The sequence below is a fragment of the Cibotium barometz genome, chromosome 44 (genome assembly GCF_041138505.1).
Source record: "Cibotium barometz isolate CiBa-2024 chromosome 44, ASM4113850v1, whole genome shotgun sequence".
NCBI classification, from domain to species: domain Eukaryota; kingdom Viridiplantae; phylum Streptophyta; class Polypodiopsida; order Cyatheales; family Cibotiaceae; genus Cibotium; species Cibotium barometz.
Genome location: NC_141089.1, coordinates 15215259 through 15359437, shown reverse-complemented (window position 1 = coordinate 15359437; position 144179 = coordinate 15215259). Strand labels below are relative to the sequence as shown.

Here is a 144179-nt window from a genome sequence, read left to right as displayed (position 1 = left end):
CGAGTTACCCATATCAACATAGATACTCAAACGTCTCAATGAGTCACATACGTTCATCCAAACCATTAGGTGGACTGTATAAATCACCTAAAGTACAAAAGTAGAGAAAGAAATGCCAACAAAGGAAGAATCCAAATTTCCTTATTCCGAATACAACAAGATAAACTTGTTGAACTCTAAAGAAAGAGATTTCAACAAGTGAAAATGCCGACGAGATTACACTCATCATTACATGCAGGCTATAGATAAAAGAAGTTTATCTAGAGAATGCCCACATAACAACTTTAAACACACATGTGTTTCACTTGCTTACTTTTTGGAGTTTTACTTGAACGACACCACGTTCATATACTATGGATTGATGAGTTAGCCACCAATTTTAATGCTTCTTTTGGCATGATTAATGTCCATCAAATGGTATGCATTGATTTTTATGATCAACTATGGTTTTCATGGATTTGAGGAGCTTCTATGCTTTTATCCATGGTTTTATAAGGATCTTTTGATCTTTTGGATAATATCATGTGCTTTGAAGGTAGCATTTGCCTTCTTTTTTTTGCACTTAATTTTGTAGTATATTGCTTATACTCTTGTACATATTCCAACTTGGATACCTAGTTGCTTATGTATCTAGGTGAGTTATTTTTCTATCCTAGCTTAATTGTGTTTATTGGGCAGTTTTCATTAGAGAGGTGCCAATAATTCAAAATTCTTTTCTAATGATGTACTCGAAAAGAGTTATTTCTTTATATGGTCTCAGGTATGTAAAGACAGGTTTTAGTATGTGAATGTCTGGAATAAGGCCATCTTATTCCTTTTATAAAGAATTTTATTCATATTTCTTAGATGGTATACTAGGGAGTTTCAAATTAATAAGGTATGTATGGGTGGTATCATGGTGGTATGGGACGTTAGCGATCCCATATATTATCTTATGGGATAATTTGGACTCAAGATTGTTACTTTGCTAACATTACTTAGCATGTTGACCTAGACACACGTGATCTAGGCAGAACCTGACGAGTCCAAATAAAACTTGGAAAACATCTAATAAAATCCACTAAAACAAACAGATCAACTAACCCATGATAGAATTTATCTTAAGCTTAAGAAATTAAGCATAAACCACACTTAAACGAGTGCAAAATAAATTATCATGGACAAGTGTCAAAGGTGAGACACACTTTGAACACAGATTATAGCCGTCATTGGAAAAATTAAGGAACATGTCCAAAAAGAATGGCTAAACAATGGTAAAAAATCATGAAACTAGTGTTTAGAATTAATCCAAACAAAAGTAACTACTAATACGAGGTACAATCATATTAATAATAAATAAATAACCCGCATCTATCTAATGTCAGCACGAGAAAACGTGCTTCAACATTAAATAACCCTCGCCTTTGTCTAATTTTTCACTAATTTTCATGAATTTTTTAAAATTTTTAATTTACCCCAAACGCATTTAAATACGAATGGTAAAAAAAATCGGAATCCCAATAGTTTCGGGAAAATGAAAAGACAAAAAAAATCGGAATGTGAAAGGTCAAAAGTTTCTGAAATCTGAAAGGTTAAAAGATTTTCGGAATTCAGAAAGCCAATAGGTTTCTCGGGAATGCGGAAAGCCAAGAGATTCTAAAGAAAATTTTCGAAAAATTCTAGAGTTTTTTTTTCTCAATTCTCATATTTTGTCATCTTTTTCAGGCTTTTCCAAACTTTTTTGAATAAGCTTTTTTTTAAACTATTTCACGGGGGGTGGTGTTTTTTCACTGGCCGCCTGTAGCGAACCCCCCCCCTTGGCGGCGCATTACAAGACTCTGAGAGAGTCTCTTCTCTTTCCACTCTCTCCTCTCTCCATCTTCTTCCATCTAACCTTCTCTCTCCACCCCCTCCTTCTCTGTAATCAAAGAGGAGGATTAACAATTTAATTAATCTATTTTGATTAAACATAATTAAAAGTTAATTATGATTAAAAATTAATCGAATTATGCCAACTAAAAGGGGTTCACACGGGCGGGAGGAAAATAGAAGAGAAATTCAGATCTGAGAGGCAAAGAGGGTCCCACACACACGGGAGAGCATTTCATGCATCAACATACTGTCCCTGCTACATTTCAGCAGAAAATCGACAGAAAATGGATAGAATATCCGCGGAAAACCCGTAAAAATGCATAAAAAATACATTTTAACCATAAAAATGCTCAAAATATTTTTTTAAAATTAGAAAAAAATTCCTAAAAATCGTAGAAATTCAGGGAATCCATTCTACCAAAAATATACTCACCAAAATATGCAGTATTTTGGTAAAAATTTCCATTAATGCTTATTTTAAACCACCAAAAATAGAAAAAAAAGCATTAAACTCACAGAATTTCCCCGCAACATCGATTCGTCCATTGAATAGTAGTAACACGCGTTCCAACCGCCATATCGACGATCCACATGCAAATTATCAACACAAATCAATAAAATAATATTTTTATTTAGTAAATATTAGAATTTACTTCCAAAAATGCTAAAATTTTATAATAAGAAAGAAAAACTAACAACAATTAAATAAAGATTGCTTTGATACCACTGTTAAAACCCTAAGATCTCTCTAGATAATTGTTATGCATAAACATGCATAAATCAGGCATAAACGCATCCAGCTGACCACCCCCGAGCCCAAGGGATGCACACATGAATTATAATGAAGTACATCATACCTTTACCTTGATGTCCCATACCATCAAGAGGTATAACTCTAATACAGTAGCATGTAGCTATAGTGTGAAATGGTAGGTGAGTAGTTATGATCCTCTACACAAGAGAGCATAACATAACCTAACCTCAAGATAACATCAAGAGACCATAGCCTAAGCCTCCCTTGAGTGTGCCCCATGCCCCTATTATATAGGAGGGCCCTCAAGTGACTCTTGACTCTCCATCTCCTATGTGTTACCCTTGGATACCTAACTTTAAGCTTAACCCTTAAGGTTAGTCCTAACCCATGCTCCACTAGAGCTTGTTCCCATGCTCCCATGCTCACAAGCCTAATGTGGGTCCTCCTAGAATATGCACACATAATGTGCATATAACAATCTCACACCATCCAAATGTGGCTTCCGAGATACCTGCATAAACTAACTCTACAATCCAACTATTAGTTCAAATCTGGCCTGGTGATCGTGTAAATCAAATTGCCCCTATCTTCTTGTACATAGTGGGGTTCTCCAAAATCTGACCTGCAACTACACTCAGCTTGCCACTTGAATCTAATGGCATAGAAATTGGCTTACAACTAGCCATACAATATTTGGATAGCATGTCCAATGCATACTGCCTCTAATGACAGCCATATGCCCTTGGTCGTCCTAATAACCTCAATGCCAAGGAAGTACCTCAACTCACCCAAATCTTTCATGTCAAATTTATGCTTGAGGAGACATTTCACACTCTCAAATTCCTCTCCATTATCACCTCCAACAATCAAGTCATCTACATAGATTGTTTTGACCTCAAGGCCCCTATCACTGTTCCGCACATAGAGTGAATGATCAACATCTGCCACACATGAAAGCCAATGGTGATAAGATATTGTACTATTTTATCATGCCATGCTCTTGGTGCCTATTTTAAGCCATATAAAGCTTTACGCAACTTGCATAGAAAATTAGGATGACCCACATCTTCATAACCTGATATGGGGCTGATCCATATACACTTCTTCTTGCAAATCACCATACAAGAATGCATTATTAACGTCTATTTGCTATAAAACCCATCCGTTTGATACAGCCAACACAATAACACCTCTCACAGTTGCCATCTTGGCAATGGGGATGAATGTGTCCTCATAATCAATGCCATTGGTTTGAGCATAACCTTTGGCAACTAATCTTGCTTTATACCTGCTAATACTTCCATCTGAGTTGTGCTTTATTTTGTACACCCACTTTCATCCAATAGCCTTCTTGTCCTCCTCAGGAAATGGCACCAATTCCCAAGTCTCATTTGCATCGAATGCAGCCATTTCTTCATCCATGGCTTTCTCCAAATCTAAATTCCAAACAACTTCTTCAAACATGTGGGTTCAACATCTTGCACAACTTTAGCCATATATGCATAATGATGTGCGCCATAACCTCATATGTCATTCTATGAATAGGTTTTTTGAATCTCTCTAACCTGCATTGTGCATGATCACTACCTGGTATTTTTACAATTTCTATTGCTTTTCTTACACCATGTGTTCTAATAGCTGGAATCCTAAGCTCATCATCAAGGCTCTGCTCCAAGCCACTAGACTCTCCATCAACATAAGAATGCCTTATAGAAATATCAGGCATACCAAGAGGCTCACCAACCTTCTCCTTGTCTTTCCTTGATGTACCAACTACACTCTCAAGACTGGTATTTTGACGCAGCCTGCCACTCCATGGTGGTCTGTCAACAGACCCAACACAAGAAGACACTCCAGGTTCACTTAATGACTATGATTGCTGACTTGCATTCTGTGCAATCACATTTCTAGTTACATCAACCCCAACAACATCTTTTTCAGCAACATACCAACTACTAATTTCATTAAACACAACATCTTTGCTTACCTTATACTCACATGTAGTAGGGTTATAGCATCTATATCCCTTTTGCTCAAGAGAATATCCAATAAACACACATTTTTCTACCTTTGGATCCAGCTTCGTACACAACTCATCTGGCACATGCACATAAGCTATGCATCCAAAAAATTTCAAGTGAGACAAATCAGGTTTCTTGCCACTGACCTTCTCCTTTGGTGTCACATCATGTATGGCTGCGGCGGTAGGAGCCCTGTCCAAAAGAAGCATACTCAGGTAGAAAACCAAGCATATCTCATTTAAAAGTATTTGGTTACATTGCTTACATGCATATCCCCAGATGAAAAGAGAAGAAAATTAGATGCAAAGTCTGAAAGATGTATATTCATTTGAAAGTATTTGGTTACATTGCTTACATGCATATCCCCAGATGAAAAGAGAAGAAAATTAGATGGAAAGTCTGAAAGATGTATATTCATTTGATATGACTCACATTCCAAAGGTCATATGTTGTATAATCTTGATTCCGATTAGCTATGTGTGTCAAAAGATATTATTTTTGATGAGCATGACGGGTAATTGAAAGCACTCCTAAACACATACCATGAAGCACTCCTAAGCACATACCATGAAGACACAAGTGAAGGTCAAAGTAATGTTTCGAAAATTTCCAGCCAAGAAGATTCCCCATGAAGTCATTAGTAACTTCTTAAAGTTCCACTTCAACAAGGTTAAGATATAGAGAAACAGTTAGCCCCTATACATGAAGATGAAGAAACCTCAACCACAGCACAAAGGAGATCTACAAGGGAAAATATCACATCTCAAAGGTTGACTTACACATCAAAGTTTGTAGCTATCCACATAAGCTTCATGGCTAAGTGAAATCCTATAATTGAACCTTAGAGATCTGAAGAAGCATGTATAAAGCAAGAATGGATTTCAGCAATGGTTGAATAACGCAATGCTCTCATGAGCAATGAATTTTAGCAATGGTTAAAAGAACATAATGCTCTCATGAGCAATGGATTTCAGCAATATATGAAGAACATAATTCTCTCATGAGCAAGAATGGATTTCAGCAATGGATGAAGAACATAATTCTTTCATGAGCAATGGATTTCAATGATTGATGAAGAATATAATGCTTTCATGAGCAATGCTACTTGCGGGCTTGTAGACATACCAAAAGCAAGAAAGTAATAGGATGCAAGTGGGTCTATAGGGTAAAGTGCAATTCATATGGTTCTATTGATAGGTATAAAGTTGAGTTATGTGCTAAAGGATTTGCTCAAAGGTATGGAGAAGACTATAATGAAACATTTTCCCCTATTACAAAGATGATAACTATTAGATTGGTCATGGCATTAGCAACACAATATGAATGGCCACTTCATCAAATGGATGTCAAGAATGCATTCCCCAATGCAGATTTATAAGAAGCAGTTTACATGCAACAACTCTCCGATTATGTTATTGTCACTTATCCACAAAGTATGCAAGCTAAAAAGTCATTATATGGGCTGAAGAAAGCCCCAATGACATGATACAACAAGATTAATGGGTTTAATAATAGTGTTGCAAATCCTACTCTCTACCTCAAACATGGAGGTAATGATATCACTGTCTTCATCTTATGTGTTAACAATATTTTTCTCATAGTAGGTAGCAACATGGAAATCTTGAAAGTAGTCATCAACACACTTTTGGATTAGGAGTATGAGATGAAGGGTCTTGGAGAACTCCATAATTCCTTGGGATTTAAGTCTTTAGGGATGTAGACAAGATCATCCTCTCACAACAAAAGTATGCTCAGGATGTCTTGAAGAGATTCAACATGGATTCATATACAAACCTTCTACACCACTCCTATGGAAGCAAACTTAAAGCTTGAGAAAGATGATGGCTAACACCAAGTTGATACATCTTCACAAAACCCCTTAGCCGCATTGACAAATTAAGTATGCTAAAAAAGAAGCTTGGTGTTGAGCAAGTACACTACTGCAGGACAAAGAGGTTTCAAGTTTGGAAGAGATCAAGGTAACAATAGCCATGAGGACTCCACATATAGGGGGAGTGACCAAAGGAACACTAAAAGAGGCCAAGGTGGAAGACAATCCTCAAATCAAAGAGACCATAGTGGTGGAAGAGGACAAAAAACAAAGATGCTTACAAATATTCTGGCAAGATAGGACATTGGACTCGAGATTTCTATTCAAAGAAAAGAGACATTAGGAAATGGAACTTTGAGGCATCTTAATTTCTCCTTGATTAAGGAAATAATAGGGGCTCATGTGATCCAATCTTCTCCTCACAAAATCTTGCACAAAATACGCAACCATTGTTACTGCTTCAGCTAATGAAGAAGGCTTTGCATACACTCATCAAACTGGAGTTTGCACTTATGGTGGAGGGCTCACTCATCTTTTCAAAAGGAAGAAGCCACCATAGCTTGTATTAGCAAAATATAATTGCCATTAACAAGTGATTAGTTTTTCCCATTTTCACTTATATACATGGCTACCCCTTTCACATTACACTTACAAGTGTCCACAAGCATGTCTACCCTATTCCCTCTCTCTTGACCCTTTTATATATACTTATTCTTAGCCTTGGGCCTAAATAGACATGAGACTTTTCCACTTTGTTACAAACCATCCCCACCCATTAGGTTATCCTTGAAACTATGGATGTATGTGTAAACTCACATGAATGGAGAATATTAGTAAAGGCTCATGTCAAGTATCAAGCCCGCTTTATGTGTTGGAGACAAAATGACATATGTATGGATGTAAACTTCACCTTATGTCCTCAAAACATATCCAGGCGCATGTATCATGATACTATATAAGTATCATAAAACTTTCATATACTATGCATTCATCTCAAGTGAATACAGGGTTGTCCCCAAAGTGCATTTACAAGAAATTCCAACAAGCTGCAAAATTGGGGATCATTTGTCCAAATGGTTACTGTCAACTATCATCAACACAAATACTTGGAGGCATTGATAAGATAGATCGAGTTGTGGACATACCTCTTGAATTTTGTTTGGGTAAAGATCTTGATTCTTGTGACATCTATGCCCGTTCCATGGAAATTGTCACATTTGAAGACATGGGCGTGAATAACTTGGGGGGGGGGTAAAGACAATTTTCTTTGACAAGCTTGTACATGCATCCAAATCTATTCGATGACAACAATGGATATAAACTTTTTGATTCAAGTTACTATCAAATTTAAATCTTACACATGTGAAATCATTATGGGTGCTTAGCACAAGGAGCATTTAACATAAATGATTACAACTTGATTTGTAAAAAGGCTTTTATCTCATTCTTTTATCAATAATACCTCTCTCTCTCTCTCTCTCTCTCTCTCTCTCTCTCTCTCTCTCTCTCTCTCTCTCTCTCTCTCTCTCTCTCTCTCTCTCTCTCTCTCTCTCTCCCCTTGTGTGTGTATGGGAATGCTGTTCAGTCTAAGCATGAAACATTAAAGCATTAATGTATTTTACTGACTATTTTTCATGGGTCATGTATAACAACAAAGTAGTTCATGTAAAAGGTCCTTTCTATATCCATCATAACTTGATGATGTAAGTCTTAGCTTAAAAAATACTTTCTTGGTGGCATAGCCCATCAAGCCATTATCAATTGTTCACTTCAAACTAATGGCTTAATTTAAGTTTTAAGCCTCTTCATGTTCACATATATTACAACATAAACACATTAGTTAGACCATTGAGACAATGGTATATGTGTCATGAAAACAAACATGTGAATTACAAGGCCTACAATGATAACAACTATAATGTTACTTAGTTAGTATTTTATAATAATTATGAGTGCACAATGATCACATCAAAAACACTTTATGGTACAAATTTGTTTTATACCTTCAAGGTCATGTCAACGGAAAATTTATAGATAGCAAGTCAATATCTTATCACTTTGTTATTATATGGAGATTTACTCCTAGAAGTATGGTTATTAAGCCAAGTTCTTTGTTGCATCCTCTATGGCATGTTAAAGGTATAAAATCTTTGTATTAGTTTAAATCATTCTTTTTTTTAAATGATCACCATATTTATTCATGATGAAGTTTAAAAGCTTTAATATGATGGTTTTTCTTATAAAGTTTTAACCAAAGTATTTCTTAGATATTGTGTCAAATCATTGAGTACATCGTCATATTGAATCAATTATAACAAGATTTTATGCTCCACTTTCCTTCCTCATTTTGAGCATGATCACATGATTAGTCATACAAAGTGTCCTAAGAATGACAAGAAATATTGTGTATAATCCTTGGGAGTTCAGTTTATTAAAAAACTTATATATCACAAGTATTCATGCCATATTTTAATAATCCCTTATCTATGAATTTTGAAAAATTTTAAAGCGGCCCCCTTATATGTAGAAACTAGAACCTTTTTCTCAAAATCTGATAAAAATCCCCATATGTGAGTACATAAATCCGTTAAAAATCTCCATATGTAAGTACATAATTATGTTGAAAATCCCCATATGTAAGTACATAAATCCAGTAAAAATCCTAATCTGTAAGTATGTAAATCTATTAAAAATCCCCATATGTAAGTACATAAATTTGTTAAAATCCCCATATGTAAGTACATAACTATAAATTCACCCCAAAAATATAAATTAAGAAAATCTTTTCATTAAGTACATAAATTTGTTAAAATCCCCATATGTAAGTACATAACTATAAATTCACCCCAAAAATATAAATTAAGAAAATCTTTTCATTAAGCATATGATATACTTACATATTTTCAAGTGAACCCCCTACGGTCAAATTCATAAGTATGTTTTTGCTAATTTCCAATATCATAAAATGTGGGGGATTTTTTTATGAGCATTTTCTAGCGAGCACTTTTTTGGAATCGGGCGAGCGAATTCCAAAAGATTCACCGCATCCATTAAGAGAGAGAGGGGGGCAAAGAGAGTTAGAGTGAGAGTCATGACATAATTATTTGAGAGGGAGAGAGTGAGAGAGAGCGAGAGGGAGTGAAAGAGAAAAACATAACATTATATCCTCTAGATCGAGGTTATTTCTTCAAAGTGAAAATAAAACCAAGTTCATTCACATACAATTTCCAAATACAACTCTTCAGTCAAAATTGTTGTACACCATCATCTTTACTTATATGGGCCTCGCTTGTCCTTTGAGGTGAAGGCACAAAGTATAAGCGAACGGCATTCATTCCCTTCCACACTTCCTCAAGCAAGAGATGCTCAAACACATCATCAATAAAACCATGGGCTCCCCATATCACAATTAAGCCGATAACTTTGGTCTTCTCTTGAGAAATATCATCATTACTACCAGGAAGTGGTAAGGATGTGAGAACTTTCCATGCTTCTGCAACCATCTATGGTCTTTTGCTTGACCTCCACATTGGGTGGCCTCCCTCGAGATACGTGTAGGAATAATGCTATTATTTGATGAGGCCATCACAAAGAGTATGAAGGAGCGTTGTGGGTGGTGTACTCTACTAACAAGGCTTAGCTAAATGGTGATTAACAAAGTGCTATGGTATAGTAGTGGGAGAGGTGTACTCTACTATTGTAACAAACAAAATAAAAACACATTTCTTCTTTTTTTAATGTCAATAATAAAGGCATCATTCCTCAAATTTCTATACCACAATAATAAAGGTATCTTTTTGCACTTTTTGCTGTAAGAGCAAGTATGTATTGTATTTTTTGTACATGCAATTTCAGATAAGGGTTTATGTGCTTCGTGGCCCACCTTTCCTCTCTCTCCTCTCTCTAACTCTTTGTTCTCCTCTCATTTCTCTAAGATTTCTAACTGTTTAATGCTTGTAACGCGAACACCATTAATCAATAGAATACCATGTTATGCAATACCATACCTACTTGAAAATACACAATCCATGCGAGAGGGGGGAGAGAGGGGGGGAGAGAAAGATATTGCATGATTAAACCCTCTACAATGAGCTTGCTTCCACTAACGTTACAAAAGTCCCAAAATATTACAGGATGTAAAATTTCATGCATTCAATGGTCTAAATTAGGGTAGGTTCTCCTACGAGACAAGGCATTGTAGAGCTCCAAGTCTGATAGGATAGGTTAGTGGATGAACATATTCTTATTCTGGCTCAAGCCAAGAACACACAAATAAATGTAGTACAAGTGCTTGCATCCAAGATATGGCTTCTTCTTGGATTCTCTATCTGCAGAATCTTCACAGGTACAACACGACTCGTCTTTCACATGCACATTATATTTTTCAACATGTGCATCATCCCCATGCGATTCATCTGTGAGGATAGTTCCCATAGCAACTAGCCATATCTTGGGTGGTGGATTGGGTTTTAGGTCTATGTTGGTGTCCATAATATAGCAATGAAGAACATGATCATGGCAAAACCACATCCATTGTCTAATAAGACCAATAGGGTGCTTACAATAACCTTTAAATGATGGTGCAAACACACCCTTAGCAGATCCTCCTATGTGTTGCCCATGCATGTGACCTTGTTGTCAATGCATATCCTTCAGATTTCCCATGTTGTTTCATTCGCCTGTCTGTGACTTCCACTGTTCTTTTTTTAGGAGTACTAGTTGCATCATGCTCCTTAAAAATGATCTTCTGTGGCCTCTAGCATACTTGCAATCGTACATGCGCATTTACTCTGAATGATGCGTGGTCTCATCATCAATATTAATGAACACAAGGGCTAGTCTCTTGTGACATGCACTTTCTTTGTCACCAGTAAGGGGGGTAGGTGCCTTATACATGGGTGTTTCTTCAGTTCCTTAATTAACTGTTCGGACCACTTGGGCTGGGCTTATAGACAACCGTTCTTTTAGTTTCTTCCTCTCCCTATATGCTTGCCTTGAGAGTAAGATACTGCCTTAGTGCTTTGTAAAATTGCATTTGCTATATCAGTAGTACATGCATTATAAAGAGAAATCTTGCATCTATATCCTTCCCCTACAAGCTAACTCCCATGCTTGCTTTCTGCTAGGTTCTTGGGGTATTTGGACCATCATTACTTCTCTCTATTGTTGTCATGGCTGAACCCCAGTGTGCTATGTGCACCTCCCACCAGATCAACCAAGAGTCCGTTGTTGAAATATTCCTATCCATCACATGACGGTTGCACCACCATTGATGTATCAATGGAGTATCTAGTGATGCAGCTTCATTTTTTAATAGGATCCATGTGCCACTTCTCACACTTTTCTTTATTCTCACCTTGAGATGTGGCACACACATACTTTGTTGTGTGGGCAACCATGCTCTGTTCCCAATGAAATAGATAGGACCTCACCCTATCTGTCAAGACATTATTTTTCCCACCAATGAACACATGTCGAACTGTATTCCAATTAGGCTTCCAATTAGGCTGAGCATTAGGAAGTGAATGGGGTCTTCTTGGGCCCTTTAATTTGCCCAAGCCTTATCAAGGTGATTAAGGAATAGCCAAATGGGGGGTTGCCATGTGGACTGAAATGTTGGGTTTTTAAGAGAGGTGTAAGAGTGGTCAAAGGGTGCACTTTTTTTCCCAAAAAGGGAGGGGGCAAGTTTACAATTTTCGGACATCCATAACTTCTACATACAAGCTCCGATTTGAGCGGAGATTACAGATCCGTGATCTACGCATCAAGAGCTTTCCATAGATATGTTACATGATATGGTTTTATTTGCTAGATTTTAAATTCCATTTTCCCCCCAAAATTCAAATTCGAATAAAGTAGCCGTTTTGAAGCTTCTAATTAGAAAACGTTTCTTCTTAAGAGAAAAGGTTTGACTCCCTTAAACTGCCAAATAAAAGGGCCCAAGAAGCCTTCCATTGAGGTCCTAATGACTCATCTGCCATAAAAACCAAAGAAATCTGCCCTTTCATAACCATGGTTTTCCATCACCTCATTAATGCACTCCCAAAATAGATGTTGGGCCTCCATATCCTTTTCTTTCATTTCACATATCGCAATTGTTAGAAGATCCTACATGCTACGTGAAAACTCAAGTCATTTACAACGTAACACACTTTACCACCTCTGACTACATTTATATTAAAATTTGTAATATGCTACCTTGGATCATACACATGATAAGCCATGGTCACCCAATTTGATGTTCATCGGGTGTGGTTGAACTATATCCATGCATGTCGTAGGTCCCCAGAGCCGATCCACCGCATTCGATTCACCAAATCCAACCAAGAAGCGACTCCAACGGTGGACATCTTGAAAACAATGCACTTCTCACATGTGGACCCTTGTCTCAAGAGAACATGCTTCCGTGGAAAAATTCATAAGTGCACTCTCATTTTAGCTTCAGAAGTGCATCCAAGCCAAAGCTCTCCTTTGAAGGCCCATGTCAAGCTGTAGTTACTGACCTCTAAAACCTAATACTAGTGGTCCCATCTCCTCTGCATTGTTGATGAACTCTTGTTTCCCCAATGAAATGTGAGGAACCATCTTCTTGCACTAGTGCTACCATCATGATTTCTTTTGCCACACACATTTGTACCTTTCTTGTTGCCCGATAGTGCTATCACCCTAGACACCATTTGCTTTTTCCTATCAATTATAGTGCCTTTGATGTGCTTGCCCATACATTATGTTGATGGACACCTATGTGTATCAGTAATCAAGTCATCGTCTCGTCATAGGGCATCACATAATAGATGTAACAATTGCATATAGTGATGTACATTGTCGACACTTAGCAATAATGGCAAAGGAGCTTTCCAGATGCATTGTTGTACTCCTCTCTAGTGGGTCGGTGCCTTTAGCATGCTTCCAGTAAAATGTGATGTGTTTGAGACCATACGGTAATAGATTTTCTGACACACTCCATGGAAGGCAATGTTGGAGGTTTGCGGTTTTGACCACCAGTGGGGATCATACTTATGCTCCATGAAGTCCATTCATATACATGTGATCCCATGGTTGGTGGGAACTCAAATGTAATATCACCATTATATTGCCTAGGAATCTCCACGACCTTAATAACCTCTTTGACATTCAACAAAATCTTTGTTAATGTGTTTTCCTTCTTCATGCTCCAAAGGTATTCCAAGATGCTCTTACCATCTCCGCTTGCAATAGTGGATGAGGTTGATGCACCGATTTTGTTGTTATCTTGTAAGGGGCTGCATAAATCTATCACATTTGATTGAGTTGTAAGTCCTTTGGGTAGGCTATCTAAGATGGCTATTGGCTGTGGGTTTGAGTTTAACGAAGCACCAACTATTGTTGAGTAATTGGCTAAAAGAGAGGTTCTCAAGTATATAGAACTCCTCCCCCTAATGATTAGAGGTAGGCTCATGCAACTCTTAGGACCCAATATTACTATTGCTTGCAATCTATTGAATGACATGGGGCTACTTTTTCTTGTAAGAACTTTGCACTCACAAGAACTCGACCATTGGTGAAACATATATTCTTCTTAGAAGATGGGAAGGAGATTGTGAGCTCATTGTTGTAAAGAGGAACAAAAAGAAGTATACAAGAACAAAATAGAATGTCACAACAGGTACCACAGGTACACACAAAATAAATGGTGATTTAACACCTTTAAATAATGTGGCCATTTTTTATTTAACCATTTTAATGTAATTATTATTTTTGAAACAATATTAATATTTAAAATTTAATGGATATATATATATATATATATATATATATATATATATATATATATATATATATATATATATATTGTACACTTTGACAATATTGAAGAATCAAACTATAATCACAAAGAGAAGCCTAATGCAAATCTTGAGATGATAAAAATGCATGATTTTGCCTACAAGATAATAAATGTGCTTACGTGGCATCATATGATCATATAGTACCTTCTAAATCTGTTCCTAGTATCGAAGAAGATAAAGAAGTTGAACTTGAGGAGTATGATGCATACTGCTCAATCTTTCTAAGTAATCACTTGGCTCAAAAAGATGCCAACATATGGGGTATCCTACAAAGTGATTCCATTTAGGATCAAATTAAGATAATACATGCATTAAAAGGAAGTGAGGTGGTTACAAGTGCATCCCCAAGTAATTTAGAAAAAAATAAAATTTGCCTTAGGTGTCAAAGTTTAGTGATTTGGATTGTGCATGGTCTGAGAAAGCTCTTAGGCATCGAGAGCCTAACAGATCGAGGTGGTTGAAGCTTCCCATGGTACTCCTCTCTCAATTGGTGTCCTCGTACTCAGACTACAATAAAGCCATATTTTGATTTCCAAAGATGTTTCTAAAACATATATGCATCATAGTCTAAGTTCGATACCACATACCAAGTGAAGGTTAGTGACTTGCCTAAGCAAGGGAGTAGAGAGTACATTCGAATGCAAAAATGTTCGATAGAATTATAAAGATTCCCTGAAGTAGATGGAGGTGCTATTTACAAAGAGGGAATATGAGCTAGCACAAATTGCCAACCCCCGACTGTGGCAAAGAGTTTTTCAAGAAGGTGATCTACTACCAGGGCTGGGATGAAAAGGTGAGTAGATTCACTACTCCCAAGCTAGCAGAGATCACTCGGGCATATATCCAAAATGTAGAGTAAGATCACACATTTTGTCTCATTATATTAAAGGTTTTTTAATATGTATCTAGGCACATAAAGCTCATAATGCAATAAATGTAAGCTTGTTGACATATTGGTAGGGTGGCAAGTTTGCAATGAGAGATGCCCAGGTTTCTCCTTCTGACAAAGCGTTCTTCATGTGGATACATCGGGATGTGTACCTTTTCCAATTAACTGAGTACATGCTAAAACTCTTCGCAAAGTTGGAGGCAAGCTCACCCGCCTTAGGTGGCATGCACAAGAGAGCCACACTGGACATTAGGCTAGTATCAGAGATGTCCTCAAAGCTTTCAGGAAGACGCACTTTGAAAAGCCATTTGTAAGGTGGAAAGGTAAATACATGCCACCCTAGATCCTGAGACTAGCAACCACACTTGCCATGCACAAGCACGACTCCTCTTATACAAGTATGTAGTAGCATGCCACGATACGATGTATCTCATATTATTATTATTCTATCATATTGAAAGAGCATTCAAATGTTTCTGTATTAGGTGGTGTGGAGTGGAGAAGTTGTGTGTGTAATCATATATGTATTCCTGAGCACCCTTCAGACACATGGGTACATTTCAAGAGAGACGAGACGGGATTGTACCCCAAGGAGTGGATCGACAAGCTACGGGGGGTAAGGACACTTAAATATTGTGCCCACCACGGTGGATAGACTACCCCAAGGGAGAGTTTCCTCTTAGCGAGGGTGACTAGTTTTAGAATAAGTTTCATTGTGTAGGGTAGCACATTTGTATGAACTATGAAGTTCATTTTTAGGGAGTGTAAATTTTCTATGTAGGTTGGATGCAAGAGCAAAGAAGGGCAAGAAGCCTCTCATCAAGCAGCAATTGGCCACCAAAGAGAAGAAAAGCAAGAAATCAGCCATTGCGGAGCAACCCCAGGAAAAGGGAAAGAAGCTAAATGAATATGCACCTCCATCATCCATGACTGTGATAACAACACCCAAAAATAGGTCACTGATAGAGTGGGAAGGGGTTGACGATGACGAGGATAGCAACCCTGAGGATGATGAGCATGAGTCCCACACAAAGGGTGATGAACAGATGAGCCCTAGTGGTGAGAGAAAAGAGAATGGGTCGGAGAGTTAAAACAAAGACCACATAGACCTATTGGGATTCAATAAGTGAACTTAACATGTTTTTGTTTTAACATAAGTTAATTATTTGAACAATAGGAATAACATTTGATTGGTCTTGTTAGAATAAAGACTTCAATTCACAAGTGGTGGACACTCTCCACTTAAGTCTCAACCCCAACATTGATCACCTCCATCTAGCACTTTTTTAAAGAAAGTGAAAACACAGGTATGATCTCTTACTTGTTGAGAAGTGTGGTGCCATAGAGCACATGTAGAGGTAGGGAGTGAGCCATATGGCAAAATTGGATTATGCCACATGCATAGAACAAGAAAAGATGTACTTTACCCATATAAAAGGGGTCATTTTTAACCAATGGAAGTATAAGCACTTGCACACATCTCAAGTCTCTCTATGAGTCCAAGCTAATCTGCCTTAGAACCTAATTGATTTAAGTCTATTGCAGACCATCCACCTTAGCTTAGTGTAATCATTCATCATTAGAATGTGATTTTATTAATCTATTTGCATTAGTGAAGGTATCATGGATTTCAACATGGTATCAGAGCTTTTCCTCATCCCATGCGCTTCTCTAACCCTCCATTGCATTAATCTCTACTTATATCAGCACTACTATTCCATTAGCATCACTAATCCTACCTTGTCCCCTTCTCACCTCAAATGGCCAAGATTTGCATAGTTGATTGCTCACTATTCTTTTCACCATTTCCCAAGCCACTTTAGAGGCTTCTTTATTGTTCTATTATTGACCCCTATCTTAAAGAAATTGAACAATTTCGCCACCACCTGCCCGATTTTGTGAAACAACGGGCGACTGATCTTTTTGCTCTAATACTCCTTGTGTGCTTTGAATTAGAGAAATAACCTTTGGGATCTTCTTAGCAATCATAAGAGGAGTGATCAGTTCAAATCTTGTGCCATTTCATTAACAAACTTGGCCATAGCAACAAGAAAACCAATTGTCGCATTTAGAGAAAATGTGCTTGTTTTTTCGAGCTTTGAGTTGATTTTTTCAATATAGGCATCTTCTAAACTTCAAGGTCAACTGAAAATTGGTACTAAACTGCTCAATTTAATCCTCTAAAATCAATTGGTACTAATCATTATATTAAGCACTAATCATATAATTAACATATAATTAGCAATAATTGGGTACAATTGAGGATACAATTGGGCAGTTAGGGTTGCATTTAGTGTGTTTACCCATCAAAAGCGCTAACTTTTCATTAGGGCTATCCTTAGGAAGCTCAAGAAACAAAATTTAAAAATTGGAAGCATACGAACTACTTGCTACCTTTTGGAGAAGGAGAGAGAATTAAAAGGAAGCAAACCGAGCATTGTTGAGCATGCACTATTCAACAAAAGCAATGTGAAGTGTCACAATCATGGCAAGAAAGGACACTTTTAAAATGAATGCAGGTTCAAAGACAAGCCAAAGTGTAATTACTGCAAGTTCAGGCATAAAAAAGAATATTGCAGATTGAAGAAAAGCGAAGGACACTTTATGGGTACCACTTCAACCACCAAGTACAAAGAGATCTTTAGTGATCAGCTCTTCTAAAGAGAAAGGAGGCAAACACCCACTACCCTAGCCATCTGTTGTAAAAGAGGGGTAACCATATGAGTAGACACCCATCTTATCATTTCATCTTGTTTGTTGTGTGTATCTACCTGACCATCGGAGAGTAGCCAGTTGAGCACCCAGGGGGGTAATGTTTGTTTTAACTCACATCCAACTACCTAGACATATGGAACTAAGTGGGGGTGTGTTGAGAAGTGTGGTGTCATAGAGCACATATGTGAGGCAGGGAGTGAGTATGTGAGGATGAAGCCATATGGCAAAACTGGATTATCCCACATGCATGGAACAAGAAAGATGTACTCTACCCACATAAAAGGGGTTATTTTCAAGCAATTAAAGTACAAGAACTTGCACACATCTCAAGTCTCTCTATGAGTCCAAGATAATCTATCTTGAAACCTAATTTATTTGAGTCTATTTCACACACACATCATCATGGGTGTAATTAGACACCGTCCACCTTAGCTTAGAGTAATCATTCATCATTAGCATGTGATTCACTTAATCTACTTTCATTCATGAAGGTACCATGGATTTCAACATGGTATCATAGCTTTCCCTCTTCCCATGAGCTTCTCTAACCCTCCATTGCATTAATCTCTACTTATATTAGCACTACTATTCCATTAGCTTCACTAATCCTACCTTATCCCCTTCTCACCTCTTGTGGGGCCAAAATTTGCAAGGTTGATAGCTCACTATTCTTTTCACCATTGTCCAAGCCACTTTAGAGGCTTTTTTATTGTTCTATTGCTAACCCCTGTCTCAAGGGAATTGAACAATTTCCCCACTACCAGCCTGATTTTTGTGAAACAGCGACAATTGGTCTTTTCACTAATACTCCTTTTGTGCTTTGAATTAGAGAAAGAACCTTTAGGAGCATGTTAGCAATCATAAGAGGAGTTCTCAGTTCAAATCTTGTGCCATTTCATTCACAAACTTGGCCACAGCAGCAGCAGCAGCAAGAAAACCAGTTGCCGGTTTAGAGCAAATGTGCTTATTATTTGGAGCTTTGAGCTTATTTTTTCTACATAGGCCTCTTCTACGCTTCAAGGTCAACAAGATCATGTAAAAATCCCCACCAATGTATTCTCTCCCATGCTCAATTTAATTCTCCAAAATTAATTAGTAATAATCACTATGTTAGGTACTAATCATATAATTAACAAATAATTAGCATTAATCAGGTATACTTGGGGATGAAGTTGAGCAATTAGGGTTGCATTTAGTGTGTTTACACATTAAAATAACTAACTTTTCATTGGGGCTATTCTCAAGAAGCTTAAGAAGCAATGTTTGAAAATTGAAAGCACACGCACTACTTGCATTTCATCTTGTTTAAAGCACCCACATTTGCCAAGCTGTACGAGAATAGACATCGCCAATTGAAGCATAATAACATCATTGGTAAGGCCTTCTCATCATGGAAACATCAACAAGCATCACTTTGCATGTAGAGAATGTCAATGGGGAAGGGTTTCAGACCTGGGCTACAAAAATGAAGTACCTTGTAATGTATAAGAAATTGTGGAAAATCATTAAGGAAAATGTTTCGGATGAACCAAGTGAAGGGTGGGTTTAAAAAGATGAGCAATCATTGTCACTTATTGGTTTACATATGGGCCCTAGTTAATTCATCACATTGACTATAAGGAACACGCAAAGGATGCATGGGATACATTGAATCTCGTGTTTGGAGCTAAGGCAAAGAGCCTCCAAAGAACCAAGAAATTCACTTAAAGATTGAATTCTATGGTCTACAAATGAACTTTAATGAGTCTTTGTCTTAGTTTTTCAATAAAATGAAAAGCATCATGACCTAGTTAGATGTCATAGATGCTAAGATTGGAGATAAACATGCAATTGCAAGAATCTTAAAAAGCATGCCAAATAAATCTAATGCACTTGTCACAACCTTGAAGAATCTACCAGAGCCAGCATTTAATGGATCTATCTCCTTACTTTTGGAGAAGGAGAGAGAATTAAAAGAAAGCAATCCTAGCACCTTTGAGCATGCATTGTTCACAAAATCAATGTGAAGTGTCACAATTATGGGCAGGAAAGGACACTTTCAAAATGAATGCAGGTTCAAAGACAAGCCAAAGTGTAATCATTGCAACAAGTTCAAGCACAAAGAAAAAGATTGCAGATTCAAGAAAAGCAAAGGAAAATTTATGGGGACCACTTCAACCACCAAGTACAAAGAGATCCCTAATGATCACTCTTCTAAAGAGCCAGGAGTAGTGTAATCATTATATATTAATTATCTTTTTTATTGTTGTTCGTCCATTAATATAAAAAGATATAGGGAGGAAGAGAGCTTGAGCTCTTGTGCAAGCACACATACACTCACACAAACCCTAGAAGAGAACACACAAGATGAGAGGCTGAAAATTGTTGTTCTTCTTCTTCTCAACAAAAGGGTTCTACCAAAAGATAATGGAAATACAACATAAGTACTAAAGTACTATTATGTACATGTGGTCCATATAATGTGAACACGCTAAGTGAGTGAGCTGGCAAGATAAGTATGCCATAACTCAATGGTGGATTAGTAGTTGGTGTAGTCCAGCTGTAGAATCACTCTAGCAAAGATCTATCATGTCAGCATCCTACCAAACACGCCACTGATGTAAGTGGCAGAAAACGATCACCCAGGCATATCATGAGTGTCATCGCGTGTTGAGCTTAACATCTTAACACTCCCCCTAAAGCTCAACTCTATCTCTAGGACTCTAAGCATAGTTCGGAATTGGCAAAGCTTCTCTTCTCCCAAGGATTTTGTGAAAATGTCAGCTACCTACTCGTATGTGCTAACATACATGAGATTAATGTCTCTTGCTACTAAGACCCTCGCTGATGAGGTGATAGAGGACATATATGTGTTTGGTCCATGCATGAAAAATCAAGTTCCTCACCAAGTGTACACTACTAACATTGTCACAATAGATGTCATCCTGTCTATCAACCTTCCTGCAGGCCCCAAATCACCAAGAAGCTTGCGTAACCAAGCTACCTCACATGATACCATTGCAACACCCCTATACTCTGCCTCTATACTTGACAAGGAAACTGTTGGCTCTGCTAATTGCTGCTCCATGTTACAGCACCACTCCCAAAGGAGAACATAAATCCAATGGTAGATCTCCTATCTGCAATACTACCAACCCAATCTGCATCGGTGTATCCAAACACCTACAACTCTGTACCAGTCTCATAAAAGAGACCATAGTCTACTATCGACTTCACATATTGCAATGTGCATCTCTGTTAAAACCCTAAGATCTCTTTAGATAATTGTTATGCATAAACATGCATAAATCAGGCATAAACTCATCCACCCGACCACCCCCGAGCCCAAGGGATGCACACATGAATTATAATGAAATAATGAAGTACATCTCCTATCTGCAATACTACCAACCCAATCTGCAACGGTGTATCCAAACACCTACAACTCTGTACCAGTCTCATAAAAGAGACCATAGTCTACTGTCGACTTCACATAGTGCAATGTGCATCTCTATTAAAACCCTAAGATCTCTTTAGATAATTGTTATGCATAAACATGCATAAATCAGGCATAAACTCATCCACCCGACCACCCCCGAGCCCAAGGGATGCACACATGAATTATAATGAAGTACATCATACCTTTACCTTGATGTCCCATACCATCAAGAGGTATAACTCCAATCCAGTAGCATGTAGCTATAGTGTGAAATGGTAGGTGAGTAGTTATGATCCTTTACACAAGAGAACCTAACATAACCTAACCTCAAGATAACATCACGAGACAGCCTAAGCCTCCCTTGAGTGTGCCCCATGTCCCTATTATATAGGAGGGCCCTCAAGTGACTCTTGACTCTCCATCTCCCATGTGTGACCCTTGAATGCCTGACCCTAACCTTAACCCTTAAGGTTAGTCCTAACCCATGCTCCACTAGAGCTTGTTCCCATGCTTCCATGCTCACAAGGCTAATGTGGGTTAGCCTCCTAGTATATGCAGACATAATGTGCATATCCACTCTTGCAATGAAAAGAAGAAGAACTGCGCTGAACAATCTCAACCAACAAACAAGTCGAATCCTCTATTTCCCTATCTTTCCACCTAATTTTAACTTCAGGGATTTCTCTCCCTGAATTCAAGTACCTTATCAGGTTCATGTGGAACATAGGATAATTCTTCGACTTCAAGGAGTTCTTAAAGAGTAACTATGTTGTCCTCACCTCCCAGTTTCCCTTTCAATCTATTGATATGAAACACAGGATGAACTCTAACATGTGGAGGTAGTTTAAGTTCATACGTAACCGTGCCAATTCGATGTATAAATCGAAATGGACCACAATATCTATGAGATAAATTCGAGCATTTTCCTTTTGACAAAGTCTGAAAATCTTTAGAAACTTTTAAATAAACCAAGGCTCCTAGTTCAAAAGACCAAGTTGAGCGTCCTCTATTAGCATAGAACCGTGCCCTATCGTGAGTACTGATAGAATCCCGAGCTTCGGTCAGCATTTCCTGCATATCACGCAAGAAATCCCTCGTGCATCAAGCTCAATGTCCTTAAGACCGACATCAATAGGTGCCCTAGGTTGATACTCATACATAAGTATGAACGGACTAAAACCAATAGCCGTATGTTTAAAACTATTATAGGCAAATTCCATCATTGGAAGATATTTTTCCCAATTTGATGCTTTTCCAGAGACATATGCATGAAGCATATCCTCTACAATCTGATTCATACGCTCTGTTTGCCCATCACGCTACGGATGATCAGAGGAATTAATACCCAAAGTAGTTTCCTCGTTGTAAACCATTCGGAATAAAGTAGGAAAACATGGCATTGTAACAACAAGAACCAGGGATCCATCACAGGCGGCCCGATGTACCCACATCTGTACATGGAATTATCGGCGTGCCGAGTTACCTATATCAACATAGATACTCATCAACGTCTCGATGAGTCACGTACGTTCATCCAAACCATCAGGTGGACTGTATAAATCACCTAAAGTACGAAAGTAGAGAAAGAAATGCCAACAAAGGAAGAATCCAAATTTTCTTAATCCGAATAAAACAAGATAAACTTGTTGAACTCTAAAGAAAGAGATTTCAACAAGTGAAAATGCCGATGAGATTACACTCATCAATACATGCAGGCTATAGATAAAAGAAGTTTATCTAGAGAATGCCCACACAACAACTTTAAACACACATGTGTTTCACTTGCTTACTTTTTGGAGTTTTGCTTGAACGACACCACATTCATATACTCCGGATTGATGAGTTAGCCACCAATTTTAATGCTTCTTTTGGCATGATTAATATCCATCAGATGGTATGCATTGATTTTTATGATCAACTATGGTTTTCATGGATTTGAGGAGCTTCTATGCTTTTATCCATGGTTTTATAAGGATCTTTTGATCTTTTGGATAATATCATGTGCTTTGAAGGTAGCATTTGCCTTCGTTTTTTGCACTTAATTTTGGAGTATATTGCTTATACTCTTGTACATATTCCAACTTGGATACCTAGTTGCTTATGTATCTAGGTGAGTTATTTTTCTATCCTAGCTTAATTGTGTTTATTGGGCAGTTTTCATTAGAGAGGTGCCAATAATTCAAAATTCTTTTCTAATGATGTACTCGAAAAGAGTTATTTCTTGATGTGGTCTCAGGTATATAGAGACACGTTTTAGTATGTGAAAGTCTGGAATAAGGCCATCTTATTCCTTTTATAGAGGATTTTATTCATATTTCTTAGATGGCATACTAGGGAGTTTCAAATTAATAAGGTATGTATGGGTGGTATCATGGTGGTATGGGACGCTAGCGATCCCATATATTATCTTATGGGATGATTTGGGCTCAAGATTGTTACTTTGCTAACATTACTTAACATGTTGACCTAGACACACGTGATCTAGGCAGAACCTGATGAGTCCAAATAAAACTTGGAATACATCTAATAAAATCCACTAAAACAAACAAATCAACTAACCCATGATAGAATTTGTCTTAAGCTTAAGAAATTAAGCATAAACCACACTTAAACAAGTGCAAAATAAATTATCATGGACAAGTGTCAAAGGTGAGACACACTTTGAACACAGATTATAGCCATCATTGAAAAAATTAAGGAACATGTCCAAAAAGAATGGCTAAACAATGGTAAAAAATCATGAAACTAGCGTTTAGAATTAATCCAAACAAAAATAACTACTAATACGAGGTTCAATCATATTAATAATATACAAATAACCCGCATCTATCTAATGTCAGCACGAGAAAACATGCTTCAACATTAAATAACCCTTTAGCAATTAAATTTGCCAAAATACTATTGATATTTTTAAAAAAAATATCAATTTCTAAGATTTCTAAAAATAATTTCTAGAATATTCCTAAATTTTCTTGAGAATCCCATCGTTCACAAAATTTTTAATTCCGCCTGACAATTCTCAAATCCAATGAAAATTTATAATTTTTATGGATTTTCTAAATTTTTGGGCCAAAAATATATTTTTTAAAAAATTTGAATGGTCACGGGCGCTCGAATGGACACACCACATGCCAGACACCAACCCCACATTTTTCAAAAATTTAAAATAACCTTTGTCTAATTTTTCACTAATTTTCATGAATTTTTTAAAATTTTCAATTTATCCCGAACGCATTTAGAATACGAACGGTAAAAAATTTCGAAATCCCAATAGTTTCGGGAAAATAAAAAGACAAAAAAAACGGAATGTGAAAGGTCAAAAGTTTCCGGAATTCGAAAGGTCAAAAGATTTTCCGGAATTCGGAAAGCCAATAGGTTTCTCGGGAATGCGGAAAGCCAAGAGATTCCAAGAAAAAATTTTCAAAAAATTCTAGAGTTTTTTTTTCTCAATTCTCATATTTTCTCATCTTTTTCAAGCTTTTCCAAACTTTTTTGAAAGCTCTTTTTTTAATTAAAAAACTCATTTTTTTAAATATTAAAAAGCTTTAAGCTTATAAGCTTTTTTTTTTACTGTTTCAGGGGGGTGGCGTCTTTTCACCGGCCGCCAGCAGCAGCAGCGAACCTCCCCCTTGGCGGCGCGTTGCAAGACTCTGAGAGAGTCTCTTCTCTTTCCACTCTCTCCTCTCTCCATCTTCTTCCATCTAACCTTCTCTCTCCACCCCCTCCTTCTCTGTAAATCAAAGAGGAGGATTAACAATTTAATTAATCTTTTTTGATTAACAATTTAATTAATCTTTTTTTATTAATCATAATTAAAAGTTAATTATGATTAAAAATTAATCAAATTATGCCAACTAAAAGATGTTCACACGGGCGGGAGGAAAATAGAAGAGAAATTCAGATCTAAGAAGTGAAGAGGATCCCACACACACGAGCGAGCATTTCATGCATCAACATACTGCCCCTACTGCATTTTAGCAGAAAATCGGCAAAAATGAATAGAATATCCGCGGAAAACCCGTAAAAAATGCATTAAAAATATATTTTAACCATAAAAATGCTCAAAATATTTTTTTTAAATTAGAAAAAAATTCCTAAAAATCGTAGAAATTCAGGGAATCCATTCTACCAAAAATATCCGTACTAAAATATGCGGTATTTTGGTAAAATTTTCCATTAATGCTTATTTTAAACCACCAAAAATAGAAAAAAATAGCATTAAACTCACAGAATTTCCCCGCAACATCGATTCGTCCATTGAATAGTAGTCACATGCGTTCTAACCGCCATATCGACGATCCACGTGCAAATCATCAACACAAATCAATAAAATAACATTTTTATTTAGTAAATATTAGAATTTACTTCAAAAAATGCTAAAAATTTATAATAAGAAAGAAAAACTAACAACAATTAACTAGAGATTGCTCTGATACCACTGTTAAAACCCTAAGATCTCTCTAGATAATTGTTATGCATAAACATGCATAAATCAGGCATAAACTCATCCAACACCCGACCACTCCCGAGCCCAAGGGATGCACACATGAATTATAATGAAGTACATCATACCTTTACCTTGATGTCCCATACCATCAAGAGGTATAACTCTAATCCAGTAGCATGTAGCTAGAGTGTGAAATGGTAGGTGAGTAGTTATGATCCTCTACACACAAGAGAGCATAACATAACCTAACCTCAAGATAACATCAAGAGACCATAGCCTAAGCCTCCCTTGAGTGTGCCCCATGCCCCTATTATATAGGAGGGCCCTCAAGTGACTCTTGACTCTCCATCTCCCAACTAGCTATACAATATTTGGACAGCATGTCCAATGCATACTGCCTCTAATGACAGCCATATGCCCTTGGCCCTCCTAATAACCTCGATGCCAAGGAAGTACCTCAGCTCACCCAAATCTTTCATGTCAAATTCATGCTTGAGGAGACATTTCACACTCTCAAATTCCTCTCCATTGTCACCTCCAACAATCAAGTCATCTACATAGATTGTTTTGACCACCAGGCCCCTATCACTCTTTCGCACATAGAGTGAATGATCAACATCTGCCACACATGAAAGCCAATGGTGATAAGATATTGTACTATCTTATCATGCCATGCTCTTGGTGCCTATTTTAAGCCATATAAAACTTTACACAACTTGCATATAAAATTAGGGTGACCCACATCTTCATAACCTGATATGGGGCTGATCCATATACACTTCTTCTTGTAAATCACCATACAAGAATGCATTATTAGCGTCTATTTGCTATAAAACCCATCCGTTTGATATAACCACCACAATAACACCTCTCACGGTTGCCATCTTGGCAATGGGGATGAATGTCTCCTCATAATCAATGCCATTGGTTTGAGCATAACCTTTGGCAACTAATCTTGCTTTATACCTGCTAATACCTCCATCTGAGTTGTGCTTTATTTTGTACACCCACTTTCATCCAATATCCTTCTTGTCCTCAGGAAATGGCACCAATTCCCAAGTCTCATTTGCATCCAATGCAGCCATTTCTTCATCCATGGCTTTCTCCAAATCTAAATTCCAAACAGCTTCTTCAAACATGTGGGTTCAACATCTTGCACAACTTTAGCCATATATGCATAATGATGTGCGCCATAACATCATATGTCATTCTATAAATAGGTTTTTTAAATCTCTCTAACTTGCATTGTTCATGATCACTAGCTGGTATTTTTGCATTTTCTTTTACTTTTCTTACACCATGTGTTCTAATAGCTGGAATCCTAAGCTCATCATCAAGGCTCTGCTCCGAGCCCCTAAACTCTCCATCAACATAAGAATGCCTTGCAGAAATGTCAAGCATACCAAGAGGCTCACCAACCTTCTCCTTGCCTTTCCTTGATGTAACAACTACACTCTCAAGACTGGTATTTTGACGCAGCCTGCCACTCCATGGTGGTCTGTCAACAGACCCAACACAAGAAGACACTCCAGGTTCACTTAATGACTATGATTGCTAACTTGCATATTCTGTGCAATCACATTTCCAGTTACATCAACCCCAACAACATCTTTTTCAGCAACATACCAACTACTAATTTCATTAAACACAACATCTTTGCTTACCTTATACTCACATGTATTAGGTTATAGCATCTATATCCCTTTTGCTCAAGGGAATATCCAATAAACACACATTTTTCTACCTTTGAATCCAGCTTCGTACACAACTCATCTGGCACATGCACATAAGCTATGCATCCAAAAACTTTCAAGTGAGACGAATCAGGTTTCTTGCCACTGAACTTCTCCTTTGGTGTCACATCATATATGGCTGCGGTAGGAGCCCTGTCCAAAAGAAGCATGCTCAGGTAGAAAACCAAGCATATCTCATTTAAAAGTATTTGGTTACATTGCTTACATGCATATCCCCAGATGAAAAGAGAAGAAAATTAGATGCAAAGTCTGAAAGATATATATTCATTTGATATGACTCACATGTAATTGGGTCTATAGATGACTTAGTGGAAAAAGATTTGGACTCCTTTATTTTTCAAAAGTCCACGAATTTCTTCAGAAATGCCTAGGCTTGTATAAGCTCCAATAATTCACCTTTTACACCTGGTTTGGCCCTTGGTAAACTAACCTAGGATCAATTTAAGCATATATTGCATTGAAAACCAAGCAAAGTACTCTCCTAGTCTTGATGAAAAACTTGTGGATTTCTCATGAAACAGGGGAGGGGGGAGGCTTTTTATACTTGAAAATGAAAACATGCACCATTAGTCTTCTCAAGAAAGTTGGTAGCCCACTATATCTCATGCAACTAAACTTTGGGCTTTCAAGCATCCACCCATTTTCTCATGCACTCAACTACTCTACAGGCATCCACTCATACATCTAGGTAACTCCCACATTTATGCACGACTAGAGTTTTCTATTAGCTTATCTCCACATTACCCAACATAGCTCCTCCCTTCTCTCTCTCCCACCCTCTTCCCTCTCTCTCTCTTCCTCTCTCTCCCTCTCCCTCTCCCAGCCTCTCTCTCTCTCTCTCTCTCTCTCTCTCTCTCTCTCTCTCTCTCCCCCAGCCTCTTCCCCCTCTCAATCTTTCTCCCTTTCCCACCCTCTCTCTCTCTCTCTCTCTCTCTCTCTCTCTCTCTCTCTCTCTCTCTCTCTCTCTCTCTCGACCTCTCGACCTCTCGACCTCTCTCTCGACCTCTTCCCTTTCTCTCTCCCCCTCTCTCTCTCTCTCCCCCTATTCCACCCTCTTCCCTCTCTCTCTCTCTCTCTCTCTCTCTCTCCTTCTCCCCCACCCTCTTCCCTCTCTCCTTCCTTGCCCTCTCCCTCTCCCTCTCCCACCCACCCTATGCATAATCTATCCTTCCCTCTCTCTCTCTCTCTCTTTCTCCCTTTCCCACTCTCTTTCTCCCTCTCCCACCCTCCCTATGCATAATCTCATTACCTATTTGTGTATGCATTGTGTGTGAATCAATCTAAACATAAAGACATATAGAAGATAAATTAATTTAAGTAAATTAATAAAAATAAACATAATTAACGAGGAAATAACAAATATAAAAATACATACACAATCTCCTACTAGCCATAAAATTATGTACCCTTCGGTTTGATTTAATATGGAGATATCGCCATCTTTGAGAGGAAAAGGAAGTGACACTTCTCCTACTTTGACATCTTGAATTAATACGCCAACATATCCAAACGGTAAAGGAACTCCATGCACGATATTGACATTGGAGTTTACAAGTAACATGATGCCAACATATACTTTCATATCGTTGAACGTTAGAAACACCCATGTCCCTCTTTCAAGTTGAGAAGGCACCATATTGAGGATAAGAGGGAGATGAGAAGAGAAATGAGAAAAAGCAAGAGATGAGAAACAGGAGGGAGAGGAGAGGAGGGAAGGAGGGAGTGAAAGAGAGAGTAGGAGAGAGATAAAGAAAAGGGAGTGTTAAAGAAAAGGGGAAGGAGGGAGTGAAAGAGAGAGTAGGAGAGAGATAAAGAAAAGGGAGTGTTAAAGAAAAAGGAGAGAGGACATGGAGAGAGTGAGAAATAAGGAGAAGATCATGAGAAGAGAGGAAATGAAAATTTATAAAGGGAGAGAGAGAGAGAGAGAGAGAGAGAGAGAGAGAGAGAGAGAGAGAGAGAGACCTCTCTCTCTCTCTCTCTCTCTCTCTCTCTCTCTCTCTCTCTCTCTCTCTCTCTCTCTCTTTTGCCTCTCAGAAGATCATGAGAAGAGAGGAAATGAAAATTTATAAAGGGAGAGAGAGAGAGAGAGAGAAAGGGAGACCTCTCTCTCTCTCTCTCTCTCTCTCTTATGCCTCTCTTCTGCCTCAGTTATCTTAAAGAGGCAGAAGAGAGAGAGAGAGAGAGAGAGAGAGACCTCTCTCTCTCTCTCTCTCTCTCTCTCTCTCTCTCTCTCTCTCTCTCTCTCTCTTAACTAAAAGCAATTGATATTTTTTAAAGGGGGGAGAGAAAAGGGGATAAATTATTTTTTAAATTACTATTAAATAAATTAATCATACTTATAATTAAAATAATATATATATGAGATTTAGTTATGTATACATTTAATACTAAATATTCTCATTAAAAATGAATTTTAGATTTTTATATTGATGACATCATTTATAATGATTAAAGAATATTTTTGTGATTTTCAGTAATAATATATTAGTGTATATATCAAAACAATATGTATTTATTTATTTTTGATATTTTTGGATCTATTGTTTAAAACCTAAATCTGGTTTTTATTTCTCATCACTGTGCATTTGTTGTTATCTTGATTTGTATTTTTTGGGACATATAGTACTTTAGAAACACATATCTCTTTTTCTTCTTTCTTTTTTTAGTTTGTGTTCTTGTTTATTGAGGGAGAGCACAACATTTCACATTTTTGTAGGAGATTTAGAGTGTGATCCTATTGTTAGGACTGTGCAAGGGTATTTTTTATATTTCTAAACCTGATGATTATGTTGAAATGTTATCTACTCAATTTGGGTTAAAGTTTTTTACAATCAAACCAAAAGAGGATGGTATAGATCATCTTATACCAATCCAATCAATGAGACCCGTTGGAGAAGAACCATATTATATCTTTGATAAAGATATAACAACATAATACCTTATGGTTCCAATAATAGGGGAGTCAAGCAACAATACGATAAGCACATTAAAGCAATCCATTATTGATTTCACAATAGTGGAATCTCCTACTTTCTCTAAAGCATGTATAGACACACCCTATCAGAAGTGTGGTTAAATACTTACTATCTAAGGAATCTCATGCAAGTGTTCTTTGTAGAATAATATTAACATGTATGCTTATTGAAAAAGTGGAAGATATTCCATAAATTTACAATGGCAATGTGGCTTTTGAGTTACTAAAGATACATGATCCTTCATCCTCACTAATGCAAGGAATGGAGCAAGCACATGATAGCCATTGTTGGGTGAAACTTGTGGAGAGTCATGTAAAGTTTCTCAAAGTAGTTTGAAAGAGTTATTATGGAGATTTGTTTGAGTGTACTTATGCCGTGTGCGGAAGCAAGACTATGAATGGCACACCGAATAGAACATCATGGAGTAGTAAGCTTTATACCTTAGTTTAATTTCAATAAACATTGGTTGATAAGAGTATTTATTGGGACTTTGTATTTTTAAAAATAATAGAAAAGCTCACACAAAATATTCACTCTCTTAGCTTAACATCGGATGGATATGGCTCTCTAGATTTGTTTCTATTGTAAGACTAGACCTATATACAGAGGTATGTGTGATGCTATAATGTACTATTGTATGCCTGATGACCCGTATATGAGTAGATTGATGATACATCAGGGGAAACATTTGCATGAGGTGCAAAGGGGCACATCGAGGCCAACATTGCAAAAGATAAGAATACTCATTCAAGAGGTAGTGTCAAAGGTTGCTACAAGTGGTCCAAGAAAGATTCAAATGGATATCACAAAACAACTTGTATTGGATGCAGTTGCTAGAAAGCATACGAGGGATGGATCAAATATTAGTAACATGGAGTTGTCACAATTATTGGAACACATGCATCCCTTGATTCAATGTCAAAGGTAAGTTTAACTCCATATTTTAATTGCATTATTGTGCTTCTCAACATGACTTTAAATAAATTGTTAAGTTGTCGCATTCTCTTATAAATTCAAGAGGATGTTATATGCTTCTAGAATCAATGGTATAGTGCAAGGTACAGAGTTTAGTATTCTAGGTTTGAAGCCTTTTGGGTTCTTCCATGGTAGTCATTTTCCTGGCAAAGCTTTGGGTGAGTTGGAGAGGTGCTACGTATTTAAATACGTATTTAAAATGTCAACCCCATAAGGCCCGCATCAAGTTTAGACTTAGTGAACTGTATGTGTCAAATAGGAGTCGATGATTTAAAAAGAGCTTGGGTTTGTTTTGATGGCGTTAAGCATGTGCAAGGATGGACAACAATGGTTGCACATATATATGATCCAAGGTACACTATGGTCTTGTAAAACTCCTAAAATTTGTGAACTTATTTACAACTATTTTACAAATGTTATATGATGGCATGTAGCTTGCAATAGCTTTTGACAATTGCTTCTTGTGAAATGAAAGAAGAAGACGCAATGGCACAAGTTCTATTCTAGGAGATGATCAATGATGTTGTGGCGTACAAAGGCTTTCCCAAACCAGATTTTTATGACCTTATGGCCAATGAGGCAGGAGATAATTGGACGTCGATGAGGTGGTAGCTGATTGGAAGGCAATAAGGATAATCCATAACAATGGACCAGAAAATAAATTGTAAGGTCATGGAGCGGTCATGTCTTTTTCATTGGGAACAAAGCTTGAACATTCATACAGTTAATATGTAGTCAAGAATTTTCAAGTGAGCACAAGCGTCTTTGCTGTTAGTGGTGTTGTGCATAGAGTGGCACTTTTGAAGTATAGACACATTAGATTATGGTGGATTAATAGTAAATTCATCGATGAAAACTTACTAGCCATAGATTTCTAGCTTAGTTGGTGGTATAGAAGATATCCCCATTGGAGAAATCACCTTGTAGAGATAAGTATTACGTTCTGGGTTTTCAAAACATAGAGCTTGCACTTTGGATTCTCATTTGTTAAGTTAATCTTTTGTTATAGGATGCCGATGGAGCTTACACTTTGGATTCTCATATTTTAACTTAATCTTTTGTTAGAGGATGTGGATGAAGCTACTTTGTCACATATGCCAACCACCAATCTAGCTGAAACAAAACATACAAGTTGGTTGGCAGGAGAGGGTTTCAAGGGAGCCATCAGTTTATATAATGCTACTGTTTCAAATCTCGCTAATGCCCACTTGTAATCCGCAAAGAAGCATGCATTCATGTAAGGCAAATATCATGGATCAGGCCCTATAATAACAAAGTTGATGGAGAAGGCTAGATCATCAAAAGCTCCAAGCCGGTCAACTAGCAGATTGATGGGAGAAGCAGTGATGATTGGCACACCAATGCATGTGTAATCAGACTGTATTAGTGATAACATTGCAATTAATCAGCGTTGATGGGAGAAGCAGTGTGACTGGCACATCAATGCATGTGTGATCAGACTGCATTAGGGATAACATTGCAATTAATCAGCACTAAAAACCAACAATTATAAACCTTAAGGATGACAACTCATCACATCGTCCGGAGTCTATCCCAAAACCAGCCACGTAAGAAAAAGGGTAAGAGGTTAAATTTTTCACCCCCTATTCCTACAGCTACACAAGGTGGTCAACACAATGAATAAGGACTTACAACGAGAGATGATGTGTAGGAAATTATAGAGAATGATATACGCGACTCAATGTGGGCTATACATCAAACACCTCTGAATAGCAAGGTCACCTGTGCCAAGGATGGTTAGGTGGACAAGATGGCAAGTGTAAGAAGAGCATCAAAAAGTATGGGCAAGGTATTCCATCTTCATCTTTCTATGGTATGAGAGAGTGGTCAGGGGATCAGAGGCGTCAGTTCATGTGGTTTTGCAACAACAACATGGATCACACATGGAGTATGCAATACTATTTGTTAATCACCTGCAAGACCCCCAGTTGTATGGCTAGTTGAACGAGGTACACACCTTACTATGGATGAGATCCAAGCATTAGAGGCCATAGGATTTGTGTTGCAAAAAGGATTACACCAAGAAGCAAATGATGCAACCCATCGGTCAACAAAGTAGAAGTAGAATATTAGATATGGTGGTTAAGAGAATAGATTCAACAATTTTAAATACAGCTACTGTCTTCGAGCATTTGGTCATTAAGGTCAGACAGATGGAAGTGTTTGTAATTGAGACTGAGGAATCACTACTACATAGTGAAAAATATAGGGTGACTATGGGAAAGAATCCATCATGCAATGTCTTGATTTTCAAATCAGGGTTGGAGCTAGTAGATTATATTACACATGCAAGCACCTTTATTTTGTATGTTTTTATATTTTTGGGTTATATGCAAACCATAATATGTTTATACATTAACCCACTCTAAAAAAGGACCTAATTAGAATGTTCAGCAACAATAGGTGAACAATCTGAAAAGGAGCTCTCAACTCTCTATAAAGGTCTATATACATTTCATTTTTTAATGTCTTTATAGAACAATTGATATGGTTATACTACAATGCTTTAAATTGAAATGACAAATACATTTTTTTCTATTAATATTGATGGTTGGAATATCTTTATTTTATATATTAAGTTATTTTAATGTTGATGTCAACATCTCCATTTTATATATTATCAATGGTTGGAATAGCTTTTCTTAAATATTATCAATGGAGATGTTGATGTCAACATCTCCATTTAATATATTATCAATGGTTGGAGTAGATTTTCTTAAATACATCATTTATCCATGCAATTACTTTTCCTAAACAAACCATTTATCCATGCAATTCCTTTTCTAAGTTTAGGAATTATCCATGCAAATATTTTTTTATTTTTTTGCATGTTTTATCTATATATATGACCCCCTGACTCTTACTCTAACCCTCACTCCCATCTCTCATTGCCTCCCTCTCTCTCACTATCATTATCTCCCTCTCTATTTATCCTTCTTCCCTTCTCTCTCTCTCTCTCTCTCTCTCTCTCTCTCTCTCTCTCCCCATCATTCTCTACGTCACCCACCCTCATTCTCTATCTTTCTCTGACTCATCATGTCTTCATCAAACATCCTAAACTCTACTCTCAAGAATACCCTTGAAGCTGTTTGCAAGGATTTGTGCAAGAAGTTGGGTAGAGATGTGCAAGAGCATCTCAAAAATTACAATAGAGGCCGGTAATCTTTGGGACAAGCTTCTAGGAGATGAGCCCATCAACTTAGGAGATTTATATGTGTGGAACATGAAGATTGGAACCGCCATCAGTACTTGGAAACAGTATGTAAGGCTATAGCCCTTAAAAGCACTTAGTTATAGGAACCCTGGCGTAGTTATATAGTTATGTCATGTTGTCTTTAGTAAACAATATGTAAGGTTGATATAATAACTTCTTTGAAATAAAATCATCTCTTAATTATAATTGTGATTGTTATTGGCCTTACATTGTTTGTTATTTTTAAGAAACAGTAAGTAATCCGGATATAATATCTTTTTTGGAATAAAAGTATCTTTTACCCATAATTGTCTATATTACTAACCTTAAAAAATTTACATTGTTCATTGTTTTTTATGAAACAGTATGTAAGGCTGATGTAATATCTTTCCAAGAGTGAAATTATCTTATATTTATAATTGTGTATGTTATTCATCTTGTCAACTGTACAAGCATGCAATGACATGAAGTTATTCATCTTGTCAACTGTACAAGCATGCAATGACATGAAGTTACATGCAAAGTCATGTAATCATATGCAAAGGCATGCAATGACATGTAATACTATGCAAGTGTATGTAAAGGCATGCAATGACATGAAATCACATCTAACACTATGCAAATGACACAAAACACTATGCAAGGCCAAATAGTACTATGCAATGACATGCACATGTAATAACATCCAAATGCAATACCATGCCATGCAATGAAATGTATTGTAATGTCACATACATGCATTGTCATGAGAGAGAGAGAGAGAGAGAGAGAGAGAGAGAGAGAGGGTTAAAGAGTCCTATGTGTTACAATTTCCATGGATTTTGTATTCAATGTCTCATGTATTTCCCTCTCTCTCTCTCTCTCTCTCACTCACTCATCTTTAACCCTCTCTCTCTCTCTCTCACTCATCTTTAACCCTCTCTCTCTCTCTCTCTCTCTCTCTCTCTCTCTCTCTCTCTCTCTCGGGATATTGACACATGTACACACCAACACATTTCACACTTTTGTAAGATATTTCACATGTAACACATAGGACATCTCTCTCTCTCTCTCTCTCTCTCTCTCTCTCTCTCTCTCTCTCTCTCTATTCACACATGTACACACCAACACATTTCACACTTTTTTAAGATATTAATAAATGTCGCTTCCATACATGAGAAAGTGAATACAAAATCCATGGAAAATAACAATAAGTGTTTTTGGCAACCAATGACATGGCCATCTCCATGACTCATATTCCATATGAGGCACCAGCACTACTTAAAATTGCATGATCATATTGGTTTATGTTGGGTTGTGGAGGCCCCCCCCAATTCGGATGCTGATATGGGTTGGTCATGTTAGGCTCTGGTATATCATAAGGGTATGGCGTGTCATTTCTACTCCTGGTGGTGGTGGATAATAAGCAAGTTGCTAGGTTGTATTGGTAGCTCCAAGTGGTGGTGGATAGTAAGAAAGTTGCCAAGCTATAGAAGTAGCACCACGTGGTACATATGAAGCATGCCCTGGCAACCATTAGGATTGTCCACGCTAAGGTTCCTCCAAATGAAATTTGAGGTTGCATGCTTGCTTGAATAATTTTCTTGGATTCTTTACCTTGAAACCATGTGGAACACAGGTCTATGGGCACATCTTGCAAATGAGCCGACTCCTGATTATAGCATAGCCAATCATTTTCTATGCTTATACAATGTCGATGAAGCTCCTTGCATGCCTTAGCCATGACACCAGTCTCCTACAAAGCAATCAAGGATTAGTTCCCCCTCCATTGTGAAAGTACCAAAGGAGCCACCTACCAAAATGAAGAAAAACTTAAGATCAATGTCTTACATTGTATCAAATCATTACCAATAAAAAGCGTGTAGTATACCTTACAGTCTCAACGGGTCGCTCAGATGCACCCCGTAGTTGTGGGAAGTTTGTTAACCCATGGCGGACGCACTATGTTTTACGTCATCAATTTAAATATTCTGAGTCATGGGCCGGGCTTGTCGGCACCATATATTAAGGATAAAGGGATTGGGTGATCGCCGATGAGAGGTGCACCTTGGATATCAGTAGGATAAGGGTTAGGGTCGACCGGCCATGTATGGGCGCCCAAGTGTGAACGGCCAAGTCACCTATAAGAGTCAAATGTAACCCTAAACTCCTCATTCTCATGTGTTGTGAATACAAGAGTGCTCTTGCCTTATCTCTTTGGTTTCCTTCTCCTGCGTTTGTGTGAGAGAGAGAGAGTGAGTGAGAGAGCGATCGAGCACTGTGTAGCGGCACGGCGGCGACGGAGAGGCGGTAGAGCGGCGACGGCGGCTCCTCCTTCACGGCTACGACGCAGGAATCCTTCAAGGCGGCGGTTGAGCGGTGAGTGACACACCCTTTGGCATTCTGTTTGAGCTTCCTTCCCTGGTTGTATGCTTGCAGCCATTCGTGGCTCGCATACGGTGTCTGGCAAGTCCCCAGCTACGACCTGTGTGACAAAAGTGCACATTTTTGGCGCCGCTGCCGGGGAGTTGCCCTGCACCAAGCTCCAGTTTGCAGCTCGGCTACTGGGTGAAGTTTAATCTACACTGTAGGAAAGCGACTGTGTGTTTGTTGTTAAGGTGTTTCTGTGTTTTGCAATCTGTTTCTGCAATTTGTCTGTTGCATTTCTGTTTCTTTTGTTATATTTTCGCTCCGCGTGTGGGCGTGCATTCTGTTATCTGGTTTCTGCGTGTGAGAGGGATTTCTGAATCCCCAGATCTGTGCTGTGTGTGCGAACTGCGCCGCGGCCAAGGTTGAACCCTAAGGAAACCCTAAAAAACTCATCCCACAAAAAAAAACAGAAAATAAAAAATAAAAAAATTATAAAAAAGAAAAAAGAAAAAATTAAATTTTATTTTCAAAGAAAGAACCAAACGTGTGGAGAGGAAAGCTTTTCTAATTGGAGAAAAAAATTTTGAAAAGAAAGAACCCCAATCGACCCACGACCCCGGCCCCGGCCTCGGTCTCGGTCTTTTGATATATATATATAGGAGAGTGAGCCTCCATAGCTTTCTCTCAAGTGAGAGCTTATGGGAAGTCGTGCCCTATATGTAGCCCACTCCCCAAGGAGTAAAGTGAGCATGTGGGATAAAGCCCTCACCCTTTCCTCCACAAGCAAATAGGCTTTTGCCCCTTCCCCCCAAAGGAAACGGACTATTTTGAGGACTACAGGAGCTCTAGATAGGCGAACACGGTGCTGTAAAGCACACTAGGACCCTTTAAACGATACGCTCGTTTCGAGCTATCACACGCCCTAGTCCAAGTTCGACCGTAAGTAAGGGGGTCAAAAACGAGTTAAAAACAATCTAAAAACAAGTAAAAACGAGGTGCAAAATACCCAAGAAACCACTTGTGTGGACTTCAAGGGTAGTTACCAACGCACGTAGGGTACCCACGTCACATGCATCTACGTTCTGGTCGGGTGCTAGAGCCTGAACCACTAGAAAGCGTTTCAGTCTACGCAGGCTCACACCATCCCTCCACGTTGGCATCTTGGCCTTCGGCTGGAACCCAAGGGAGTGCAACCCAAGATCCACGAATAGTGGATAGTGACTCGTCCTCTGACTCAGAAGCCATGGAAGGACACCCTACCAAGAACCCTGAGGAGACAAGCCAAAACATGCCAGTGTGGGCCTCACAACCCGGATCTAGCATGTTTAGTCGTCTAATAGAGACCTTTAGTAGAGCTACACGCTCTGAACATGCGACAAGCGAAGTAAATGAGGAAGGAGGGGTAGTAGATTCGCCATTCACATCTTATGTAGACCCTACCCTCCCAAAGAGTGTCCATGTGGATATTCTACCCACTTCGTTTAATGAGGGCCCTACTGAGCTACCACATTCCGATGCTCTTCCTAAAGTAGAGGTCCCTAGAAGCCAATCCATAAGAAGTGACATTGCGTCCACTTCAAGAGAACCGTTTGGCACACCAAGTCTAGATGGGACATTTCTCAATGAAAATTGGGAATATGATCTACACACAGAGACTCTAACGGACCTATACACGGGTTACATATACCATGTAGGTTGGTTAGAAGTCCTACGATCTACATCTAGCGCCACTAATCTAGAGGAGCAACAACACATGATATGTGAGGTGATTCATAGAATTATCCAAATTGAGAGGCAAAATAGGAGAGTGGACCTAGTTTCCACTGGCCCTATGAGATTTTTGGACACGGGCAAGGCCAAACAACCAACCCTATCACAATTGGAGACTCCCTCGGTGAGTCCCATAGACCCTTCATATGTTGTTTCGCCTGGAGTCTCAATGCAGGTTGAGCCCACGAGTAGTAACTTTAGCTTTCCAACCTTGGCTCAACTTTCCATTAGGGAATCCGCAATGCCTACCCCAATGATGAGCATAGCTGAAAGTGCACCTGTTACCGCTGTAGTTAGTACGACACCGCTACCTAGTGGAACAGTACCTACAACAGTGCGTGCCAGTGCCTATCGACCCTATGTACCTATCGCTACTCATGCTCAGGTAGCTCCTACGCCTCTTAGTATGCCAATGGCGTATGCTCCACGACCGCCTTATCACCACCATTATCCAAGAGGAGCTAGGCCTAGCCACATATCATATCCTACGTCATTTGCCAACCTACTCAGACCAACGCCAACTCCTATCAGCCAGGCTATCCCAGAAGTGCCTCCACCAACTATGCCTGCTCACTTAGGTGATCTCGCAGCATTTGCTCAGACGATCGGACGATCCATTGCAGAAAACATGCGGGGTATGCCTGAGAGAGAACCTAGAAGCAAGGCAGTACAAGTGGCTAAGCTCACTCGAAACTTCAGTGGTAACGAGGATGTTAGGAAGCACATTGAAGTCTTTGAACACGTGTGTGATTCCTTGGAAGAGCACAATGAGCTGCATAAGTGTAAAGCTTTAGGCTTAACCTTGAGTGGGAAGGCCGGAGATTGGTATCGAACCTTAAGGGTTGAAGAGCGCACTCACTACCCCACTCTCAAGAGATTGTTCTTGAAAGAATACATACGCGAGGGTGTGCTTTGGGGGGTAGCATCTCAACTCCAAAAAGCTGAACGCGAGGAAGGGGAGTCAGTGAGAGACTTTATAAGTCGATTGAAGCATCTAAATTCTCGCTGCACTCCCGATGAACGCTTCAATAACAACCAACTCCTCGATAGATTCATCCGAGGATTGCGCCACGAGGACATTTACAATGGCCTAGTCATTAGAGGTCTTACAACGTGGGAAGCAGTCACTGCCAATGCAATCCAGTTAGAAGACAACTTGATGATTGCAGGTAAAAAGGTGTCTTCAGAAACAAAATTCGTTAGTTCGCAAGTATCTGGGCACGAGCCAATGACGGTAAAACTAATTGCCAAGGAGCCCAAGATATCTGAAATGTCTGTGACCGACCTTACTAAGGCTCTCCAAGAATACTTCAGGGGTAATCGAGCTCCTCAGAATAGCCATATGTACCCAAGGAGAGAGCAACAATGGTGTTCGGTGTGCTTAGGACCACATAGCACGAGTGAATGTCCCACATTCAGAGTCAAATTCAATGGGAATTGCAATGCATGTGGTAAGTATGGCCATCAATCTAAAGATTGCCTAACACTTAAGCGAATGTTGGCAAACCAGGCACCACTAGCTTGGTCAAACACACCTCAAGTACCCGCGCTAATGCCTGCACAACATATCGAGCTACCGTCACAGCACATAGTTCCAAGGAATCCGAATGTAGTCCAGTCTGTGCCGTTACCACCGCCAGTGCTAGGACCACAACCTCCACATCCAAGGATTACCCCAATAAACCAGATGGGTTGTGAGTCACATAGTGCATGTGGGGATTATGAAGAGGAGATAGACCCTACTGCTCCATACGGGATTGATACGTTTGAAATGATTCCCCAGTACTACATGGAGGATCATTTCGGGCAAGTCAAGCCTGTATATCAAGCGGCTGCTCTTGCCACAAGAGGGCAAAACCTTAATACCATGGCGAGGAGACCACCTCTTCAATGTTACGAGTGTGGTGGACCGCATCGTGTAGCGGAGTGCCCTAATAGGCTACAGAAGATCGCCACTCAAATGCAACCAAATCAAGGGAGCACATCGGGAATGCCGGTACTTACATGTAATCGTTGTGGCATAGATCATTTGATCGCTCAATGTCCACATAATCCTAATGCACCCAAGATTACACCATTGAATTTGGTTGAGGTCACCAACCAAGCACGAAGAACCACACCCGTTGTACCCGCGAATGTAGTTACACGGTCAATGCTTCAAAATCAAAACTACATTCTTGAAGAGAGGGATACTGCATCAATCGCTCAGGCAAAGAAAAAGAAAACACGACGAAAGAGATCGCTTAATGCCACGAGCTCCAAGCCCAGTTCAAAGACTAACATAGGGACAGGAGACGACCCCGTGTATATGAATGATCCTGAAGATGATTCCGACTCCATAGAAACCATGGGGACCAAAGCCACTACCTTAAGGGAGGAACCCACTCGGGAGCTCAATGAAGGAGAATCAAGCATAAATAAGGGGAGACAGAAGGAAACTTCCTCGGCCCCACAACCAAGTCAGTCAATGCCCTCTCGACCACCCAAACTGACTGAGACTCCTCAAGACAAGCCACGTGGACCAAAAACCCTTAAGAAAAAGATTGGAACTTACCCAAACCCAGTTGAGGAGATTGAACAAGTGCAACACTTAAGGGGTTTGGTGGAAGAAACACAAAGAGAACTGGAGCCAAACCCGAGAAAAATCAAAATTCCAGATACAGTGTTTCCTACGCAAGTTCAGCCTCACCGGAACCATAAACCGTTAGCTATACCTAGTATCATTCGGGAAGAAAGTGAGGATAGGACCTCCGGAAGTGGGCAAACACCCTTCTTGCTGGAAAGAATGTTTAGTGAGGGAATGCCTGACCCCATCGAGGAGGAAGTGATTCCATCTTCACCAGTCCCTAGTCAAGGGGCGATGTCTCGAAAAGTACCATTGAATGTGTCCAAGCTAATGGATTTCATGTCCTCCGAGATCAGAACCACGATCATATCCAAATTATACGGAGATCCTGAGCTATTCTTAGCTCTTTGGGCATTTCTCAATGGAGAACTAAAGGCGGGGTTATCACAATTTGCAAATATGGATAGACCCGACACGCTTCAAGATGAAGGGGAACATTGGGATCTACAACCCAACGTTGATGAAGATTCGGTCGTGGAAATACCTGTGAACAAGTTGGGACAGTACTTTGAAGGTGATGAATCTAATGCCACCCTCCCCATTACTACCAAGGGATTAACTCTAAAGGGAATCCTTGATGGTGGTGCTAGAGTGAGCATTGTGACTAAAAAGTGTTGGGAATCTATGGGAAGGCCTCACCTCGAAGTCACAAACATAGTGGTTAAGATGGCAAACGGAACCATAGCTAAACCTATTGGAATGTTAAGGGACCTTAAGATCAAGGTTCTGGGATACAAGGTACGGCATACCTTCATTGTAATGGATTTCTCCAAGCATCCTATGTCATATCAAATGATCTTAGGACGTCCTTTCATGAGGGAAGGACAAATGGTGCATGACTGGTCGAAAAACCATGTCTATCTACAATTCCGGGACTCTGTCATTCGAGTTGATCTTGAGAATGGTCGTGCGCATCCCTTAGGAAGCAAGGTTATCATTGATAATCGATCGGATACCACTGTTCACTCTGCCCCATTAAGGTATTGCTATACATGCAAAAAAGAAACTGATGATGGGAAAGATTCTCCTTATATGGATGTCCTGCTCAAGACCTCACCAAGGCGGAAGAAGCTGCACTTACGAATCTTCTTAAAGAATTCAAGGACATATTTGCTTGGACATATCATGATATGAAGGGTGTTCCACCCTCGGTGGTGCAACACACGATTCCAATGATTAGCACTGCTAAACCAGTCCAGCAACGTCCCTACCCAATGAATCCTAAGTACGCAAAGATTGTACAAGAGGAAATTGAAAAGCTTGTAAAATGTGGATTCATATACCCTATTGAGCACTCAGAATGGGTTTCTCCGATAGTCATCGTACCAAAGAAGAATGGGAAACTCAGAGTGTGCGTTGATCTCAAAAAGGTTAATGCAGCCACCAGAAGGGATCATTACCCCTTGCCGTATTCTGAACATGTGCTTGAAAGAGTGGCAGGCAAGGAGGCATATAGCTTTTTAGATGGGTACTCGGGTTACAATCAGATCACAATTGCAGTCGAGGACCAAGCTAAAACAACATTTATCATGGAGTTTGGAGTGTTTGCCTTCCGCGTCATGGCTTTTGGTTTGACCAATGCACCTGCAACATTCCAACGATTGATAAACACGGCCTTTAAGGAATATCTAAGGGACTTCTGTGAAGCTTTCTTAGATGATCTTTGTGTTCATTCCTCTTGGGACGAGCACTTGATGTGTTTACGAAAAATATTTGAAAGGTGTAGATTATATCGCATCTCCTTGAATCCTTTCAAATGCCAATTCTGGGTTAAACACGGAGTTATCTTAGGGCATATAGTGTCCAAAAATGGGATTTCCACGGACGAGAGTAAAATCAAGGTCATTCTGGAATTGCCTCCACCCACCAACTATAAGGGAGTCCAACGCTTTATGGGCCACGTTGGTTATTATCGAAGGTTTATTCTATTCTTCGCCGAGATAGCTCGACTATTGTATAAGCTTCTCATCGAGTTTATTTGGACCGAAGAATGTGACCGTGCCTATGAGCTATTAAAGAAGGCCTTGGCGAGTGCTCCAATCTTGAGAATGCCTAATTGGGATTTACTCTTCCATGTGCATATTGATGCATCAAACTTTGCTATTGGGTGTGTGTTAACTCAACCTGGAGAACATAAGCTAGACTACCCCATTAGCTTTGCCAGTCGCCAGTTGAACGATGCTGAGATGAACTACACCACTACGGAGCGAGAAGGGTTGGCAATGATATATGCAGTAAGGAAATTTCGTTACTACCTCCTTGCCACCAAGTTTGTTTTCTATGTGGATCATCAAGCATTATTGTATCTGGTAAACAAACCATGCTCCACAGGAAGAATCACACGATGGCTATTGATTCTTCTTGAGTTTGATTTCACTGTTGTTGTGAGACCTGGCAAAAAACATGTTATGGCTGATCATTTGTCTCGCATACCTAATGGTGAGGCTCCTACGGGGGTTGATGATGACTTACCTGACACTTCCCTGTTCATGGTAGAGACAATGCCTGAATGGAGTGAGAAAATTGTTAATTTTTTGGTTAATGGCTTTCCACCCAAGGAGCTTCGTAAAGATCTAGCTCGGAAGCTGATCAAAGAATGCGAACCCTATTGCCTGATAGCGGGGACTCTTTATAAAAAAGGAAAGGATGATGTTCTTAGGCGTTGTGCCCGAGAGGATGAGTATCTATACATTTTGCAAGAGGCACATATGGGCGTAGCCGGTGGTCACTTCTCAGGAGACTTAACTGCGCGAAAGATCTTACAATCAGGGTATTGGTGGCCCACTATGTTCCAAGATGCATCACTCTTTGTGAAGGGTTGCGATGAATGCCAACGATATAAGAAACCCCAGAGGAAAGATCAGATGCCCCTACATCCAATCAAAGTAAACCAACCATTTGAAAAGTGGGGTTTAGACTTTGTAGGTCCAATTAGCCCAGCGGCCCGAAACACACAATCTCGCTATATTATTGTGGCCACTGACTATATGACCAAATGGGCTGAAGCGAAAGCGACACGTAAGGCAGATGTGAGGACAACAGCCAAGTTCCTCTTTGAAAATATAATCACACGCTTCGGTTGTCCTTTTGAACTTGTGAGCGACAATGGTACGCATTTTATAAATGAAGTGATTAAGGAGCTCACAACAAATTTCATGATATCCCATCATAAATCTACTCCTTATTATCCGCAAGCGAATGGCCAAGCCGAGAGTATAAACAAGACATTAATCTCTGTTTTGACAAAGACAGTTGAAGCTCATCGCACGGATTGGGATCTAAAGCTCACGACGGCTTTATGGGCCTATCGTACTGCGTACAAAGTGGCTATTAATTGCACACCATTCAAAATGGTATATGGCCAAGAAGCAGTCATGCCGTGGGAATTTGTCATTCCTAGTCTTCGTGTTGCTACTCAAGAGGGTTGGGATGGTAATCCCTTAGCAGAGCGTCTGTATATCCTTGAGCGACTAAACGAAGAAAGACAATTGGCTGTATACAATGCCCTTGTGGAGAAGGATAGAAGGAAAAAATGGTTTGATCGCCATCTAAAGGACAAGGACATCAAGGTTGGGGATAAAGTCCTGATGTGACCCTTAAACTAAGATCTCATCGCAACATCCATTGTGGTCTAACATGCTTGAATTTCTACACTTTATATCTTTTGAATTCTAGCATACTTTCACTCTACTTCCCTATTTTGCAGACGGTCTACCACAACAACCCTCTCGAGCTTACCATACCATAGCTTCCGAGGACGGAATCTACATCAGGAAGGGGGGCATGTTAACCCATGGCGGACGCACTATGTTTTATGTCATTAATTTAAATATTCTGAGTCATGGGCCGGGCTTGTCGGCACCATATATTAAGGATAAAGGGATTGGGTGATCGCCGATGAGAGGCGCACCTTGGATATCAGTAGGATAAGGGTTAGGGTCGGCCGGCCATGTATGGTCGCCCAAGTGTGAACGGCCAAGTCACCTATAAGAGTCAAATGTAACCCTAAACTCCTCATTCTCATGTGTTGTGAATACAAGAGTGCTCTTGCCTTATCTCTTTGGTTTCCTTCTCCTGCGTTTGTGTGAGAGAGAGAGAGTGAGTGAGTGAGAGAGCGATCGAGCATTGTGTAGCGGCACGGCGGCGGCGGAGAGGCGGTAGAGCGACGACGGCGGCGGCTCCTTCACGGCTACGACGCGGGAATCCTTCAAGGCGGCGGTTGAGCGGTGAGTGACACACCCTTTGGCATTCTGTTTGAGCTTCCTTCCCTGGTTGTATGCTTGCAGCCATTCGTGGCTCGCATACGGTGTCTGGCAAGTCCCCAGCTACGACCTGTGTGACAAAAGCGCACAAAGTTATGATGTGCATATCAAAATGCATCCATCATGCTCATGTCTAGATTTTTTGGGAAGGGTCAACCAGTAAAAACCCTACTTAGCATGCAAGCACTTGTACTTTGTGTACATGAGAGTCATGGGATTGAGTCAAAATGAAAATATGTTTATTCACCAACCAATTTTGACAAAAAGGGAGGTAACCAAATGTCTATGCGGAGAACGAACTTACCCTGAATTGGTTTAGTGGACAACTCATGTGCGTAATTTAACTTTAGAGATGAATGGGATGTGCAAAAATGTTCTAGGGTATCATTTTGTTGGAACATTTTCCATGGAGTAATTTTATTTGAGCTTGTATCATTTTATTGGAGTAATTTTTATTTTGCTATTGAGAGAGATAGATAAGAGAGACATAAATAGAGAGAGAGAGAGAGAGAGAGAGAGAGAGAGAGAGAGAGAGAGAGAGAGAGAGAGAAAATGATGTACTTCTTGCCATATTTGGGAAATTGCTCACTCAAATTTGCTCGCCAAAAAAATCCCCCTCCACTATTACTTGAGTTTCCAAATGGAAAATTTCCTAGGAGCGAGAAGGAGATGTACACTTGGACTTGTAAATTAAAGCAATCCAAGATGGTATATACTATATATCTACTCGTGCTAGTAATTAGGTTTTTTGGTAAATATCTAATATTATATCCTATTGATTCGTGATTTTATATTGTGAAGACTCGAATTCTAGGTGACCAATCACATCTTAAAGCAAAGGGAAAAGAGCTTAAGGAAGATCAAGAGGCCCTGATGAAGATAAAGAGGATAAAGGGGATGATGTTGATAAAGTGGTAGAAGTGTCAGATAAGGATGCCACAAATGAAGAGGAAGAAGCAAATGCAGAGAAGAAGAAGATGACGAGGATGATGACATTGCATCAAAGTATGACGAGCAATTCCAAGGATGACATTTGGTCCATCGAGATAACCCCAAAAATTGACAAATTAGATCATGCTACTTTTATTAATATATAGTTAGACTACTAACATACATGATTTAGTTTTGGATGTAGATAAGCTTGGCTAGAGGTCCAAATGCACCATTTTGACATAATAATCCACCTAACTAAGGTGTTTTGACACCAATCGAAATGAATTTGCCAAGTATGATTTTACTAAATAGTAATGACAATGTAATGTATATGTGTAGTAAATGTATTTACAAAATGTAATGTATATGTGTAGTAAATGTATTTACAAAATGTATACTTTGTAGGTGTCTTGTGGCATGATAAGTGGAGTAGTCCTCAGTGTTCTAAGTGTGTTGCTATAAAGTGCATTTTCCTGTACTATTGTAGAAAGCTCTATGCTCACAGGTATTCTAATTAATTGTGCATCACATGTATAATGACAATTAATGTGTGTCTTTTATATCGTTCTTAAAAAACTCTTCTTAACATGGTGTAACAATACATACTTTTGCAAAGGTGAGAGCATTTGTAGGGGATCCTATCTAGATAGGATGTGCATTTTAAAACCAAGAGAGTCCAAAGAAGCTAGCACGTCTTTAAGATATGCCACAAAGTGTGAAAGAGGCAAACCAGACCTTCAATATTAAAGGTATCAATATAAGCATAGGATGTGACTGGATTATAGTGAACAAGAGGTTCCATTTATGGCTTCCCTGCTCACGTTATCCCACCATGAAATCTCTATACATGTGAGTATTCAAGAGAAAATTTTTAACAATAAAACCTTACGTGTTACTGTGTTTACATTGGGCACAAATTCTCATGTTTTCACGTTAATGTCATGTAGATGGAGAATGGAGACTAGCCTTTATTGCTCAAGATTTGTGAGACCATCGTTAATGACAATGGCTCCCTTACTGTCATTGGTGCAATGTATCAATTGATAACCATGATAGGCAAGGCCAAGTGATATGGCTTTGTATTGGACACCCTGTTGAATGTGCGGTGTATAACGAAGATTGGAAAAGAGTTTGGACAAGAGGTGAGTAACACTAACCATAGAGGTGCTTATGATTCTCATAAAAGGTTGCCATTGAACAACACTTTCTATTATAATAAATCTTTTGATAATTTTGTGCAAACACATACCCTTGTCCTGCGACTTTCTTGAGCTTAGTTGGAATAAACCATGCACAACCATTTGCACCTGATTATAAATCTTTTGATAATTTTGTGCAAACACATACCCTTGTCCTGCTACTTTCTTGAGCTTAGTTGGAATAAACCATGCACAACCATTTTCACCTGATTATATCATTAATCCTTGCACCAGTATATGCAATGGAGAAGATGCCCAAATGGGACTGCATGGTGAGGTAGGGCATAACATATGAGTACTCTAAATTATGGGTGTTTACATATTATGTGGAATTTAGAGAAATAATTTCTTTGCAGGTGGATGTCAAAGTGGATATGAGTTTTGGGATAGCCTCTTAAAGCATCATGCAAAAGAAGGGCAAAAGAAGGGCAAGTGATTGTAGAGCTTTATGCATGATGTAGAGATTGTGCTATGATAATGTGCAAATTAGGCATGAACATAGTTTGTATTGATCTCGAAGAGGACCTTGTGAAGGGTGTCTTGATGAAGATGTCATTGTAGCTCAATGAACATATTTGTTTACAAATATTCAAATGATTGTGTTTAACAATGGTTTATGATTATGTCATGATCTTATTTTACATATGAATAGAGAGAGAGGGAGAGAGAGCTATGTGTTGGGGTTTAAAATAAAATAAGATTGAGAGTTTCAATAATGTTTGTTCTCAACATGTTAAATAAACTAAAACATTATGTGTATTGTGTAGATGAATAACACAGTGTTAAGTTTGTAGACTTAAAGGACAAGAGAGGTAAAATGAAGTTATGCGTTTGTAGCCTCAAATGATTAGAAGGACAAGAGAGAGAGAGAGAGAGAGAGAGAGAGAGAGAGAGAGAGAGAGAGAGAACATGAAGAGAAAGAGAGATGTAAGAGGTGACAACATGGACAGGAGATAGAGAATATGAAGAGAGAGAGGATTCTGTCTCCCTTATAACCTCATAGGACCAATCCAAAGACAACGAGATTGATAAGAAGGAAGAGTGAAAATGAGTTGGAAAGGGAGAGATTGTGATAGACTACTAATGAAATAGAGGAGGGGAGAGGGTTAAGGGTGACTGAGACAAGGAGGGAGGAAGGGGGAGAGAGAGGGAGATAAGAGAAGGGAGAGAGAGAGAGAGAGAGAGAGAGAGAGAGAGAGAGAGAGACAAGAGAGAAGAGAGACAAGGGAGAGAGAGAAAGAGATGGTAGGAGAGAGATGGAGAGAGAAAAAAGAGTGAAGGGAGAGAGAGATGGTAGGAGAGAGAGAAGAGAGATGGGAGAGATGGCTGGAGAGAGAGGGAAGAGAGGGAGATATGTGAGATGGTCGGAGAGGGAGAGAAGAGAGTGTGCTAGAAGAGAGACAGAGAAGAGAGAAGGAAAGAGATGAGAGAGAGAGAGAGAGAGAGAGAGAGAGAGAGAGAGAGAGATGGTAATAGATGGAGAGAGAAAGCAATCGTAGGAGAGAGAGAGAAGAGAGGGAGATATGTGAGATGGTCGGAGAGAGAGAGAGAGAGAGAGAGAGAGAGAGAGAGAGAGAGAGAGAGAGAGAGAGAGAGAGAGAACGGAAAGTGAGACAAGAGAGAAAAGAGACAAGGGAGAGAGAGAAAGAGATGGTAGGAGAGAGAGAGATATAGAAATGGTAGGAGAGAGAGATGGTAGGAGAGAGTGAAGAGGAGAGATGGTAGGAGAGAGTGAAGAGAAGAGAGATGGGAGAGATGGCTGGAGTGAGAGAAGAGAGGGAGATATGTGAGATGGTTGGAGAGAGAGAGAGGAGAGGGAGAGAAGAGAGTGTGCTAGAAGAGAGAGAGAGAGAAAGCGACGAGCTAGGTTGGAGGGGAGGAGTTGGGTTGGGTTGGGTTGGGTTGGGGGGCTAGGAGTTAGTGGGAGTAGATGGTGGTGGGGAGAGTTAGAGAGAGAGTGTTCAAAGTAGAGAGATAGGGTAGCTAAGAAAAGCTCTCTCTAAAGCTCCCCTGGTGACTCTAAAGCTCCCTCCACCAAGCTCCCCTGGTGACAAACCCTTATGAATAATTCTTTCATTTTTTTCTAATATTTTTATTATTTTGTTTATCTTCTCTGACCCCCAATGTGTAGGGGGAGGGGGGGTGCACATGTGCACATAGAAATCCCCTTTTTTTGCACGTGGCAGCTTTCTTATTAATATTGAATTTTATTTCACAATTTCACAATTTCTCAATCTTTCAATTTTCTCATTAAAAATGCTCATCTTATCATATTCTCTCACTAGAAATATACATCTAAAATTTAATTTACTGCACTAGGTTAAAGGAAGAGGAACTTTACAACCTACACTACAAGAAAAATGCTTTATGTGTTTTGTGACTTAGATTGGACTTTTGATTTTGACACGAGACACCTAATGATAGGTTATTACTTCATGCTTGGCTCAGGATGTATTTCTTGGTGGACTGGCAAGAAGCAACCAAATGTGGCTCTCTCTTTGACACAAACCTAATACAAGGCTGAATGCTTAGCTTCTTGTGATGTATTGTGGCTTAAGCACGTTCTCCAACTAACCACGAGAGAGAACCATTGGAAGGCATGGAGGTGGGTAGCATGCTATGTCCGTGGGACGCTATGGCCTCTTAGATTAGGCTTCTGATTTTGACACTAGATACTCAATGACAAGTTATTACTTCATGCTTGGCTCAAGATGTATTTCTTGGTGGATTGGCAAGAAGCAACCAAATGTGGCTCTCTCTTTGGCATAAACCAAATATAAGCCTTCATGCTTAGGTTCTTGAGAGAGGTATTGTGGCTTACGTGGATTTTAGAGATTATGGGAGCAATGCAAGAGCACCTAAAGTTGTTGAACTGTGACAACTAGAGTTGCATGGTCATTGCAAAGAATCCAATGTTTCATGCTTGTAGATAACAACATGTCTCTATTTTGTAATAGCGCATGTTTTGCAAGGCCCGGATCATGAGGAGAAGCAACTGTTGAGAAACTTAACACATAGGAGTGGTTTTGACACTAGACAATGGCCTCAGTGGGGTCGAGTGATATTGGTAGGTCTAGCGCAATGCCAGATAGGCTACGAGTAGGTGTGAAACTGTTGGCTAAAAAATAGGACACACTGAGGCAAGCATACTTGGATACCCTATTTTGACATTATGGGGTGGAGTCTACAATAACATGGATGGTGCGTTTGATGAAATCATTGACACATACAAAGCTTGAAAAGTCAAACATTAAGATGAACAAACCCATAACTTGGTTATTTGAGTCCTCCTTGTAGAAGATATAAGTCACATGCTCCAACCCAATGCATCATTGTTGATGGTGCAAACTCGTTAGAGTATAAGGGAAGCCCTTCCAGGATGCACATGGATGCTAGTGTGGTAGAAGTCTTGGAATGATTATCAATGTCTATTCTTCTTCTAAAGATCTTATCATGTTGGAAGCTAATACTTGCCCTTGTAATATCTAAAATAGAAAACACTACGTGATTTCTTGCAATTTAAATATTCCATCCATTGAGTTATGCAAGCCACACTTAAGATTGTTTCTTCAAGTGTTGGAATCCCTAAAATTGGGGGAGATTCGCTCCTCCCTTGCTCATGGAGGGGGAGTCTCTCCTTCATCCATCTAGGGTAAAGGGGAGGCGAGTTCCAAAACCCTCTCATGCATGCTCAACCCCAATAGAAGAACACAATGATTTGGGCATATTCCCATTGTGTCAAAATCTAGTTTGTTGTTAATGGGCATAATACTGGTTTGAGAATGCAAGCTTTGTGGTTCACTCTTGTCCTTAATGCCTAAACTGTGTGTTTATTTGCATTAAAAATCACTTCAAATACATATCAAGCATCAACATTTTTCTCACAGCTTGGGCTATCTTCTTCTGAGGGCTAAAGTTATAGATTCACTAGGTTTTTGAAAGGATTATGGAGTGAAAATTGTGGAGCCACGCTAAAAAATTAATTGATCCACACTCAAAAATCAATTAATCCACACTCGAAAAACGTTTTGGTGCCATATATTTGGCCCTTTTACCCTTACTCGCCCACCCTGTGTTTTTATGGAGGGGTACCCCCTCAGATTTGGAAGTTGTCCGGCCACCCGGTCACTTTGTGGGCTCTCTTGCAGAGGGCGTTTTTGCCAAGTGTATGATGGTGTTCAGGAGAAAACGAAGAGCTGAAGCGGGGAGGGCGCGAGGGGAGCACTGATCGGCTGTCTCAGAAAGGGAGAGGTCACAACAGGAGAAAGCTGACCCTCAAATGCAGGTCTATACAGCAACGATGCAGAAGTATGGCCCTCTGGGCACCCTCTCATCATTTCAACACCATCTCCACCATCAATTTCCATGTGCCCAGCAATTCGCATATGCATGCTCCCCATTGAAGCTTTCCCGTTTTGGGCCCTTCTGCAAGCCTGCCCACATCCCTTTTCCCGATTTGAATGCTCGCACAGGTCCGCCATTCAAAGCTCTTTCGAGCTTGCCCCAACCTCCTCCTCCTCCTGATGATGAACAGAAACATGCCAGTAGAGCCGTTGGAAGCAGTACGCTCGCAGAGACGCTTGAGGATTTGAAATCTGTTCCCGCCAAGCCAGAGATTTGCACCGCTGACGAATTGCATTACGTCTCAGTTCCAGGAACACTCTGGAAGCTCGCCCTCTGGCGGTACCCCCCTCGCCCCCAGGTAATCGCTCATTGTTTAGAAGAGTTAATCAATCTTAAACCAATTAATCTCTCTCTCTGTCACACACACACACACACACACACACACACACACACACACCCAAATCATTCTTAATTGCCCCAATATGTTCACAAGAGTTGGTTAATCTCAAAAACCAGTTACCATTGCCACTTTGGTCCATCATCTTATTATTTTAGCAATAAAAACCTTTTAGTACTCGTCAGCTAACAACAAAATATTATTCATCTTTGTCTCTCATATGTCTCCGTCTATATTTCTCCTATAATTAATGGAGTTTGGCAAGGTCTGCTTCATTAATTAAGGTCAAGAAGTGAAAGGTCTAAGACCTCTACTAGACTTTGGGGTAAATTTTAAAAGTAAGGCGTTCAAGGTCTAGACTTTCGAATTAAAGTCTAAGACCTATGTTAGATCTTAGGGTAGACTGTGGGATAAAGGTCGTAGACCTCTGTTAGACCTTAGGGTAGACTTAGGGTAAAGGTCTTAGACCTCTACCAGACCATAGGGTGAGCTCTAAAAGCAGACTGGCCAAAGCTTGGATTTGAACTTTAGACCCCTATTTTTTATACTAGACACCCAACCACTCTGCTATATGTCTCTTTGTGTTTCATAAAGGGGTGTAAGTAGATGAGATTAGTGTTATTGACCTTAGCCTATAGGCACACTCTCCTTTCTCCCTTGAACCAATCAAATGAATTTGATTTTCCAGAAACTAGGGCCCTCACATGCCAGTGTTCACAATCTCATAACTTTGTTGATTCTATGGACTGCCTAGTTTGATGAAAGTTTGAACAAGCTTAACCATCATTTTACACCTCTGTAATGACTCTTTCTATTTTGCAGGCTCTTGCGAGAAATCATCCACTGCTTTTACTATCTGGACTTGGGACCAATGCGATTGGGTTTGATTTGGATCCGAGTGTATGTAATTAACCTCACAATGCTTGGTGGTGGTGTATTTTTTATAAATGATATTTATGTACTCATTACTAGCATTCAGCTCTTTCAAATGCGTTTTCTTGATAAGCCACAAGAAGCTGTTTTCAAACTTTGGAAACTCTATGCAAAGCTATCCATTGTTTTACATACAATCTTGAGCAAGTACAAAGGTGAAGCATTATTCCCAACAGAGTTACAACAGCACCGATAGTTGCTTCTTTTGTCATACTCTGGGGCATCCCAAACGTGATGTCCTAAGAGGTAGCTTACTTCCATTAGTACACCTGCTAGTCATTGTTGAGGCTTCCTAGAAGAACCTCCCTCAACAGCCCCATTTGTGCTTGAAGTTAAGCAGGAGGGGGTTTCCCGAAGATGCTTGAAGATATGCAGGCAAGGAACTCCACAAGTGATTCCATGAATCAGCAAGATGGGAGTTTCACACAAGACGAGGGCGTCAACGGAGCTACTTTCCGTGTCACAGCCGTATAGAATGCCAACAAATTGTAGTCTTGTTTGACTACGATAGAATAGAGGATGTTATCTTTGAGCAAATTGCCTAGCAAGCTTACTTAGAATTGACTCCAATAGACAAGCCTCACATTCATGACTCTTAGAATTAAGTTAGTAGCACGTAGTGCTAGACTAGTAATTTAGAAGGTGGATTTTGTGCGTGATTTCATGGTCACAGCCTTAACAAGTGCAAAGGTGATTTTAGGCATAAGGTGGTTTCACGAGTGTCAGTCTTACATTGATTGAAACAATGTTCAGGTTCCAGAGCACTTCACTCATTTCTAGTATGTTCAGGGTCCAAAACAGTTCCTTCTTAAATTCCATTCATTTCTAGTAGCATACTACGGGAAATTCCATCTAGAGTCTTGTGTGCTAAGTTTCACTCTTCATTTCAATGACAGTTAGTTCATAGTCTCGATGGTGTGGTTTTTTTTGCTAGCTCTCATCATGCATATAGCTCACCATGTGGCTGACCTTGAGTATGAGCGGTCTTAGGACATGTTGAAGGTTGTAACAAGCCGGAGAAAAAGAGCACGAAAATAAGCTAAGAAGAATGTGAGACACAAGTGACCTATGGATGTCCAGGTTTTGGATACTCCTAGACAATTTTTGTCAACCATCAAATCGGACCAAGAAAGCTAGTTCCATCGTTCATCACCAATGGATATCAAAGACAAGGGGATCTTTGCCTACAAGTAAAGCCAAGTTCTAGTCCAACAAGGGGACATTTTCTGATCCCAGTGTAGAAGACTTTGCAAGAGTTGACATTACAAGAAACATCAAGCGTTGTTTACGGCTTGTTTGGAATCATGATAACACCGCGTCAACAAGTTAAGCAGGGGGGGATGTCCTGTGCTCCTGTGTAGTGCTAGGGTGCCATGTTGACTTAATGCTACTTTTAGTATACTCAAAATACCTTTTCTGATGGGCCATGAGCTAGTTGTGAGCCCTTGTCCATGGAGAATTCGCCAGACACCATCTAGGTCTTAGGGTCAAGTCAATGTCCGTCATTTGTGCAAGTTGGAGAGAAGTCTTAGAGTTTAGGTCGGGGTGTGTAAATCCATTTTATGTAACATCCAAAAGGGTACTATGGTTACTTTGGATTGGTGGGCTGTGAACAGCCTACACTTATATGGTGCACTTGCCCAGTAAAGAGGGAGGAATGGCTAATGGAAAAGGTGCCCAACTAGGGCATGGCTTTTCATGACAAGGCATGGCCAACCCTAGTCCCGTTAGTCAGCCAGCTGTACTCTCCCAGTTGTGGCCAGCATAGGCCACTATATAAGGGGCCCTAGGGGTATTGTAGATATCATCTTTCATATGCTTAGCTAGAGCTCAAGCCTCCTACAGTCCAACGCAGCCAGCAGAGCTAAATGCAAGGCAAGGAGGGGTCATCCAGGGGCTGATTCTCTGCAGACAAAAGGTGGCCAGACCAGTCCAGGCATAGCACACATCTCAGCACGTGTGAAGAAAATGCAAGGGCTAGAAGGTGCAGCCAGCAGCCAGGCAAGGGTCAGGCAGTTCAGGCCAGCTTTGGGCAGACAAAGTAAAACCATCACGGATTTTCACTGAGGGAGAAACACTCGGTTCAGGTCAGTCCATCTGTCCGACAGTTCCAGCACAATTTTGTACGTCATTTCTCTTGCAGAAGTAAAGCAAATACTGTGTCACCGAAGAAGTGCTAAGTGGGTTGTTGGGACCCAATCAAAGCTCTCTCTCTCTTTCTTCTCTTTACTAATCTAATCTCTTTAAAATCGGTAATTAATGTACTCTTGAATCACCATTAAGGTGCTTCCGCGTAACACCACTGTAAGATTTGTGGGAGATATCAATGCCTCTTCGTAGATAGTTTTGGCCCCTTCTCACAAATGATGCAGTATAGAGATCAGAGATATTTGGGCTTGTACATTACAAAGCTTCACTGTTATTGTGAGACTGATGAGGTAGTACTCAGGAGGCGGGATCAGCTAGACACCTCTTAGGCCTCCATGATAGACTTTTATGGACCCCAACAGGCGATCGCGGATGACCACTATCCACGCTCAACCGGATGAGAGAGAGAGCACATACATCACAGCCGAGCTGTCACTCATGTATCTCTTAAGGAGACATCACTTGCTCTTGGAGATGGTTTTAGCCCCCCCTCATGGGTTATGTAGTTTTGTTATGTACTTGAACACTAATCTACGGATTAGGGATCTAACCCAACGGGGTTAGGGGGCCCTAGGATTAGGGATTAGCAGGTTGATACTTGGCTAGGGTTTGTGTATTGATAAAACAAGCTTAATGGCCTATTATAGCAAGTTAGCTGTAAACGATTGGGGGATCCAGAACAGAAGATACATACTTCAAATATGCAGACAGAGAATATACACACTAAGCCAGAATGGCTGCCCCCCCGTAGGAACTTTTTTATTACGTAGAAGCTTTACAAATATTCCAGGGTGAGGGTGCAGACAGCACTGGATTTTCCACAGTTACTGAGCAACTTTCCACAAAGCATAAAGAAGACTCAAGCGTGGCTCTCTTCCCAGAACCACTACAAAACAGTCCCGAAAACTGTCTCAACACAGTCCTAAATTAGTCTGCTGCATGGCCAGAACTGAGAGAGAAACCACCAGCTGCTGTCACGCATGTGGGAGTATGGCTGTCTGTACAGCCAGTAGGCAGCCAACTTGGAGAGGACAGCGCTGACACCAACAGAGACAGGCACCACACGGCTGCAAAGAAAAGGGTGTGTGACAACCAGCCCAAATGGCCCAAAACAGCCTCCCAAAGAACACCCAAAAGGCCCATTATTATTTGCCTAAAAAGGTATTTTCCTGGTCGGTTGGGCTAGCTGACAAGGCCAGCCGACCTGCCCTTTTTTGCTTGGCCAAGCACTATATGAACGTGTCTCTCATCAACATATTGATCTACATCCACCAGCCGGCGTTCTCCTTCCTGCGCATCTTACGACAGCAGCAGCCCGGCTAACTCGATCATCCACACTCCATCAAGCTGGGGCTCCTCCCCCTGCACAACAGCAGCAGCCCGGCAACCATTCGAATATCAGCAGCCGGCTCTACTCCCTGCGCAGCACATCTCTCCAGCAGCCCGGCTGATCATCACAATGTACATCAACCAATGTCATCAAGCAAATTTGGGTGAATTTGGGGATTCATCTAGGTATATCTTTATGCTGTATTAGCGGACATGCAAATTTCACATTGTGAAGTTTTCGTCCAAGTTGCAGCCAGTTGATATTGAGTTAATTCTTTCTATCTTTAGTGGTGCATATGCCCTATCAACTACCTTTTTGTTGTAATAATTCTTTCTATTGGTTATGATCCTTAGTGCTAGGCTTCATTATGGCTGAGTCTGCCCTGTATCTCCGGAGCTTTGACAGAAACTCAGTACACATACCTCGTATGAATGTATGCTCTTATGTGTGTGTGTGTGTGTGGGAGCATATATTGATACCAAGTTCTGCACCCACTAGTGGGCACTGATGATGTTAGTGGGGATGTCGTAGTATCTAGTCCATACTATGCATGATGGAGTTGATGGTTTATTGTCTTATGGATGACTATCATGAGGTTATAAATTGCACTTTCTTATAAGGTGAATTCGTGCATGTTCTTGGATTCATCTAGGTATATATATATGTCATCAAGCAGCCGTTGGCTCAGCATACTATTGTAGCAACCAGGCTATCAACGCAAGGCAATCTGCATCATTCTCCAGCAGCAGCATTCCCACCTCTTGCTGCATCATTGATCATCATCAATCGGCGCTCTACCACCTGCATAGCACACCTCTGCAGCGTTTCTGCTCTGTGCGCATCACCTTGCATTTATTGCAGTCCTCTGTTGGCAATCTTTGACGTCTACTTCAGGCGCAAGCGAAGGATCATCGACCGAGCCTCTTGCTTCGACTGCCTTTGCTTCTTCGCTGGTCTACTACTTAGAGTCACCCCACATCAGAAGGCCTCTTGTACTGGACTTACATTCCTTTATCCATTTCATGCTTTGTTGATTTGCTCTGATTTCTCGCACATCTGGTCCTTTCGTCCTTTTGCCCTCACATGGTATTAGAGCTTTCGTGAGCAAAGGGATTAAAGAACTTGAGAGCACACATCATGGATTGTCTACCCATGATTCCGGAGGACTAGCCTTTGTCACCAGAAGTTGATTCTCTTTACTCAGATCTAGACCACACGGAGGATGGGACTTCTTACTCATTGGAGAGCCCCGTTCGAGGTTTTACATTGGGAGACGACCAGCCTGTCTACACCTACTCACCCTCTACACCTTTGGCATCTTGTCCTTCCTCTCCGAGCTTATTAGACTTCGCTTCTAGAGGGGGATACATGCCTACAGCCAATGTGCCAGTACTGGACCCCGGTATCCAGCCTCATCTGGCGATAGCCTGGACTTCAGTTTGGTTCTCTCAGGGAGGATAGGTACCACCATGGTCGTCTGGAGATCCATCGTCATCAACTCAGTCGAAGACCGTGTCAGGTTCGTATGTGCCTTTGAGTGCTTATGTGCCTAACACTACCTGGGTGTCCACTTCTGCAACACAGGTTCAACATTTGGTACCAACTACTACCCTCGATCCCTGCAGTAATGTGAACCCGAATAGAGGGTGGTCTAGAAGCAGAGTACGCTCCCAGACTACTGGTGTAAAAGGAGGTAACATTGTTTTCTCTTTTGGTTTACCTTTTATTCTTGCTCCTTACGTGTTTTGGAATACTGCACAACCACAAGCACAAAACCCTCCCACCCAACCCATGTTTCTTCCTATTGGCATTTGTGTGGCTGCACCTCCACAGGGACCTACGTATGGGTTTTACCCAACACAGGGATCTCTTGACATTATGCCCAACAGCATGGTGTCGCCACCTAGCATGCCGGGGTATCAGGTAGTTTACCAACCCATCACAGACACTACACCAGTACCAGCTTATGTGCCTACTCAAGGATTTTTGCCTCAGCCAGGCATTCCACTTGTGCTGAGTGCCTGAAAGAAAGTGAAGCAAATATAAAACACAAATGTAGGCCTAGGCACAAGACCTGTAAATGCTAGAAACTGATGTTTATTGCTGAAATCTGAGCACGAGGGAAGCCCATAGGTGCTGTACAATGATGAGAAGCAATAGCAGCTGCTAATGACCTCAACTAAATGCTAAAAAATGAGATGAATTGGGGGAAAGGGAGCCAGCCCTTATATATTCCCCCAGGATGCTGGTCGGCCAGCTGCAACAGGCCGACAGCATGGCAGTAGCATAAAATGCTACAAAAAATGTCTAAAAATACCAAAAAAATGGTAGAAAAAATGCTAAATACTATCTGCTAAGATATGCCAATGCGTCTCATAAATGGCCAATACAAGCATGAAAAAGATGATGTAGACCCTCTGGAGATGATATAATCCAACACCTCCTCTTCAGCGCCAGAGGGGCGGTCCAATACCAGCACGCTGAAGTAACACCTCCATAGTAGCTCGCGGAAGTGGTTTGGTGAAGAGATCAGCCACATTGTCCTTGGTAGAACAGTAGGCCAGTCGAAGAAGGCCAGTTGCGTACAAAATGATAATGCATTTTTCATATGCTTGGATCGTCCCCGTATCACAGGATTCTTTTGTGCTAGAGCAATAGCACTATGAGAATCCGAGAAAATAGTAACCGGGGAAGTGTCGGCACAGCACAAATGCTCCAGAATATGATGAATCCAAAGTGCCTTAGTAGAGGAGAGAAGGCAAGATTTATACTCAGCGTCGGGGGAAGAAGCAGAAACAGTCCTCTGCTTTTGAGACTTCCAAGAAACCAATCCAGAACCAAGCATGAAGCAATATCCAGATGTAGACCTCCGAGTACCAATACAGCCTGCCCAATCAAAATCTGTGAAGCCAACCAAATCAGCACCACAAGAGTAGGTGATGCCATAATCTGAAGTACCTCGAAGATAACGAAGAACTCTCAAAGCTGCCTGCCAATGAGACCTTCGAGCGGTTGATGAGAACTAGCTGAGGACACTAGCAATGAGCCAACGATCTGCCAGTACTCTTTGGATTCCACTAAAGGTGTATCATCCTCCTTGGATAACTTGGCATTGGGATTCATGGGACAAGAGAGCGGTGTACAATCTGACAACCCATAAAGTGTGAGCAGCTTCCTCACATACTTCTACTGAGAAATGAAGATACGCTCATCTTTTTGCCAAACATCCAGCCCAAGAAAATAATGTAGAAGGCCAAGATCAATCATCTCAAATGTCTCTGAAAGCTTGGACTGAACTTGTGTGACCAACCTAGTATCTGAACCAGAAAGAATGAGGTCATCAACATACAAAACAATGACACAAATATCTCCATCAGAAAGAAGCACATAGAGATTGCTTTCAGCATATGCCCTCTCAAAGCAAAGAGATAACAAGAAGGCATCAATCTTCTGATACCAGGCACGGGGTGCCTGTTTGAGACCATAGTTTCAGCTTTGATATGGCCTTGTATATTATCATGTACATGGTGATTTTTCTTTTCCTTTACTTAAGGGCACTTTGCCTTTAAGTGGGAGGTTGTTGGGGTAAAGGCATTATGCCCACCCTTATAGTGTGTACAAGCCCATAAGTTATAGTACATAGTACACTTAGTACTTTTAATGTACTAAGTGCACTATGTGTACTAGTGCAAATATACATGTGTGATAGGGGAGTCACATACACACACTTGATGAGTTGACTTATCCCCACATATCTCTCTCTCTCTCTCTCCTCTCCCTTCTTCTCTGTGTATGTCTCCCACATGAAACCCTAATTCTCTCTCCCTTCAACTGGTATCAGAGCATGGCGATTGCAACTGCAGCATTTGCTTGAGGAAGCAGGGATGCGTGTCCACAGGTTTTTTTTGACGCCAACTGCAAAGGCCACCGGTTTCATCACTGTAGCTGACTGTGGAGGTAGTAGCTTTCGCTGTCAGCCAGTTGCAGCCGAGGGCTGGTTTACAGAGCCGATAGCCTGTGCGTGTGAGCCTGGAGAAGACGCGCAAGGAGTCAACATTAGCAGGCGTGTGCTGGGCGCAGTCTGTGTGAGCGTTGGGCGTCAGACGCCTGGCCACAAGGCATAACCAAGAAGCGAGGCAGGAAGTCACCGCAGCTGAGCTCGTGCGCTTGCAGCAAATGCGTTGGGCGTTAGACGGCTGGCTACTAGGCGGAGGCGGCGAAGAGTTGCGTGTGCAGAACTAGCGCACGCAAGCGTTGGGCGGATACGCGCATGCAGGCTGGCGGGCGGCGCTCAGCTCATCGCGTGTAGCGCTGGCCACAAGGCGTAACAAAGGTGGAGCCCGTCGCATTGCATAGTCGTTGAAGCTACTGCTTCTCCAACAGCCCGCTGCTCCAACTCTCTCTGTATACCTGACGACTGGTTCTTATTAGCCCTTACGCTGGCCACAGTCCAGCGCTGTCTTGGCAGGCCGTGAAGCAGCATCTCTCTGTGCCCATATCTTGGGCTGCTCTCTCTGAGGACTCCATGTGTGTCATCGCTGGGCAGTACAGGTGTCATGGCCCTGTGAAAATGGAACAGTACAAGTGTGGGCATGGTGGTTGCAGAGTCAGAATATTTTATGATTCACATGGGGGGGTGCCCGGACAGAGTTTAAGATGTGTGGACATCCCTAGGTGTGAAGGGGGGAACTAGAAACATTAAACTTTAATGTTTATTAAAGTTTGCCCCTAGGCCTTAGTGGCCCTAGGAACTTATTAAAGTTTGGGGCCCTAGGGATTATTTTGGGGAGGAGCCACTTTTGGAGAGTTTCTCTCTCTTCTCTCTCTCTCTCTTCCCTTTTGGGGAGTCGTGGAGCAAAAGGGATTCTCATGCGTGGAAAAGCTGTGGAAGGAAGAGGCGACTGCTGGAGATTGCTTGCTGCTGTTTTCACTGTGCAAACCAGCCGTACAGCCCTGTACGGACAGGCTGCAGGCTTCTTCTTGGTCCACGCTTCACACAGGACTTGCTGCTGATTCCTTTCTCTGCTGGATTCTCTGCGCACAGGCACTGTACATGCTGTACCAGCAAGTACACAGCCAGTACAGTACTGTACGACTGCCGTACAGTGTACGGACAGCCAGGTACAGCAAGTACAACTGCTGCAGGCGGCGTAAACAGGCGCTGGACAGAACTGTGTACTCAGATTCAGGCAGGTACAAGAGTGGACAGCAGACTGTTTGTGCAAGTACAACTCCTGGCACGTATCCCGAGGTGGTACAGACGGGTACAGTGCTGATTTTCAGATCTGTATTTTCAAGGACAGCATAAGAGTGAACATCAGGAGGAGGGTACAGGCAAGTACAAGCACATGTGTGAAGCAGAGTTGTGGATACAAGTGCCTGCAAGTACAGATTGGTGCTGTTGCTTCCTCCAGTGCTGTTTCACGAGCTGAACTTGGTAAGCCTTGTTTCTGTTCATCTATCTCTCTTTCTACTGCTTGATGTCTGTTGCAAATATGAGTTATCTGGCCCCTTGTGAGAGGAGGGGTATGGCAGATTGACAAGGGTTGAGACAGAGTTTGGACAGCACATGTATGTTTGAGCTGAGATGATGTATCACGCACTTGAGTTATGCCAGATGTATGCCCATGGCTGGCCTGCTTAGTGATCTTGGCTGATCAGAGGGAGGCACAGTGTGTTATTTGGAGACACAGATGTGTGTGCATTGATCCTTTGTGCTGAGAAGGATTTGTGGGCCGTCAGATTGGATATACAGGTGTAAACTCTTGGCTGATCTTTGTGTTGTACTCAGCCATTCATTTTATTATAATTGAATAAAGAAATACCGCAAGGGGCGCCAAGCTTTGGGGCCAACAGGTGTCGCTGTGTTTTCAGATTTGGGCACTGTAGCTCCAATCTGTGTTCTTTTCACATCTAGACTACAAGTGGACGGGTGATTGCTAATCTACCGCATTCTGGTTTTCTATCAGAGGCCGGTTTCAAGGTTCCGTCCCCGGGACCAATCATCAACTTTCTGAAGGGGGTGAGCTCGTGGTTGCTTTGAAGAAAGCCATCGCTGAAAATTCAGCAAACATGTCTGATACAGAGGAAGAGTACTTCTATCATGAAGAAGAAGAGCAAGGGACTTCTCCTGAAAGAGATGTATCTGAGGATATTTTTACAGGAGAACAGGCTGCAGATGTTGAGCCTTATGAGGATGTAACACAGCCAGAAGATGTGCATGGTAAAGAGGATGATGACGCTCGGTTCAAAGATCGCTTGGCTAGTGTTATGGATACTTTTATGCAGCTCACACAGAGCGAGAGATTTGCTGAATTTCTGAGATCTTGCACAGAACCCCGCACAGAGCCCCAGAAAAAGAAGGAGGAGGTTCGTTCGAAGAATCTTCCTCAGGGTCATAGTGGTGCCATCCCACAGGAACCATCTTTTGGCCAGTTTCCGAATATGCAGCATGCTTATGGTGCAAACTCTCAGAGTTCCTTCTATGGACAGCCACCTATTCCTTAGCAGAACTTGCATCCAGGTTATTTTGGTGGTGGCTCGGTGTTCCAATCCATGACTGGGGGCATAGTTGCAAACATTCGCGAATGCAAGGGGTTGCAAACGTTTGCAAACGTTTGCAGTTTGCACCCCCTTGCAAACTTCACCTGCACTTTTTGTTACACTTACGAATTGGGCCATTTTTTGGGCATTTCTAACACTACGCGGACACCTTCAGGCTTCCGCCCCTTGCGCGTTGTCGACCAGTTGTACACGCCTACGCGGAAGCTCTTCCGCCCCCTGCGACTCGCGAGGCTGCGTGCTGTCGACCAGCAGTACACGGCGTGACGGCGGCGGGCGCACACCCCTGGGCCCTACGCTCTTCCCTCTCCGCGCTATCCAGTGTCCACGACTCCATGTCGACCAGGCTCCAGCAGAAGCGAGCAGCTGCACCGTGCACACCTAGGCCCTACGCTCTCTGCTCCGGGCTCCCTTGCGTTTCTCTACTCACCCACGGGCCACAGCCTACAGGCCACAGCGAGGCCCAGCCGCCCAAGGGGCTTCCGACCCGCGAGCTTCCGAGTCCCGACTCCCGAGCACCTCTCGAGTCTCTACTACCGAGTGAAGGACTTCCTGCCTTCAAGCCTTGGAGATTTGAGAATGGGAAAATCCTCGGGACCGGAGTGGGAATATGTAACCCGCTTGGAAAAGAAAGGAAGAGGGATGTATCAGTGCAGGTGTAAATTTTGTCCTCATGAGTGGATAGGTGGGCCTTTGCGAATTCGTGCTCACATCCTAGCCATTTCAGGGCACGGTGTGGACAAATGTGAGCATGCCCTAGAGGATGTGAAAGATATATGCAGGCGATTGCATGTCAAAGCTGATCCTATGTATGATAAAAAGGCAATTGATGATGCGGTGGGGGATTTGGGGGATGCTGCTCAGGATGTATCAAATGTGGCAGCTTCAATGTCAAATGTATGTGGTTCTTCTAGTACATGTAACGAGGCAGTTTCTGCAAACAAAAGACAAAGAGTCTCTAAGGGTAGCCATTCTCAAGGAAAATTGGGAGCAGCATGGCAATTGCAAGCAAGAAAAAATGCAACAATTGCAGTGCGGCGTTTCTTCTATGCAGAGGACATTGCTCATTGCAAAGTGAAAAGTCCGTATTTTTTGGATATGGTCAAAGCCATTGGCGAAGCCGGAGCCTCATACAAGCCACCTTCATATGAGGCATTGCGTGTTAAGGAGTTGAGAGATGAAGTCAAATGCATAGATAGAGATTTGCTTGGCATAAGAGATAAATGGAAGAAATATGGATGTACAATTGTATGTGATGGCTGGTCCGACACCAAGAAAAGGCCAATCATTAATGTGCTGGCATCATGTATTTATGGCAGTGTGTTCTTAAAAGCTGTTGACACAAGCGGTCAATTGAAATCGGGAGAGTTCATCTTTGGTATCCTTAAAGATGCTATTCTTCATGTTGGTCCTACCAATGTTGTGCAGGTATGCATGGACAATGCATCAAATTGTGTGGTTGCGGGAGAGCTTGTCGAGGCTCAATGGCCTCATATCTTTTTTACGCGTTGCACATGCCATTGTTTGGATTTGCTATTTGAAGACATTGGCAGCTTGACATGGGTTTCCCCCGTTCTTGAGTGGGCAAAGAAGATTGTGAAGTTTATAACAAGGAAGCCAACTCTTTTGGACATGTTTCGAAGGTACAGCAAGAAGGAGCTTCTAAAGCCAGCAGAGACACGTTTTGCTTACACATTTATTGTATTGTCAAACTTGCTAGATGAGAGAGTCTACACTGGCTTGAGGAAGATGGTTGTAAGCGATGAATGGACAAATGCAAAACAGGTGAAGAACAAAGTTATTGGCTTGGAGATTACAAGCAAAGTGTTAGAGACAAGATTTTGGCAGGATGCAAGACAGATTGTGAAAATAATGGCACCTATTTTGAAGATTCTTCGCATGGCTGATAGGGAGGGAGCCACCATGGGATTAGTTTATGAGCTCACAGATAGGATGGTGGAAAGCATACAAAAAATGACAGGTGTTGATGAATGCAAATTGAACCAAGTAAAGGCTTTATGTGTTGACCGTTGGGACATGATGCACTCTCCTCTTCATGCCACAGGCTATGTAGTGCATCCAATTTGGAGAGGCAAGGGACAAGAAGCAGATGAAGAGGTGCAAAATGGATGGATGACATTTATTGAGCGTTATACGCATGGAGATGTTGTTGAGCAAGGTGCATTGATGGATGAGTTGGATAATTACAGGTCATTGAAAGGTACTTTTTCTCGCCCACTTGCTCTAGATGAAAGCAGAATGCATGAAGGGGTAAAGTGGTGGGAGTCTTTTGGTGCAAGCACCCCTAAATTGCAACAACTTGCCATTCGAGTGCTTTCTCAAGGAACTACATCTTCCCCATGTGAGAGAAATTGGAGCACTTTCTCACTCATTCATACCAAAAAGAGGAACAAGTTGAAACCTTCAAACACTGAGAAATTGGTATACATACATACCAACCTTCGACTTGTTTCCAAAATCAAGGCAAGAGGGTATGAGAAAGTGGAGGTAACTTTGGAAATGATCAACAAGGAGAAAGATGATGAGAGACTTCTTTCTTCACAAGAGGCTCGTGAGTCTATTGAGGATGAGGAAGAAGAGGACATGCATGCAGTTGGTACTGAGCAGGCTGAAGCTGATATTGTTGAGACAGATGAGGATGCTACTTCATCTTCTTCCTCTGAAGAGGAAGATGATGAATGATCACGATTCACCATGTACATGACCTCTCACACACGGGCACTTTTTACCTTGGCTGGACAAGGGTTTTTTCCCCGTGTGAGCACACTTCACTTTTAGTGTGTTGGGCTCTTTGCCTTGGGACTACAGTCTAGTACTCTGACTTATGTACTTCACTCTTTATGCGATAATATGAGTATTGAGTACATTTCCAGCAATCTTGAGTCTTGAGTCTTAAGTTCTAAATTCTAACATCTTTTAAGTTTCAAGCTTTCAAGTTTTTCATTGTGTTTTCAAGCATTGACTTTGAACATTTTATTTATGCCCAAAAAAATTATTTTTTTAACCTGCCACGAATGCGAATGCATCCACCCTCAATGCATTCTTTTGCAAACTCGGCATTCTCGAATGCGAATGCACGAATGCAAAGAATGCTTGCAACTATGACTGGGGGTTATCCTCAGGGAGGCATGGGTATGTATGGGCCTTTTGGAGCAAATTTTCAGCCTGGCATGCAAGGGAATATGTATGGTGGTATGCAGTCCGGTATGGCTGGAAATATGTTTGCAGGCATGCAACCTGGGATGCAAGGCAATATGTTTGGTGGCATGCAGCCAGGTATGCATAATGGAATGTATGGAAACATGGCTGGAATGTATGGTATGCCTGGCATGGGAATGGGAAATGTTGACCCAATGATGGGTATGAATGTTGGGGGCAGCAATCTTACGAAACCACTTCCATATGATAATCTAACGCCTATGGGAAAGGCGAAGGATTACAAGGAAGGGGGAGCTGCAGTGAAGTTTGACACTTTCAGTGGGGCCAAGGATAAATTGAAGGCACTTACCTTTTTACAGCAGTTTGATGCTGCTTTTTCTGGTGGGAATTACACAGAGTCCTCTAAGGTGAGGAAAGCTGCCACTTTTCTCAAAGGCAATGCTTTGCAGTGGTGGTCTACTCTTCTTTTGCAGGGCATAGCACCCACTACATGGGTCCAATTCAAACAGGTTTTCTCTTCCGTATGGCTCACATCTACATTTGAGGTGGATGTTATGACCGCATGGCACAAGCTGGATGCTTCAAAGTGTGATAGTTTGGAGGATTATAACAAGAAGTTTTGGGAAGCTCTACTCCCAGTGACTTCTTATTGTGCCGTGCCATTATCTGAGCAGGTAGAGAAGTATTGTTGTGGGCTGTCCAAGGAGGTACGAGATTATTGTATAAAGACAAGAGTAACGAACATGTCACAGATGATTGAAAATGCTATGACAGCTAATGCGTTACTCACAGGTGGTTCATCTGGGTTTAAAGGCAGTAAGAAAATGAGCAAGAAAGCTGAAAAATTTGGGCATGCTTCTCGTGATGCTAAAGGGTCTTCAGAGACGAAGTATAAGAAGTTGCCAATGCCCAAGAGGACTTCTGAGGAAAGACAGGCTTTGAGAGATGCTCAAAAGTGTTTTTACTGTACTGAAGAGGGGCATATGTCATTCAATTGTCCCAAAAGAAAGTCCCAAAAGGACCCTGACAATAAAGGAGAGCCCAAGCCAAAGAAACCAAAGCCTTCTGCAGGCTTAGTTCCTGATCTTGTGGGGGAGCAGCTAGGTGGTGAAGCTACAGAGTTGTGCAGGGCATGGGGCAAAGTGAGAGATCAGAATGCTTTGATCTTCTTTGACACAGGTGCTAGAGCCAACTTCATTTCACCAGACTTGGCTGGCCGATTGGGGATTCGCGCAGAGGAGATGGGGCCGTTACATGAGGCTAATATGGCTTGTCCAGGGTATGCAGAACCCGTTACTCCTATTATTGGGAAGCTTCGGCTTCATTTGCAGGGTTATGTGGACAGCGAAGAGTTCTTCATCATGCCTTTGGATGGCTGTGATGTTTTGTTGGGGATGCCATGGTGCCAGACCAAACCTCCTCAGGGATTCCACCTTTCAAAGCTGTGTGTGGAGATCGATTGCAAACATGAACTGCAGTTTTCAAGGCTTCTCCCCAAAAATCCTGAGAGAGATTAGCTGTGGACAGCATGCATCGAATTCTTTCACACAGTGTACGATTATACCTTTCAGCCACACCATTTGAAGAGGGGCTATAAGGGGGTGTAAGTTCCCTCTTAATGCCATTATCATCACAAAATTTCTGAAATTTAGTACTAACAAACTCACCCCCATTGTCAGTGCGTAAGCATTTAATCTTCACTCCAGTTTGAGTATGAACAAATGCATAAAACTTTTGAAAAGCAGCAAAAGCATCATCCTTAGATTTCAACAAAGTGATCCATACTTTTCGTGAGTGTTCAAACCCCAAAAGACAGCAACATACTGCCCCTCGGGTTTACATTGACATCCGGTGATTCTCTTCCTCCGTCTCCTTCACTTGAAGTTGTTCCATCAATCTACGAGCATCCTACAGTCAACCCATATCTGGTACATAACATCTTGCTATTGCTTACTTTCTGAAGTGTCAGTTTGATAAGTCATGGCGTCTACAAGTGATCTTAAGGGTCTACTAGAGATTAAGAAGTTTGCAGGCACTGGGTTTGATCTTTGGAAGGTGAGGATTCAGAATATCCTCTATCTGCGGGAATGTGATACTGCACTTGAGCAGTTCAAACCCGCTGCTATGATAGATGATGAATGGGGAATCCTGAACAGAAAGGCCGTTGCCTATCTCCAGATGGCTGTTGCTGATGAGGTTCTTGTAGACCTCAAAGGGCTGACAACAGCCTATGCCGTCTGGGAGAAGTTGAGAAGCACCTATGAGATCACCACGCCAGTGAACCAGGTACATCTCATCAGGAAACTCATGAATATGCAACTTGATGATTCTAAGAATGCAGTAGAGCATATTACTACTTTCACAGGGGTGCTTAATTAGATGCAGGATTCTGGATTGCCTGTTTTTGATGATAAGTTAAAAGCTATCTTTTTGCTCACTACTTTGCCTGACTCTTGGGAGACACTTGTGGTGTCACTTGGGACAAATCCCAACCTAACTTTTGATGGAGTCAGGGGTGCTATTCTCAATGAAGATATCCGGAGGAAGACCTCAGAGACTAGCGGTTCTGCAAATGTCTCACGAGGGAGGACGACCAAGCGGGGAAATACTACTACCAATTCAAAGGGTAGAAGCAAGAGCAAGGGCCAGCAGTCTGATGTTACATGCTACCAGTGTGGTCGTAAAGGCCACAAGAAGCCAGATTGCAAGTTTTACAAGATGGAGCAAGACCGGAAGAAGAAATCCAGTCATTCAAATGACAAAAAGAAGGAAAAAGAGAGTAATTCCAGCAAAGCAGAAGAGTTCGAAAAGGACAAGAGCAAGGCCAATGTGGCCTCTGGTGTTGTCATAGAGGAACTGTCTGACTCAGATGATGTGCTATGTGTTTTTTCTGCTAATGCTCTTGATGTTCATAACTTGCATGTCATTGAACCAGATGCTATTCATGCCTTGATGTATGAATCTGATATGCTTTCACAGACTTGGATTATTGACACGGGTGCCTCTTTTCATGTAACTCCTATCAAGGAGTGTTTTGCAACTTTCACTGTAGGCTCCCGAGGAAAAGTGTTCTTGGGGAATGATCATGCTTGCAATATTGAAGGTATGGGCACCGTGAATTTGACTTTGCAGGATGGTAGTGAGTTTGTGCTGCCAAATGTGAGGTATGTGCCTGGTTTGAAAACCAGTCTCTTGTCTGTGGGCCAGCTTGATGCCTTGGGATACACGGCCATATTTGGAAATGGCACATGGAAATTGACCAAAGGCACAAGGCTGATTACAAAAGGATGCAAGAAAGGAACATTATATAGCCTTCATGGTCAGGCTTTGTCTGGTAAGTTTATTGCTTTTGCAGAGGTACGCTCCCACATGGAGCTTTGGCATAAGAGACTTGGCCACATGAGCCATAAGGGTCTCTCCATTTTGTCCTCCTTGAACAAGTTTGATGCAAAAGGAAGCAAGCTTGATTTTTGTAATGATTGCTTGTATGGGAAACAGAATAGGAGTTCTTACTCCTCTCGTGCCTCTCGCAAGGCTGAAAAGTTGGACTTGGTCCACTCTGACGTATGCAGCATGCCCATTAAATCTAAAGGTGGTTCAAAGTACTTTGTGTCTTTTGTGGATGATCACTCACGAAAAGTATGGATCACTTTGTTGAAATCTAAGGATGATGCTTTTGCTGCTTTTCAAAAGTTTTATGCATTTGTTCATACTCAAACTGGAGTGAAGATTAAATGCTTACGCACTGACAATGGGGGTGAGTTTGTTAGTACTAAATTTCAGAAATTTTGTGATGATAATGGCATTAAGAGGGAACTTACACCCCCTTATAGCCCTTCTTCAAATGGTGTGGCTGAAAGGTATAATCGTACACTGTGTGAAAGAATTCGATGCATGCTGTCCACAGCTAATCTCTCTCAGGATTTTTGGGGAGAAGCCTTGAAAACTGCAGTTCATGTTTGCAATCGATCTCCACACACAGCTTTGAAAGGTGGAATCCCTGAGGAGGTTTGGTCTGGCAAACCGTCCTCATATGACCACTTACGCATCTTTGGTTGTGATGCATATGTGCATATCCGCAAGGAAGACCGGAACAAGCTTGATGCTAAGTCCGAGAAGGGCACCTTCGTTGGCTACGGTGATGAAGGTGAGATGGGCTACCGTGTGTGGTTGCCATCAACCAACAAAGTGGTTCGCAGCCGGGATGTTGTATTTTATGAGGCAAAGCTGCTCCGTAATGTTTGTGCCTCTCATGGTGATCAGAAAAAGGTCAAATTTCAGCAAGGGCAGCCACCCATTGATGCTGAAAATGAGCCCCAGGATGCTTCACAAAGGGCTGAACATAATGAGTCCGTGATATTTGAGCCAGAAGAGGTTGGACAGCCGCTTCATGCTCCTGGAGGTGTAGGGCAGCAACCCCTATATGCTGAAAATCAGGCTGTTCGTGAAAACCCGCAGCCTTTTGATGCTGAAATTATGATTCCTCCCGATATTGACCCCCAACCAGCCAATGATCATTGGGTACGGAGGTCTACTCGTTTTCGGAGGGAACCTCAGCGTTTTGATCCCTCTTTGCAACATGTTTTGCTTACAGATGAGGGTGAGCCTCTTACTTTCAAAGAGGCTAAGTCTTGTGAACTCCGAAACAAGTGGGAGCATGCTATGCAGGAGGAGATTAAGTCTCTACATGCAAATGACACTTGGGACTTGGTTGAGTTGCCCAAAGGAAGGAAGGCTATTCCTAACAAGTGGGTGTACAAAGTCAAGACAGTTGACGGCCAGCCTAAGTATAAAGCCCGCCTTGTTGCTAAGGGCTACGCTCAGAAGGAAGGGATTGATTTTCAGGAGGTCTTCTCTCCTGTGGTCAAAATGACCACCCTTCGTGTTTTGTTTGCTCTCACTGCTGTTTTGGATTTAGAACTGTATCAGATGGATGTAAAGACAGCTTTCTTACATGGTGATTTAGATGAAGAGCTGTATATGAAGCAGCCTGAAGGCTTTGTCATTCCTGGCAAAGAACATCTGGTTTGTAAGCTGAAGCGTAGTCTCTATGGGCTGAAACAAGCCCCGAGGCAGTGGTACAAAAAGTTTGATGCTTTCATGCTTAACCAGAAGTTTAATCGTAGCCATGCAGATCATTGCTTGTATACTAAAACTGATGCAGATGGCAGCCCAGTGATACTTGTGCTGTATGTTGATGACATGCTTCTTGCCGGGAAGAATAAGAGCGTTTTGGAAGCTCTTAAGGACCAGCTGAAGTCAGCTTTTGCTATGAAGGACTTGGGTTCAGCTGAACATATTTTGGGTCTTCGGATTAGACGGGACAGAGCACAGAAGTTGCTTTTCCTCTCACAGGAGAAGTATATCCAGAAAGTCCTTGATAGATTTAACATGGCTGATTCTAAGCCTTTGGGTGCTCCATTGCAGCCCTATGTTAAACTATCCAAGGATGATTGCCCAAAAGATGATGATGCAGCCAGTACTATGCGTGGGATCCCTTATGCTTCTGCTTGTGGATCTCTTATGTATGCTATGGTTGCTACACGGCCAGACATTGCTCATTCAGTGGGAGTAGTCAGTCGTTTTATGTCCAACCCGGGCAAAGCACATTGGGATGCTATAAAGTCTATTTTGAGGTACTTGAAGGGGACACAGAAGAAATGCCTTATGTATGGTAAAGGTCCACTTGAGGTGCAGGGTTATTGTGATTCAGACATGGCAGGTGATTCTGATACCCGCAAGTCTACTAGTGGGTACATCTATACTCTTGCAGGTGGTGCTGTTTCTTGGTGCTCTAGACTCCAGAGGATAGTAGCACTTTCTACTACTGAGGCCGAGTACATCTCCGTCACAGAGGCTTCTAAGGAGGCCATTTGGTTAGCACGCCTTGTCACAGAGTTTGGATTGCCAGAGAGGGCTCCGGTCCTTGGTTGTGATAGCCAGAGTGCCATATACCTGGCTAAGAATGCCATGTTTCATGCTCGTACCAAACACATTGATGTACGGTACCACTTCATCAGACAGGTGCTAGATGATGGTTTGGTCAGTTTGGTCAAGATTGGCACTCATGAGAACCCTACAGATGCTCTCACCAAAAGTTTGCCAAAAGCACAGCTTGATATGTGTCTACAGCGGGTGGGAGTTACATAGCTTAGAGGAGCTTCACTGGCCCTTTAAGTGGGAGGTTGTTGGGAATAAAGTCCCAGTTTCGCCTCCGGACCTTGATCATCGCGTAGCTCTTTTCGAGAGCTTCGCGGCCATATATTTACTTGTACATTTGGCCCCCATTTGGGCCTTGTAACGGCATTCTTTGTATTTGGTCCGCCGGGCGCCCCATAAGTTGGGCGCCCGCCCATACCCTTGTATCACTATAAATACGAGGTCTCCCTTGAGCCTCATCAAGACAATCAAGATATTCTTGAGCATTGTGTGAGTTCTCTCTCTCTCTCTCACTCTCACTCTTCTCTATCTCCTCTGCACTTCCTTGGCTGCAAGCTCTTGTGTTTGAGTCATTCTCTTCCAACAATGTGGACAGCGAAGAGTTCTTCATCATGCCTTTGGATGGCTGTGATGTTTTGTTGGGGATGCCATGGTGCCACAGGGTACATGCGGTGGTGGATACTTACAATAGGAAAATCACTCTAACTCATAGAGGGAAAGAGCATGTATTGGATGTAAAACTCAAAGGGGAATCTGTTCCTATTGTATCCGCTTCGGCGATTTCATCAGTAATGAAAAAGCATCTTTCCGCGTACTTGATTTATGTAAAGGATGCACAGGATGATGAGTCTAAGTCTAATTTGTCTATGTTAGATAAGGACAGGACTGATTTCTTAAGTGGGTTTCAAGACTGTTTTTCCGAGTCATTGCCAGGAGAATTACCTCCTGAGAGGCCAGAAGATCATGCCATAGATCTGATTCCTGGTAGTACTCCACCGAATAGACCGCCGTACCGTGTTAGTGCAGCCCAACAGGAAGAGATTATGAGTCAGGTGCAGGAGCTTTTGAATAAAGGGTTGATACAGCCTAGCTCATCACCCTTTTGCTCACCTGTGCTCTTGGTGCAGAAGAAGGATGGTTCTTGGCGCATGTGTATTGATTACAGGGCGCTCAATAAGAATACCATCAAGAATCGATTCCCCATACCGAGGATCGATGACATCTTGGACCGCTTACAGGGCTCCACAGTCTTTAGTCGTATTGACTTGAAAAGCGGGTATCATCAGATACGCATTAGACCCGAGGATGTGCATAAGACAGCATTCCGAACCACGTTTGGATTGTATGAGTTCTTGGTTATGCCCTTTGGTTTGACAAATGCGCCTGCCACATTTAACAGAATGATGGACAGGATTTTCAGGCCTCATAGAGAGTTTGTGGGCACATTCTTTGATGATATGATTGTGCATTCACAAACTGAGGAAGAGCATAGAAGGCATTTGGCCATTGTGTTTGCAGAACTTAGAAACCATAGGTTGGTGGTTAATGGCAAGAAGAGTGAGTTTTTCTTGCAGGAGATACATTTCTTGGGGCATGTTGTGTCTGCGCATGGAGTCCGTATGGATCCAGCAAAGGTGGAAGCAATACTTAATTGGCCAGCTTTGAGGACCGTGTAGTTTTCTAGGATTGTGTTCCTATTACAGGCGGTACATACGGCACTTTGCTGAAATTGCTTCGCCTCTTCATGCTTTGACGAAGAAAGCAACTCCGTTTAGATGGGCTGATCGGGAAATTACAGCATTCAAAAAGCTCAAAGAAAAGCTTACTTCGGACCCAGTATTGGTGTTACCGGACCTCCGAAAGGCTTTTGTTGTCCAGTGTGATGCATGTGGAAGTAGCATTGGTGCAGTTCTCATGCAAGAGGGACATGTGATAGCCTATGAGAGTAGAGTTTTGCAAGATGCTGAGAAGCATTTACAGGTGTATGAGAAAGAGATGTTGGCTGTAATTCACGCTCTTTCTACATGGAAACACTACTTGCTTGGGGCTGATTTCACTGTACAGACAGATCATCAGACCTTGCGATATTTCCTCACGCAGACTAAGCTTTCAGAGAAGCATATGCGTTGGGCAAACTTTTTGTCAATGTTTCACTTCCAGATTGTGCATGTGGAAGGCAAAAAGAATGTAGTGGCAGATGCTTTGTCACGCAAGCCACAGGTCTCTGCAGTATCACTTGCTTATCATCATGAGCTTGATGAAATGAAAGAGCAGTATGTCCATGATGAGGATTTTGAAAGGTTGTATGATCAGATGTCTGAGGGTCAGCGGCATGAGCACTACTCTCTCAGAGATGGGTTTTTATTAATGCATGGCAGACTATGTGTTACCAGGCCATTGCGACTCAAGGTTATGATTGAAAGTCATGCTCCACCGTATGCAGGTCATAGAGGTATTGACGCCACGGTCAAAGCAGTGGAGACTTTCTTTTATTGGCCAACCTTGAGAAGAGATGTTGATGCCTTTGTGAGGCAATGCATCTTATGTCAGAAGGTAAAGTTTGACCGTCAGAAGACACCTGGGTTATTACAGCCTTTACCTATTCCGGATAGACCTTGGGAGAGCATTGCCATGGATTTTGTATTTGATCTTCCACGGACACAAACGGGAAATGATGGCATCTGGACTATCATATGCAGGTTCAGTAAGCAGGCTCATTTCATTCCCGTGCGGAAGACGATCAAAGTGGATCATATGGTGAAGTTGTTCATGGCGAACATCTTCAAGTATCATGGCTTGCCTACGTCTATCATTAGTGACCGTGATCCACGGATGACGAGTTTGTTTTGGAGAGGGTTGTTCGACAACATGGGTACAACTCTCAAGTTTTCATCGTCATTTCATCCACAGACAGATGGTCAGTCAGAAGAGGCTAACTCTACAGTGTTGGATCTTCTCAAGTGTTATGTGTCAGAGCACAAGCAACAATGGGAAAAGTATCTTCCTTTGGTGAAGTTTGCATATAACAACACTGTACATAGCTCGACAGGCAAGGTGCCTTTTGAGATTGTAGAAGGAGGGAAGAAGGTTCCACCCATTTTGCATACAAAGGATAAGATCTTTGAGGCTGATCAGTATGTGGAGAGCTTGGATGAAGCTTATCGGAGAGTTAAGTTGGCCCTCCAGAAAACTCAGCAGAAGCAAAAGAAAGCCGCAGACCGTCACAGATGTGATTTACAGTTTGCATTGGGTGATTGGGTTCTTTTGCGCTTTGAAAAGGCTAGACTCAAGAAGATGAAGGGTAAAGAGCGCTTATTCCCTAAGTTGAGCATGCGATATTATGGGCCTTTTCAGGTTTTGGAAAAGATTGGTGAGGTAACCTATCGTTTGAAGTTACCAGATCACTGGAGGATTCACAATGCTTTTCACGTGAGTCTTCTTAGACCTTTCCGTCGGGATGTGCCTGAGGATGTATCAGATGAGGCTTAGCCGGAAGTTGAGGAACTTGATGAGGTTCTGATTCCAGAGCAGATACTGGCACATAAAGAAAGGAAGGTACGAGGTAAAGTTTCCCGTCGCTATCTTGTGAAGTTCAAGAACTATTCACCGATGGATGCGAAGTGGATGGAGGAAGGTGACTTAACAGATTCACCTCAGGTTTTGCAGCTTTATCTCGATGCCTTTGAGTTAGAGCCGACTCTTATTGTGGCTCATTTAGGTTCAGCAGAGCATGGGTCTGGAGCATTACCTGATGCTCAAGAGGGGGGTAGCACCTCCACTCCCTTGATACAGACAGGCTCAGATGACATCTAGAGGTCGCTTGGTGCAGATTTTATCTCACCCGAAGGTACTGAGGCTGACAGTACATCTGTTTATGGGACTTCTATGATATATGTGTACTAGTCACATGGAGATTTTTGTGGATATGTATGGTTCACAGTGGTATACAACTTGGACTATTACTATGCCATTGGTTTGCAGTGAATGTTGATACATGTGTATGGCTTAGAGAGATTGGGACGCTGATCTTGCCATATTGTATATTTCACTTTGGATATTTTGATGCATCACTAGAATGCAATCGAGGACGCTTGCCATTTTTCAAGAGGGGGGTATGTCATGGCCCTGTGAAAATGGAACAGTACAAGTGTGGGCATGGTGGTTGCAGAGTCAGAATATTTTATGATTCAGCCTTAGTGGCCCTAGGAACTTATTAAAGTTTGGGGCCCTAGGGATTATTTTGGGGAGGAGCCACTTTTGGAGAGTCTCTCTCTCTTCTCTCTCTCTCTCTTCCCTTTTGGGGAGTCGTGGAGCAAAAGGGATTCTCATGCGTGGAAAAGCTGTGGAAGGAAGAGGCGACTGCTGGAGATTGCTTGCTGCTGTTTTCACTGTGCAAACCAGCCGTACAGCCCTGTACGGACAGGCTGCAGGCTTCTTCTTGGTCCACGCTTCACACAGGACTTGCTGCTGATTCCTTTCTCTGCTGGATTCTTTGCGCACAGGCACTGTGCAGGCTGTACCAGCAAGTACACAGCCAGTACAGTACTGTACGGCTGCCGTACAGTGTACGGACAGCCAGGTATAGCAAGTACAACTGCTGCAGGCTGCGTAAACAGGTGCTGGACAGAACTGTGTACTCAGATTCAGGCAGGTACAAGAGTGGACAGCAGACTGTTTGTGCAAGTACAACTCCTGGCACGTATCCCGAGGTGGTACAGACGGGTACAGTGCTGATTTTCAGATCTGTATTTTCAAGGACAGCATAAGAGTGAACATCAGGAGGAGGGTACAGGCAAGTACAAGCACATGTGTGAAGCAGAGTTGTGGATACAAGTGCCTGCAAGTACAGATTGGTGCTGTTGCTTCCTCCAGTGCTGTTTCACGAGCTGAACTTGGTAAGCCTTGTTTCTGTTCATCTATCTCTCTTTCTACTGCTTGATGTCTGTTGCAGATATGAGTTATCTGGCCCCTTGTGAGAGGAGGGGTATGGCAGATTGACAAGGGTTGAGACAGAGTTTAAACAGCACATGTATGTTTGAGCTGAGATGATGTATCACGCACTTGAGTTATGCCAGATGTATGCCCATGGCTGGCCTGCTTAGTGATCTTGGCTGATCAGAGGGAGGCACAGTGTGTTATTTGGAGACAGAGATCTGTGTGCATTGATCCTCTGTGCTGAGAAGGATTTGTGGGCCATCAGATTGGATATACAGGTGTAAACTCTTGGCTGATCTTTGTGTTGTACTCAGCCATTCATTTTATTATAATTGAATAAAGAAATACCGCAAGGGGCGCCAAGCTTTGGGGCCAACAGGTGTCGCCGTGTTTTCAGATTTGGGCACTCTAGCTCCAATCTGTGTTCTTTTCACATCTAGACTACAAGTGGACGGGTGATTGCTAATCTACCGCACTCTGGTTTTCTATCAGAGGCCGGTTTCAACAGGTGTCTTGGCAAACCGTGAAGCGCAGAGCTTCTCAATTATTGCCCACCTGCACAGCAGCAGCATCATCAGCACGACGCCCCCAACACCCCTCTTTTTCTTGCAGCAGAAATTTCAGAGGTATTTGCTTCAATTTTTTTTTTGGGATTTGCAATTGAGCAGGTACAATCATCAATTGAGCAGGTACAGGTGCCAAATTGCTCAAATTTTGAGCAAAATTGGCAAAATTGGGTGACATTGGTCACAATCAGAGTCAATTTGCAGGAAATTGGATGTTGAAATTTGGGGCTTTTGATGTAATTGTGCCATTGGGCATTCATACATGCTGTATGATGTGAGAAATCTCACATTCGGGCCAAAATTGCAGGAAATTGGAGTGCAGATCAAAGGGCTTTTGTGCCGATTGGGTTGATTTGCATGCAGGCACTGGCATTTGATGCTTTGGGCAATATGTTGATGCCTGTCAAGCACTCAATGTGCCTGTAAATCAAGGGGCTTTTATGTACTGGATGTATATGTGGCCAGGGGAAAGCACTGTGAAGACTCTGGATGCCTTCATGTGCGTTAATGTACCATGTATGATCAGAAATTGATCTTGAATCAAGGGGCTTTTCAAGATTTTATGCTTGTTGAGCTTGGCAAAGCAGCAGGCAAGACTTTTATGCCTTGAATCCTCAGAAATCCACTTGCAGTTAAGGGGCTTTTGCCCAATTTCTGTTCGGGACTGTTGTATGCAGTGGTGGGGACTGTAAAAGTTTGGTTACTTGCCTTCTCTAAAGTTTTCAAGTTTTCAGTTTTGTGAGCATTGTATATATGGCAGACAACTCCAGTGCCCCCACAAGAAAGCTCCCGGACAGAAAGATGCTCAGTTAGAGCTTGTGCATACAGATGTATGTGAGATGCCTCAGCTTTCTTTGGGAGGGGCAAAATATTTTGTGTCCTTTATTGATGATGCCACACGCAAGGTGTGGGTTTATCCTCTTCGTTTGAAGAGTGATACATTCTCAGTGTTTCAGAAGTTTGTTGCTCATGTTGAGAATCAAACTGGCAAAACACTGAAGGCTTTGCGTTCCGACAATGGTGGAGAGTATATGTCCAAACAGCTTCAGGACTTTTGTGATGCTAAAGGCATCAAGAGGGAGCTCTCTACTCCTATGATCCTCCACAAAACGGGACATCAGAGAGGATGAACAGGACCATTCAAGAGAAGGTCCGTTCTATGTTGTCACATGCTGCGTTACCTCATGGTTTTTGGGCTGAAGCTGTTATGACAGCCGTTCATCTTATAAACAGGTCACCTAACACGAGGCTTGGTGTGAAAGTGCCAGAAGAAGTATGGACAGGGAAGCCTCCGTCCTACAAGCACTTGAGAGTGTTTGGTTGCGTTGCGTACGTGCACATACGCAGGGAAATGCGCACCAAACTTGATCCTAAGTCTCACAAATGCATATTCCTAGGATATGGTGACAGAGGTGAAATGGGGTATAGACTTTGGGATCCAGTGAATAGAAAGATTATACGCAGCAATGATGTCATTTTTGATGAAACATGCATGTATAAGGAGCCTGCAAGGCAACAGGAGCCTGGCATAGTCATCTTTGATGATGATGGACATCATGGACAACAACCAAGGGCTGTAAATCAGCCATTACAGCAGCAAAACCAGCCCTTAAATGGTGCTGAAAATGGTCCAAATGGACAGCCAGAGATGGCAGAAGATATCCCTATGGATATCCCACAGTTAGAGGAGATACCGGGCATGAACTTTCAACCTTATGGCATGGAACAGGAGCCACCAATAGGTGATATGCAGGCTGGACAGCAACCTGCAAATGATGGTCATTGGGTACGGAGGTCCACAAGACCCTCCAGAGCCCCTGACAGGTTTGTTCCAGGGGTTGACTACTTGATGCTTACTGACTGTGGGGAGCCCTCTTGTTATAAGGAGGCTTTACAGAGGGCAGACAAGGCTCTTTGGGAGCGTGCTATGAAGTCAGAGATGGATTCTCTGCACAAAAATGGAACATGGAAGTTGGTGCATTTGCCTACAGGCAAAAAGGTTTTGCCATGCAAGTGGGTTTACAGGCTCAAAGTTGCACCTGATGCAAAGCCAAGATACAAAGCCAGGTTAGTGGCTAAGGGCTTCAAGCAGGAATATGGTGTGGACTTTGATGAGATCTTCTCTCCAGTGGTCAAAATGACCACTCTTAGAGCAGTATTAGCTTTGGTTGCTCATGATGATTTGGATTTGATTCAGATGGATGTGAAGACTGCTTTTCTTCACGGTGATCTCCATGAGGAGATATATATGCAACAGCCAGAGGGTTATGCAGTAAATGGAAAGGAGAAGCTTGTATGCAAGCTGAAAAAGAGTCTTTATGGGCTCAAACAGGCACCAAGGGAACGGTATCATAAATTTGATACATTCATGAAATCCCAGGATTTCAGGAGAAGTGACATAAATCACTGCTTATACACCAAGAAAGCTTTGGATGGCAGTCTATTGATCCTCATCTTGTATGTTGATGATATGTTGATTGCCGGAAAATCTCGTAAAGAGATGGATGCCTTGAAAAAGAGGCTGCATCAGACCTTTTATATGAAGGATTTGGGTGATGCAAATCACATTTTGGGTATGCGGATACTTCGGGACAGAAATCAGCATGTGTTGTATTTGTCTCAGAAGGAATACATTGGCAAAGTTTTGCAGAGGTTCAATATGGACGGGGGGAAGAAGACTAGTACTCCTTTGCCTCCATATGTGAAACTCAGTGCTATGGACAGCCCACAGTCGGATAGTGATAGGGCTGATATGGCCAAGATTCCGTATGCTTCAGCTTGTGGCAGTCTCATGTATGCCATGGTTGCTACCAGGCCGGACATTGCATTTGCAGTGGGAGTGGTTTCTAGATACATGGCCAAACCTGGCAAGAAGCATTGGGAAGCAGTGAAAGGTGTCATGAGATACCTGAAGGGTGTTAGAAGTCATCTCCTGTCTAGTTTTATACACCAGGGCCTTTGTTGTGGGTGTGCCCGCCCTTATGAGGTGTTTTCCCATTTTTCCCCACTCTCCGTATTTTTCCCCTATTTTTTCCCATTTTTTTGAGGCTTGGGAGGGTTGCCAGATGATGCCGGGAGCACCCCAGTGCTGGCCAGACTGGATCTTCATCAGTCGTGGGCTTCAGGGCTGCTGGCCGACTGCCTTTTACCAGTCGTGGGCATCAGATAGCTGGCCGACTGCATTTATGCAGTCGTGGACCTCTTTTCTCAGTCGTGGACACTTTTAGTGCTGGCCGACTGCCCTTCCAGGGAGGTATATATAGGTCCTCAGCCCCCATGCCTTATTTGTATCATTCCTCGGGATCTTCTTGTGTATATCAGAGCAGAGTTACACGCCTACACATCTCTCTCTCTTGTGCTGTTTTTCTGCCTGCGTTTTTGCTTTTGCTCGTGTTCCCAGATCTGGTCATCATCTCCGCTGCGTATTCTGACATGGTATCAGAGCCTAGGCTCTAGATAGGTCTTGGGATTTGTGTGAGCAAGAGGGGGACTGTTTTGTGGCTGATTGGTGGACTGTTTCGGGCTGATCGGGAAGAGGAGAAGCAAGAAGGCGGGCTGATTTGCTGGACAGCCACTTGCAGGTTTTAGTTCTTCTTTGTTCCCACCCACCCACCCTTTTCAGAGTACATCCCCGCAATGGCAGATCTGTTTGAGATGGCTGAGAGACATGTGAAGATCCCGACACTCCCCACGTTCCCGGTGGACCGTCAGTTGGACGGGGGCAACTACGGCATATGGAAGGTGATGATGGAATCCGTTTTGGAGTCTTACGACGTCGCCGATTTCGTCGTTGTTGGTGTTCCACGGCCGGAAGTAGAGGAAGGGGAGTTACCGTCAACCCGAAAAGACCGGGAGGCCCAGACGCAGATGTGGGATCGCGTCAACGCCAGGGTCCATTCGTTTATTTTCCTCAACTGCACACCGCAGGTAATCAATCATGTAAAGCATATGACGCTGGCCAGAGGTATATGGCAGCATTTGGCTTCTCTGTACAACAGGGTATCGCCCATGAAGAGGATTTCTTTGGAAGTACAGATGCGGGTTATGAGCCCTGCAAAGTCGTCGACGATGCGGGAGCATATTAACAAGCTGCAGGCTCTTCAGCAGGAAGTTCTCCAAGCTGGGAAGGAGATATCGTCAGAGGACATGGCCATAACGTTGCTGTCACATTTGCCCTCTTCGTACTCAGCATTTTACTCGTCGTTGATTACCAGTGGCAGGCTCAGCACCATCACGTGGGAGGAGCTTGTGCCCATGGTCCTGGACCACGAGGAACGATTTACGAACCCTCCTCAGGGTGGAGGTTCGGAGGCCTTAACTGGCCAACGGTCGAAAGGCCGTAACTCGGGCAAAGGGAAGGCTTCATCGGAGAAGTCTTCTGAGAAGAAGTCCGACGCTGACCGCGAGAAACTGAAGGCAGAGAGGACCTGTAATGATTCTGGGGAGAAAGGCCACTACTGGAGGCAGTGTCCCAAGCGGAAGACCGAGAAGGGTGAAGACTCCTCAGCAATCATGAAGACTCCGGCTTTTGTGCACCTGGAGGTGATGGACACCGATGCTTCATTTTCTTCAGGCAGGGAGGAGATTGGAGGACTCTCCGCAACGGATACTCGGGAGTGGATTCTCGATAGTGGTGCTTCCAGGCACATGACTCCTTCCCGTTCCGGTTTACAGGATCTCTGCAGGATTTCTGGTCATATTCTTACTGGGGATACGTCCACTATCCCAGTTCACAGTGAGGGCAGGATGGAGATAGTTCCCGATGGCAGAGGGGGGAAGCATTCCTCCTAGGTGTTGTTTGTTCCGGCACTTGGTTTTCATCTGTTGTCAGTGCATCAGGTTTGCAAGACTGGCGTACGGGTGGAGTTTGATGAGCATTTTGTTGCTCTCCGGGACAAAGCAACAGGCCAAGTGGTTTGGGAAGGTGGAGTGGAGAATGGAGTTTACAGGCTTTCAGCACTCTCTCTCCCAGGTCCTTAGGATTGTGATGAGTGGCAGTGTGGTAATGGCTACTCAGGTGTGGATACGCTGCAGGTGCGGGCTTTTCGAGACCAGGTGGTGGATAGCTTGCCAGTAGATGATGGCAGCAGTTGGCAGGAACTTTCCAGTACTGATGTTGGTAGTTCTTGTGTTCGTGAGTCAGAGGAAGCTGAACAGGTCACTTATGCTCTGATGTCTCGTCGTGTTCGGGACATAGAACTGTTGGAGATAAGTGCACACTAGGTGTACTTCTTCTAGTCGAGTCTAGTGCCATGTGGCACCTCTACATTTATCCCATAAGTGAGTCTACTCAATCTTGTACTTCTCACCTATAAATTGTAGGTGTCACATCAATGAAAGCATCAATCTTGTGTCTTGTCTACACTCATCTCAAGGTAACTCTTTGTCTTTCATTTGTTCTTGTTTCATTTCTAGTTTTGCTCTTGCTTTCATATTTTCTACATGGTATCAGAGCCAGATTGCTCCTGCCCTGTGTTGCCCACCATAGCTTCAGCCCACCATCTCCCTAGCTGCGCTCAGCTCTTAGGACCAGCCTATTCACATTCTGAACAGTTGCCCGCCGGCCTGAACTGTCTGTCCGCTCCTTTTTTTGCTGTCCGCCCTGCGCCGGCCTGTTTCCAGTAGCTGCTGCGCACTCATGCGCCGGCCTGTTTTCCAAGTTGCTGCTGCTGGCGCTTCATCCTCTACAGTTTGCACATCACTCCATACCTGCAGCTACTGTCGGCCTCCCTCTCTGGATGAGCAGCACTTGTACTGCTTATTCACAGGAGCTGTATTACACCTCTGCAGACAGCAGCCTACGTCTATCTGCTGGAGGCGGTGTTTCTTCATCTACAGGCTACGCATCATCTAAAGGCAGTTCAGTTCTGCCATCGCTTCCTCTTGAAGAATCCACAAGGTACTGTGCATTATCTCCTTTAGTTTGCTGGTCAGTCCTTTTCTTATCCTCATATCTGCAAACTGCTAGTTCCTCATGCTTCGATGGGCTGTCACATGCTATGGCCTTGACAAGTGGTGAGAGAGCCGGCTTCTAAAAACAGTTTGGATCTCTTCTTTCATTCATTTCTGCAATCTTGTAAGGGAATAGACACTGCCCTTGCATTTTAGCAAGAGGTAAGACCTTCCCACATGGCCTCTTCTACTCATTCTCTCATGTCTATCGACAAATTCAATGGCTCCAACTTTCATACTTGGCAAATCAAAATCAAGTGCCATCTTATGAAAGAAGGTCTTTGGGACGTTGTTCACCATGCTGCTCCCTGGATGAGCAGCACTTGTACTGCTTATTCACAGGAGCTGTATTACACCTCTGCAGCAGCCTACGTCTATCTGCTGGAGGCGGTGTTTCTTCATCTACAGGCTACTCATCATCTAAAGGCAGTTCAGTTCTGCCATCGCTTCCTCTTGAAGAATCCACAAGGTACTGTGCATTGTCTCCTTTAGTTTGCTGGTCAGTCCTTTTCTTATCCTCATATCTGCAAACTGCTAGTTCCTCATGCTTCGATGGGCTGTCACATGCTATGGCCTTGACAAGTGGTGAGAGAGCCGGCTTCTAAAAACAGTTTGGATCTCTTCTTTCATTCATTTCTGCAATCTTGTAAGGGAATAGACACTGCCCTTGCATTTTAGCAAGAGGTAAGACCTTCCCACATGGCCTCTTCTACTCATTCTCTCATGTCTATCGACAAATTCAATGGCTCCAACTTTCATACTTGGCAAATCAAAATCAAGTGCCATCTTATGAAAGAAGGTCTTTGGGACGTTGTTCACCATGCTGCTCCCGAAGATTCCGACATTGATGCAAGGTGGATGGTTCATTGATCTGGTTGGTGGACACCGGATTGAACGGGAGCTTCCTGGTGAGGCAGTTGAGCTCTTGGTTGCAGATGTCTCTTTGTGAGGCAGGATTGCGTTTCCTGTGGTTTCTGCAGCATGCGAAGGATCATGGACTCTTGTACACAGGAGGGGGATTGTTGGATGGAGTTCGACTCCGCGGTTGGAGTGACTCGGTTTGGGGAGGAGATTCAGACACGAGGGGATCTACTTATGGCCCAGGAGCAGTTTTACGGAGCAGGAGGAGGTTGCATGGCAGGTTTGGGCTTCCACTGCAGGAACCCATGGTCATCCAGAGGCACTTTGTTCGTGAACAGATCGTTGCTGATGACATCTTGCTGGAGTTCTGTTCGACGGAGGACAGTACGGTGGACCTCTTCACGAAGTCGCTCTCAGGATTTGCTCAGGCGGCACCCCAGCTCCCAGTGGTTGGTTACACAGCCAGGAGCTGAGAGGGGGTGTTAGAAGTCATCTTCTGTCTAGTTTTATACACCAGGGCCTTTGTTGTGGGTGTGCCCGCCCTTATGAGGTGTTTTCCCATTTTTCCCCCCACTCCGTATTTTTCCCCTATTTTTTCCCATTTTTCTGAGGCTTGGGAGGGCTGCCAGATGATGCCGGGAGCACCCCAGTGCTGGCCGACTGGATCTTCATCAGTCGTGGGCTTCAGGGCTGCTGGCCGACTGCCTTTTACCAGTCGCGTGGGCATCAGATAGCTGGCCGACTGCATTTATGCAGTCGTGGACCTCTTTTCTCAGTCGTGGACACTTTTAGTGCTGGCCGACTGCCCTTCCAGGGAGGTATATATAGGTCCTCAGCCCCCATGCCTTATTTGTATCATTCCTCGGGATCTTCTTGTGTATATCAGAGCAGAGTTACACGCCTACATCTCTCTCTCTCTTGTGCTGTTTTTCTGCCTGCGTTTTTGCTTTTGCTCGTGTTCCCAGATCTGGTCATCATCTCCGCTGCATATTCTGACAAAGGGCACACAGGATATGTGCATATGTTTTGGCAAACAGGATGCATTAGTGCATGGTTACACGGATTCGGATTATGCCGGTCATCCAGATAACCGGAAGTCTACTACCGGTTATGTGTTTACATTCACAGGAGGTGCTGTGTCATGGATATCCAGGATGCAGAGCCTTATCTACTACAGAGGCCGAGTATATTGCAGCCACAGAGGCTTGCAAGGAGGCATTATGGCTATCTCGGTTAGTGGTTGATTTGGGTTATACAGGGGATATTCCATTGTTGCATTGTGACAGTCAGAGTGCCATCCAGTTGGCAAAGAACCCTGTCTTTCATGCAAAGACGAAGCATGTGGATGTGAAGTATCACTTCATCAGAGAGGTGATAGAGAACAAGCAAATTCAGCTTGTTAAGATTCATACGGATGACAACCCGGCTGATCTGTTGACAAAGAGTTTGCCTCCAGAGCGGTTTGCTCATTGCAGACACTTGATGGGCATTGGATGAGGCCAGTTTCAGCTTTGATATGGCCTTGTATATTATCATGTACATGCTGATTTTTCTTTTCCTTTACTTAAGGGCACTTTGCCTTTAAGTGGGAGGTTGTTGGGGTAAAGGCATTATGCCCACCGTTATAGTGTGTACAAGCCCATAAGTTATAGTACATAGTACACTTAGTACTTTTAATGTACTAAGTGCACTATGTGTACTAGTGCAAATATACATGTGTGATAGGGGAGTCACATACACACACTTGATGAGTTGACTTATCCCCACATCTTTCTTTCTTTCTCTCTCCCTTCTTCTCTGTGTATGTCTCCCACATGAAACCCTAATTCTCTCTCCCTTCACCTTCTGCAGAAGATAAACATGGGGTCCTGTTCCTGAATCACAAAACTAGGATGTTACTCAACATAAACTTCCTCCTCTAAATCTCCATAAAAAAAAGCGGATTTGACATCCATCTGGAACACGGGCCATTCGAAGTGTGCAGTTAGAGCCAAAACAATCCTGATGGTGGTATACCTGACTGTAGGAGCAAATGTCTCATCAAAGTCTTCACTTGCCTTCTAAGCATATCCTCGTGCAACAAGGCGGGCTTTGTACTTGTCCAAAGTACCATATGCATGAAACTTGACTCTGAAAATCCATTTCACAGCAAAACACGACGATGTAAAGGCCGTGGTACCAAAGACCAAGTGTTATTCCTCTCAACAGAGGCCATCTCTGCTTCCATGGCTTGCCGCCACTACGGCTGTGAAAGAGCATCCTTTGGACTCTCAGGCTCATCAATCTCCTGGAGAGAACTCATGAGAGCATAATTCACTATGTGATGAGATGTGGCAGCCTGAGATGAACGGCGAGGTCCAAGGGTGGTGGTAGAGATCTAGTTATGGAGCTGTGCATCAGTGAGACCAGAATCTCTAAAGAGTTGCTGAACCCACCGAGGTAGGCCAGCCTTCCTCTCAAAGCATGAAGAAGATCCAGCTACAGTAGAGGACTCATCCAATGCTGCTGGAAGTGGTGATGAGGTAAGCACTGGTGAGCTTAGTCCCGGAGTCAAAGCAGGACTCGTAGAGGGACTAGAAGCTGCAGGAACTGATGCAATAGGAACGGGTGATTGTAAAGGAGTAGTTGGCATCGGGGTTGCAGCAGGGGGAGGAGGAGGAGCTGGACGTGGAAGAGGTAAAAGATCACTAGCATCTGCCGGAAATGGATCATCCAGAAAGTCGGAAGATGCATCAGGTGGAGAGGAATCAATGCCAAACAAGCTCTCATCAAATCGAGCATCACAGGAAATGATGATGTCATCAACCTCCGGATCCCAAAAGCCGTACCCTGTGGATCTCAGACTGTAGCCTGTGAAGATCATCCTCTTTGACTTCAAGGCAAGTGTGGTCCTTTTCTTATCTGGGACATGTACATAAGCAACACAACCGAAAACACGAAGATGAGATACAGAAGGCTTGTGTCCTGTAAAGGCCTCCTCCGGAGTCATCCCCTCAACCGCTTTTGTGAGAGAGCGGTTAATGAGATAAACTGTGGTAGCCACAGCTTCACCCCAGAAAGCAGGAGGGAGACCTGCATGATGCAACAAAGCACGAGCCATCTCTTTGACGGTCCGGTTCTTTCGTTCCACAACTCCATTCTGCTGAGGAGTGTAAGGAACTGAAGTTTGTCGGTGAATGCCCTTCAAAGCAAGGAAGTCATCAAATGGTACAAACTCGCCACCATTATCAGTCCGGAGGAATGAAACTCTACCCCCAGACTGATTTTCCACCATCGCGAGCCAAGTCCTGAAACTGGCAAAAGCATATGACTTGCGAGCTAGAAAACATACCCAGACTTTGCGAGTGAAATCATCCACAAGAAGAAGAAAATATTGAGCCCCGCCAAGGGACTCAACCTCTATAGGTCCTGCAAGATCTACATGTATAAGCTCCAGTCTTTGGGTTGCTCGATGAGTGGCCTCCTCTGGAAATGCATCTCGATGATGCTTGCCCATCATGCAGGATGAGCAGATGTGTGAGAGAGACCTGAACTGAGGTAGTCCGTTGACAACTTGCTTAGAATGGAACTTTTGTAAGGCAGCAATGGGTACATGACTGAAGTGAGAATGCCACAAAGAAGTATTTGCCTCAGAAACCAAAGCCAAAACGGGTGAGAAAAGCTAATGAATATGGGAATCAGTGTGAGGGATTTGGGAAGAAAAATTGGTGATCTTGTAGAGACCCCCATCATGGACTCCATTGGCAACAACCGAGAGAGTCTTCTTGTCGATTACTTTGATGACCTCATCATCAAAGTACACACCAAGTCCCTTCTGAGAAGCTTTGTATACTGAAAACAGGTTTTTGGAAATTCGTGGTACATGCAAAACATCATGTAAGGTGGCAGAGGAACCCAAAGAAACATTACCAACACCGGTGATAGGAAGCGAAGAGTTGTAGCCGATACGGACTGAAGAAGAGATAGTGTGGTAGTCCTCCAAGATATGGGCCTGATTGGTCATGTGGGCAGAAGCACCACTATCACCAAGCCATTCCACCGCTTGAGGTGTGACACTAACCTCTTCAGGAGAAGTCATATCTGTGATCACGAGGAATGAATCCTTTGAAGAAGTGGATGAATTTGTGACTGCCATGTATGCAACTTTGGCGGAACCCTCCTCTGAAACTTTGCCTTTATCTTTGGTGTTATCCTTGTCAGATGCTTTAGAAGCATCCCGTGTTTTATACTTGGCTTTTGCTGCTCGAGAATCATCACGATGAGCAAACTAGTGAGCCTCAGTATGACCCGTCCTGCCACAATAATCACATTCATTGCTTTTGTCCTTGGATTCCTTAGAATCCTGTTTGCCCTTGCCTTTGCCTTTGTTGTTGTTGGAGTTCCCTTTTCCGCTTTTGCCTTTGCCCTTGTTAGAGGCAACAAAAGCAGACTCCGACTTGCCTTTTCCGTGAAGCATGCACTTGTCGTGGAGATAACTCACGATTTCCTCAAAAGGGGGGAGATGATCACGGAAATAAATATTATCCCTGAAAGAATCAAAGGAAGCAGGCAACTTACCAAGAAGTTTATGGATGGGATTGTTGATGGTGCTACCGTACTCCTCAAGTTGCAGCTTGATACGGGAAAACTCTCCAATCTTCTCAATCAGGTCATCTGACTCATTGATGGTAAGCTTCTCCAGATCTGACTCCAATTTGGCAATCTTCACTGTCGAAACTCTCCCATACCTTCTCTGGATCTCTGTCCACATCCGATGAGCATTACTCTGGGAGGAGACAAACTGTGCCTGTATGGATGGAGTCATGCAATGGATGATGATAAGACGAGCCCGAGCATCCAATATGCTTCTCAAAGCAGGGTCCACCAAGTGAGGTGTGGAGATAGCCATCCACACACCGGCTCCTTCTAGCAACAACTGAGTGTAGAAAGACCACGTATGATAGTTTGTTGCGGTAAGCTTCATGGAGTCACTGACTTGGGGAGGATTGTAGGATGGTATGTGGGTAGGGGTGGGAGCAAGACCGGGATGAGAGAAACTCAGAGAGGAAAGATTGGGAATAGGAACCACCTGTGGAGCGGCGGGAGCAGGGGATCCAAGCTGTGATGGTGAAGAGAATCAACAGGAGAAGGAGCAGTAGTAGAGAAACCTCGTGAAGCCATGTCCTTTGACAAGAAACCTTCTCTGAAGAAAGGGGCTGAAAAAAAATCAGCAAGTCCTCCTCTCAGGCTGTGCACAACAAGAAGAAAGGGAGGGAGGGTGGGGAACTGAAAGGAGAGGAAGAAGATCTCTCCAGGATGTAGTTCCTTGTCCTCAGCACCTAGAAGAGGGCTTCAGCAATCAGAAAAATCAGCAATCTTTGCTGAAAATTCAGAAATACAACAGTCCCAAGTGTCAGATGAAGAAAACGCAGCACTCTTGAGGAAGCCTTTGCTCCCGGAAGAAAACGCAGCACCTTCTACGCTGAAATCTGCAGAAAACGCAGCAAACTGTCGAAGCCTTTGCTCCAAAACAGAAAACGCAGCTTTCTTCTGCTCATAGGTCAGCGTTTTTCTTTGATACCATGAAAGAAAGTGAAGGAAATATAAAACATAGATGTAGGCCCACCTACAAGACCTGTAAATGCTGGAAACTGATGTTTATTGCTGAAATCTGAGCACGAGGGAAGCCCGTAGGTGCTGCACAATGATGAGAAGCAGTAGCAGCTGCTAATGACCTCAATTGAATGCTGAAAAATGAGATGAATTGGGGGAAAGGTAGCCAACCCTTATATATTCCCCCAGGATGCTGGTCGACCAGGTGTGCAGGCCGACAGCATGGTAGTAGCATAAAATGCTACAAAAAATGTCTAAAATACCAAAAAATGGTAGAAAAAATGCTAAATAATCTCTACTAAGATATGCCAATGCAAGGCCTCATAAATGGCCAATACAAGCATGAAAAAGATGATGTAGACCTTCTGGAGATGATATAATCCAACAGTGCCCAGCCTTATATTCCATCTTATGGATTACCCTCGCTAGGTCCTACACCTATGCCTGGTATTCGTGGTTATTCTAGAGTACCACCTAACCCTCTATACTCGAGATATGGGTACAAGCCATCCTGGACCCCACCATCTCCTTCCCTCCATGTCTCTATGTCCATAAATGCTTTCATAGAAAAGACTCGTTTCAATGGGTCTATGTCCATAAATGCTTTCACAGAAAAGACTCGTTTCAATGGGTCTAATTACACCACGTGGGCTAACCTTATGGAACAGGTTTTCACTTCCCAAGGTTCTTGGAACTTGGTGAAGGGACTTGAACCGAAACCCCATTCCTCACTAGCACCTCGTGAAGTCTTCCGCTATTGGGAAGCTAGGAATGCCACTGCCATAGTGGAGCTCATGCAAGGCCTTTTGCCGGAGTTTCATTCACAACTCTAGCAGTTCCCCTATGTCTCTGACAGGTAGATGGGCACACCTTGCAGAGAGAGATGCAGCACGTGATCGCACGCGTCGCATTGATCTCGAGCATCAAATCCAAAAATTCTTCATAGGAGGAGGAGTCGTCTACTACGGTACTGATACTTGTTGCATATATAGAGGAGGTACCATTTTCCTTGGAGCTATCAATGGTTCCCTTTCTTGAGAGCTTCTGGATTGATCCCGGTGCTGCTTCTACATCACCTACTTTGGATGTGTCCATTACCGCAACTTGTACCTCTTCCTTCCAACAAGACATTGATCAACCAAAGGATCCCCCGGACCGAATTTCGGCTACTTTTGGAGTTCTTACTTCAGCATGTCGGTATTGGATCGCCCCTCTGGCGCTGAAGAGAAGGTGTTGGATTATATATAATCTCCAGAGGGCCTACTGCATCATTTTCATGCTTGTACTGGCCATTTATGAGGCCCTGCATGTGCATATTTATTTAGCTATTTTCTTATTTTTTATGCTTTTATAGCATTTTTATGCTATTGTGATGCTACCGGCCTGCTACTACAGCTAGCCAACCAGCTATCATGGGGAGTATATAAGGGTTGTCCCCCTTTCCCCCATTTTATCTCATTATGCTACATCCACTTGAGGTCATTAGCAACTGCTTCTGCTTCTTATTATTGTACGGCACCTACGGGCTTCCCTCATGCTCAGTTTTCAGCAATAAACATAAGTTTCCAGCATTTATAGGTCTTGTACTTGGGCCTACATCAATGTTTTTCTATTTGCTTCACTTTCTTTCAGCAATAGTGCCATAGTTGTTCAATGGCTCAGATAGAAAGGTAGACATCCAGTATAAGCCATCCTTCTGTGTTGACCTCAAGGTTGGTACCTCTATTTTCCCTGGTTTTGATGCCACACTCATCATCAACATGTCGAGACATCTGGCAATGAGTGCAGTATCTATTCTTTTCAAGAATATTCTGCCAATAGGGAGTGGGTGTCGAGGCAGTGTTTTTGGGATCACTGTTATTGCCTTGTGGTTTGCCTTGATCTATTCCCCTTCCCTTGCTGCCCTTTGTGGGTAGAGGCGGTATTGGAAACAAGGGCCCCCTCTTGGGTAGAGGAGGAAGAAGATGACCGCTCATGCAACCGAGCGAAGCGCACGAGTTGGCACTCGCACTCATACAAGGTAGGCATAGGTCCTAAACTAATGGTTTGTGTGACAAAAGTAAAGAAACTAGGTGGCAACTTGTTTAATAATGTGATGACCAGGTCTTCGTGAGACTTGGCAAACAAGTGTAGGTATTGGTGAAGTAGGAGTCGGTGACACCAAAATGCCTGGAGAAGGGCTAGGAACAACCACCAATAGAGCAGTCACTAGAGAAACCGTAGAGGTAGCAACTCGAAAATCCACCAAAGGTACGCTAGATGAAAATACTGTGTGGGGTAAAGATTCTGCAACAATAGGAGAAAGATGATCTTCAGACTCTGGAGAAGGAGGAAATGTCGTAACCTCTGGCACAAGAGGATCATCAGGGATAACTAAATCTGCCAAGGTTGAAGTCTGAACCAAAATAGACTCCAAAATAGTGGAAGTAACCACCAATGAGAATTCCATAGAACCCTTTGAAGATGCCTCCTTTGGAACTAAAGAAGCGGAATCCTCCTTTGAAAGCATATCTTGTAGCATAGGAGGGGAACCCAGAGAAATATCAACACCATGGAGAGGGTAGGCATGATCATCTGCAATGTTAACGGAGGAAGAAATTAGTGGATGATCCTCAATCTCATCCGATGTGACCCTAACCACTACTGAAGAAGTCATAGCTGTGGTCACTAGGATTGTCTTGTGGAGAGGGAGAAAGAGAAGCTGAAACTGACAAGGGGGCCACTTTGGCCCTAGTCTCCTGATGTACAGAGGCAATGCCTGAGTCTGAATACCGCCTGTGAAGTTCAAGCCACAGCTGAGAGGTATCATAAGAAGCGGATAAAAATTCTACCTGTATGGAAGGTGACAAAGATTGGATGATAACCATCCTGGCAAAAGCATCATAAACTCCCCAATAAACAGGATCCAATAACTGAGGAGAAGCAACAACAGCCCAAAGACAAGAAGCCTCCAAAGTTAATTGAGTCCAGTATGACTAAATCTGATAGTTGGTAGAAGTAAGGGGAGGGTTTCCAGAAGCCATCACCACCAAGAATCCAAACCTTCTCAAGAAAGACTAGAAGAGAGGGTGAGTGGGAGATCCAGGCACTGGAGAAGAAACTGTAAACAAAATCTTGCCCAAGTTTTGTATGCCCTCAACCCTAGGCGCCTCCTTCTGTCCATAAATCCATGCCCAAATAATAATATGTCTGGCCAAACTTTAAAGATGTCTGAACACATTGACTCATAAACGTTGTAAGTCACATAAATGATTAGAATCCCATGACATTTATGCTTTGTGATCATCTTTCATGCCTATCCATGTCAGTGAACGCTTCAAATTACTCCTCCTTTTCTGGAAAATCTGGTTCTGTTCTGTGTGTGGCCTTTTTCCAAAACACTGATCAAAGCTGGTGAAGGGACCAAATGGTGACATTAGCTATTTATGGCGTAGTTATCACTATATAAGTGAGAGCTTGGGTTATTGTGAGACATAGTTGTACGGATGCACCACTGAAGGTCTGGCTTGGACAAGGAGAGCAGACACGCTCATGCCACGGACATGGTGAGTATGTAGGTTATGAAAAGATGCAGGGGAGAAGAGAGCTTGAGCTCTTGCAAGCACACACACACTCACACAAACCCTAGAAGAGAACACACAGGCTTCGGTGGTATGGGACGCTGGAGTTAGACATGTGCTTATGGGATTATGCAGGAAGCCCTAGCCTTGGCTTGGGGGAGATTGGTGGATGCTGGTCGTGGTTTGGGATGTGAGCTAGCTTGCTACCTCATGATTTGGTTTAGGACTAACCTTGGTTTTCATCTGTCTTTAGGGCAGATTTTGGGAAGGACTTTATAGTTGGTCAAAGCAACCCTAACGTAGATGCTGAAGATCAAAGCGATTGCTCTACTGAAGTTGTACAAGGTTTTTTGTCTTTGAACACTCATCGACCAAGGTCTATAATCCATTTGTCTTAAAAAATCATAATACAATAAATAAAGGTACAAGAATCGTGTTTTAAGTTAAAGAATTGTATCTTAGCTTCTTTTGAGAAGGGGAATCAAATGTATTAGGATGATTTAAGAATCTAGGGTAAATTTTCAACGTTACCTGGATGATTGTGTTAGAGTGGATGAAAGGTGCTGACTGTTGTGTTGGACTGGCGAGTACCTGTTGAGGCTTGATTAGGCTGTGTACGTGGGGTTGTCGGGGAGCCTGGCGAGGAGCTTGGTGGCCAGCCTTAGGGCAGCCAAGGAAGGCTACCCTAGGTGGCTGGTGCATGGCAGCCAGGCCAGCCAGCCGGCCAGGTCAGCGCAGCAAGGCAGCCACCCAACCCTGGGCTGTGCAGCCAGTCTGCAGGCGGCTAAGGTGGCATCCAATCACACATCTGGATTCGCTTATTGTGGAGCTTGGACGTCCAAGATGATTGAACAATGGCCCTGGCACAGAAAGTAGTGGAGCTTGGACATCCAGGATGATTGAACATTGGCCCTATAGTCTATATGGTAGTACAAACAACATAGAAGGGTGCATGCAAGCTCACCACCCAACTGTAGCTCATGTCCGCAACCACCCCCAAGCCAGGGGCTAAGGCTCTACTAGTTAACCCTGGTGTCCGATACCACCAGAGCTCCTAAGGGACTCTCGGCAAGACTGCCTATGATCCACCATGTCCATGGGCAGGAGTATTTCTCCAGGCACAGACCAATAACGGTCAATAGCGATAATAACCTGTGGCCTCACATATATAGTGATAACTGCTACCATAAATAACCATCCAGTCATAAATAGTCAGTTCACATGGATTTATTAATAATTAACCCTAGCCACTCGTATCCGCCTGCTCTTCCCCTAATATCAGGGTTTTCCCTAACTTTTCCAGATTAATCCCTAATCCCAAGCATTAGTATTAGTACGTAACAAGGAGTGCATGTGGTAACTGGAAGTTTTTCTTTAGGGAAAGTGCAAATGTCTTTCATATCGATAATGGATTTATAGGTATCTCATATTTCATATAGGTTTTGTCACCAGCCTGGACATTTCCCAGTATGAAAGAAGTCTGGTGGACTCCAGGATGTCCAAATATTTGGAAAGTACAAGCTTTGGGAATGGGGGATTATCCTAGAATACAAAGGACCACACTCCTAAAATTTAGGAGAGTTGCTATTTTTGGCCCGACTCCGATGGAAATTCTGTTCGCGTCATTACATCTGGAATTGAGCAGATACCAAGAGTTGGCAAAGTGCCTATGATAGAATGTCTACTAGTTGGGATATTTTAGAGAGAACGTTTATGGAAGGACCCATCTCTTAGATTGGGACATGTGGCAAGAAAGTGGACCAAGAGTAAGACAAGTGGCCTGACACTTGTTAGAAAGTGGATCAAAGTGAGACAAGTGGCCTCACACTTGTCACTCCAGCTATTATGTGGCTCTCCACTTGTCATTGTAGTCTTCTCTTGCCATTTTAGCTCATGTGGGAGGCCCAAATCTATAAATTGGAGCCCTCTCTCTTCATTAAAAGAGGCTCTTTTGCTGCACACTAGCCTCTACCATCATTACAGGCTGTCCTAATGATGGCTACTCTCTTTCTCTCTCTCTTGAAGGTTGCCCATGAAGAATACCGACTGTTGGGGATTGTTTTGGAGGCTTCCATCGCGAAGAAATACTGAAGGCAAGGGTATTTAATCATTTATTATGATTTCTAGCCATTGTACTTGTTGTACCAGTCCTTGTACCGGCTGTACCAGCTTTTGTACTTATTATACCAGCCACTGTACCTGCTGTACTAGTCACTGTACATGTTGTACCAGCATTTGTACTTGCTGTATCAGCCATTGTACCGATTGTACCAGCCACTGTATCGGCTGTACGAGCCATTGTACTTGCTGTACCGGCTGAATGGGGAGCTGTACTTGCTGTACAAGCTCTATTGCATGAAGACCCGTGGTTTTTGGGGAAGAATCAGTACCCACACGGAGGTATATGGATTATATTGTTGGCTCGGCATTTCTACAGCCTATGTTCCGGCTTAGTTGCCTTGTGTTGGACTGTGTTATGGCATTTGTATATGGATAATCCAGCATCTCCCGTGGGGAGAGTAAGGCCCTCAAAGCTTGTACATGATATTATTCTCCTTGGGTAATAAAATACTCCAAGGGGGGGGGTTGGCCCATTCCGGCCTCTATGCGGTGTCACACGTGCAAGATCCATTTTCAGCATTTGTGGATGTTTTGTCCATCTTTTATGTTTTATGCAAAGTGATGATGGATATGTGTTAAGGCTGTGGCCATGTTTAAATGTTTTAATATGCATTGATGATATCAACAAGTGTGTCAAAGGCCCTAGTCCCCTGGGCACTCACCGTCGCAAGTTTCATTGGTATCAGAGCATAGGCTTTCTTGGAAGCGGAGCCTTCCTTCTATCAATAAGGAAGAGAAAAGATCTGAAGTGGGGCATTGTTGCTATTAAGCATGGCCAGCCACTTCATAGCTTATGAAGCAAGAGCACGAGCAGTAGACAGCTTGTTGGTCTAAGGATTTATGAATTCACAGAATTTTATCTTGGAAGTGTGGAGTTGGCTTTATGTGCACACGTTTAGCACTCTTTTCATATGGATATTGTGGATTGTATTATCAAGCTTACAGGCAAGCTATATGGAGATATATCTCGGGATATCTTAAGGATAAGGTGAGGAGATATTTCTTTTGGCTTCATGACCAACCTGGCAAAGAAAAGCTAAGTATACTTTGAGTTTGCAAAGTTAGTGCTTTTGCTATGAAGTGTTTTTGATGTTCACTAACCCTTGTATAGCCATGCAAGGAGAAAGGTGGTGTTGTTTTGCCTTGAAATGGTTTCAGGGAAACATTGTTTATGGCTCCCTTTATTGGGATGGATTATATCTATGGAGATTTCTTTTTGGGACGAGATTTATATAGATATTGGGCTTCACAAGCAATTTCTATGGATGAATCTGTCCGAGTTTATAGAGAAGAAATCTTTGGATATCTCATGGATATGATGCTTTTATGGATAAAGTCCACCTCTACTCGAAGGGATTTGGATCTATTCTCTGCTTTATGAATTATTCTTTATGGCTTCCTTTATTTGGGATGCATTGGACTTATGGAACTCATGGTTCACATACCTTGTGTAGTGTTCTCTTTTCCTACGTGCTCTCTTGAAGATTGTTTCTACCATGTGTGGGTGGAATAATAGAGAGTAGATGGAAGGGAACATGGACACTTCAGAGGGTAGTGTCGAGCACAACATACCGTGTGTAGTGTTCTCTTGTCTTACGTGCTCTCTTGAAGATTGTTTCTACCATGTGTGGGTGGAACAATAGAGAGCAGATGGAAGGGAACATGGGCACTTCAGAGGGTAGTGTCGAGCACAACATGCCGTGTGTCGTGTTCTCTTATCCTACGTGCTCTCTTGAAGATTGTTTCTACCATGTGTGGGTGGAACAATAGAGAGCAGATGGAAGGGAACATGGACACTTGAGAGGGTAGTGTGAGTTGGTGGCCGAAATGCCTATAAACTATCTCCCGTAGGGAGAGTAAGGCCCTCAAAGCTTGTACATGATATTATTCTCCTTGGGTAATAAAATACTCCAAGGGGGGGGGGGTCGGCCCATTCCGGCCTCTATGCGGTGTCACACGTGCAAGATCCATTTTCAGCATTTGTGGATGTTTTGTCCATCTTTTATGTTTTATGTGAAGTGATGATGGATATGTGTTAAGGCTGTGGCCATGTTTAAATGTTTTAATATACATTGATGGTATCAACAAGTGTGTCAAAGGCCCTAGTCCCCCGGGCACTCACCGCCGCGAGTTACATTCACAGGTTCTTGTCCTTCACATTCTGCAGTCCAACGTCTTCGAAATTTAATATCAACCTTGCACAGGATGAGGTAAAAATATGTGTGTGGACTTGAGGATAAACCATACACATTTATATTGTTTGTGTTATCTTGATGATGAGGTGGTGGTCAAACTACACAGTTGCACACATATCCTGTCACATAGACTTAGTACCTTGTTTTATATCACTTATTGCATTGACTTGTATTCTTTTGGCCGTTTTGGTAACTAGATCTTTTATGCTTTTAGGCACCTGCAACACCTCCTTTATGTCGCAACGAAAAGGTCCATAGCCAGCCTAGTACCTCAAACCTCTTCTTGATTTTAGTGCATCTGTCGATTTACACACTTTTTTCTTGTATAGGTTTCTTTTGCACGCTATATGGCTGAGCAAGGCTTTGATACATGGATTTTGGAGGTCAGAGGAGCAGGTTTGAGTAAGATAGAGGCTCAGCCTCCATCCAGTCAGATTGCAAAAGCTAACAATGGGGCAATAAATGACAATGAGGAAAGCCTAATCAAGGAGTCGGTGAAGTCTCAAAGTGATGTTAACAAAATGGTGGACCAGACGGATGGGTCACCTTGGAGTGATTCAAAGGTAGCAACTAGCCTTTCCAATGTCTTCACTCAAATTACTGAGAAATCAAAGAGTTTTCTGGATCAAGGACAATCATTTCTCATGTCAGCTTCTTTGCTAGACAAAATCTCCAGCCTTTTAGAAGATTTCCAGTTATCGGAACGTTACGATGAGTTTCGAGAGAGGCTCATCCATGTTTTGAATGAACGACAAAATTCAGCCGTCACGAAACAGATCGTAGCTTTAAGCAATAGGCTCCTTAAGCTATTAGAAGATGGCCAACGGGCAGTTTCCCCTCCGCTATCAGATCTGCAGGACCGGCTCATCAGTGCCCAACAGATTGCTGACCTGCAGGAGCGGCTGATTGCAACCATTGATGACTTTCAGAAGCTACTGGATCTTGTTGTAACATATGATTGGGATTTTGATCATTACCTTGAAGAGGATGTCCCAGCAGCGGTAATGTTTTTGCTTTTTGCTTGAAACTTCCACAAAGTTTGGGGAATGTATGCTCAAGTATATGTTGTCAGCTCGTGTGACGTGTCTGCACCAGACTTGTTCCATTATATACTCACTTTCCATAAAGTTCTGCATTATGACGTTGTAGATGGACTACATTCGTGACCATAGCAAGTCTAAAGATGGAAAAGTACATGCAGTTGGACACTCGATGGGTGGGATACTACTTTATGCTTTGATAGCATCACAAAGTAAGGTTCTTTTGCAGTCACCCACTTGCCCTTAAAAGAATAGCTTGTTTGACGTCTGTGTAATCTAGCTGGTTGATCGGCTTCTGTAGCAATCTACATATGCTCTTTTTCAAATGTGAAGTTAGAGTAGATTATATGATTATATAATAATTCTATGAACATTCAAAGAGGAGGAAGAAAGCCTATGTGTATAAACAAGTGGCAAAAGACAGCTAATTTTTGATCCAGCATTTTGCAGAGCAGAACTGTGGCCTGGCCTCAGCAGTGACCTTGGCATCTTCATTGGATTATACAGTCTCTAACTCCTCACTGAAGTTGTTGCTCCCACTGGTAACTTGTAAAATTTAATGCCAAATTCAATAAAATGGGCCAAGAATTTCCAATGTAAACCCTGTGGTGAAGCATCTCTGCAGAAAGGCCTTGTTCGTTTTTGTACAGGCTGATCCAGCACAAGTCCTCAATGTCCCTGCTGTTCCTCTAGGAGCTCTTATGGCAGCAATCCATCCACTAGTTATCAATCCACCATACATAATGGCCTGGCTCAGTCCTCAAGTATCAGCACAAGACATGATGGATCCCGAACTGTTGAAGAAGCTGGTCTTGAACAACTTCTGTGAGTTACTAGTACTAGATTGGTCCGGACATGGTCTTGTGTAAGGCATGGCATGGTTTCGATAGCCGTCACCTGTCATTTAGTAGGGAAAATTCTGATTGCTTACGTAGAGCATTTTATGGCAACTATGAGATGGCATATATTTCTTGGACATGAGGTGGAAGAGGTTTTGAATTGTTAACAGTTAGGTTCTTGCATTGTAATCTCTCCTTTTTGCTCAGGCACGATCCCGGCAAAGCTCTTACTGCAACTAATAACTGTATTCCAACCTGGTGGGTTGTGCAATAGAACTGGAACTGTCTTTCATAAAGATCATCTTCACATGTCAACAACACCTGTACTTGCCATTGCCGGTGATGAGGACTTAGTCTGTCCTCCTGCAGCAGTTTTAGGTAAATATCTGTTTTCTCCTAAACAATGTTTTATGCATTAGATTGAATTTTAAAAAATCATGTGGTGAGATTTGTCCTGATAACATGGTGGGAAATAGCTTGCTACTTTCTAAGACAATCATAACACAATTTCATGGCATGACACCCTTGTATGACTTAGTCACCCTGGCGGGTAGGGTTTCTGGCTATATTAATGTCTTATTAATATATATTTGCCAAATGCCACATCTTCAATAACTCTATGCAGTTCCTGGCTGCAAGAAGAAAGAGAAAGAAAGAAAGGAATAAAGTTCTATCACCAGAGGTTCTAATATCTATGAGACCCAAAATGTTAACATTAAGTTTCTAAAACATGGAAAAACATTAAAAACCAACTAGAATAGATACCAAGGTTGTTAGAGGCGTTGGTACGAGGCGGGTATGGTACGCGCCTCGAAAGAGACTTCTTTTTTAGAGACGTTAGAGGCGTGTTGTTAGAGGCGTCTGTTTTATAATATATATATATATATATATATATATATATATATATATATATATATATATATATATATATATATATATATATAGTGATAGATAGATAATATATATAGTGAAAGTTGAGAGAGAGAGAGAGAGAGAGAGAGAGAGAGAGAGAGACTAGAGTGTGTATGTATGAGCCTTGAGGGAGGGAGAGAGAGTGTGTGTGTGAAAGAAAGAAAGCTGTATTAAACGTCTGCAAAAGACCAAAATGACCTATGAGACCAAAATAGTCCATCATCATCATCTGGATACATCATCAAGTGACAAGATTCAAGGGTACAAAGTAAAATTAAATGAACCGGTAGAGTATAGCGAGAGCTCCAAAATTGGGTATAAAAAACATCATTATCCTAGTGTGTTTGAAGTTTGAAGTTTGAACTTTGGGTCTTGAGAAAGGCTTAAGGGAGGGAGGGAGAGAATGAGGGAGAGAGAGAGTGTGTGTGAGAGGGGCTGCCTTGGGCCATGAGACAAATGGGTATCCATGTAGCTCGGTCTAAGTATAAAGCCATCCTCAGTGGTGCGGAGAAGATGGTCTCTATAGAAAGCCATCTTCGTCCCTGACTCCTGTGAGGGCTCTAGCCATGTCCTCCTAGTGTGCAGTTGAATGAGGTCCTGTCTGATGACTCTACTAATCTCAGAATGTGTCAAGGTGAGAGAGGGTGCCTCTAGAGAGTACTGGAAGGGTGGAAGTTTGTCTAAGCTGAACCTGTGGAGCTCAAACCAGGATGCTATCTGCGCACACCAACATGAAGTGTCTCCCTCCATGGCTAGCTGATGAGAGGACTCTAAAGCAAGTCGTGCATACCGGTGTCGGGGAAGCTCCCAGGTGCTATGAATGAAGGACACTGATCTGGCAACAGCCTTGACTACGATCGGTGGTGCTCCCATCTCGGCTCGGATAATCTCATGGGGTACCGAGGCCTTAGCCCGAATCATCCTGGAGATCATGGACACAAGTGGTCTCTCCATCGATCTCCATCCATCGTATGTGCGTCCCGATCGACTGTGACGATCTAGGCTAGGCCCCCAGATCTGTACTCCATATAGCATAGCCGATGTGACCAGCGTGTCAAAAAGCCACAGCTTAGTGCGTGGCTCCTGAAACTGTACCTGTGAGCACATCCTCTCTAGACCTCCTAGTGCTGCATATCCTCTAGTCAATCTGGCCTCTGCTGCCCCCCTCATGGAAAATGTGGGCCCAATGAACACCACTCCAAGATATGTGTATGAGTCAACATACTCCACTGTCTCCTGCCCATATGTGAAAATAGGCGCTGATCTCCAGACCCACTGAGCTGTAGTGTTAAACACCATAACCTTGGTCTTACCAAGGTTAACTGAGAGCCCACTGTCTTGTGCATAAGCATGTAAACTATCCAAGTGCCTCTACATACCCTCTGGTGAGTCTGCTGTAAGCACAATATCATCAGCATATAAGAGCAGAGGTATCCAAGTGCCAGCCAACTGGGCTCCTCTGTCCCCTTGTGTCCCAATATAATCAGAGATCTCATCAATGTATAGTCCAAATAGAGTCGGAGAGAGCGGGTAGCCCTGTTTCAACCCTATAGTGGAGTGTACTGGCTGGTAGAGGCTAGTGTGTGCAGCAAGAGAGCCTCTCATTGATGAAGAGAGAGGGCTCCAATTTATAGATTTGGGCCTCCCATGAGCTAAAATGGCAAGAGAAGGCTACAATGACAAGTGGAGAGCCACACAATAGCTAAAGTGACAAGTGGCCTCCAATGACAAGTGGAGAGCCACACAATAGCTAAAGTGACGAGTGTGAGGCCACTTGTCTCACTTTGATCCACTTTCTGACAAGTGTGAGGCCACTTGTCTCACTTTGGTCCACTTTCTTGCCACATGTCCCAATCTAAGAGATCGGTCCTTCCAAAAATATCCAAACTGGTAGACATTCTGTCATAGGCACTTTGGCAACAGAATTTCCATTGGAGTCAGGCCAAAAATAGTAACCCTCCTATATTTTAGGAGTTTGATCCTTTGTATTCCAGGATAATTTTCCATTCCCAAAGCTTGTACTTTCCAAATATTTACACATCTTGGAGTCCACCAGACCCCTTTTATACTGGGAAATGTCTAGGCTGGTGACATCCTCCCCAGCTTCTTAAAAGTTGTCTGCAACTTTAAGCTTCAAGCCATATATCCAAGATATAATCATGTCCCATCAAGTGGGCGAGACGAGACAGTCTCAAAAATCCAATATAACTGAAGAATCCATGTCCCAAATAAATAGGCAAGAATTCCATGGAAGATATGCTAGACACAGGCACAAGAACCAATTGTGTCTCAATCACCAATATCAATGAGATAATCATATGCCAATGAAAATCACCAACCAGGTGCTAAGACACTTAAATAAGTGCCATGCACAAGAAACTAGTGCCTCGCACAAAAACATGTGCTATGCACACAAACTGGTGCCATTCTAGATCACAAACCATGGTGATAGCAAAGCTGGTTCTCCATAGTTAATATCATAGGTATATCCTGTTTCTCCTAGTTTACAAGCATTTCGGCCAAATGAGAAACCATAGATATAGTCCATAAGATCCATGTCACTGTAAAATCTAGTAACAAATAAGCTCAAGGCACACAAACATATGCCAATCCACATGACCCTTGGCATACATGTAGGACAAGAGAACACTACACAGGGTATGTGAACCATGAGTTTCATAAGTCCAATGCATCCCAAATAAAGAGAGCCATAAACAATGTTTCCCTAAAACCATCTCAAGGCAAACAACACCACCTTTCTCCTTGCATGGCTATACAGCGGTTAGTGAACATAAAAAACACTTCATAGTGAATAGCAAAAGCACCAACTTTGCAAACTCAAAGTATACTTAGCTTTTCTTTGCCAGGTTGGTCATGGAGCCAAAATAAATATCTCCTCACCATATCCTTAAGATATCCCGAGATATATCTCCATATAGCTTGCCTGTAAGCTTGATAATATAATCCACAATATCCATATGGAAAGAGAGTGCTAAACGTGTGCACATAAAGCCAACTCCGAACTTCCAAGATAAATTTTGTGAATTCATAAATCCTTAGATCAAGCTGTCTATTGCTCATGCTCTTGCTTCATAGGCTATGAAGTAGCTGGCCATGCTTAATAGCAACGATGGTAAGTGTGGTCCCCACTTGAGATCTTTTCTCTTCCTCTTTGATAGAAGGAAGCCTCCGCTTTCAAGGAAGCCTATGCTTTGATACCAATGAAACTCGCGAGTGCCCGGGGGACTAGGGCCTTTGACACACTTGTTGATACCATCAATGCATATTAAAACATTTAAACATGGCCACAGCCTTAACACATATCCATCATCACTTTGCATAAAACATAAAAGCTGGACAAAACATCCACAAATGCTGAAAATGGAACTTGCACATGTGACACCACATAGAGGCCGGAATGGGCGACCCCCCCCCTTGGAGTATTTTATTACCCAAGGAGAATAATATCATGTACAAGCTTTGAGGGCCTTAGTCCTCCCGAGAGGAGATGCTAGATTATCCATATACAAATGACACAACATAGCCCAACATGAGGCAACCAAGCCGGAACACAGGCTGTAGAAATGCCGAGCCAACAACATAATCCATATACCTTCATGTGGGTACTGATTCTTCCCCAAAAACCACGGGTCTTCATGCAATAGAGTTGGTACAACAAGTACAATCCTCCATTCAGCCGGCACAACAAGTACAATGGTTGGTACAGCTGGTATAGTGGCTGGTACAGCAAGTACAATGGCTGATACAACAGGTACAACAAGTACAAGTGTTGGTACAACAGGTACAAGGACTGGTACAATAGGTACAGTGGGTACAAGGGCTGGTACAATAGGTACAGTGGCTGGTACAGCAAGTACAAGGACTGGAACAACCAGAACAGTGGTTGGTATAGCAGGTACAACAAGTACAAGGGCTGGTACAACAAGTGCAATGGCTAGAAATCATAATAAATGATTAAATACCCTTGCCTTCAGTATTTCTTTGCGATGGAAGCCTCCAAAACAGTCCCCAACAGTCGGTATTCTTCATGGGCAGCCTTCAAGAAAGAGAGAAAGAGAGTAGCCATCATTAGGACAGCCTGTAACGGTGGTAGAGGCTAGTGTGCTGAAACCGGCCTCTGATAGAAAACCAGAGTGCGGTAGGAGCAATCACCCGTCCACTTGTAGTCTAGATGATAAACAAAACACAGATTGGGACTAGAGTGCCCAAATCTGAAAACACAGCGACACCTGTTGGCCCCAAAGCTTGGCGCCCCTTGCGGTATTTCTTTATTCAATTAAAATAATATGTATGGCTGAGTACAACACAAAAACCAGCCAAGAGTTTACACCTGTAAGTCCAATCTGACTGCCCACAAATCCTTCTCAGCACAGAGGATCTATGCACACAGATCTGTGTCCTCAAGCAACACACTGTGCCTCCCTCTGATCAGCCAAGTTCACAAAGCAGGCCAGCCATGGGCATACATCTGGCATAACTCAAGAGCATGATACATCTTCTCAGCTCAAACATACATATGCTGTTCAATCCCTGTCTTAATCCCTTGTCAATCTGCCATACTCCTCCTCTCACAAGGAGCCAGATAACACATACCTGTAGCAGACATCAAGCAATAGAAAGAGAGATAGATGAACAGAGTCAAGGCTTACCAAGTTCAGCTCGTGAAACAACACTGGAGGAAGCAACAGCACTAATCTGTGCCTGCAGGCACTTGAATCCACAACCCTGCTTCACACGTGTGCTTGCACTTGCCTGTATCTTCCTCCTGATGCTCACTCCTATGCTGTCCTTGTAAAATACAGATCTGAAAATCAGCACAGTACCCGTCTGTACCGTCTCGGGATACGCGCCAGGCGTTGTACTAGCATAAACAGCCTGCTGTCCACTTCTGTACCTGCCTGAATTTGAGAAAACAGGCCTGTCCAGCACCTGTCCAGCACCTGTTAACACCTCTGCAGCAACTGTACCTTCTGTACCTTGCTGCCCGTACACTGTACGGCAGCTGTACAAGGTGTACTTGCTGAAAAACAGTCTGTACAGCCTGTACAGGGCTTCTGCGCAGCCAAACCAGCAGCAGTTCTGTGCGCCGCCAGCAACAGAGGAGAAAGAGAAAGAGAGTGTGTGCCCAGTTCTGGCCGTACAGTGTTGTACGGCCGATTCTACTCAGAAAAACAGCTACAGCCACAGCAAAACAGCCGCCTTCTCCTTTCTCTTGAGCTTTTCCACGCTAGTACACAAGCGCATGAGGGCTTCTCCACTTTTGCTACACGACTCCCCAAAAAGGGAAGAGAGAGAGAGAAGAGAGAGAAAACTCCTTCTCAATTTAATCCCTAGGGCCCCAACTTAATAAGTTCCTAGGGCCACTAAGGCCTAGGGGCAAACTTCAATAAACATTAAAACTTAATGTTTTTAGTTCCCCCCTTCACACCTAGGGTTGTCCACACATCTTAAACACTGTCCGGGCACCCCCCATGTGAATCATAAAATATTCTGACCCTGCAACCACCATGCCCACACTTGTCCTGCTCCATTTTCACAGGGCCATGACATACCCCCCTCTTGAAAGATGGCAAGCGTCCTCGATTGCTTTCTGGTGATGCATCAAAAAAATCCAAAGTGAAATATACAATATGGCAAGATCAGCGTCCCAATCTCTCTGAGCCATACACATGTATCAACATTCACTGCAAACCAATGGCATAGTAATAGTCCAAGTTGTATACCACTGTGAACCATACATATCCACAAAAATCGCCATGTGACTAGTACACATATATCATAGAAGTCCCATAAACAGATGTACTGTCAGCCTCAGTACCTTCGGATGAGATAAAATCTGCACCAAGCGACCTCTAGATGTCATCTGAGCCTGTCTGAATCAAGGGAGTGGAGGTGCTACCCCCCTCTTGAGCATCAGGTAATGCTCCAGACCCATGCTCTGCTGAACCTGAATGAGCCACAATAAGAGTCGGCTCTAACTCAAAGGCATCGAGATAAAGCTGCAAAACCTGAGGTGAATCTGTTAAGTCACCTTCCTCCATCCACTTCGCATCCATCGGTGAATAGTTCTTGAACTTCACAAGATAGCGACGGGAAACATTACCTCGTACCTTCCTTTCTTTATGTGCCAGTATCTGCTCTGGAATCAGAACCTCATCAAGTTCCTCAACTTCCGGCTGAGCCTCATCTGATACATCCTCAGGCACATCCCCACGGAAAGGTCTAAGAAGACTCACGTGAAAAGCATTGTGAATCCTCCAGTGATCTGGTAACTTCAAACGATAGGTTACCTCACCAATCTTTTCCAAAACTTGAAAAGGCCCATAATATCGCATGCTCAACTTAGGGAATAAGCGCTCTTTACCCTTCATCTTCTTGAGTCTAGCCTTTTCAAAGCGCAAAAGAACCCAATCACCCAATGCAAACTGTAAATCACGTCTGTGACGGTCTGCGGCTTTCTTTTGCTTCTGTTGAGTTTTCTGGAGGGCCAACTTAACTCTCCGATAAGCTTCATCCAAGCTCTCCACATACTGATCAGCCTCAAAGATCTTATCCTTTGTATGCAAAATGGGCGGTACCTTCTTCCCTCCTTCTACAATCTCAAAAGGCGCCTTGCCTGTCGAGCTATGTACAGTGTTGTTATATGCAAACTCCACTAGAGGAAGATACTTTTCCCATTGTTGCTTGTGCTCTGATACATAACACTTGAGAAGATCCAACACGGTAGAGTTAGCCTCTTCTGACTGACCATCTGTCTGTGGATGAAATGACGAGGAAAACTTGAGAGTTGTACCCATGTTGTCAAACAACCCTCTCCAAAACAAACTCGTCATCCGTGGATCACGGTCACTAATGATAGACGTAGGCAAGCCATGATACTTGAAGATGTTCGCCATGAACAACTTCACCATATGATCCACTTTAATTGTCTTCCTCACGGGAATGAAATGAGCCTGCTTACTGAACCTGCATATGATAGTCCAGATGCCATCATTTCCCGTTTGTGTCCGTGGAAGATCAAATACAAAATCCATGGCAATGCTCTCCCAAGGTCTATCCGGAATAGGTAAAGGCTGTAATAACCCTGGTGTCTTCTGACGGTCAAACTTTACCTTCTGACATACGATGCATTGCCTCACAAAGGCATCAACATCTCTTCTCAAGGTTGGCCAATAAAAGAAAGTCTCCACTGCTTTGACCGTGGCGTCAATACCTCGATGACCTGCATACGGTGGAGCATGACTTTCAATCATAACCTTGAGTCGCAATGGCCTGGTAACACACAGTCTGCCATGCATCAATAAAAACCCATCTATGAGAGTGTAATGCTCATGCCGCTGACCCTCAGACATCGGATCATACAACCTTTCAAAATCCTCATCATGGGCATACTGCTCTTTCATTTCATCAAGCTCATGATGATAAGCAAGTGAAACTGCAGAGACCTGTGGCTTGCGTGACAAAGCATCTGCCACTACATTGTTTTTGCCTTCCACATGTACAATCTGGAAGTGAAACATTGACAAAAAGTTTGCCCAACGCATATGCTTCTCTGAAAGCTTAGTCTGCGTGAGGAAATAACGCAAGGTCTGATGATCTGTCTGCACAGTGAAATCAGCCCCAAGCAAGTAGTGTTTCCATGTAGAAAGAGCGTGAATTACAGCCAACATCTCTTTCTCCTCTGTTGCTGGCGGCGCACAGAACTGCTGCTGGTTTGGCTGCGCAGAAGCCCTGTACAGGCTGTACAGACTGTTTTTCAGCAAGTACACCTTGTACAGCTGCCGTACAGTGTACGGGCAGCAAGGTACAGAAGGTACAGTTGCTGCAGAGGTGTTAACAGGTGCTGGACAGGTGCTGGACAGGCCTGTTTTCTCAAATTCAGGCAGGTACAGAAGTGGACAGCAGGCTGTTTATGCTAGTACAACGCCTGGCGCGTATCCCGAGACGGTACAGACGGGTACTGTGCTGATTTTCAGATCTGTATTTTACAAGGACAGCATAGGAGTGAGCATAAGGAGGAAGATACAGGCAAGTGCAAGCACACGTGTGAAGCAGGGTTGTGGATTCAAGTGCCTGCAGGCACAGATTAGTGCTGTTGCTTCCTCCAGTGTTGTTTCACGAGCTGAACTTGGTAAGCCTTGACTCTGTTCATCTATCTCTCTTTCTATTGCTTGATGTCTGCTACAGGTATGTGTTATCTGGCTCCTTGTGAGAGGAGGAGTATGGCAGATTGACAAGGGATTAAGACAGGGATTGAACAGCATATGTATGTTTGAGCTGAGAAGATGTATCATGCTCTTGAGTTATGCCAGATGTATGCCCATGGCTGGCCTGCTTTGTGAACTTGGCTGATCAGAGGGAGGCACAGTGTGTTGCTTGAGGACACAGATCTGTGTGCATAGATCCTCTGTGCTGAGAAGGATTTGTGGGCAGTCAGATTGGACTTACAGGTGTAAACTCTTGGCTGGTTTTTGTGTTGTACTCAGCCATACATATTATTTTAATTGAATAAAGAAATACCGCAAGGGGCGCCAAGCTTTGGGGCCAACAGGTGTCGCTGTGTTTTCAGATTTGGGCACTCTAGTCCCAATCTGTGTTTTGTTTATCATCTAGACTACAAGTGGACGGGTGATTGCTCCTACCGCACTCTGGTTTTCTATCAGAGGCCGGTTTCAAGGTTCCGTCCCCGGGACTTGAACCCGGGTCGCTCGGGTGAGAGCCGAGTATCTAGATGATAAACAAAACACAGATTGGGACTAGAGTGCCCAAATCTGAAAACACAGCGACACCTGTTGGCCCCAAAGCTTGGCGCCCCTTGCGGTATTTCTTTATTCAATTAAAATAATATGTATGGCTGAGTACAACACAAAAACCAGCCAAGAGTTTACACCTGTAAGTCCAATCTGACTGCCCACAAATCCTTCACAGCAGAGAGGATCTATGCACACAGATCTGTGTCCTCAAGCAACACACTGTGCCTCCCTCTGATCAGCCAAGTTCACAAAGCAGGCCAGCCATGGGCATACATCTGGCATAACTCAAGAGCATGATACATCTTCTCAGCTCAAACATACATATGCTGTTCAATCCCTGTCTTAATCCCTTGTCAATCTGCCATACTCCTCCTCTCACAAGGAGCCAGATAACACATACCTGTAGCAGACATCAAGCAATAGAAAGAGAGATAGATGAACAGAGTCAAGGCTTACCAAGTTCAGCTCGTGAAACAACACTGGAGGAAGCAACAGCACTAATCTGTGCCTGCAGGCACTTGAATCCACAACCCTGCTTCACACGTGTGCTTGCACTTGCCTGTATCTTCCTCCTGATGCTCACTCCTATGCTGTCCTTGTAAAATACAGATCTGAAAATCAGCACAGTACCCGTCTGTACCGTCTCGGGATACGCGCCAGGCGTTGTACTAGCATAAACAGCCTGCTGTCCACTTCTGTACCTGCCTGAATTTGAGAAAACAGGCCTGTCCAGCACCTGTCCAGCACCTGTTAACACCTCTGCAGCAACTGTACCTTCTGTACCTTGCTGCCCGTACACTGTACGGCAGCTGTACAAGGTGTACTTGCTGAAAAACAGTCTGTACAGCCTGTACAGGGCTTCTGCGCAGCCAAACCAGCAGCAGTTCTGTGCGCCGCCAGCAACAGAGGAGAAAGAGAAAGAGAGAGTGTGCCCAGTTCTGGCCGTACAGTGTTGTACGGCCGATTCTACTCAGAAAAACAGCTACAGCCACAGCAAAACAGCCGCCTTCTCCTTTCTCTTGAGCTTTTCCACGCTAGTACACAAGCGCATGAGGGCTTCTCCACTTTTGCTACACGACTCCCCAAAAAGGGAAGAGAGAGAGAGAAGAGAGAGAAAACTCCTTCTCAATTTAATCCCTAGGGCCCCAACTTAATAAGTTCCTAGGGCCACTAAGGCCTAGGGGCAAACTTCAATAAACATTAAAACTTAATGTTTTTAGTTCCCCCCTTCACACCTAGGGTTGTCCACACATCTTAAACACTGTCCGGGCACCCCCCATGTGAATCATAAAATATTCTGACCCTGCAACCACCATGCCCACACTTGTCCTGCTCCATTTTCACAGGGCCATGACATGTGCAGCAAGAGAGCCTCTCATTAATGAAGAGAGAGGGCTCCAATTTATAGATTTGGGCCTCCCATGAGCTAAAATGGCAAGAGAAGGCTACAATGACAAGTGGAGAGCCACACAATAGCTGAAGTGACAAGTGTGAGGCCACTTGTCTCACTTTGATCGACTTTCTGACAAGTGTGAGGCCACTTGTCTCACTTTGGTCCACTTTCTTGCCACATGTCCCAATCTAAGAGATCGGTCCTTCCATAAACGTTCTATAAAAATATCCCAATTGGTAGACATTTTGTCATAGGCACTTTGGCAACTCTTGGTATCTGCATAATTCCAGATGTAATGACGCGAATAGAATTTCCATTAGAGTCAGGCCAAAAATAGTAACCCTCCTAGATTCTAGGAGTTTGATCCTTTGTATTCTAGGATAATCCCCCATTCCCAAAGCTTGTACTTTCCAAATATTTAGACATCTTGGAGTCCACCAGACCCCTTTCATATTGGGAAATGTCCAGGCTGGTGACAAGAAGTGCATCTTCGGTGGGAGAGAGCAAGAGAAAGAAAGCTATATTAATGTCTTCAAAAGACCCAAAGGGTCTATGAGACAAAAATGATGTATACATAGTGTCCATGAAATCTCGTCATGGATGAAATAAGAAAAAGCAACAGGAAACAAAAACTCAAAACTGAAAGCTAAGATGTCAGACTATGAGATTATACAAGTTGAAACATCTAGATCCTACTATGTGAGGTATGGGGTACATAAAGTGATGGGATATGGGAGAGCTGAATAAAAACAGTCAATCAATAAGTGATGGGATGTGGGAGAGCTGAATAAAAACAGTCAATCAATCTTGTATGCCGGGCAAGGGCTCATCTAGGATGTCCATCATGGGTGATACAAGAAGGCTAGAGATGTTGATAGTCTGCTGTGAGGATGAGGCTGCTCGATGGCAGGCTGGGATCTCTTGAATCTGGGGCTAATGAGTTGGGGGTGGCTGGGGTCTGATAGGACGACGGCGTCTAGCTCTCTGGAGTGTGCATGCCCGATCTGATGTGACTCCCATGGGCTTGCTCTGTAACTTCTGGAGGACCCAGGGGTTCTACAAAACACTTGACCATTAATGCAATTAAACATTGAAATTGGCCTCAGCCTCAAACATATGCCGCCAGTTAATCCACAAAACTGTAAAAGAGAGATGTGCATAGTTGACACCGCATAGAGACTGGAGCAGAAAAACAGCATTGATCATAGTGTATGAGCAGCTAACATGGTAGAGGCTAGTTTGTAGCAAGAGAGCCTCCTCTAAATGAAGAGAGAGGGCTCCAAGTTATAGATTTGGGCCTCCTATGAGCTAGAATGGCCAGCAAAAGCTATAATGACAAATGTAGAGCGGATCAGCTATGAAGGCCCAAATCACAGATACGGGACCACATTGGAATGCCTTGGAAGAAGCCGCTATGCCCAAAATAGCCATCCAAAAACCTCATGGGGAGGGCTTAGGCAATGAGCCAAAACCACTTTAAAAAAAGGGGAAAGTAGGTCAAAAGGGCATTTTCATGTCCACGACTGCTGGTGGTCGAGCAGACTGACCAGAAGTAGGAGAAAAATGGCCTTATTTGTACATCGTCAGCCCTCAGCCCCCTCTTAAGAAAAATGCAGCCACCACTGACTTGTGAGCAGCCCAGACACCAGAAATTCTCACTTGGCAGTAGCCTGCCCCTTCACAACAAATGGATTCGGATGGGAAGTGATGGATGGAACCCATCATATGTGTGGGAACCAAAACTGATGCTCAGTCACTTATCAACTGTGTCCCTTCTGTGAACAAAGGTCTGCTTAACCCTAAGTGCTTTATTATACCCCATATATGTGGTCAAGCACATGCATATGAAGGATGATGCATGTGACAAAAAGTTGCGTGCTCCTCAATCTCAATCATATGCATGTGACAAAAAGTGGTGTGCTCCTCAATCTCAAATCATATGCATGCCACTTACTCTACATACTCCTATGTTCTGGCATGGATGCCACCCCTCTCCCACCCTCAATCTGGAGAGTGTGTTATGATATCTGACAAGTGAAATCGTGAGTGGATGTTACAAGGTGAATCTCCAGATGTCTTGGCATGAGGATCCCATCTGCCATCACTGAGAAAAATGGATTGAGTATAAGCTCATTGTAAGGAAGTGTCGTTGGCTGTATCCATGTCCTATGAATATATATATATATATGTGTGTGTGTGTGTGTGTGTGTTCAGTTCTAGCCTTGGTATTGCATGGGGCTGATGAGGGTACTGAGTTGTATGCATTTAATGGCATGTTAAGTTTTCTATGACCATCTTGCCATGCTTGCTTCTAGATACTGTCAAAGCTTTGCCAGAAGAGCTGGTTGAGTACAAACTGTTTGGAGGGCAGAACAATACGCACTATGGTCACTATGATCTTGTGTGTGGACGACTGGTATGTAGAGATCATCTCAAATCTTTTTGAAAACTAGGAGAGGAGGCCAAGAAAATATAGGAATGTTTTTCTCTTACATTGGGAGCTTCAATGTGCTTATTTCGATTTTAACAGCATTTCTATGTGCTACTGATTTTCAAACAGGTGAAACACGAGGTTTACCGTTGCGTTAAAGATTTCCTTGTGCATCATGATAATGTAAAGATGTCCAATCAGTAAGTTTTTTCCATATAGATGATCAACTAATCCAAGCAGCACAAGGAGCAAGTGCTGCATTTCATATATTGAGCTATCCTTGTTTGCTTCAGTAAGAGTTGCTATTTACCTTGCCACATGATGTGGTCTTTTCTATTCATTCATAATAATGTGTGCTTTGCAGGTGTGTTTGCTAAATTTGTATGGGCAACCTTTTTACTTAGGTTTAATTTTTACTGACAAGTGATTAAAAAAAGCTGTCAAATGTATTAGAATTATATAGGCATGTGTTAATCAGGATAATTAAATCAGTTTAGGATTTAATCTCTCCCAAAATGCTGGTACCTCACATGTCTTCATTCAAACAACAAGATGAAAAGCACCTTAAATCTTTGCTTGTGTTAGAATCCCAAGTCATATGGCCATTTTAAAACTGTCTCCAACCATTGTCATTTAGTGGATTACAAATCATGGTTATCAAAATTTTCCAACACAGAGAGGATAGCCTCCAAATGGTTAAAAATGGAAACGAGGACATATCCCGACACATCATCATTCATGTTAGAGGGTTGTACAATCACAATCTTGAGCAGGATCAAAATGATGAATGTGCAGGTTTACAATGTGGTAGAATTGGTCGAGGGGGGGTGGTGACAATTTATAAAAGGCTGTTAAAGCTTGATGTGCATGAAGTAAATCATGAAACATGTCTCAAGTTGTATGAATGAATGTAATAACTCAACCCTATAAATAGCTGGGCATCTCATTCACTCACTTGTCAAAAGGCGGTTGGCATATGTTTAAAGACAAATATGTAGCGATTCAAATAATGTTTTTTTAGGATGACGTTAGAAATAATATATGTATGTTTTATTTGTTTTATATCTCAACCCCCTTGGGATGATATGTAGGGGCAAGGGGTGATGTTAACACATTGGTAGCATTCCTTGGTGGATCCTAAAGCAATTATGTAGAGTTAACTTTATTTTCACAAATGTGGATACTTCTTTTGTCTAATACAATGATATTTGTTGAAACATGTTTATAAAAGTCATCATCTCTTCAAGCTTGATGTTTACTTACATTCAATCAATTGACATATAATGAAAGTAATCTCACATTGCTTGTCAGTGCTAGTTATCATGTGCATCCACCGATGCATCTCTGTTAGGCAATTGAGCTTTAGTTTGTCATTATGTGATTTTTGATATATATGATTTCCATGATTAGTACATAGGTTGGATCTTGAAAGAGTTGATGTCAACATTTTTCTCTTGAGCATGCATGGGAAGGAATCCATTGTTACATAATCCCTTAAAAGCAAGCTTCTTTATTTTTACAATCAAATTTGCACTCGTTGATTTGAACGTGAGATATGTGTGGTAGGGTTTTGATGGGCATTAATCGCATTCAATCTAACATTGTATAATTTGCCTTCTAGTTTTGTAGTGACAAAAAGTGTTGTATTCATCGTGCGATGTGGTGTGTTATACGGGTGACTTTATATGACGTGTGTACTCATATGAGCCTCTATACCTCAATATTTACTTGTGTTTAAAATGGTATAAGGCAATGGATGAGAATGAAAAGTAGAATTGGAAGAAATTTATCTTGATAAACCAAGGCCACTACCATTTATGTCATATACATGGATTAGCATGCATGCATATGCACTTATTGAAATGTCTTTCTTTTCAATGAGTGCATCTATGTCTCAATGAGGCCCTCTATATCTCGGTGGTGCATGGCTATGAATTTTGTAGTGATAAAACTTTTAAAGGTTGCCAATCAAGATTTCACATGTATGAACAACCAATATCTTTAATAGTTTTAACTAATTTCCTTTCATTAAAATTTTGTGCCCCTATGAATTTTATGACAATTTTCTTCTTTTGTTCTTTAATTTTTTGGGCTTTTTTGTTGAGTCTTTTAGTCATTAATATATGAGTGTTTGTTTTTCATAGTAAAGCCTACCAGGAAAGGATGGAAGTCCCAAGTGCAATGTGGCTAGTGAAATTCTTGCTAGATTGCAAGAACAATGGACATGTTACGTAAAGTTCCACCGAGTTACAATTTTGTTGGAGGGGTTTCGCCAAGATTTAGATAATTTCTCATGAAATTTAATACATGAGCTTATCATAAAAGAACAACTTCCTCTTTATCACATAGAGAAATTTAAGATAAGTGCATTACTTCATTGCTTGAAATGAACTCCTTATATAGGAGTTGGGGGGCTTGGCTTTCACATGCTTCATGGGACAATGTAGAAGATGCCACACATGGCTTGACTCTAAGCTATCTCATCTCATCCTCACTTCCTATGGCACCATATTTCTCAACAGAACAACTTCTCTGCATTGTGTGTGTTTTTCATTTTTCAACTTCATTTTGCTATAGGGTGTACTTGCATGTGAACTGCCTCTTTATCTCATGCTCTCTTAGATATTCATTGAAAAATAGTCTTCCCTACTATCTGATCTTAGGCATTTTGCTACAGGGTGTACTTGCATGCGAACTACCTCTTTATCTCATGCTCTCTTAGATGAGTCTTAGATATTGATTGAAAAATATTTTTCCCTACTGTTTGATCTTACGCATTTTTATGGAAAGAGGCCATGTTGATGCGGTCTCTTTTGAAGCCTATCTTGGGGAACAAATTTAATGACAGGGAGCGGAGCGTCAGGCATCTCCAAGAACTTAGCGTTGAAGCTCTGTTTGAGAAAGACAACCATCGCTAGACATTTTATGTGTATGCCTTTATATTTCTCAACTATAGCTATAAAAGTGCACAAATAGTTCACTTTTCTCTTTCAAAGAGTATACCCACACCTTTCTAGTGTGATTATCAATGAAATACATAACAGTGGCATCCTTTGATTCATGTTATCTTTGTTGGTCCTCCCCAAACATCAGAATGCGCCATATTGAAAGGTTTTTTACTTACATTATTATCATGTGGAAATGCATGCTTAGACTCTTTTCCCAATTGGCATGATTCACATACTTGATGCATTCCATCCACTTTGAGCTTTAGCAAACTTGAACAATACTTTTTTCCTGCATATACTGACAAGCCCTTTATATTGACATGACCAATGTCAATACTAGGCTTGCATATTGTCAAACCCCTTATATTGACATGACCAATGTCAATATTAGGCTAGCATATTACCAAGCCCCTAATATTGACATAACTAATGTCTTTATGCCAAATATCAATGTTTGAAATCACACCTATACCATGTGTAAACATTGCAGCCTTCACTTCATGCATGTTTACATCTAATGCTGCTAATTTTATTCCCCTATAACCACACCATTGGTTATTAAAAAATAAAATACTTGTTTGATGTTCATATGCGAGCTTTTTAAATATATTGAGTGACTTCAACCAAGATGTGGGTATGGTCATGATGAAGCTAGAACCTGTGTTCCAAGCTTAGAGGTTGGGAAAGGTAACTTTTTATAATAAATGATTTTAAAAAGGAAACTTTTTCTTTGGCACAATGGGGGATATTATTATAAGCAAATTGCAACATATGCAAATTCTCATCCCAATTAGAGGGTAAATTAATAGTATAAGATCACAACAGAAGATCCATGATAGTGCTATTAGTACCCTTGGTTTGGCCATTGCTCTCAAGATGGAAAGCAGAATTGAAGTCCATTTTAGTAGTTAAATTAGATAATAAAGCTATCCAAAAATGATTGCAAAAGTGAGAGTCTCTATCAGAAATAATGAGTCTAGGAAAACCATGATGAGTGAAAATAGTTTTAATAAATTACTTTTAGTAGCAAGTGGAGCAGTCTATGTTTTCTTACATAAAACAAAATATGCTTATTTTTGCTAAATTTATCTACTATGGTCGAGATCACTATGGTCCAAATATTATTATTATGTGATGAAGTAGTAGACAATTCTATAATGAAGTCCATTAAAATTTCTTCCCATGGACCATTTGCAATTTGCAACAAGGACATTAAAATACCGTATGGTTTTCCATGTTGGCACTTAACACGTTGACAAACAATGCAAGTGGAAACAAAATTTACTACATTCTTTTTTATGTTAGGCCAATAGAAGTTTCTTTACAAGTAGTCAAAGTAGAGAATATGACATGATGTCCTATATAACATACATTTCTTGTAAAAATGAGTTCTATATAGGGTACTGAAAGAAAGTAACATCTAGGTTAGCCTTGGATTAGCTTAATCATCTTGAATTAGAAAAAGCTTGAGAGATTAGCATTAAGAACAATGGAAAGTAAGTGTAATGATAGTCCAAGGTTCAAAAGGTCCCATAGTCCTAGAGCACATGCCTTTTATAGTCCCAAGGCCTATGTGCCCTAATCCCACATGTAAATGACCCTAAGCCCATGTCAATGTGCATCCCTAGAACACTTTGTTACAAACTTCAAAAGCAGCCATTTGTGAAACACATGCCTTTTATAGTCCCAAGGTCCATATACCCAAATCCCACATGTAAATGACCCTAAGCCCATGTGCCTAGGTCCATCCCATGTGTACGTGCTTCCTAAGAACACTTTGTTATAGATGCAGTAATGCATAACCTTTTTCTAAAGGATAGAAAACCATCAACACAAGAGTAACTATTAAAAGGCAAGTAGGTATCATGCATAAGTGTATTCTAAGCATTTAAAAAATCAAGGTTATATGCATAAGTGTTATGCATAACATCATAATATTGAATGTGAACAATAAAAATGCTATTTATCGATGGTCTGCAACTCAAAGCTTCAATGACAACATTAGCACGACCCAATTGATATACTGAATCATAGGGTGAAAGCTTTAAATGAATGAGGCCCATTTAATGTGACGGTAGGAAATCAAGGACCGACTAAGAAGGTGTCTAATGATCTGCTAATCGGTCTTTATCAAGAATTCTAAACCCATGAGAGTGTGTTTCTACATGCGAAGAGCATGTACTACAACCAAAAGCTCCTTACCATAGATACTATAATTAAGCTCAGAGGGTTTTAGCTTTCTACTCTCAAATACCAAGGCATTACCATCTTGCATTCAAATAACTCCAATACCAAATCCACTAGCATCAGTCACAACTATAAAAAAGGGGTCTAGCAAAATTAAGTAGCTACAAGACTGGGACATGAGTCAAAAGATGTTTGAAACAATAAAAGACTTCTGTTGGTTATCTTCCCAACGGAAAACAATTTGCTTTTTAAGTAATAAAGTCAAAGGTAAGGCAATGCGAAATTTTTTTTTTTACATAAATTTCCTATAAAAGCCAGAGAGCCCTAGAAAAGATCTCACGCCATGGACATTTTTAGAAATGGGCTAGTCTACAATAGCTACTATCTTCTTAGGTCAACACGGATGCCATCATTGGAAACAATATGTCCAAGATATTCAATTTCAATTTGAAAGAAAGAACTTTTGCTAAGTGAAAGAGAGAACTTTTGCCAAGGTTTACATACAATTGGTTCTCCTTTAGAAGTTTAAAAATAGTTCTTAAATGATCCTCGTGTTCCTTTTCAGAGCGATTGAAAACAAGAATATTATTAAAAAAACACAATTATAAAATCATGGTGATTTAAGAAGGTTTTCCTCATCATGCACACAAATGTAGCTGGTATATTTGTAAGGCCAAAGGGCATTACTAGAAATTAATAGTGACCAAATTGAGTGTGAAAAGCAATTTTATAAGTGTCAAGAGAATCCATACGTGCAAATTGTGTCTTATTATTGGTCCTCTTATTGTGGTGCTCAAATTGCTTTTCTTTTTGTGTTTTCAGCATTTCTTGTGCGTGTGTTGTCCTTCCTCAACAAGCCTTAGAAACCTAGGTTTAGACTCTAATTTAGCCACTCCCTCTGTAAACCTATAGTTTCTCTATTGAAGCTCTTCTTAGTGCCACATTCCTTATGCATATTGTGATTGTTTCTAGCTAACCATTTGCCCCTAAGTCATTGGCTCACTATCACTACAAAATTCATAGACATGCACTACGTTCACATGAGATATAGAGGGCCATAGATGCATTTATTAAAACAAACACATTTCAATGAGTGCATGTCTCAATGAGTTCACATTTTTCCCCTCATTGTTGGTGTTAGAGATTGTAACATAATGTAATTTAGTTAGCCCACACACATTCATTTAGCATGATGAATGCCTCACTCACACTTCCACCATAGCTTCGTCTCTCACCATAGCCATAGCTTTGCTAGCACTTAACACACCTGTAGATAGATCAGAAACGAAAGGGAAGAAATAATTCATCTTTTTTGTTTTAAATCTTTTTCTGGCCAAGGTTTTCAAAACCCTTATCTGTCCACCTGTCCACCTTCACTATCAAGGTGAAGCCAAGTCTAGCCCTTAATTATCAAAAGTGTTGCAAATTTTTATATCAAAAATATATCTTTACGCATCCATTACAAATAGGCATAATACCTTGTATGTGTATGTGTGTACAAACTTTGGAAACACAAAAAATATACAAGCATTAAAAAAAAACACATTTAATAGATCATTTATTGTAGTGTATGAAAAGGTGTCAAAGCAAAGCGAATTGTATGCAGCTATATGAGCATGCAAATTGAAAACCACCACTACCCAAGCTAATGTAAACCCTACTCTCTTACAAACGTTCTTTATAATCTTAGTATCTCAGGCTATATGATGAATCCAAGCTGAAAGCTATAGCAAAGTAGCGATTTAAAGTGCCAAAGTATCACATTGTATATCCAGCATAGAGGGGAAGATAGGAAGAGTTAAAACAAACCACATCTAACCACATGAGAGTAACCAAAGCAGCACTCATCCGCTGGGGGGGTAGGCAATCACACCTTACCACCTTAACCAGCTATGTTGGAACTAAAGGGGGGTGATGACATGTTGTAACACCTCACATCCAACCACCTTGCAGTAGCCTAAGAATATGGCACCACCAAGGAGGAGTGTTGAGAAATATGGTGCCATGGAACACAAGTCTTGGTGTAGGTAGTAATTATGAGATGAGATAGCCTAGCATCAAGCCATGCGGCATCTTTTACATTTTTTCATAAAGCATGTGAAAGACAAGCCCCAAGGATGTACCCAAATCCTATATAAGGAGCTCATTTTAAGCAATGAAAAACAATGCAATTATCTCAAGTTTCTTTGTGTCCAAGATAATCTATCTTGGAGTATAATTAACTTGAGTGTAATTTAGTTAGCCCACACACATTCATTTAGCATGATGAATGCCTCACTAACACTTCCACCATAGCTTCATCATCAGTATAGCCATAGCTGTGTTGGCATGAGATCCATGTTTCTCAGCAGTTGATGGATTGATGCCTAGTTTGTGGATTGTAACATTTATATGCCTTGCGATCCTGTGCATATCCAACAAACACACACTTTTCTGCCTTAGGATCCAACTTTCTCATTCTCTCGTCGGGCACATGTACATAAGCTATGCAACCAAACACTTTGAGGTGTCTAATGTCTGGCCTAAAACCTGTAAGCCACATCTCTGGCGTACTTCCATGTATGGCTACTGTGGGTGTCTTATTAAGTACATACACCGCGGTGGCACACACGTTTCTACCCAATAATAATCTGGCATGCTCTTTTCATTGAGCATTGCCCTAGCCACATCACAAATGACTCTATTCTTCCTCTCACCAACACCATTTTGCTGAGGTGTATACCTACAAGTTAACTGCCTTCTTATGCCATGCTTTCTCAAGAAATGCTCAAAAGCATGTGAGGTGTATTCATCACCTCCATCTGTCCTCAAACATTTTATCCAAGAGCCATATTGCTTCTCTGCAAAAGCTTTGAAGTCCATAAACTTTCCTAACACTTCACTTTTCTCTCTGAGAAAGTAAATCCAAGTCATTCTTCATCAATGAATGTCACATAATACAAGCTACCTTTAATGGATGGGTTTTGTGCAGGACCCCATACATCGCTATGAACTACCTCAAGTGGCCTGCTACTCATATTGCCTTCTTTAGGAAATGGCAACCTCGCTTGCTTTCCAAACTGACAGGCATCACAAACATGCATATTCCCATCATACTTGAATCTAGGTAGCCCACTAACAATGTCTCTTGCCTGCATGTTCTTTAACCTTCGTATGTTCACATGTCCAATCCTCTTATGCCACATGTCAATGTCCTTTACCACATTTCGGCTTTTAGAGAACATGGCTGATTTCAATTCAGGAATCCCAGCATCCAACTTAAATAACTTGCCTTCTTTCTTGCCTTCGTCGGTAATACATCCATTTTTAAAATCCTCAACTAAGTAACCATGCTCGTTGAAACGAACCTGATAGCATGTTGGGTATCATCTCCTGTCTCCACATAGCCTTTCACATCCATAGGCTTCATATGCTCAAACCATTTGCCATGACAAGTCATATGGTTTGATGCTCCAGAGTCCATATATCAAGTGTCATCACTTTCACCATTTGTCATCATAGATCCCACAACATGTTTCATGGTAAACAAGTGATTTGCAGTGCCATGATTACTGCTTGATGCATAATTTCCACCACTTGCATAATTTCCACCGTGTTGTGCATAATGTCCACCATGTTGTGCTCTACCCGCTCTCAAATCATTTTGTTTGCGGCGGAAACAATCACGTGCCATATGACCAAATTTCCCACAGTAATGGCATTGCACATTTTGCACAGATGTTTGTTGGCCTTGCCAACATCCTCTACATGAAGATTACCTCTGCCTCTTTGAGGTGTATATCCACGACCACCTCTTGCACCATATGTAGGCTGAAAATTCTGTTGTGGTGACTTGTCCTGCCAGCCACGACCATTACCACGACCATGTGATGCAAATCTCCCCCTGCCTCTAAATCCCCTTTGTGAATAGAAAGCCTGATTTCTACCATTATCATCATGGCTAGAAGATACATCATGAAAAGAGTCACTAAGTTTGATTTCCTCAACAAGCAAGAGTGAAACCAACTCATCAAAATTTGGTAAACCTATACTCTGAACCGAGATGGATGTATCAAAAGACTTATACTCCTTGCCAAGACCACGCAAGGTAATGTCTACCAAATCATCATCAGGCATGGGGGCATTGATTGTTGCCAATGCATCTGCATACTTCTTTATCTCTTGTACATAATCATGGATGCTCCTTCCTTTCCATTTCACATTATGAATCTATTGTCTCAACTGAGACTTGCGAGCACTAGTGTCTGTATCAAACAGCTTTACCAATGTATCCCATGCATCCTTGGGATTCTCAGCATCATGTATATGTATGAGTATAGCATCCGAGATACATATAGACAGGTAATGCAAAACTTTGTATGCTCTTTTTGACCATTGCTTATGAGCTATAACCTATTGCTGTGTAGGTTGTCGGGGTAGTTTCGGCTCTGGCTCCGCACCTGTAATAAGATTCCAAAAACCTTTTCTCTTCAGAAAGCTTTTGATCCTGTACTTCCATGCCTGGAAGTTCTTCCTATCCAGCTTTTCACCCATAATTTGTACTGGGTTGTCTGACATATTTGCTCAATGCAAATGCACCTTCCGCACACGTCCAAATCTGTAAACGAGCCTTCCTCAGCTCAACCACACTCTAATAAGTGTTCCAGATACTCCAAAGTACTTTTGATGTAGAAAATCAAACTGGTTGCATCCAAAATGAACTGGCATACGCAGTCCAAAAGGTACCCTATTTTGGTGCACTTTCCAAGGCTTCAAATTGCAATGTAGTGGTTCAATCAAGTGTGGATAACTTGCATTGACACCTAAACAAGCTCAATGTTGCATATCAACACAACCAAGGTGCGTACATATACCAATTTTGTCAAACCCCTTCTTCTCTGTTTTGAGAAAAACCAGTAAAAACTAGTAGTAGAATTGCTCTAATTTCTTCAATGCTTGTCCAAATTGGGAGACCAGGCATTCATTAGCTTAGCAATGATGTCCACTAACTCCATGTAAAAGGAATTAGACCAATTGTTTAAGATGAGAGAGTAATTAGCCAATTAATCACCCTTTGTTTCACTAATCACAATAGATAGCCTGTTTAATCAGATCATTTCCAGCTCCATAATGCATAATTGCTTCAACCAATCATGTAGCTTCCTTCTCAAGTGTATGTACCACACAATTGCTAAGTCAATTTTGGAATTTATCAAACACAAGACTTGATTTGTGGCCTCCACTTAGCAAAAGGGTGAAAAACTGTTCTGTTTCTGCATATCTGGCTGTGCTGCCTGCTCCTGATGGGATTTGGGATGATTGTAGTGTCTATTGAGAGCATATATAGTTGCCTAACACTCCAAGGCATGTGCACAATCCATCAATGTCATGATTTTTGTAAAAAACTAGCTCTAATTTCATAAAAAATTGACCTCTCTTCTCTGTTTTGTGAGAGCTTCAAAAACTGTAATTTTTCAATCACTCAAATGCATCATACTTGCTCCAAATTCATTGTAGGGCTTGCACATGAGTTGGCAATACATTAATCCTTGTCACATACATGTTCCTTTGCCAGATTGCATCTATTTTCACAATACATCGCCGCTTCCAAGCTCCAATGGAAAGCTTGCAAAAAACCCAAATTTTCTTTTGCTTTGGGCAACCCTAATTTGCCTTGTTTGTGCTTGAATCACCTACAATCCGCTCAAGGGTGTTTAGTAGTCCTTACCCGGTAGGCCAAGCTCTCAGATCTGATAGAAATCGGTGTGCTCCAAGCTTCACAGCATCAATGGCAAGCTTCACAGCTTTTCTTCACAGCTTCTTCTCCCTCTTCTCTCACTCACTCATAAACCCTAATAGAGAGCATTAGGCTGCTCTGATACCATGATGAAAAACAGGTAGAGGGAGAGGAGACACACACACATGAGCAAACCCTAATGTATATTGCAAACCCTAACCATAGAGAGAAGCCATCTCCTTTCTCACACAATGCATAAAGCCATAATCCATAATACACAACACACACTATGTGTTGTGTCCACACACAGCTAACCCTAGCTAATGTCCACACACTATGACCAGCTGGACGCGGTCATTTATGTCTCACACATGTTCCTACCTAACATGCCAGCACATAGCACAGCTGGCACAAGCTGACATCGAGCTTGAATCTCAACAACTCTCACTGTTGCCATCTTGGCAACTGGGCTGAAAGTTTCCTCATAATCAATGCCATATGTCTGCACATATCCTTTGGCTACCAATCTAGCCTTGTACCTGCTTATGCTTCCATCACTGTTATGTTTTACTTTGTACACCCACTTGCATTCAATGGCTTTCTTGCCTTCAGAAAATTGCACTAAATCCCAAGTCTCATTTCCATATAGTGCATCCATCTCCTCATCCATAGCTTTCTCCCAACACACATTTCCAACAGCCTCATCAATGCATGTAGGCTCTACAACCTGCACAACTTTTGCCATGTATGCATAGTGATGTGCCACATAACCATCATAGGTAAATCTTTGCATAGGATTCGTCACTCTCCCAGATCTTCGCAGCTTTGCATTCATGGTTTTCATAGCCTTCTTTACACCAGGTGTTCTCATAGAGCTGGTATCCTAAGGTCCTCATCAAGGCTCATCTCTGAGCCACTAGACTCTCCACATCAACATGGGAATGCCCTGTAGAAATGTCAGGCGGCATACTAAGGGGCTCAATCACTTTCTCTTTGCCTTTATGTGATGTACTAATTACATTTGCAGGATTGGTATTATGATGCAACCTGCCACTCCATGGTCTATCAACTAAACCACTAGATGAGGACTCTCCTGGTCCACTCAAGGATTGTGATTGCTGACTTGCATTCTGTGCAACCACATTTCCACTCACATCAGCCCTAACAGCTTCTTTTTCAGCAACATACCAGCTGCTCATCTCATCAATGCTCGAATGCAAAGGCTATCATATCCTGACTCTGGGGAGAGTTCAGGAGGAATGCCAGATAGATTCGGGGTATCCCAGATAGCCAAGCTAACTCATAAATTCATTGGAGATGGTGATCCTAGGAAACATTTAGAGGTATTTGATTAAGCGTGTGAGGCCCGAGGATAACAAAATGAGGCTTCCAAGACTAATGTCTTTAGTCTCTAACATTAGAAGGTAAGGCTAGGATGCTCAGGGTCGAGGAACACTTAAACTTCATCACTCTTAGGAGATTGTTCTTAAAGCAATTTGTGCATGAAGGAGTCTTATGGGGGTAGCTTCATAGCTACACAAAGTCGAGAGAGAAGAAGGGGAGTTAGGAAAGATATTTCATCAGCCTTCTCAAGCATTTGAGCTCTCGTTACCTTTCACATGAACATTATTCGAATAATCAACTGCTAGATAGATTCATCCATGGGCTTAACCATGAAGTCATCTATAATGGCTTAGTAATTAGAGGGATCACTACATTGGATGAAGTCATAAAAAATGCCATCCAATTAGAAGATAATTTAATGGTCAAGGGAGCCAAAGCATCGGATTTTAAATCTGTTACTTCCAGAGTCTGAGGAGATAGCATTTCTATAGTTAAACCCCTTGCTAAAGGTAACATTTTAGTGAAGATAAATTTCATAGATTTCATGAAAGCACTCCAAGAGGGAACGAAGGCCAATAGAGCTCCAGAAAACATACATATGTACCCAAGGAGAGAGCTTCAATGGTGCTCAATCTACCGACAAGTGCATTCAACCAGTGAGTGTCTAGTCCTAAGTGCACGCTATAATGGAAATTGTGCTTTTTGTGGAGGTTATGGTCATGAGGCTTCACAGTGCTGCACGCATTTGCAAGCCCTCACTAATGTTTCTAGACCGCAACAAATTAGCTTTACCCGCTCCATCACAGCTACACAAGCCATAATGCCTACTACAATACCTCAACCCAATGCTGAGAAAATGACACAACCACCTATTTTACAAGGTGGATTTACAATGCACAAAATGTGTCGTTACCTCCACCAGTTTTAGGACCTGAACCTCCACCCTCAAGGATTACACCATTGAATCAAATAGATTTTGAGGAACCTTTTGAGTGTCCTAAATACGATGTTGACTTGGATAGTGCCTCACATGTCGTTTGATGTCATTTGAGGACTCCACATAGGTTTATCTATACTACTATGTAGTTGATGCAAGAGGTGGAGTCAAACTAGTATACCAGTTAGATGCAGAGTAGAAAGAGGTCGAGACATCAGGAACTCTACTATCAAGATAATTCCTCTTCAATGCCATCATTGTTAGGAACCACACCGTGCCCTTGAGTTTCCCATCAAAAACCAATATCACCCAAGTTGCATCTTTCATCATGCCACGTGCAACATGTAATCATTGTGGCATAGATCATTGGATCAAAGATTTCCCAATGAAAGTGGTGGCTACAAATTAGCATAGTCATCCTACCATCACACCTCTCAACATGATTGGAGTGGGTGGTCAAACTCAGAGATCAATTTTGAGAAATCCTAACCCATTTGTGAATGTAATAACGACAGCCAGAGTAGCATGGAGAAACCACTCCGAGACAAAACGTGTGGATCGAAACACTCATACATGGAATGATCTCAAAATTTACTTAAGGAAGAGATTCTATCCTCCCGGCTTTTTGGAAACAAAGATGAATGAATTCTTAGAGTTAACCCAGGGGAGCAAAACTATTGAAGTATATCACCAAGCATTCGCTCTCCTCATCAAATACTCACCACTACTGGATGAAGAACAGCCAGGTTCATTTGGGGACTGAACGAACCTTTGAATATCCTAATGAAGAATGCCAAGCCAGTTTCCATGGCCGAAGCAATGTGGATGGTGAAGGATTTTGCCAAGGCCTTTGATGTCAAGGTTCCGCCAAAGCAAGCACCATTTTTAACTCCAGAAAGTGATTCGAACCTTCCACCATCTAAGAGATATGAGGGTCAAGCCCAGGATATGGGAAGTTCTAGAATGGAAGAAATATCCTTTTTCCCAAAACTCAATCCCTTGGAATTCAACTTCAGAAGTGTAATAAAGTAGGAACTTTATTCAATAGGGTTAATAATGGGACAAGTCCATGTATAAAAGAGGGGACTTGGACCATGGTTGTAACTTTTGATGATCATTTTTTAGAAATGGAAACTTATGTTTCTTGGAGCTCATGGCTTCTCTCTTGGCTTGTGGAAGGCTATTTCCATTCTCTTGGTGAGAGACTAAACACACTTAGGCATCATGTTTACATGGTGATTACTCATATTTTTCATGCATTACATCCCTTCATTCCAATTGGTATCAGAGCTCTTGATTTTGATCATGGGCATGCATGGGTTGTTGGGAAAATTTGCTTGAAAATTTGAGTTTCTTTTAATTTTTTTCTCATTTTCTTGTAATCCTTGAGTGATTCTTGACAAATCTTCTCTAATCTTGCTTAATCTCATGGAGATGGTGAGCATTTCATGGAAATTGCTTGAATTTTGAGTGATTTTGGCCAATTTTGCCATTTTGGACCAAATTTTGGGCCTCTGGACTAAAAATTTGGGGCAGTCGGGCCAAAACTTAGGGCAAGTGACTAATTGCAATTAACTTTTCTGCTAATCATGATTAGTAATCATCTTCTTCTTCCTCAAGCTTTCCATAGCCATGGGATGCTCTTCCTTTACCCGTTTTGATGCCAAACCTTAGGGTTTTTGTAGAGCTTTCTGAGATCTTTCATTTGAGCCTCTTCTTGCTAATTTTTTTCTCAAGATTTGGGAGCTTTTGTTCATTTCTCCATGGCTGAAAGTTGAGCTTAACCTACCTTCCATGAACCATATCTTTCAATTGCTAAGCTTGTACATCTTCATAGGCATCAATGTTAGCTTAATCATCTCATGAAGGGAGGCAAAGAGGCGAATATGGCGGGCTGCAGCAGGCTGCCGCCTCAAAACGGCGCTGAAAATCGTGAGGGAGAGCTAGGGGAAGCCTAGCTCTACTACCTCAAGAGTTGAAAGCTTTTCAATAGGGTTCTTAGCCCTTGTTTGGAGCATATTTTCAAGCCTTGTTCAAGCACATGGGAGGTGCTATTTGGCTGCAAATTTCAGAGCAAAGAAGGGCTACGTTTTTCTTCAACAAGAGGCTTCTTCAACATTTTCTACCATTGAAGCTTTCCGGATGACATTGGTGAGTGGTTTGATCAATTTCTTGCAAGTTTGAAGCATTTGGTGGAGCTTGGGAATGGATTAGGGTTGGACACATTCAAATTCCCCTAATTTTTAGAAATTAACCATTAAAGTTTGACCATTCACATGCCAATATTGCTTCTCCATGCATTATTGATGGCAATGGTGAAAGGAATTGATTCCACATGAGCTTGGCCAATTCATAGATCACATTTTGAGGGATTTTCTTCATTATGTCTCAATTGGCATGCCATTGATGGAATAGCAAGCTTATGCAATGTTTTTGGAGTCTCTCATGCTCATCTTGATGCCATATGGACACTATGGATGCTCTACATAGCCATGCCAATGCTATGTTTTACACATGGGCATAAGAGAGAGCATTTGGAAGCATGCATTTGTCAATATGATGTGAAAGGGATTGTTGGAATGCAATTGCAAATGCCTTGATTGTGGTTAACAAATGCTTATGCAAATGCCATGGTGAGGGCATTGTGAATTGTTGGTTTGTGTTGGAGCTTTTGGATGATGGATTGAGGCATGAGTCCATGCTTTATTGATGAGTTCTAAATTGTAAAAGGGCATGAGTCATGCTCAATACTTGTAAGCCAACAAACTTGTTCTATCATTTGATATTATCCACATCATTTTGTACCTACACTCACCATTGCTACCACTTCAAGTTTCTATAGAATCTAGCAATGTGTGAGGGTACCTTGGCATTGGTTGGAGAGGCCAAGGGGAGAATGGCTTGAACTCTTTGTGCCGTGATTGCCTTGGAAAAGCGGTACAAAGGGGGATTAGGTACACCGGTGTGAAGAAATGGCCTCAACCTTCACCTTGGAGGAAAACTCGGTGAAGGGGTGAGAAGAGCTTGGCCGGGAGATCGGCAAGCTTCAACGCGCGTCCTCAACAATCCTCACCATCGGCTTTGTGGATGCATTTGGGCAATGGGGCCCCTTTTTCCGTCATATTGTATGGATATTGCAAATGCTTTGATGGACAAGAGTGCATATGATTGTTCATGACATTGTGGGATACAAAGAGTATTGCATTGTGATTTGAGAAGTTGCATTTCCATTTGAGATTTGGTTCCAATTACAAAGGAGACTATGGCGGAATTTTTCCAACAAGGGAGCCAAACAAGCTTATTGATTGGAGATTCACCCCATGGATACACTTGAAGAGTTATTTACAACTACCAAGGGGAGAAACACCAATCATTTGTAGCCAGATTGAGCTTTGGGACCGAATTTTGGGAATTTCTGGGATTTTACAAAACCCTAATTCAGTCCTAGGATTTTTGGGATTAGGTCCGAGTGATTACACGACTCTATTCTACTCATTGAGAGTTTTCAAATGAGCCATAGAACCCCTTAATCGGATATCATAATCTTGGTCAAAGTAGTCATGTTGACTTTCTGGTCAAAGTCAAACAAAATATACTTCCACTTTGACTGAATCAAAATGCTTTTAGGGATAGGTTCTATCTTCCGTTAGCTTCCTATAGAGCCGTCAAAATCCTAATTTTGACATATATTTTGCATTTTAGAGCCAAATTACTACTTTCAGCTGTCCTGCACAAACCCTAAAACAGAGAGTACTTGCCCACACCTAATTCTTATTGTGTTCATTTGGGAGGATAGTAGACACCATTACCTACCCATAGAACCTTCTTTTGTCCAATTCCGACATCATTTGGGCATTCTACCAACATCTTGCATTTCTTCACTATGCCGAAGGGAAGACCTCGCAAGGGTGGGGATGTTGTGCAAGAAATGATCATTGGTGATGAGGACATGGAAGGTAATATGGATGCAAGGGATGCATTCATCAATGAAGACAATGGGGGCAATGTACATAATCAAATTTCTCAAGGGACACAAGCGGCGGTTAACCATGACACCCTCATGCAAATGCTTGTACAACGGTTGGAGACAGACTCCAAGCTTGATTCTCATTTTGAAACATTATCCTCACGGATTGGTGTGATGGAGGACAAGTTTGGGAAGTCTCAAGCACAAGAAAAGCATGGAAATTATGGTGACTATGAGCAAAGAAAAGGCAAGGGCATCTTGAATGAGGATTCCATGAAGGCCGTACAAGAGGATCCATTGGGAGCATCCACTCGGGGATTCATGGCGGATGCACGGAGACCTCTTGTCAAGGATATGTTTCCTCCTTCTTTTCATTCGGGTTTGTCTCACCCTAATGCATCAAAGGGTCCTACCTCTTCTAGGGCAATGCATTCAAGGGAAGAGGATGAGGCGTTTGTGAATGATGAGGAGATTGCACTCGATTGGAATCAAATGTCCTTTGTCCAAAGACAAAGGGATGCTCACGAGAAGTGGATGGGATTGTCGAATATCATCAAGAGGGATTACAAAGACTTTGCACAATTTATGGAGTCATACTCAAAGATGCAAAGATTCAAGCCCTCTACCCAACATGATAACCCATCCCACATATCTTCCAAGGATGTCAAAGACAAAATCTCACTATCAAAGTTCAAAGGTGATGGGTCATCTCCGCAAGAGTTGGAGGAGTGGGCTACCAAGCTTGACACCTATTTCCAACTTTACCCAAAAAGTGAGCGTGATATGGTACAATTTTCTTCCTTACATCTTGAAGATTATGCTCATCAATGGTGGAGGCACTTGGTCAAACAAGGGAACACGCCATCAACTTGGGAAGGATTGAAGAGGGAGATGAACTTGGCCTTCATTTCACCCTTAGTGCTTGACCGATACCATGAAGAATGGTATGAGCTTTCTCAAAAGGGGATGATGGTGAGAGATTACATCAAGAGATTTTTGAAGCTTTCAATGTACGTGGAAGGCTTGAGTGAAGACATGAAGATGAAAAAGTTTGTGCATGGGCTTGAACACTTCATCAAGGCGGATGTGTCGGCTCAAAGGCCTAGCTCTCTCAAAGAAGCTATGAGGTTAGCCGAACTCTATGAGCCAAAGTACAAGAGGTCTCAGCCCATGACCTTCACCAAAGACACACTCAAACCAACCACTACTTCTTACAATTTTGGGAAAGGTCCTACCTCTACATTACCATCCTCTAATCCAAGAACTCCTACATCATTTGGGGGTGGACAGCCAAAGAATGAGATACATCAATTTGATGCCAAAAAGGGTAGTGACTTCATGAAGAAGAAGCCCTTTCAACCCTTCAAGAAGACTCAAAGAATGGATGATCCAAAGATTGAGGAGTTGAGAAGCAAAGGGCTATGTTTCAAGTGCAAAGAGAGGTGGTCACCCGGGCATGTGTGCAAATCAAAGAAGATTGTGGCCACTATGATCCTCATGGATGAGGAAGAGAACAAGGATGACTCTCATGACATTGAGGAATGGGAGGATTGCAATGAAGAAGCACATGAGGAGTCATTTGAAGACCATTCTTTCATCACGGAGGATGGTGAGTTTTCGTTTGATCCGGGAGGTGGAGTTAAAGAAAGCCTTGTGGACGGAGACATGCCTACCAATGCAAAAATTTCAGCTTGCATATGCTCTATCTCACAAGAGTTGTTGGCGGGTTGCAAGAACCCAAGCACACTAAGATTGGTGGGGACCATCAATGGGAGGGTTGCACATATTCTTGTGGATTCCGGGAGCACTCATAGCTTCATCAACTCTAAATCCATCAACTCTCTCAAACTCAACACAAAGAAGTATACATGTTGTAATTTCTAGACAGCTTTGGGAAGGTCTACTATTGGGCCTATTTTTCTACTCCAACAAGCTTCATGGCGTATCCTAATGAAAGATTATGATGTGGGCTACATATGGCTGAGTGTACATATCATTTTCAGCCCAATATATGGAGTCTAAATGAAGGATTTTCAAGGGTCTTCATCGACTAGAAGGGCTGTCATAACAGTCCCACTCATACACTTTGGGGCTTGAAGCTTTGTGGACTTGTATACATCCGGATTTTCATTGTATATGTGCTTTGGATGTACTTGAGAACTCTTAACCACTTCCCATTGATTACATTAGAGTCTCATACTTTGAGATTATACATGTTATTGATTTTGAGGACAAAATCTTTGGGAAGGGATGGTTTGTAATAAAGTAGGAACTTTATTCAATAGGGTTAATAATGGGACAAGTCCATGTATAAAAGAGGGGACTTGGACCATGGTTGTAACTTTTGATGATCATTTTTTAGAAATGGAAACTTATGTTTCTTGGAGCTCATGGCTTCTCTCTTGGCTTGTGGAAGGCTATTTCCATTCTCTTGGTGAGAGACTAAACACACTTAGGCATCATGTTTACATGGTGATTACTCATATTTTTCATGCATTACATCCCTTCATTCCAATTGGATTGGAATGAAGGGATGTAATGCATGAAAAATATGAGTAATCACCATGTAAACATGATGCCTAAGTGTGTTTAGTCTCTCACCAAGAGAATGGAAATAGCCTTCCACAAGCCAAGAGAGAAGCCATGAGCTCCAAGAAACATAAGTTTCCATTTCTAAAAATGATCATAAAAAATTACAACCATGGTCCAAGTCCCCTCTTTTATACATGGACTTGTCCCATTATTAACCCTATTGAATAAAGTTCCTACTTTATTACAAGAAGTTCCACCCTTGAACAAGGGAGTGAAATGCTATAACTATCAAGGATTTGGACATCGCAGTAAAAGTAAGAGAAAAATTGGAATGCTAAAATAATGTATATTTTTACTTAAAAATTAAAGAAGGATTTTAGTTAAATTTATCTTTTTGCATAGATAAATTTAAATGATGAAAGAGGAATTCCCACCATATTAGAATTCAAATAATTAAATGAGGAAAGTGTAATTCCTAGTGTAAAGGAATTAATGGAGAATTTTATTTAAATTTTAAGAGAAAATTTACTAAAATTTATCTTTTTGCATAGTTAAGTTTAAATGTTAAAAGAGGAATTCCTATGACATTTGGAATTCCATCATTTAGATGGGAAAAGAGAAATTCCTAGTATATTGGAATTAATGAGTATTTAATTAAATTTAAAGATGATATTTAGATAAATTTATTTTTCTATGAGAAATATTTAGATGTTAAAAGAGGAATTCCTATGACATTTGAAATTCCATCATTTAGATGGGAAAAGAGAAATTCCTACCATATTGAGTTAATGGGTATTTTATTTTAGATGAAATTACTTTATGAGAAATATTTGATGAGATAAAAAAGGAATACCCATGATATTGGAATGCAATTAATTAAATGCAAAAAAAAGCAATTCCCATGGTATTTGAGATCCAAGAAAATAAATGAGAAGAAGAGAAATTTTTAGTATAATTCAATTTATGATTATTTATCAAAAGTGAAAATATATGGGTAGAATTGATTTCTGTAAATCCCATGAATCCTTTTATTCAAAAGAGGAATATTGAATATAATTCATTTGAGAAATTGAGAATGAATATGGAAATAGTCATCGAGAAAAAGAACCTTTAATTAGGCCAAGCAATTGTTGACAGAAATTTAGAAAAAGTCCCATTATCGAGATCGACCTCGAAAAAGCTATTAAATGGGAATAGCATGTGAATGGATAAGATAAGGTGAAAATAGGATGCGATAAGAGGTATATGGGATGTGATAGAATGTGAATGGATGTAATAAGATGTGTGGGGGATGTGATAAGATAAAAATAGGATGTGATGTAATGAGAATGAATGTGGATGTGTATGTGGAAGAATGGATGTGGATGTGTATGTGGAAGAATGGATGTGAATCTATATGTGGAAGAATGGATGTGGATGTGTATGTGGAAGAATGGATGTGGATGTGAATGTGAAAGGATGTGATATCGATGTGAGTGAATGAATGAGATGTGATGAGATGTGAATCGGGATGATGTGGATGTGTATGTGGAAGAATGAATGTGGATGTGTATGTGTGGAAGAATGGATGTGGTTGTGTATGTGGAAGAATGGATGTGGATGTGTATGTGAAAGGATGTGATATCGATGTGAGTGAATGAATGAGATGTGATGAGATGTGAATCAGGATGATGTGAATGAATGAGATGTGATGTCATGCAAATTGGATGTTAGGATGTGAATGGATGAGATGTGATGTTATGTGAATTGGGATAAGAATGAATGAGATGAGATGTGAAATGAATGAGGTGAGATGTGATGTAAATTGAGATAGATGTGAAATGAATGAGGTGTGATGGGATGTGAATATGGGTTGATGCGATGGATGGGATGTGAATATGGGTTGATGCGAGTGGATGAAAAGTGAATATGGGTTGATGCGAGTGGATGAGATGTGATGAGAATAAATAAGGAAAGATGTGATGAGGTTGAAAATGATGTGATTGGATAAGAATGGGTATACACATGAATTGGATATGGATTAAGTAATGTGGATGGATGTGGAACAATGTGAAAGACGAGAGTTCATTATAGGAACTGTATTTATGACCTGTTTTTAAATGACTGTTTTATGTCAAAAATGCTGGGGGAGCATTTTGATTATCTTGAGAATGAGGTCGTGGAGACCTAACTGAAAAAGTTGCAATAGCTGACGGAGAGTCAATGGAGGACGTCTCGTGTAGCAAGGTCGGCTGAGGTCTTGATCAGCCTGAGTTTGATTTAAATGGTGAGCTTCGGTACGGAAGGAAGCGGCCTATGAGTGAAGCGCTAGGTCACCTGCGAAGGATCCTAGAGGGTGCTGACCATACGGTACTCGGGCTCTGGGGGGTCGCCAAAGATACCCACACATACGTCGGGGAAGATATAACACCATATTGGGGAATATGGGAATTTCCCACAAGTTTGGGACACGTGGTCAAAAGTTTGGATTAATCATAACTTGAACACCACTAATCCAAAATGAGCGCTTTATAGCTCTTTAGATTCCATTTTTCAAGCGCTTTCCAACGATAGGTCATATGATAGGGTTTTGAGAAACTTACAAACATGTTATCCATGTCCCCTTTTTTAAGTATTCAAAAATGGGAATTGGAAAATTCCCAAATTCACTAATATGGTGTTATATTGGAACAAGGAGTAAGAGTTGTTTTCTGAAACTGGACATGGATCTAGTTGATTGACCTTGCTGGTCCGCAACGGATGAGTCCATGGCTCTTTTATATGGATCTGTTGGTTGATCTTGCTGATCTTCAACGGAGATTCCATCTTGATTTTTATAAGTGAATATATTGTCGGGTACTTTGAGCTAGGAACTATCGAAAAGGCCCCTGAGGGACAGGTGGTGAGCATTCTAGTTGCCAATGATGCCATAGGTATATTGATGAAGGAATGATTGGAAATTAGGACTCAACCGGATATTTTGGAGGATTATGATTAGTGACACTATGATTTCATTAAATGATTGTTTTAAAGATAGCTAAATTTGTGAAAAAGGCAATTTCATATTGGGCGTGTAAGTGGTGTGGCTAGCGTTAAATTTACATGAATATTCGGCTAGGGGGCCTGGGAACTCTTTTCTGTGGTACGCGAGACAAAACCTAACCAAATTCCTAATTGGATCCCATCACTACAGTGGTTGGGCAGTTAGCTAACCCATGGAATTGGATGGGGTTAGGCTGGACTGATGGATCCGTAAAATGAGACTCAATTCTGTTATAGTACTCAGGCGAAACCATTTTAGACACTAGGAGAATTTTTATATCAAAAAATATCTAAATTTTGGATTACCTCCCTCTAGACATTTTCTCTCTCCAAGCCAAAACAGGATCTTTCTTTTATTTCAGACTTTACATCTCAAAAGCGCTAGAGGGAGGAATCTTACATGAATCAATATACCATACATTGTCCTTACATGCTGCTACATCATTTCTAGACACAGCCATTAACTACAAGTTACATAATAAACAACCTCTCATTATCCTCATTATTTCTGCTAGAGGACGCATAGTTGTTTTGTTACACTTTTCCATTTCACATATCACTCTGTTTCTTATAGCAATCTTCGTGCACATGTCTAGGCTTACCATAGTAAAAACAGTCTCGTGTATCATTACGCTACCTTTTCCAATTACCACGACCTCTTTAACTCCTCTTGTGTCCAAACTGGCATCTTCCACCTGTGTGTTATTGTTGCGAATCCTCGGATTGTTGCTCTTGTGTTGACCATAATTTTGATTACCTATTCGGCCATCACCTTGGCCACGTCCAAGACCTCTACCTCGCCCTCTACCTACACTTGTGTAGAAGGCCTGCTGCTCTGTTCCATTTTTGTTTTGTAAAGATTGTTGATCTTCACCCAAATTCTTCTCTTTAATGATCATCATCATTGACACCAAATCTATGAAGTTGGGAATGTTCTCCCAAGTCTAAATAGATGCCTTGAATGCCTTGTATTGTGGCCCGAGAGCACGTAGACACACTTCCACCTTATCATCATCATCAATAGAAACACCGATAGATGCAAGGGATTCCACAATACCCTTGATCTTCAAGGCATAATCATTCACAACCATATTTTTCTTCTCCATAGTATGAAGCTCATTCCTCAATCTTTCGTGCCTTGGTGTTAGTTTCATACAGCTTCACTAAGGTGTACCATGCCTCGTTAGGTGACTTGGCATCCTGTATATGTCTAATCATGGTGTCTTATATACTAATAGAAAGTAAATACATGACTTTCCTTGCTCCTTGATTCCAATCCTTGAATTCTTTTACATCTACAACAGTTGGATTAATCGCCACTATCTCTGGTGCCTCTATGTTCACTTTCAATGTAGTTCCAGTAACCTTTTCCCATTAGGAAATTTCTCAATCTAAAACTTCAAGGATGGAAACTGTTCTTATCAGGCTTCTCTGCAAAAATTTTGTTTATTCCATCATTCGACATCTTGTTTGCAACACAAATTTACCAAAAATAGCACTCTTGTTTGACTTGAACCACAAACTATTGTATTCTCTATAGCGGTACTATACTGCATCAACCAATGACCTCAATTTTCATACATACACCCAATGGCAACTTTAAGACCTCTATGTAGTACACACAATGTCTACACAACCAATCGCCCTTCCTGCAGTTCCCAAAACAGAGTTCTGGCAGAGAATCGAAACTTACCTGTAGTGCCCTTAACACCTGTGAAGTGAAAAAAGAAGGTCCAGATGTGCCCAAAACACGTTTTTTGTCCAAATATCATTGTCCAAAAGATAGTATGGTTGCCTTGTAGCTCTGCTCCCCCATCAAGAAAGCTTCTCAATCGGAGTTCGTTTGTCGGTGCCTCTCAAAGAGCTCCAACAAGGGTCTAGTAGAGCCAACCAAAAGGAAAAGAGTAGATGAAGCTCTTACCCTCTCGTATCGCTTCATGTGCTTTTCTTGCTTGCTGCTGAGCCCTTAGCATGAACTAGGCTCTAATACCATGAAAAGATGTAGGGGAGAAGAGAGCTTGAGCTCTTGTAAGCACGCACACACACACACACACACACACCCACACACACACACACACACACACACACAAACCCTAGAAGAGAACACACAAGGTGAGAGGTTGAAAATACTTTATCTTCTTTACACAACAAAAGAGGTCTACAAAGAAGATAAAGGTGACTAACATACATAATAGAGTACATACAAGCGGTCCATAATGTGAAAATGCTAAGTGGAGTACGTAGGTGTGGACTAGTCGATGTAGTCCAACTATAGAATCTCTAGCAAAGATATGTTGGTGCGACCTACCAAACTCACTAGTGATGTAAATATCGAATGGTCATGCAGGTGCCTCGTGAGTGTCAGCTCATGTTGAGCTTGACATATCAACAAGCCATCACATCATATTGATATGCATAAGACCCAAAGATACACACCTCAAGATACACACCTCATAATTGACATCTATATGGGCATAGGTGAGATCATCCAAATACAAATACTCACTGCTGTTAAATAAAATTCCCAACTCGTAACATGTGTACTAAGCATAAAGAAATCTCCACCATCAAGCAAAGAGAAAACATCATCATATAGTGGATATTTGCATCACCAAGACTACCATCACATGCTCCACCATCAAGCATAGAGCATGTGTTGTCGGGGTTGACTACTACCCCAATCAACCTACTGAGTGTCTCTTGTTATGCGGGTAGAAATACACTAGTCTGATACGGAACATGCACCAAATGACACCAAAAATAGCTTATCGAGGTTATAAGTGATTGCACAAATGGAAATGATTTACTTAAGACTGATCGGCTTGTGCACATGATCCGGATTGCCACATGAAATACAAGACTTAAAAGATGGATTCACATGAATGATAGATAAGATGAATATGCAAAAAAGATAATAGACACGACGAATGTACACAGATGATCCTTTAATTCACAAAAAACACCTGGCTCAAAGAAGAATCAGCCAGCCTCCGTAGTACAAAATTCTGATTACATCTTTATATTGCTTGATGTGCAACTACATTGTGGTACAAAGATACCCTCATGCTATGAGAATAGCTAATTTACAAAGTAATGACCTATTTAACCAACTGGACCATAGTGTAGTGTGCTGGCTCTAGCATTCCGGCTTAGCGGTTGGCTTGACCGTTGTTTGGCCCATGGCCCATGGCCCGTGGCCCAACACTTGGCATGCCCGGTGGGTCGGATTCCCAATCTGATGACTCGAACCCTTCTGTCTTCTAGTTTTCCTTGATGTTGTCAATCACTTGTCGGAGATAGGGACCATGTTAGATGCTCCTTAGCATCCTCCTCAGCCTAGGGAAATTCTTGATTTTGGATTTCAGATAGGCATACCATTTAATCCTCCTCTTCAACCTTAATGCTGCCCAGACTCCTGAACCTAGTGAGAAAGGCACATCTGTGATAAGTGACATAGGAGAATAGGTCCCTGTTGGCATTTTCCTCCACATTGTTGTCTTAGTTTTGTGAGGACACTCTACTCCAAATCATTAGGCAGAGTCAAATTAGTCACCATGCCCTCCATGGTGTTGGAATTAGGGTTGCAGGAATGCACACACAACTTCAAGAAGATGAGGAAGCTTGAGCACAACACAGTAGTGTATTATGAGTGCCAAAAATGAAAGATAACAAGCCCTAGAAGACAATGGGCGTATATACAATGCACGGGGGAAAAAACCTCCTAGTGAAGGAAAAAGTGCCCCGGCGGTCCTAAGTGTGTTCACACACATCACTACTATAATATGGTAACAAATCCCCCCTGGAGTGATGCGGTGAACAAGATCTAGCACTCATGTATAGGGAAGTGTCTAGCTATGTGGACGAATCCACAAAAGGGAGTAAGCCCAAAGCTTTGCGAAAAGCTTCGAACTTCTCACGAGGCAGAGCCTTTGTGAAAAGGTCTGCAAGGTTATCCTGTGTTGGCACATAAGCCAAACTGATCTCTCCTGCAGAGAGTCTCTCCCTGACATAATGGTAGTGCACCTCAATGTGCTTCGTACGAGCATGGAACACTGGGTTCCGCGCAACTGCCAATGCGCTCTGACTGTCAGTGAAGATGGTGGTGGCAGATGGCTGCCCAACACCCAAATCAGCCATAAGGCGTCTGAGCCACACACACTCAACCGTAGCTGTGAAAGCTGCCCTAGAAGACAATGGGCGTATATACAATGCACGGGGGAAAAAACCTCCTAGTGAGGGAAAAAGTGCCCCGGCGGTCCTAAGTGTGTTCACACACATCACTACTATAATATGGTAACAAATCCCCCCTGGAGTGATGCGGTGAACAAGAGCTAGCACTCATGTATAGGGAAGTGTCTAGCTATGTGAACGAATCCACAAAAGGGAGTAAGCCCAAAGCTTTGCGAAAAGTTTCGAACTTCTCACGAGGCAGAGCCTTTGTGAAAAGGTCTGCAAGGTTATCCTGTGTTGGCACATAAGCCAAACTGATCTCTCTTGCAGAGAGTCTCTCCCTGACATAATGGTAGTGCACCTCAATGTGCTTCGTACGAGCATGGAACACTGGGTTCCGCGCAACTGCCAATGCGCTCTGACTGTCAGTGAAGATGGTGGTGGCAGATGGCTGCCCAACACCCAAATCAGCCATAAGGCGTCTGAGCCACACACACTCAACCGTAGCTGTGAAAGCTGCCCTGTACTCAGCTTCACAACTAGAAGTGGCCACAGTAGGCTGCTTCTTGCTCAACCATGATATGCATGAGCTTCCAAGCATGAAGCAAAAACCACTCGTGGACACGCGTGTGTCATAACAACCAGCCCAGTCAGAATCTGAAAAAACATGTAAATCTGGCGGCAATGATCCCCCCTTGGGATAAAACAACCCAAGATGCCGAGTACCACTCAAATAGCGAAAGATACGCTTCACTGCCTGCCAATGCTTAATGCCTGGGCTATGCATAAATCTGCTCACCTGTGAGACTGCAAACTGAATGTCTGGCCTCGTAATGCATACATAAATGAGGCAACCAACAGCTGTCTGATAGAGTGTGACATCAAAGTGATCTCCAGCATCATGAAGACTCAACTTCAAACCTGTCTCCATTGGAGTAGCAATAGGCTTGCAGTCTTCAAGGCCAAATCTCCGCAACAATGTTTCAATATACTTTGTCTGACACAAAGCAATACCTCCATCACACTGCTTAAATTGTATCCCCAAATAATGATGCAAATGCCCCAAATCTGACATCTCAAAAGAGGCATTCAAATCAGCCTTAAAATCAGCAATATGACTCTCATTTGGTCCTGTGAGCAGCATGTCATCGACATAGAGAGCAATGATTAGATGTACACCATCCACACGTTTAACATACAAAGTGCTTTCTGTTGGACTATTCTGAAACCCATGTGCAGTCAAATATGCATGTATTTTTTCATACCAAGCTCGTGGAGCTTGCTTTAAACCATATAAAGCCTTTTTTAACCTGCACACTTTGTTTTCCTGCCCTCTTTGAACAAAACCACGAGGCTGCGATACATACACCTCCTCATGCAAATCTCCATTTAAGAACGCAGTCTTTATGTCCAGCTGATGTACATTCCAACCATTATGAGCTGCTAATGCACAGATGCTACGAACAGTGGTCATACGACATGTGGGAGCAAAAGTCTCATCAAAATCAATGCCCTTCTCTTGAGCATAACCTTTTGCAACAAGCCTAGCCTTATGGCGATCCACTGTGCCATCAGGCTTACGCTTCAATTTGTATACCCACTTAGTGCCAATGGCCTTCTTGCCAGGGGGCAAGTCACATAAAGACCATGTACTATTCTTCATAATAGCATCGTATTCTGCTTGCATAGCAGCCATCCAATTTTCTGAACTTTGTGCCTCATCAAATGAAACAGGCTCACTTTCATCGCACATACTAGAAACAGCCAATGCATAACAATCTGACGCATAAGAGGCACCATGAGAGCCAGAACGAGTGCGACTAGACAAAGGGGCATCCAACTTGCTGTCACGCAAAGTCTGCACCAGCCATCTAGGCATGTTCCTAGAGCCCTCAATCTCTTGTCTCTCATCCTCAAGTGCATCATGCACATCTGCATCAGATATAGGCTGATCTGTGCCATCATTTAAAACCTGCATAGGCTGAAAAACTGCCTCATGAGGTATTGCACTTGACTGTGCACCACTGAAAAGAGGCAACAATGTATCATAGACATCACGTGAGCTGATATCTGTCTCCTTAGTACATGAAACCAAGGGCTGAACTGCATCTTCCACAAATACAACATCACGGCTAACCAAAATGCGCTTTGTCTGTGGATGATACAAACGATAGCCTTTGCTCTCAGCACTATATCCAACAAAAATACATTTGACAGCTTTGTCATCCAATTTTCTGCGATGTTGCACAGGCACTAATGCATATGCCAGGCAACCAAAAACACGTAAATGGCCAACAGATGGCTTGCGGCTATGCCAAGCCTCATATGGAGTGACAACCTGTAATGCTTTGGTGGGACACCTGTTTAGTACATAAGTGGCACACATGACAGCCTCAAGCCAAAAACCATGTGGTAGACTTTGACTCTTAACCATACATCTTGCCATTTCCATGAGAGACCTGTTTTTTCTCTCAGCCACACCATTTTGCTGTGGTGTATACGGCACTGTACATTGGTGTTTTATCCCACGCTCAGCCAGAAATGCATTAAATTCTGAAGACATATACTCCCCCCCTCGATCTGAACGGAGGGTGCCCATCTTACTTTCTGACACATTTTCAGCCATAACCAAAAACTGTTTGAAGCACAAAAACACTTCGGACTTTGCCTTCAAAGGATATACCCATGCATGCCTGGTAAAATCATCAATGAAAGTCACGAAGTAAAGGTAGTTTCCAAATGATGGAGTTTGCATGGGACCACAAACATCACTGTGAACAAGCTGCAATCTGCGTTCAGCTCTCACTGATCCATCTTTGGGAAAGGAAGCACGCTGCATTTTACCCAATATGCAGCCCTCACAAACATGCTTGACAGGTGCCTCAAGCTTAGGCAAAGAAGACACCATTTCAGATTTCTGCAGGCGCAGCAAACTTGCAAAATTCAGATGACCAAAACGTGCATGCCACAGTTTTGCATTTGAAATAGCCTGCGTATCCATAATAGCACATGCTGAATCCTCTACACATTTGCCATCCATATTGAGCTTATACAGCCCTCGACATAGTGAACCAGATGCTACAATGATGTCACCACAAGAGAGATCATGAACAGTACATCTGTCATCCACAAATTTTACAACCAAACCTGTTTTGGCAAATGCGGAGACTGACAGCAGATTCTTTTTGATCCCTGGCACATACAATGCATCAAAAAGTGTAAAGGTGTTGCAATTTGCAACATTCAGCACAATCTGTCCAACTCCTTTAACGGGATAAGAGGAGTTATTGGCACAAGTGATAGTATTCCCTGTGGGAGCAGACTCAAGGAAAGTGAATAAACTGCGCTGCGAGGTGATATGCTTAGTGGCACCACTGTCAAAGTACCATACATCTGAATCTACTGCAGACATACATGTGTCATGCAAAGATGGGTCATAACTGCACTGCGCATTGAATGCCCATTCTGTATCTTGAACAACATTAGCAGATTCATTGTTAGAAGGAGAGGCATCTGCAACAGCCATACCAGCCTCTTTCTTCTT

General features: G+C 42.0%; 1 protein-coding gene across 5 annotated transcripts; it reads left to right on the top strand.

The window, feature by feature from the left end:
* The first annotated feature begins 51821 nt into the window (after positions 1-51821).
* Positions 51822-114310, top strand: LOC147612989 (uncharacterized). 5 transcript variants are annotated; one of them, XM_086782286.1, is made up of 10 exons: positions 51822-52511; positions 53373-53450; positions 98754-99425; positions 99574-99676; positions 99915-100006; positions 100115-100289; positions 100511-100681; positions 113698-113798; positions 113943-114013; positions 114178-114310. In XM_086782286.1, the coding sequence occupies exons 1-10, from the start codon at positions 52089-52091 to the stop codon at positions 114188-114190; spliced, it is 1899 nt and encodes a 632-aa protein (XP_086638412.1). In that variant the 5' UTR covers positions 51822-52088; the 3' UTR covers positions 114191-114310. The 5 variants fall into 5 exon arrangements, 4 of the variants coding, with proteins under 4 accessions (XP_086638412.1, XP_086638413.1, XP_086638410.1 ...); XM_086782287.1 differs by having other exon boundaries at positions 99574-99681; positions 99920-100006; XM_086782284.1 differs by having other exon boundaries at positions 99574-99681; positions 99905-100006.
* The last annotated feature ends 29869 nt before the right edge of the window (positions 114311-144179 follow it).

Excerpts from the sequence above, each read along its gene's own strand:
- LOC147612989 (XM_086782284.1), top strand. The coding sequence starts at position 52,089 with ATGCAGGTCTATACAGCAACGATGCAGAAGTATGGCCCTCTGGGCACC. Across the intron at positions 99,426-99,573 it reads AAGAGGATGTCCCAGCAGCG|ATGGACTACATTCGTGACCA; the intron begins GTAATGTTTTTG and ends ATGACGTTGTAG. Across the intron at positions 113,799-113,942 it reads ATCTTGTGTGTGGACGACTG|GTGAAACACGAGGTTTACCG; the intron begins GTATGTAGAGAT and ends ATTTTCAAACAG.